General features: G+C 59.0%; 5 protein-coding genes across 5 annotated transcripts; all 5 read left to right on the top strand.

Moving 5' to 3' along the window:
- The first annotated feature begins 43,102 nt into the window (after positions 1-43,102).
- PVR (PVR cell adhesion molecule) lies at positions 43,103-50,171 on the top strand. The gene is made up of 6 exons (XM_040976513.1): positions 43,103-43,196; positions 44,721-45,086; positions 46,686-47,000; positions 47,419-47,536; positions 49,027-49,175; positions 49,741-50,171. The coding sequence occupies exons 1-6, from the start codon at positions 43,103-43,105 to the stop codon at positions 50,169-50,171; spliced, it is 1,473 nt and encodes a 490-aa protein (XP_040832447.1).
- Positions 50,172-64,345: 14,174 nt separating this feature from the next.
- On the top strand, positions 64,346-90,860 carry CEACAM16 (CEA cell adhesion molecule 16, tectorial membrane component). Its single transcript, XM_040976512.1, has 6 exons — positions 64,346-64,382; positions 65,450-65,794; positions 66,072-66,347; positions 67,043-67,321; positions 68,997-69,323; positions 90,643-90,860. Exons 1-6 carry the CDS (start codon positions 64,346-64,348, stop codon positions 90,858-90,860), a joined length of 1,482 nt encoding a protein of 493 aa, XP_040832446.1.
- A 476-nt stretch (positions 90,861-91,336) lies between these two features.
- On the top strand, positions 91,337-98,568 carry BCL3 (BCL3 transcription coactivator). The gene is made up of 9 exons (XM_040976201.1): positions 91,337-91,678; positions 92,754-92,907; positions 96,298-96,406; positions 96,532-96,736; positions 96,840-96,928; positions 97,032-97,109; positions 97,314-97,481; positions 97,690-97,807; positions 97,908-98,568. The coding sequence occupies exons 1-9, from the start codon at positions 91,411-91,413 to the stop codon at positions 98,093-98,095; spliced, it is 1,377 nt and encodes a 458-aa protein (XP_040832135.1). The 5' UTR covers positions 91,337-91,410; the 3' UTR covers positions 98,096-98,568.
- A 7,147-nt stretch (positions 98,569-105,715) lies between these two features.
- CBLC (Cbl proto-oncogene C) lies at positions 105,716-117,852 on the top strand. Its single transcript, XM_040976510.1, has 12 exons — positions 105,716-106,053; positions 109,872-110,018; positions 110,145-110,301; positions 110,537-110,658; positions 111,033-111,170; positions 113,984-114,071; positions 114,642-114,773; positions 115,087-115,287; positions 115,710-115,772; positions 117,436-117,489; positions 117,674-117,718; positions 117,844-117,852. The coding sequence occupies exons 1-12, from the start codon at positions 105,716-105,718 to the stop codon at positions 117,850-117,852; spliced, it is 1,494 nt and encodes a 497-aa protein (XP_040832444.1).
- Positions 117,853-127,573: 9,721 nt separating this feature from the next.
- On the top strand, positions 127,574-135,876 carry BCAM (basal cell adhesion molecule (Lutheran blood group)). The gene is made up of 15 exons (XM_040976188.1): positions 127,574-127,655; positions 129,055-129,176; positions 129,653-129,881; positions 129,975-130,045; positions 130,197-130,293; positions 130,717-130,899; positions 131,264-131,400; positions 131,586-131,742; positions 133,589-133,704; positions 133,791-133,932; positions 134,044-134,180; positions 134,348-134,492; positions 134,591-134,735; positions 135,187-135,295; positions 135,414-135,876. Exons 1-15 carry the CDS (start codon positions 127,574-127,576, stop codon positions 135,417-135,419), a joined length of 1,878 nt encoding a protein of 625 aa, XP_040832122.1. The 3' UTR covers positions 135,420-135,876.
- The last annotated feature ends 2,953 nt before the right edge of the window (positions 135,877-138,829 follow it).

The raw sequence follows: 138,829 nt of genomic DNA, 5'->3' as shown, positions 1-138,829 counted from the left end.
AATGAGTTTTGGAGCCTAACTCAGACTGACCAACCCATTATCCAGGCCACACTAGGGCTGGCCGGTGTCACTGCCCGTCTAACCAGGCCCACCTCCAGGCCTGGTTCTCATGCTCACCAGTGGGAGCTGCAGCCCATCAGAGACGTGCCCACAATTTCCCTACTAGACCCACTCCCAGCCCTGGATCTTGTACCTTCCAGGTGATTCTACAGTCTAGCCTGACAGGACTTGCCCCCAGATCCCAGCACCTGTTAGCCAATGCTGCTGCAAAGCCCAACCAGCCTGTACTTACTCTGGCTCATGCCTGCACCAGTGGGTAAAGTCAGTCCAGACTGGCTCTCCCCCTAACCCAGCTCACATGCAGACCAACAGGTGTTATAGCCCTGCCTGCCCTGGCCTGCTCCCAGTCCCAGCGCTCATGCTCATCAATGGGAGCAGCCCCCCTACTTGGCCTGCCACACTGCCCCACCCCAGGTCTTAGGTGTGCTGGTGGGTGCTGCAGTCCAGTCTGGCCTGGCCTGCCTCACCTTGGTATTAGCTGGTGTGTGCTTAACCTGGCTCAGCCCGGCCTTCCCCCAGTCCCAGTTCATGCTAATGGTTGCTACAGCCTAGCCCAGCCAGCCCCAATCCCAGCTCTCATGTGAACTGGCTGGTGTTGCTGCCCACCCCAGCCTGTCCTGCACCCCTTCCTGGTTCTCAAATCTGCCAGTGGGTGCTATGAACTACACCAGTCTGGCCCACCCCCAGACCTGAGCCACACATATGCCAGCAGGTACTGTAACCTGGCCTGGTCTGGACTGCTCCAAGCCTTGATTCTTGTGTTCACCTGCAGGACTGCATCCCAACAGAGGAGTTCCCCAAGCTCCTCTCTCAGGTCTCCTCCCAGTCACAGATCTCATGCACATTGATGAGTTCTTAGCCTAGCCTGACTTGGCCCACCTCCTGTCCTGGCAGGAACAGCGGCCTTGCCCAACTGGCCCACACCTATCCCCTCTCTTACTGTTGAGTGTCCTGCCTGGCCCACCCCAAGACTCAGCTCTTTGATGGTTCAGTGGGTGCAGAGACCTAGCCCAGCTTATCCTACACCCACCCTGGCCCTTGTGAGTTCCAGTAGGTGCTGGAGCCTAGCCCAGTCAGCACACCCCATACCCATGCTAAGGAATGCTGCAGCCACATCCGGCCCAGTTCACTGTCCCCATTCTGTCAGGAGCCGTGTACTATAGCCACACTGAAGCCATTTTGAATATAGAACTATGGGCCAGTGGAAAATCCCCGGCTGGCTAGATGCTTGGGAAAGAAGTTATGAAACTAATCACACGCTTAGCTTCAATTGTTTGTAGCAACTGTTTCAGAATGTGATTTATGCTGTACCTGCCGACATCTTGTTACTGATTACCTATGCTATTGTTGATATGTTGGTTACTATTGTGGATATGGTGACTGCTCAAGAACAATCGGTCTGGAGACCATGGCTTGCGTCCTAGTTTCTCCTTTCCTCCCTGAGCCTTAGTTACTGAAGAATATAAAAACCCTCAATTAAAATCAATAAACCGACAGCTTGATCAGACATCCTGTCTTGCTGTCCATTCTTCGTGTCTCTTGTCCCCCAATCTCTCCTAGGTGGTTGCGACCCCCGTTGACTGTCCTGCTGGACAGGACACCATTCCAGCTGTTGCAATCACTAGTGGGAACCACAGCCCAACTGGGGCATCCCCCTTGGCTCCCCAACTAGGTCTGCTTTCAGGCACATATCTTGTGCATACCAGCAGTGGCTCCATCCCAGTCTGGCATAACCCACTCCCCATCTTGACCTTTGCCATTGGTGCTGGAGCCTGACCTGGCCTGGCCCACCCCCAGCCTCAGCTCTCACTGGTGGTTGCTGCAGTCTAGCCCTGCCCAGCCTGCCCTCATCCCCGGCTTCTATACAAACCAGTGTGATAGTCTAGCCTAGCCTAGCCCAGCATAGCCTACACCCCATCATGGCTCCTTCACATGCCAGTTTGCTACGGTTTGGCCTAACCCTGCCCAGTCCACCTCCCCCCACCCCAAGCCAACCCACACACCTACCAAGAAGTGAAAACAGCCCTGCCCTACCTGACCAAACTCAACCAACTCGCATGCTCACCAGTGGGAGCTACCGCCCACCAGAGGAATTCCCCAGGTTCCTCCACCAGGTCCACTCCCAGACCCAGATCTCACATTTGCCAGTGGATGTTAGGCCTTTACCTGGCACAATATGTCGCCCAGTGTCTGCCTTTGTGTGAGTTATAAATGTTACAGATCAGCCCACCCCACACCCAGTTCTTGAGGTGCATCGGCGGGTGCTGCAGCCTAAACTTGCCCATCCGGTTCCCATGAGTGTCAGAGGGTTCCACCATCATGCCCAGCTCAGCCCATCGCTATTCCCAACCCTCGAGCAAACCAGCTGGTATAGCAGTCCACTGGGTGAGCCCATGATCCCACATGGAATCCCACATGGAATACCGGACCTGGCTCTCACACATGCTGGGAAGTGTCACAGCCCAGCCCGATACGGTCCACCCTCTCCCCTTACACTCACTGGCAGGTACTGTGCTCAAGCCCACCAAGCAAGTGCCCCAGCCCCAGCTTTTGTGTGCGCCAATAGATGATGGTTGATACCAACAAGCCCAACTCGGGTCTCCCACATGGGCAGGTGTATTGGTCTGGCAGTGAAAGGTCCTCTGGTTTCTTTCCTCTAAGCCACCTGCTCTTAACCCCCTTACCCGCTGGTGCAGCAGCCTGCGGTGCAAGTCCCCCAGAAATCATTCCTCACCTGTCAGGCTCTCCCTCAGCAGTCCTTCCCAGACCTCCTTCCCTGAGCAACTCACAGCCCCCGTGCCCATGAGCATGCAGGTCCCCAAGCCTAGTGGTGTGCCGCGCCACCCTAGGGCACTGCCAGGCTGCCAGGTCCCACACATGCTCAGGTGTGGGTCTCTTGGTCCCTTTTGCCAGAGTGCCAGCATCTGCCCTCCCCCCACACATACCTTAAAAAAAAAATAGGCAGCAATGCTGTCACACTGGTAACCTGGATAGTTAACACAAACCTGGCATTAACCAGGTCCAGAACGCCTGCCAACCATTCGCTGCTTTTCTCCCAGCAGTGTGACTAGGTACCAATGCAATCCAGGAAGTTGCCTCCAGCTGGGTCACACCGTTCATTTTTTAAGATTCATTTTTTTTTTTATTGGAAAGTCAGATATACAAAGAAGAGGAGAGACAGAGAGGAATATCTTCTATCCGATGGTTCACTCCCCAAGTGTTTGTAATAGCCAGAACTAAGCTGATCCAGAGCCAGGAGTTTCTTCCAGGTCTCCCACGTGGGTGCAGGGTCCCAAAGCTTTGGGCCATCCTTGACTGCCTTCCCAGACCATAAACTGGATGGAAAGTGGGGTCGCCGGGACACAAACCAGTGCCCATATGGGATCTTGGCACATGCAAGCCAAGGACTTTAGCCACTAAGCCTCTGCACCAGGCCCATACTGTTCATTTTTTAGAGAGAAACTTTACACTCCCATCCATCCTCTGGGCTGACTGACTACTCCCCAAACATCCTTAACTGCTGGGGTTGGAGCAGGCCCAACACTGCGATCCCAATCCATGTGTCGCCCCCATGGGTGACAGGAACTCGATGACCTGAGCCCCACCGCTGTCCCAGGGTGTGCTTAGCAGGAAGCTGGAGCCGGGAGCCAGAGCCGGGACTCAAACTCAGGACCTCGGATGTGCGATGCAGACGTCCAAACAACACCCCTTCCCTCCACAAGCAAGCACTAACCCTGACTCCATACCAACTCCCCCCGGAGACAGATAAGAGGACACTCCCCCCGATTTTCTGAAGCCAGCACAAGCCTGACATGGAAACCAGACAAAGCCACTGCAGGTCGCTGTCCCACATGCACCTTAGTGGTATAACCTGGCAACGTGTAAAAATCATGGATCATTCTAGCAAAGTCATTTTCCTCACGTAGGTGAGGCTGACCAGTATTTGCAAATCCCACAGACGTGCTGTTCACTGAGGGTACACCATGAGCCCCAACGCCAAGCCAGGGCCACTTCCTGCACTCCGGGCCCCCTCAGCCCCCAGGCCCTGCCTCCTTCGCTGGCAGCCACCCTGGAAGTTGCCACCCAGAGTGCAGGCTGCTTCCCTCCATGACCAGGCACTGAGCGGGGGGGTCCTGCAGCTGAGGAACCTGTGACAGAGGGACGTGCCAGCCGCCCGCTGCCTGCCGAGCTGGGCCATCCAAGTCCCCTGGGGTGGAGGGGACGGGGCAAGGCCAGCTGCTCGCCCCTATCCAAGGCAGAAAGGAGAACTGACCTTACTAGCCCAGCAGGCTCCATATCCAGGGAATGGCCCCCAGCCAGGGCAGCCGGCACCGAGTGTGTCTGCCACCTGCGAAGCCCACGCAGGCACATGGAGTAGGGCAGGAATTCTCCCACTTAGGATCTATGCTGCCTGCCTAACACCACCTTCGGTTTGTGTGCACAGCCCACAAAACCCAAGATGTTTGCTCTCTGTTCCTCTTCAAACACAGCGAAAAAACACAGGGTGACGGGCGACTCGGAGCAGCCGACCGGGTGATCGCAACGCCCAGACCCAGGGAAGGGACGTCCTCACGGGACTAGGATGCTCCTCCCAGTGGGTGGGGGAAGCGAGCAAGGGTCTGCTCCCACTGCCCAGAAGTCCCAGGGCTGCAAAGCCAGAAGAAGGCCCACAGATTGCAAAGGGAGACGGGATTCATCTAGAAAACTGTGAAGGATGAAAAAACACTTGGCGTTTCTAAGGAGTCTATCAGCACCACGTGATGCAAGATAAACACGCAAGCACCCATTAGGTCTGCATCCCGACCAGAGACAATGCTTCTACATCCTGGTCACGTATGTCTACGCCCTTAACATGTGCAGTAAGCAGCTGGTTAGGTTATCACTGCAAGGCCAACTGGAGCACTGGCTCAAGTTCCAGCTGCTCCACTTCTGGTCCAGCTACTGCTCATGCGCCTGGGAAAGCAGTGGGAGATGACCAGGTGTGCGGGAGACCCAGAGCGGGTTCCTGGCTCCTGGCTTCCGCCTGGCCCAGCCCCGGCCATTGCGGCCATCTGGGAAGTGACCAGCAGATGAAGATCTATTTTTCTCTATCTCCACCTTTCAAATACTTAAAAAAAAATTTTTTTAAATCCACTGATAATTTTTGCCAAAAAATAAAATACTTTAGGATACATTTAGCAGCTAGACAATCCTTATGCATAATAAAATGATGCTATGCTTACACAACATCTCATGGAGAACTAAAGAGGATGAATTTATTTTTTAAAGATTTATTTTCATTGGAAAGGCAGATCTGTAGAACAAAGCAGAGACAGAAAGATCTTGCATCTGCTGGCTCACTCCCCAAATGGCCACAATGAGCTGTGGTGATCTGAGACTAGGAGCCAGGAGCTTCTTCTGGGTCACTCATGCTGGTACAGGGTCCCAAGGACCCGTCCTCCACTGCCATCCTAGGCCACAAGCAGGGAGCTGGTTGGGAAGTGGGGCAGCTGAGACTCGAACTGGTGCCCATATCGGATCCACCTGCCGAGCCACCACACCAGCTCCAACAGGAGGGAATTCTTTCCTATTCCTTTTACAAAGCTAACATTTTTTTGATGCTCAACCAAGAAAAACTATAAATGACACCTCCTTAATGTACATAAAAGCCCAAATTGAAACCTTAGTAAGGCATACTAGCAGTGTTCACAACAGCAAATGTCATGACCAAGGAGGGACCCGGGCGATGTGAGGTCAAGCTGACAAGTGAAAACAGAGCAACTGACCACGAGGGCAGACGGGATGAGCACAGGGCCCTCTCCAAGCACGCACAAAGAGCGCTTGACAAGACGGAAAACCACTCAGGGTAAACCTGGAGTGCGATGGAACAACAGCCTAGCAAGAGCCCCCTGCCCCTGCCTGTGCACCGCCCCCCACCCCCCGTGCCCCCACCTGTCAGAGCCCTCCCCCTCCACCTGTCAGAGCCCTCCCCCTCCACCTGTCAGAGCCCTCCCCCTCCACCTGTCAGAGCCCTCCCCCTCCACCTGTCAGAGCCCTCCCCCTCCACCTGTCAGAGCCCTCCCCCTCCACCTGTCAGAACCCTTCCCCTCCTCCTGTCAGAGCCCTCCCCTCCTCCTGTCAGAACCCTCCCCCTCCACCTGTCAGAGCCCTCCCCCTCCACCTGTCAGAGCCCCACTCCACTGAAGCCCTTCCTGTGAGACGCCCCCTCCTCCTGTGAACCCCACAGCCACCTCTGCCAGATGCTTCCTGTCCAAGATCTGGGCCCAATCAAGAGCTTGTCACCTCTGCTCAGTAAGGACGTGACTGTCCACTATCCAGTGCTTCACAGACAGTAAATCCCGGTCCTGAGGGGCCAGCATTATCAGCTGTGCTCACCACTCAAAGGGCAGATCATCCCTCCAGCTCTCTCCCATCTACAGGACACAGCACACCCCAGGACGGGGGCACTCAGGAGGCCAAAGCAGAAGGGGACAGCAGCCCAATCCCTGGCCATGGTTTCCACGGGGAAAGAGGCAGGGGAGGCAGGGCCAGCGGGTGGAACACTGGTGCCCAACGCCTCGGGCAGTTAGGGCGGTGTTGTGGGTGCACGCTCTGGTTGGCTGGCTTGTGTCCGAGACACACACTCCCAGAACGCCCCCAGAGGCGAGGGCAGCGTGGCATGAGGAAGCAGGAGACCCGAGCAAAGTGGCTCCACACGTGACCTGCCTGGACTCTGGGGCGAGGCACGGCCATCTCAGCATGCGAGGCAGGTGTCAAAGCCCCGTCTCCCAGGAGCTGGGGACACGGCCAAGGAGATGAGCCCCGTGAGGCCATAACAGCCGCTCGGGGAACCACAAGGTGATGAGAGAATAGTGTCAACTTTTTATGAAAGAAAAGCAACACAGATACAAGGAATTCCTCTAGGTGGAGGTACCGCCAAGGACCCCGGTTATCTGACGACATCCGAGGAGACAGATCTGAGAGTCATCAAATCAAACAGCACCTCCATGGAGCGGGAAAATGGTGAGAACTCAGAGCCAGGGCAGAAGACCCACCAGAGCAGACCGACAATGTGGGGCGTGGGCGGGAGCGGGGCAGTGGCTGCACAAGCTAGTCCTCTGCCTGATGTGCCATACAGGCACAGGTGCATATCCCAGCTGCTCCACTTCCCACCCCGCTCCCTGCTTGTGGCCTGGGAAAGCAGTCGAGGACGGCCCAAAGCCTTGGGTCCCTGCACCTGTGTGGGAGACCTGGAAGACACTCCTGGTTCCTGGCTTTGGGCTGGCTCAGCTCTGGCCATGGTCATTTGGGAAGTGAATCCGTGGATGGAAGACCTTCCTCTCCCTCTCTTCCTCTCTTTCCCACTTCTCCTCTCACTGTAAACTCTGCCTTTTCAACAAAAATACATTAAAAATAAATAAGTAAAAATTTTTTTAAAAAGCCACATCCGTATCTTCATGTATTTCCTGGGTCAGTTGCATTGTGGAAGGACACCAGCTGATGGTGAAGTTAGGTGAAAGCGACAGGTGTTTACATGTGACCGAGGGGAGGACGTTGTGTTGCAGACACATGCCCATCACACCCTAGTCCGGGATACGCTAATGGGCGTCAGGCTGCAGGCCATGGAGACGTCCACGGCAGAGGCTGGGGCTTGGAAGGAACAGGGATGGGCCAGGGGCAGATCCTTGGCTTACAGGGTTTGTTTTTTCAAAGGTTTATTTATTTTTATTGGAAAGGCGGATTTACAGAAGGAGAGACAGAAACATCTTCCATCCACTGGTTCAATCCCCAAGTGGCCACAACAGCTGGAGCTGAGCTGATCCAAAGCCAAGAGCCAGGAGCTTCTTCCAGCTCTCCCACATGGGTGCAGTGGCCCAAGGTTTAAAAACCACCCTCTACTGCTTTCCTAGGCCACAAGCAGGGAGCTGGATGGGAAGCGGGGCAGCTGGAATATAAACCTGTGCCCATGTGGGATGCTGGCACTTGAAAGAAGAAGATAAGCCAGCTGAGCCATTGTACCAGCCCTGGCTTGCACACCTAGTGACTGGAGTTGAACTGACAACCGGAACACCTGAGCTTCCACATCACAAACCAAGGAGACGGACGAGGCTGATGGCACACGCAGCAGGATTGTGCCCGCCCCTCGCTACCTGGTTTGGGATCAACTCAGTGTGAACTGGCATTATGCCCAAGTAGGAGGGGCTGGCCACCTTCCTTGTGCTGGGCACTGGAGGGACGTCCTTGAGCCCAGCCTTCCTCGGTCACCTTCACCAGCTGCAGCCCCTGCCTGGCAGTCCCCACTCTGAGGTCATGACCCTGGACGACTCATGACCCGGGGCGACACTAGTTTCATTTCCCAGGGGTGAACCAAGATGGAAAGCCCAGACCAACACAAATGGGAAAAATCTGGAGGTGCTGCAGCATTAGGCCCAGGTGGGTCCCCAGGCTTTGTGGGAAGAGAGAAGCCTAGAAATGCAGGGGCCGGCACCGTAGCACAGCAAGCCTCCGTCTGCAAGCACTAACATCCCATAAGGGCATTGGTTCGTGTCCCAGCTGCTCCACTTCCCATCCAACTCCCTGCTTGTGACCTGGGAGAGCAGTGGAGAATGACCCAAAGCCTTGGGACCTTGTGCCCTCATGGCAGACCTGGAAGAAGCTCTGGTTCCTGGCTTTGGATCGGCTCAGGTCCAGCCATTTGGGAAGTGAACCAGCAAATGGAAGATCTTTGTATTTCTGTATAAATCTGATCTGCCTTTCCAATAAAAATTAAAATCGTAAAAAAGAAAACGTGGTGTGGGCCTGCTGCAGTAACACAGTGGGAAAAGCCCTCACCTTGCATGCACTGGGATCTTATATGTCCTGGCAGCCCCACTTCCCATCAGCTCCCTGCTTGTGGCCTGGGAAAGCAGTCGAGGACAGCCTAGAGCCTTGGGACCCTGCACCCACAGGCTGCACCCGAGGCTCTTGGCTCCTGGCTTTGGATCAGTGCAGCTCCAGCCATCGCAGCCACTTGGGGAGTGAATCAATGGACAGAAGATCTTCCTTTCTGTCTCTCCTTCACTCTATGTATCTGACTTTCCAGTAAAAATAAATCTTTTTAAAAATGTGGTGTGCCACACAACTGACTTATCTAGCCATAAAAAGGACAAAATCCTGTCATTTGCACAGCATAGATAGTTGAGGATCAAAGCTTTAAGTGAAATAAGCCAGTCACCGACCAACACGGCATGCGCTCATGGAGGAGCAAGTCCACGGGAAGTGAGAAGCGGCTGGTGGTCACTAGAGGCAGCGAGAGAGGAGAGGGATGGGTGAGGAGGGGTTTGCTCATGCGTGCAAAGCCACGGCCGCATGGACTCCGTTCTGGGGCTCCATCACCCAGAAGGGTGACTGCAGGAGGCACTGCCACAGCAGGAACTCAAGCTACGCAGAAGAGGAATTCTGATTGCTCTATTCCAAGACATATTAAAGGCTGGAGGTCATGGATAAGCTCAGTATCCCAAGTTGATCAACACCCAATGTATGACTGTCTCAGAACACACAGCAGCGTAGGATGATACACCGTTACCATCCATTAAAACAAGGAAACACAGTGGGGCCAACAGGGCAGGCGGCAATGGTGGTTGACCAGATGGTGTTTGACCACCCTAAGTGGAGGGGCCCACTGCAGCACAGGGCTGAGCCGGTTGCAGGATTCAGGGTTACACACCTGGTTGGGAGCCTGAGAAAGGGACAGTGTGACACATTTGCTGTGGTGTCTATGGGAAAGCAAGTATGAGGCGAGGAAGTATAGTATTGGACAGTTGGAATACTTCATGGGGCTCAGGCCATGAGAGCCATCCCTGACACCGTCCCTGGGTGACGGGGGGTATGTAGTAACCCCACATGTGACAACTCAATCCAGGAGGAGGTTGGATTAGATTCAAACAGCATCCCCTAAGAAGACAAAGCTTTCTCCTGAGGAAGAGGGAAGGCTGGAGCAGAAGGGGCCGGTCAGTCACCCCATCGAGTTGTCTGCACCAAAGCACCCATGGCCCCTGCACTCTGGGTAGATGTTAGAACTTCAGCAGGAACCAGACACACAGCGATTACATCTCTATGGCAAATACAACGTGAATCTCTAATAACTGTATCTCGAGCCAACAACTAAATGCACAGTCAAGTCACAGGATTTAAGGCCGACCGACAAAAGTCAACTGTATCTCCGTACAGCAACAAGTGACACACTGCTGACTGACATGACCGAGCGTGTATGCACTAACACTGCTTCCGACACGCGGGCGAGACCGCTGGGCCATAACCCAGAACACACCGCGAGGACTTCACCGAGACCAGGTGTTCACACACATTTCCTCACATCAGAAGACATCACGCAAACGTGCCACTTCTCTCCAAATTGATCTCCACTGGCACCCCCCATCCAAATCCCACCGAGCTGGGCTGCAGGTGCTGACGTGGTCTAAACACACGTGGCCGAGACCCAGGATGAGCACGGCCTGAACAACTCAGGAGAAAAGCCCCAAAGACGATGCACCTTACGCCCACGGCTTCCCCCCACCCAACAGTGATCAAGAGAGCTCAGGGTGGGCGTGAGTCCGCACAGCTCAGTGGGACCAGACAATGAATCCAGAACCAACATCACACCACTGTCGCGTATTGCCATAGCGACTATAGCACCCGACGGGAAAGGGCAGCCTTCTGACAAATGGTTCTAGAATAAATGGTTCTAGAACAACCAACTCCACCTTCAAAAGTAAACAAACTTTGGCCCTCTCTTTGCATGATACAATGAAGCTTCAAAAAGTTTGTGAAAAACTAAAATCTAAGTCTATGTTGGCCCACAATTTTTTGAGATCCACTTGTAGACTGTGTTTTGAAAGAAGAGTTTCTTTTTGTTATTTTTGGTCACTTTCATTTGTAGGTTGAACAGAGTCAATAAAGTTTCGAGATACAATCCTAAGAAGTTTTCAAAGATTGCATTGGCCAGGAAATTTCTGAACATTCTCCATATTTACATGTGTAGTCAAAACATTTCACAGACCTGAACGTGAAATGTGAACTACCAAAGTTGCATAGAAAAAAAACAATCTTTTTGAACATGTCAGAATCTTTATATGGGACACAGAAGAAGGAATCAGAAGTATGTGATAAATTCAGCTTTGCTCAAAATGCCTTCGAAAGACGCATTTTCAAACTACAAAATCTTGACGAAGCCAACTGGAAACAATCAAGACTCCACAGGTGACACGTCAGGCCAGGCCAGTCAAGGTCCCTGGGACACCAGGGGACCATCTCTGTCCACTGGCACTGATGTGGTCCAGCAGCAAGCAGGGACGCATCTCCCCGCTGTGGCCACAGGAGGGAGGTGGGGTGCCTTCCCTCACCCACCTTACCCCCAGCATCCCACCCAGAGACCTCTATGGGTCTGCAATCCCTTCACCAAGGTAACATTTTTTTAAGATTTATTTTTATTTTAAAGTCAGATATACAGAGAGGAGGAGACAGAGAGGAAGGTCTTCCGTCCGATGATTCACTCCCCAAGTGACCGCAACAGCCAGAGCTGAGCCAATCCAAAGCCAGGAGCCTCTTCTGGGTCTCCCACGCGGGTGCAGGGTCCCAAGGCTTTGGGTTGTCCTCGACTGCTTTCCCAGGCCACAGGCAGGGAGCTGGATGGGAAGGGGAGCCGCTGGGGTTAGAACCGTGGCCATATGAGAACCAGGCATGTGCAAAGCAAGGACTTTAGCCACTAGGCTACTGTGCCAGTCCCGGCAGACATTTAAAATGATTTTTTAAATACAAAAGTTAAGCCATAGTGAAGAAAAACATAAGGGTCTCGGACTCAGAACGCATGGGAAACACTTGTAACAACACGACCCACGGTCTGATGTTTACACCATTTCAAAATGAGACACGGGAGAGGAACAGCTCTCTTTCGTGAGGGGAGGGGCAAGCTGTGCAGACTGTTCACTTAAGGCTTGTTCGTTTCACTGCCCGTCAGCACACTGACCCCAAAAAAACAATAGTAGAAGCACCTCAGCACAGTAAGCTGGCGGCTAAAGTCCTCGCCTTGCACACGCTGGGATCCCATATGGACGCCAGTTCTAATCCCGGCGGCCTCGCTTCCCATCCAGCTCCCTGCTTGTGGCCGGGGAAAGCAGTCAAAGACAACCCAAGGCCTTGGGACCCGGCACCCATGTGGGAGACCTGGGGGAGTCTCCTGGCTCCCTGCTTCAGATTGGCTCAGCTGCAGCCGTTGCAGCCACTTGGGGAGTGAGCCATCAGATGGAAGTGCTTGCACTCTCTTTCCTCTTCTCTATCTCTGCCCTCCCAATAAAAAAATTAAATCTTTAAAATAAATTAATATGTTGGGCCTGGCATAGTAGCCTAGTGGCTAGAGTCTCACCTTGCATGCATCAGGATCCCATATGGGCACCGATTCTAGTCCCGGCAGCCCCGTTTCCCATCCAGTCCCATGCTTGTAGCCTGGGAAAGCAGCAGAGAATGGTCCAAACCTTGGGACCTGCACAGGCATGAAAAACCTGGAAGAAGCTCCAGGCTCCTGGTTTCAGATCAGCTCAGCTCCGGCCGTTGCGGCCATTTGGGGAGTGAACCAGCAGAAGGAAGAGCTCCTCCTCTCTGTATATCTGCCTTTTCAATAGAAATAAAGTCTTTCAAAATCCTCTCCATTCACAGGAAACAGCTGGGGTCACAGTCAGCCAAAACCCAAAGCCAATGAAGCTGAGAAACGCCCCCAGTTGGGTAACCTGTTACCCAACTGCACTCCTGGCAACAGGAAGTCATCGAGGCAGGAAGCAGGTTGTTCATGACCTGATCGGGCATCCCGTGAGGGCGGGGGCAGCGGGGCGGGCTGAGCCGGAGCACGGACCACTGCTTTCTCAGGCGTTGCAAACAGGCCCAGTTACCCGTGCTGGGTGAGTTGAAGCCAACGGGTCTGTCAGACTAAGAAAGTAGGATTCCAACGCAATTCTAGCATCGCAAATGAGAATTAGGCCTGGAAACAGCCGACGTACACGCAACATAGGCAGAAATCTAGATCCATGTGTATGCTCCTGTTTGAGCCACCAAGATGAGAATTTTAAAAAATATCACAAGAAAGCAGACCTCGGGCACGTAGCGAATACCAGCTCTGCCCCTGAAGTCTTCTCGCGAGCTAGAAAGCAGATATTTCTGCCTTCAACAAAATGAGCTGCAAAACCCCACTCACCTGGAGGGCAGCGGTCTGCTCCAGCTCTTCCAGGGGGAAGGGCAGATGCCGAGAAGGCCAGGCTGAAAGGAGAGAAAAAAAAAAGCCATGAGACAAATCCAGGGTGTGCCAGCCTCATTAGCAGCTACACAGGGTAGAGAGGCAGAGAGAAGGAGTCCGTGACCGGGGCTGGGCCGAAGCCAGGAACCCAAAGCTCCTTGCGGGTCTCCCACTTGCGAGGCAGGAACCCGAGGCCGTGGGCCGTCCCCCACCACCTCCCCCCACCTTCCCAGGTGCATCTGGGAACCTAGACTGGGAAGGCAGCGAAAGCTGGGGTTCAGCGACCCCCACCCCACCTACTCAGTCCACTTGCCCGGCCACGCGGGGCTGAGCTTGCCTGGAACAAAAAGCACCATGATGGTGGCACGGTGGGTGGAAGTGCTGGGGCCCTGGAACCTTCACTTCCCACCCAGCTCCCTGCCAACGCTACCCCAGAAGGCAGCCAAGGTTGGCCCAAGGGCTTGGACCCCTGCCCCACGTGGGAGACCAGGAGGGAGATCAGCTCCCAGCTGGCCGGGGGGAGGGGGAGGCTCAAGGAAATGGGCTTTCTAGGGCAACTACACTCATAGCCCACCTCCCCGGGCTAGCACCCCAAGGACAAGGTGGTTAGGGGAAGTGGGGGGCGGGGGATTGTCCGGGAACCCAGGGAGAGGTGAGTGGGTTAGCTTCCTAGGGCTGCTGTTTAAAAAATATTTAAAAAATTAAAAAAAAAAAAAGAACTTGCACACACCCAGTGGCCTCGGATCACACACCTGTTTTCCAGGTGGACCCTGGAGAACAGAGCACAGGCCACAGCTTAGAGGACGAAGTCAAGGCCCGTGGCAGGGCTGGTTCTTTCTGGAAGCTCCGCGGGGGACGTTCTGGCTGCTTCTGGCCTCTAGGCAGTGCTGTGGGCCCCCCTTGTCCACCTCCAAGGCACACAGTGATTCCTCTCCCCTCTCCCAGGCCTGCCTCCCCCACCGGGCCCTTGCGGCCACATGGGGCCACCTGGAGGATCTTGCAACCCTCCCCAGCAGGGTCCTCCTGGCCGCAGGAGGTGGAACCTTCACAGTTTGTGGATGTCTGTGGGTGCAGCGTTCAATTGGCACAGGACACAGAGGACGTGGGGCAGTACCGGGACTAGGCCGTGGCCCATGAGCCACCGCCAGCACCAGCACAGCTTGCCGCGAAGCTGAGCTGGATGAATCCGTTGCCAGGTCCCAAATCTGCCACTTGCTCCCAGACCTGTGCCCGCCCCACCACCTCCACCACCTCCACCACCTCCACCACAGCGAGCACTTGGGCCGGTGGGCCTGGGCATCCCGCGGGGCCCTCCCATCCCTCGGGGTCCTCCCCTCTGCTCACCTGCCCTGCTCGGCCCCGCGCGGGGTTGCTCCATCCTCTTGGCTTTGCTCAGGCCGCGTCCACCTGCAAAGGCAGTTCTCCGCCCTGAGTTCCACGAGGCTCCCACGGGCCCTCCGCCCCTTCCCGCAGCAGCAGGTGGGGCCTCCCCGTGGCCTCTGCGGATACCGCGTTATCAGCCCCACGTGGCCGCCTCGGCCAAATGCGAGCAGGTGGAACACATGGAGGCTGGGGGTGGGAAGGATGGAGAGCAGGTGTGTCGGGATTCAGGCACCTGCCGCTTTCTCAGAGAACTAAAGCTGCCCGGAGCCAAGCGGTGTTCTCTCCCTCCGCTTGCTGGGAGAGCTTCCTCTGGCCGCCCACTTTAATCCTAATCTCTTCTCTGAGTCTTTTTTTTTTTCTTCTTCTTTTGGCTTTCTCAATTGTTTGTTTTTTTGTTTTGTTTTGGTGGAAACACACCACGCCAGAGCGAGTAGAAAGAGATGGGCGGTGGATTGAAAGTGGAGCAGCCGGGACTCGAACCTGTGTTCCTATATGGGATGCTGGCACTGCAGGCGGAAGCATAGCGCATGGTGCCACGCTGTTCACAGGAGTCTCAGCACGTTCTGGGCAAATGTCCCTGGGGAGTGAAGCAGGGAATGGGAGATCTGTCTGAACTGCTGGGTGAGCGGGGACTGGGACTCTATGCATGTAACACTCCTAGTGGCCTGGGGTGCGCGGTCACTGCTGACCACGAAATGCACACACCGGCACAGCCCTCCGCGGCATGCACGCGGACCAGATGCCCACAGCGAGAGCCCTGTCCACCCGAGGAGGACTTTAGCAGCTAGGCTGCCGCACCAGGCCCACAGATGCACTTTGAAAAGCTTGTAAAAAATAGAATTCAAAGAGAGGTCAACTGTGGTGCAAAAAATAAATAAATAAATAAATAAATAAATAATAATAAGAAGAAAAAGAACAGGAAGAAATCCAAGCGTGAGTTTTTTATATTCACTTTCCACAAAGTTTTTTCTTTAAAGATGTATGGGTTTATATGAAAGAGACACACCTTCTGTTTGCTGGCTCACCACGCCACCCCGATATGGCCACATCTGCCCTAGCTGGATTAGACTGTAGCCAGGAGCCAGGAGGTTCTTCCAGGTCTCCCACATAGGTTAGGGGTCCAAGCACTTCAGTCGTCCTCTGCCGCTTTCCCAGGGGCATCAACAGAGAGTTGGGTGGTAAGTGGAGCAGCCAGGATACGAACCCGGTGCCCACGTGGAATGTTAGCACAGCAGGCAGCAGCCTGACCCTCTACGCCATAGCACCAGCCCTTTCCTCAAAAAAAAAAAAAGGAAACTTTTTCCATATATGGATTCCAAAACTTTCTGCCCTTTCCACAAATTTTTTGAAACTTTTCCCATGCACAGATCTCAAAACTTTCTGCCCTTAAGACAAATCCATCAGTCAGTTCCCCTTTCCAAGACCTTTCTGAGGCCTCCCGCAGGCAGGAAAATCCCACGTCACCCTCTTCTGCCCCGCTTACTCAGGAGGTCAGACTTCCTGGCCTCCCCCGGGGAGGGTGCTGAGCCTCTGGGGCACCTCGGGGTGCTGCAGCTCAGCCTGCACCGCGTGATGCGTGCGCACAGGGTACAAGAACACGGCATAGGCTTTCACCCGGAGACCTCGCGAGAACCCCCCACCCACCCACCGCACATCCTGCCTCCTGGGGCCCGGGTCCTCGCTGCTCCCCATCCCTTCCTGTGGCGAGGAGACGCGCCCAGAGATGCATTTGTCAGCAACTCTTCAGCAGAACCAGAAACACTGACACCTCTGTGGGTTGTGCTTCTCGCCATCGTGGTGGGGGATGTTGCCGGCAGCCCTGCTGAGTGGGCCAGCAGGAAGACCACCCACTGCGCTTGCCCCATGACGCCACAGTCCCTGCCAGAAATCGACCACGCCCAAGGGAGGGGCTGCAGCCCTGCAGGGTCCAGGTTCCCATTTCTTTGCAATGGGGAGAGCCCCCACCATCTGAGCTCTGGAAATGAAAGTGCATGATGCCTGGATTGGCTAGCCCTCACCTTGCTCACATCAGGATCCCATATGGCTGCCGACTTGTGTGCCAGCTGCTCCACTTCCCCTCCAGCTCCCTCCTTGTGGCCTGGAAAAGCAGTCGAGGACGGCCCAACGCCCAGGGACCCTGCACCTGCGTGAGACAAGGAAGAAGCTTCTCTGGCTCCTGGCTTCGGATTGGCTCAGCTCCAGCCACTGAGGACACTTGGAGAGTAAATCAACAGATGGAAGATCTTCCCCTCTGTCTTTTCTTCTCTCCATAAATCTGATTTGTCTTTCCAATAAAAATAAATACATCATTTTTTAAAAAAGGAAAGAAAGAAAGCAGGAAATCCCAGTGCCCGGGAGTAGCGGGGCAGGTCCGGTGCCAGGAGTGCACCTGCCGGACCACAGCCGGGCCTGGGCTTGGGGACCTGCCGGAAGACAGCACCTGGCTGTGGAACGGGGCACGAGGACTCAGGTTCAAGCCGACCTGACACATAGACACACATGTCACGGGTGTCAATCACATTGTCAAGTGGCTTCCATCCTCTGGCTTACCCCACAAATGCCCACAACAGCCAGGGCTGAGCCCGGCCAACACCGGAAGCCTGCAGTTCCACCCAGGTCTCCCCTGTGGAAACAGGAACCCACCAATTTTTTTTTCCATTATTTTTATTGGAAAGGCAGACTTACAGAGAGAGGAGAGACAGATCTTATGTCTACTGGTTCACTCCCCAAATGACCACAACGGCCAGAGCTGAGCCGATCTGAAGCCAGGAGCCAGGAGCTTCTTCTGGGTCTCCCACATGGATGCAGGGTCCCAAGGCTTTGGGCTGTCCTCTACTGCTTTCCCAGGCCACAAGCAGGGAGCTGGATGGGAAGTGGAGCTGCCAGGATTAGAACCAGTGCTTATATGGGATCCCGACAAGAGCAAGATGAGAATTCAGCCACTAGGCTACTGTGCTGGGCCCAATCCAGTCCTTTCTTTTTAAAAATTTATTTATTTATTATTTTATTTTTGAAAATTTCTACATATTTATTAGAGTGTGAAGGGTCAAGGGCTAGAGGAAAGAGGTGAGACCATTATTTTCACATTCTACACAAACTAAGGGGTGCTGCAGTTCAGCCCAACCCTGCCCATCGCACATTTGGCCTTCACACAAACCAGTGGGAGTTGTAGCCTAGCTGGAGCGCCCTGCAATCACCCCTACCAGGCCCGCCCCCTGCCCTGGCTTCCGTGTTTGCCAGCATGTACAGCAGACTGGTCCAGTCTGTCCCACGTCTCATTCTGTTCTCGTACATGTCAGTGGGCACTGACGCTTAGACCACCCCACCCAGCCTCACTTTCCTGTCCACACTGGTGCTGGCAGGTGCCACTCTCTGTCAAGCCATGCCTACACCTAGTTCTGGTTTCCATGCTCACCAGTGACAGTTGCAGCCCATCAGAGAGGTGCCCGCTACTTCCCTCATGGACTCACTCCCACTCATGGGCCTTGCACTCTCCAGGTGGTTCTGAAGTTTAGCTTGACAGAGTTTGTCCCCCAAGGCGCCATCTGCTAACTGATGCTGTGGCAAAGCCCAACCAACCCACACCCCCTCTGGCTTATGCATGTACCAGTAGGTACAGTGCACCCAGCCTGGCTTTCCCCAATCCAGCTCACACGCAGACCAACAGGTGTAGCCCTGCCTGGCCTGCTCTGCTCCCAATCCCAGCTCTCACACTCACCGGTGGGAAAAGTGTCCTAGCATTGGATCGCCCATAATTCCCCCACTGGGTTCGCCCACTCTCCCCCTGGGTCTCATGTGTGCTGGTTGGGTGCTGTGGCCCAGTCTGGCGTGGCCTGTCTCACCTCGGCATTTACCAGTGGATGCAGTAGACTGGCCCAGTCCATCCCACCCCCAATTCCAGCTCACACTGGGGGGACTACAGCTTAGCCCACCCAGTCAGCCCCCAGGCCCTGCCCTAATATGTACTGGCTGATATGACCCAAGCTGGCATGACTCATATACCATTCTGGCTCTCAGATTTGCCAGCAGGTGATATGAACTGGCCCAGCCTGGCTCGCCCCTGACCTGAGCCAAAGGTAAGTCCATGGGTGCCGTAACCTGGCCTGGTCTGGGCTGCTCCCTGTCTTGGTTCTTATGCTCACCTGCAGGGACTGTGTCCTGACAGAGGAGTTTCCCAGGCTCCGCCATCAGAACCTCTCCCAATGCCAGATGTCGCGCACACCGGTGGGTCCATGGGCCAGCCCTACTCAGTCCACCTCCTGTCCCACAGGAACAGTGGCCTTTCCTGACAGCCCTCACCCATTCCAGTTTTTACTGTCGGCTGTTACAGCCCAGCCAAGCCTGGTCCACAACCCAGACACAGCTGACGCATAGCTCCACGGGGCAGAGACCTGGTCCAGCCTGTCCTACGTCCATCCTGGTTCTCACGAGCACCACTGGGGGCTAGAGTCTAGCCCAGTCTGGCATATCCCAGACCCAGTCCACACCCACGCCAAGTGACACTGCAGCCCCCACACTCAATAGTGAGGCATCCCTTTAGCTCCCCAACCAGGCTTGCTCCCAGCCACACATCTCACACATGCCACTGGTTGCTCTGACCCAGCTTAGCATAGCCCCTCTCCCCTGTCATGGCCTTGGGATGCTACAGCCTGTCCTGGCCTGGCCGGCCCCTAGTCCCAACTATTGCTGGCAGGTGCTGTAACCTGGCCCTGCTCAGCCGGCTCTCATCCCTGCCTCATGCAAACCAGGAGGCGTGACAGCCCGGCATGACCTGCATTCCATCCTGGTTTCTGCACTTGCCAGGGGGGTATGGTTTGCTTGGCCCTGCCCAGTCCGCCCCCTTCGAAAACCAACTCACACACTTGCTGACAGATGGAGCTACCCTGCCCAGCTGGACCACAAGCTCACCAGCGGGAGCCATGACCCACCAGGGGAGTTTCCCAAGTTCCCCTGCTCAGGCCACTCCCAGGCCCAGATCCCATGCATGCCAGCAGGTGCCAGGTCCTTACACAGCACGGCCTGCCCCATCCACCCCGGCCTTTGTATGAGCTGATGGGTGTTGTGGCCCGCCCCAACCCACACCATTTTAGGGTGCTCATGAGGGTGCTGCAACCTGGACCTGCCCCATTTGTTCCCAGCCCCAGTACCGATAAGTGTCTGAGTTCCATGGTCACACCTAGCTCAGCCTGTCACTATCCCAACTCTATTTTTTTTTTTTAAGAATTTACGTATTTTCATTGCAAAATCAGATATACAAAGAGGAGAGACAGAGAGGAAGATCTTCTGTCTGATGATTCATTTCCCAAGTGGCTGCAACAGCCAGAACTGAGCCGACTAAAGCCAGGAGCCAGCAGCTCTTTTGGGTCTTTCTCACAGGTGCAGGGTCCCAAGATTTTGGGCTGTCCTCGACTGATTTCCCAGGCCACAGGCAGAGAGCTGGATGGGATTAGAACAGACACCCATACGGGATCCCAGCATGCTCAAGGTGACGACCTTAGCTGCTAGGCTATCGCACCAGGCCCACCATCCCAACTCTTAAGCTATCCAGTGGGACTTATAATTCCATAGGGTCAAACCCACTTATCCCCCACAGAACCTACCCCCAGACCCTGTTCTCTCACGTGCTGCTTGGTGTCTTGGCCCAGCCTAATGTGACCGGTCCACTGTTCCGACACTCACCGTCAGGTGCTGGGATCCAGCCCTGCCAGGCAGCCCCAGCTCTAGCTTTTGTGTGGGCTGGCGTGTGGTGAGCAATGCCCCATGCTAACAAGCCCAGCTCAGGACTCCCCTGGGGGCTGGTGCATCGGCCTGACCCATGAACGTCTCTGCCCTTCAACCAGCAGGTCTGGGTCCTCTCGCTCACCTCTGGGGCAGTGGACTTGCCCGTGGGAGTCCTTCCGACGTCCTTCCTCACCTACACGCCCGGTGGCCTTTTCCAAGGGAGTCCCTCGGCAGTAACTCCTCTCCTAGGCGTAAACCCACAGGTCATCGCTCACCCTCGCCTGTGCGATCCCCCGTCTCCCTGCAAACCCACAACCCCAATCCCCAGGGGGCACCCACGGGCGACCCAGTGCTGTTGGCACCCGGGCTGCCCGAGTGGCCTCCATACCCGGGTCGGGGAAGACGCCCCCTCCCCCTCTCCTTCCCTGCGGCCGGGGAAGACCAGTAGCTTTCTAAAAGAGAAGAGATGGTGGGCTGCTTGCAGAACTCGGGCTTCTCTCTCTGCATCAACTTTTTCCTTTAACGCAGCCGTTTCCTCCTCCTGGCACCCATGAAACACTGGGGGCCAGATCCTGACTCCACCGGGCTTCTAGCTCAGAACTTTGGTTCCCTTTAATCTAGAAATTGTTTAGGAAAAAAAAAAAAGTACTCAACTCCTCTTTAAAGAAAAAAGAAAGCAAAGAGTAAGACCTGTGAGGCTGGCACTGTGGCACTGTGAGCTAAGCCTCTGCCTGTGATGCCAGCATTCCAATCAGAGCATGTGTTCGAGTCCCGGCCGCTCCACTTCCTGTCAGCTCCCTGCCCATGCAGCTGGGAAGGCAGCAGAGCACGGTCCAAGCACTTGGAGTCCTGCCATCCACACAAGAGGCCAAGACGGAGCTCCTGGCTCCTGGCTTCATCCTGACCCAACCCTGGCCAAGGTGGCCAGCTGGGGAGTGACCCAACAGAGGGAAGATACCTCTACCCTGGAGAGGAGCACTACTTCTCTGAGTGTGGGAGGCCAGGAGGCCTGGGACTGCCTCCCACAGTGGGGTCCCGCAGTGGGGCCCGAGGGAACACCTGGGGGGCCCGAGCGCAAGGCAAGGCAATGCTCCCTGCTGCTCCTCCCTCCTCCTCTCCGCTTCCTGGGGAACCAGAGAGCTAGCTTGGGGCTGGGAGGAAGGGCTTGGTTGGCTGTGACCTGCAATGCCACCTAGAAGAGCTCTCACACAGGGGCCTCCCTTCTGCACCTGTCTCAACAACGAGGGGCAGAGTGCAGGGCACTCCCCTTCCTCTGCCGGCTGCCACCGCTGTGGCAGCCCCGCTTACCCCCGCTTGCCCCCGCTTGCCCCCGCTTGCCCCCGCTTGCCCCCACTTGCCCCCGCTTGACCCCGGGGGCTCCCTTGGCAAACATCTCAGGTCCCCGCATTTAGTGTGTACCCGTCAACACAAGCACAGCCACTCTACATGATCAGATCCAGAACCCAGTTCCTTGATTTTTTAAAACTATATTATTTATTCTTTTTAAATAAGATTTACTTACTTGTATTGGAAATTCAGGTTTACAGCGAGAAGGAGAAACAGAGTGAAAGATCCTCTGTCTGCTGGTTCACTCCCCAACTGGCTGCAACGGCCAACCTGAGCTAATCTGAAGCCAGGAGCCAGGAGCTTCTTCCAGCTCTCCCAGTTGGGTGCAGGGTCCCAAGGCTTTGGGCCGTCCTCGACTGCTTTCCCAGGCCACAGGCAGGGAACTAGATGGAAAGTGGAGCAGCCGGAACACAAACCAGCGCCCATATAGGATCCTGGCACATGAAAAGTGAGGACTTCAGCCTCTAGGCTACCGTGCCAAGCCCATTTATTCTGAAAGAGTCAGACACACAAAACGTCTTCTACCAGTTGGCTCACTCCCCAGATGGCTGCAACTGCCAGTGCTGGGCCACACCCGCAGCAGCAGCCAGGAGCTTGCTGCAGGTCCCCCCTGGGGTAGCAGGGGCCCGTGCACCGTCCTTTTTCTGAGCTCAATTACAGCGTGTGCTGGTGCCCCCGCCTCGGCCCCCAGGGTGTCTTCTGCACCCTCTGGGTCCTGTACAGATTATATCCGTTTGTTTCCGTTGTTGCAGAACCAGTTACCCCAAGTGACCTAAAACAATAAAACATTATTGTGTGTAGGGCGGACTGTTTCAGCCAGCACACCTTGGAAGGATTGCCTCAACCTTGGAGCAACAAAATCCACGTACAAGTGCCAGCCTCTCAGAACTATGGAGACCACCTAAGCAGTACCCTCAGAACACGCTCCAACAGGGACCCTGGGACGACCTCCAGTGGCGTCTCCCATTCCCCGGGCACTGACGCTGTTGGGTTGCTAGCAGCGGCCAATTTCCCCAAGCACAGGAAGCAAGAAGGGGATTGCAGGCAGTTGTCTCATCCACTTTCCCCGACCCCTCCACCCTCCCCGTCCTAACTGGTGGGCAGGCATCCCTCTCAACCATGTAAACATCATCAAAACGAAAATGAATTTATTATTTTTTAAAAAACTATTGTGCCATCATTTCACAGGTCAAAGTCTGGATCCAGGGGCTGGCATTGCAGTATAGTGCATTAGCCACCTGCTATGATGGGTGGCAAATCCCATGTGGGTACCCGTGCTTGTCCCAGCTGCTCCATTTCCAATCCAACTCCCTGCTGAAGAGGATGGGCCCAAGAGCTTGGAGTTCCTGGCTCCTGGCTTCAGGCTGGCCCAGCCCTGGCTGCTGTGGCCCTGTTGGGTGTGAACCAGCTAAGGCAGGCTCTCGCTCTCCCCTCCCCACCCCCTCTCTGTGTAACTTCGTCTTTCCGGTGAATAAATCTCCTTAAAAATAAACACAACATCCATCAGCTCATCAGCAGCACATTTGGTCTCTCCGCAGAGCTGCATGTTTTTCATGTTGGTGTCACCTCGTGGTTCTCGGGAAAGCAGAAGGAATGTTTCCTGTCACTTCAGGAAGTGCCCCTTTGTGGCCAAGGGCACAGGAGGAGAGGGCAGGAGCTGAACTGTTACATCATCCTCCCCCTGGGAGGGCACTGCTTCAGGTTGCTATGACAACCTAAGCACCTCCCCTCGCAGGAAGAAGGGCAGCTGGAGAGGTGGAGTCCAAGCTGAGTCCTTCCTGGGCACCGTCGCCCGGCCCCCCCGCCCCAAGCTCAAGCCTGTAAGATGTAGGTTCTTGAGGGACATGCCAACCAACATCCAAACCACATCTAGGGCTGGGGCAGTGAGGAAGGACAGGAAGCCACTGAGGGCAGTCCATGGGAGCCGGGCTGGGGGCAGGGCAGGGATGCCCAGCAGAGACGGGCCAAGACATGGAGGTCTGAGTGGGACAGCCAGCACAGGGACCCCCAGCAGGCCCATCCACCCATCCCAGAGTTGTGAATGGAGCACCCGCAGAGAGCATGGCTGTGGCCACAGCCAAGGGTCTCCCCCAGCCCCTCAGGACCTGCTGGGGAGCAGGGAGAGGCCCAGGCCTGGGGGTAAGACTAAACAAATAAACAATCAGGTGTAACTGCCCACGGTCAGTGCACAGACTGCTAGGAGACCGGGGAGGAAGAGCAGAGTTGTAACTGAGGCCTGAAAGAGACCAGAGCCTGCAGATCTGGGGGTGTGGGGACAGGAGGCAAGGCTGGCACTGGGCAGAGGTCACCCTGGGCTAGCAGGTGCCAGGAGGGGACGTGGCCTCGGGATGGGCGTGGCTTCAGCAGAGCATGACCTCTGGAGTGTGTGGGTTGGGTGTGTATGGTCTGGGGTGATGCAGCCTGTGTGGGAGTGGTCTCCAGAGAGTGTGGTCTGGGTGTGCAAGGCCTCGGGAGGGTGTGCTCTGGTTGTGCATGGCCTCCAGAGGGAGTGATCTGGGTGTGCAAGGCCTCGGGAGGCTGTGGACTGTGTGTGCATGGTCTCGGGAGGGTGTGGGTTGGGTGTGCAAGGCCTCAGGAGGATGTGGACTGCGTGTGCATGGTCTTGGGAGGGTGTGGGTTGGGTGTGCAAGGCCTCAGGAGGCTGTAGTCTTGTGGGGCGTGGCTTGGGTGGGCGTGTCCGAGAGCTAAGGGGCGGGGCCACGTGGGTCCTGCCTTGCCTCTGAAGCAGCAGCCCTGTTTTCAGGTTGTCCCGTCTGCTGTTTTTCCATTTTGGAAGTGAACCAGAGGATGGAAGAGCTCTGTCTCTGACTTTTAAATAATTTTGATTGTTCTCATTGTTTTTTTTTTAAAGATTTATTTTTAATTTTTATTGGGAAGTTAGATACACAGAGAGGAGGACAGAGGAAGATCCTCCATCCGCTGATTCGCTCCCTAAGCGGCCACAACATCCCAAGCTGCGCCAATCCGAAGCCAGGAGCCAGGGCTTTCCTCCAGGTCTCCCATGAGGGCAGGGTCTGAAGGCTTTGAGCTGTCCTTGACGTCTTTCCCAGGCTACAAGCAGGGAGCTAGAAGGGAAGTGGGGCAGCTGGGACACAAATCAGCGCCCATATGGGATTCCAGGACACGCAAGGCAAGGACTTCAGCCACTAGGCTACGGCACTGGGCTCTGTCATTGTTGTTTTAAAAATACATAATCTTAGGAACACAGTCTGTCTTTCCACAATGACTGTGTCAATCTCAGATATGACTGGTGCTCCAAAGTGGCTGCCAGTGCTCCATCCAACACATTCACATTCCATTCAGGGAAGAAGGGGCTAGTAAAATTCTTTTAAAAGCACATGTTAGGGCCCAATATGATGGTTCAGTCCACTAATATTCCACCTGCAGGTGCCAACATCCCATCTGGGCACCAGTCAAGGCCTGGTTGCTCCACATCCCCTCCAGCTCCCTGCTTGTGGCCTGGGAAAGCAGTGGAGGATGGCCCAAAGCCTTGGGATCCTGCACCTGCGTGGGAGACCGAGAGGAAACTCCTGGCTCCCAGTTCCAGATTGGCTCAGCTCTGGCCATGGCAGCCACTTGGGGAGTGAAGCAGCAGAGGGAAGGCCTTTGTGTCTCTCCTTATCTAAAGAAATTAGTTACTTATTTAAAAGGCCAGGCGATAAAAACAGAGAAGAGAGATCTTCTGTGCATTGGTTCTCTCCCCAGTTGGTTGCCATATTAGAAGCCAGGCGCTTCCTCCAGGTCTCCCGTGGAAGTGCAGGGCTCCAAGGCTTTGGGCCGTCCTGCACTGCTTCCCCAGGTCACAAGCAGGGAGCCGGATGGGAAGTGGAGCCGCTGGGACATGAACCGGCACTGCTGTGGGAAGCCAGAGCTTGGAGAGGGAAGATGAGCCTGTTGAGCACAGAACCAGACCCTCTGTTTTACTTTCAAGCTTCTTTTGACAAAACAGCGTCATCAGAAGCCATTCTGCCACGGTGGTTCGTCCTGTCACTAACAAAATGATGCTTTCCTGCCCGCCCCCCATGCTACATGCGGCGTACACACACATACACACAGCAGGTCCCCTGGTACCTGATACTACAAGGGCCCAAGGACCCAGGAGGACTAGATTTGATCTTGTCTGTCAGGAAGTTGTGTGAAGTTGAGAAGCAGGAAGTAAGCTTCGGCCGGAGCTATGTGTAGGGGAGGGACAGGAAATGGGGGGCACCAGTGAACTTGTACCAGATGACACCAGCCCAGCTCACACTCCCGGGCACTCCCCGGGAGGCAGCCAGGCACGGCTGCCACGCCACAGGTGGCAACGCGGACCGGCTGCTGGCAGCAATAGCACAGCAGGTTGACCCAGGGGAAAGAAACAGATTGCCACGAGCTGCGGGGGAGGGAGGGCCTTGACATTGAGGATGTGGGTTTCCGAGAGTGCCAAGAGGGGCACACAAGTTCAGCCCGTCTGTCTGGTAGTCTGGAATGTTCTTTCTGCATACTCTCAGCCACACCAGCCATCCAGGGCAGGACTCGGGAGCCAGACTCCATTAGCACAAATACCATCAAAAATAGCAACACTGCCAGCCAGGGACGGGGCGGGAGGGCCGCGTAACAGGAAAGGCTGGAACAGGTAAGGTGAAGCCACAGCCTGCAGCCCAGCCACTCAGCCACCTGTGTGGCCCTCAGGCCCCGTGCCTGTTCAGTTTCCATCTGTTCAGTGACAGAAGGGCAGCGGCCACCTTGCAGGGACAAACGAACTTATCACCATGAAGGTTCAGTGACATGAACAAACACAGAGGAAGTTCAACAAGGAGCAGGGCCAAATTCAGACTCAAGTCCTCCGTGCAGGTTAGCCACCACCAGGATAGCTGCCTCCTCGCGGAGCCCATGTTCTTCCGCTGACGAAAAAAATATTATGCTGGGATAGGTGACAGGGCATAGAGGCTAAGCTTTCACCTATAGCACCAAAATCCCAAATGGGCTCCAGTTTGAATCCTGGCCGCTCGACTTCCCATCCAGCTCCCTGCTTGTGGCCTAGGAAAACAGTTGCGGGTGGTCCAAGTCCTTGGGACCCTGCACCCCCATGGGGGACCCAAAAGAGGCTCCTGGCTCCTGGCTTCAGACCAGCCATTGTGGCCATTTGGGGAGTGAACCAATGGATGGAAGATCTCTCCTTCTGTTTGTAACTCCACTTTTCAAATACAAATCAAAAACCTTAAAAATAATTTGACATGGGCCCGGTGCGGTGGCGCAAGTGGTTAAAGGTCCTCGCCTTGCACGCCCGGGATCCCATATGGGCACCGGTTCTAACCCTGGCAGCCCCGCTTCCCTTCCAGCTCCCTGCCTGTGGCCTGGGAAAGCAGTCGAGGACGGCCCAAGGCTTTGGGAACCTGCACCCTCGTGGGAGACCCAGAAGAGGCTCCTGGCTTCAGATCGGCATAGTATCGGCCCGTTGCGCTCACTTGGGGAGTGAATCATCGGACGGAGGATCTTCCTCTCTGTCTCTCCTCTCTGTATATCCACCTTTCCAATGAAAAAATAATAAAAATAAATCTTTAAAAAATAATTTGACATGGCATGTGGTCAAATATGTTTAATTTTCACCCATTTCCTTTTTCTTTCCTCAGCATTTAAATCTAAATGAGCGCATCCACATAGGAGCACTGTTGAGTTGGAAACTGTAGGCAGTGCGTTCCTGCCCAGGGAGCAGAGAGGGTGGCGGGGAAGGCCCGGAGGTCGGGGAGCCAGGCCACACAGCCCCATGCTCACCGAACCATAACCTTTCACCATGCAGCCCCTGCCCCCCCACCTCCGGTGTCATCCTGATTTGCCCTGGGTGTGGGGGGCAGGAGACCTGACTGCCTGTGTGAGGGTGGGGAGTGGGATGTGGAGCAGGTCCTGGAGGGTGCACCTGCCGCATGCCAGGAATCCCTCTTCCCGCAGGGAGCGGAGGCCCAGTGCTTCTGGACGACGCCATGGCCAAGGACTGGCATCCCTGGCCTTGAGAAAAAATCCAGCTAAATGCTCAGGGGAAGGACGCCACTGATGGAGCCCCCCACAGCTCCTGTGCTAAGCCCGGGAGTGGGGAGGGCACGCTGGCAGCTGTGCCCTGGCAACGGGCAGCCCCGCAAGGGCACGCTGCCAGCTGTGCCCTGGCAACGGGCAGCCCTGCAACGGCACGCTGGCGGCTGTGCCCTGGCAACGGGCAGCTCCACACTGAGCTGTCAGGCAGGCATGTTGATGTGGGACTGGGGTCACACTCCTACAACGCCTGATGCACAGGTGGGGGTGGGGATCTGCCATTCCCAGAAACACGGACCTGCTGGGTGCCCCCATGTCACCCAGGGGTCACTTCACACTCAGCTTCCTGGGCCCCTCTCCAGCCTTGGTCCCTGCTCAGTCGGAAGCACATCCCCAAACTCCACTCTGTTCCTACTGCCACTGTTGTTATTTATTCATTTACATTAGAAAAGCAGATTTACAGAGAGAAGGAGAACCAGAAAGGAAGATCTTCCAACCACTGGTTCACTCCCCAAGTGGCCGCAATGGCTGGAGCTGATCCCATCTGAAGCCAGGAGCCAGGAGCCTCTTCCGGGTCTCCCACGTGGGTGCAGGGACTCAAGGACTTGGGCCATCCTCCACTGCTTTCCCAGGCCACAAGCAGTGAGCTGGATGGGAAGTGGAGCAGCCGGGACACGAACCAGCGCCCATACGAGACGTCGGTACTTGAAAATGGAGGATTAGCCTGCTGAGCCTCGGCACTGCCCCTCCCCACCACCAAGCTGGTGTTCTTTGAAAGTCTGGTACCTAAGTTCCCGTCACACAACACAAACCCTGCAGGATAAAGTCAGCCTCAGGCTTGCCTGAACCCAGCTCTTTCCATGTCCTCAACTGAAAGCGCTAGCCGCCTCCCCCAAGGCCGGCACCCTATGGGAGCGCTAGATGCAGGCCCAGCCCCCCTCCTTCCCATCCGGCTCCCTGCAAGGCCCTGGAAGACAGCTTCAATGCTGGGGTCCTTGCTGCCCCCAGGTCTCCCTGGGAGGAACCCCAGCCTCCTGGCTCCAGCCTGGCCCAGCCCCAGCCGCCACTGCAGCAGCCAGCTGGGGAGTGAACACCCTGCCATTCTTCGTGTGCACCTGGGCCGGATCCTGTCCCCTGCGCAGGAGTCACCACAGCTCCTCACCCCCTGCCACCAGGGCTCCCCGAGAGGAGATCCCCTCACATTTGAAACCAACTGGAAGGGAAAGCTCAGGTTCCTCGGGGATGCCATAGGCCACCAGTGGACACCCCACCACCACCAGGGTCCCCTGGCCTAGCAAGGTGGTGCACCATGCCTATGCTGTCACAGATCCTGTCAGGCCCCCTGGTCTGGCCCTCCCAGACCCATGCCGGCTTGCACCAGTACGCTTTGAAGAGCACCCAGCATTCACAGACCACCCACCAGGCACTTTCCCAGGCACCTCCCGCCCATGATCCTCCCTCTATTTCCTGGACTGTCATTAACATCCCACTTCACAGGGCAATCCCACTTTACTCTCAGGGCTGAATCCCAGAGCTTGGGATCAAAGCCAGATGGCAGCCTGCTCCAGGACCTCTGGCCACCCCAGCCCAGTGATGGTGGAGGCGGGGCTTGGCAGCGAGGGGCGGGACCTGGACGGTGAGGGCGGGGCCTGCTGGTGAGGGATGGAGCCACCGTAGCCAACAACCCCACCCATTTCCTTCAGACCCCAAAAACCATCACGAGGCCTCCCCAGCCCGGTTCCACACAGGAGGCGGTGCGGGGTTCTCATTGGCCTAGCCCTACCTGGACGCCCACCAAGGGAGGGTGTCCGCCCAAGTCCAGGTCATCCCTACTCAGAGCTCGGGCTCCGGTCAGTGTCCCGTCCGTGGGACGGGAGCTCTCGGACCACCTTCCTCCACCTTCTGCCCGGAGAGGCACCTGCACCTGGTTCACATTACCAAGCAGGAAAATGGGGTGTACAGACAGGAGATGAGGCCCCCTACCTCAGGCGGCAGGGCTGTCATGGGGCAAATTCCGAATTCAGGACCCCAGCCCTTGCCCACCCACTCCAATGTCATATTAAAATCCAGACTCCACCCATCTCATTCTGACTCCACGCCAAGCTCATTCTGTTAGAGTATTGGTATAATGTTACTATGTTAAAATGTTAAGAATATTAGTGTTAGGTGATATTAGGCCCTTTTGGGTGAGAAGCCACTACTTCGCTAGGTCAGAAGGCGCCTGCACTGTGGGAAAGCTCCACTTCAGTGATAAATCTGTATCCCTTGTTTCTTTGTGAACTTATCTACCATCTAACCTGGGTGCAGGAAGGCAGGGGCACAGTTCCCTGGTCCCAGGGACTGGAGGAACCATAAAAGACTGGAGGAGCCATACAGATAAGGGTGCCAGGATGGGATGAGCCATAAATAATAAGTGTGGGAGCATAAACACTAAGTGTGGGAACATAAATAATGAGTGTGAGAATGGAACAGACTGCTTGCACCTAAATTTGTTACTTTTGAGTTGACTTTGATATATGTTACAGCCAAGACGGGGTATATAATCTCCAGCCTTATGTTAAGTCGGGGTCCGATCCACTTGGCTGGCCTGTGTGCCCCAAGTACAATCTGACCCCAGCATGCTGGCACAATAAACTCTGTTTGCTTTTTGCATTACCAGCAAGACTCTTTGTCGTTTTCTGGGGGTTGACTAGCTCGCACCCTAATGTCCGGGCGGGGAGCTCTGGCCCGGAATCTAACAATTCTCTCCCCAGCTCCGACCCGTGTCAGCCTTGCGGCGGGGGCATGGTCTCTCCTGACTCGTCTTCCTCCCGGCTCAGCAGTGGTGCACCAAGGGAAGGCGGGCACAGAAGGCACGGGACAGTGTGACGTGGCTGCTGCAGCTGGCTAGCTCTTCCTGTGCAGCAAGGGGGCATCCCTACTCTCATTTCTGGAGGGCCTCCATGAAGTGGGGGCTGCTGGGGGCTCCAACCACTCCTCTTTCCAACAAGCCCCCCCTCCCCAGCAAGCCTTCTCAGCCACACAGGTGTCAGATGGCGGCTTTCCAGGGGCTCCGGCAGCTCCTCCCGGGAAACCCACGGACATCGTCATCCACCACAAACCCTGGGGCTTCTGACCATTTCTACTGAGCCACCACTTGGAACTTCTCCAGACAAAGTCCCCACGTCCCCCAGACTCCCGGCAACAAGTCTACAGGTGCTTGCCTGAGAGCAGCAGCTGATGCCCTGCCACCCAGGGAATCCAGACGGAACCAGGCCTGGACACTGCTGCCATGGGCAGTGGTGCCACCCAGGGAATCCAGACGGAACCAGGCCTGGACACTGCTGCCATGGGCAGTGGTGCCACCCAGGGAATCCAGACGGAACCAGGCCTGGCCACTGCTGCCATGGGCAGTGGACCAGTAGATGGAATCTCTAACTCTGCCTTTTCAATAAATGCCTCTTTTAAAAATGCTATGGAGAAAACAACATTATTCCCATTATATGAACAAGAAAACTGAGGCCCAAGGGGCTAAGCAAGTTCCCCTAAGTCCCTGCAAAAGCTTCGGGAGTCCCACCCTGCCAGTGTGATTCTGACGTGTGAAGATCCCCGTTTACTGCCTCGTTTCCTTTTCCTTTTTTTTTTAAACAATTATTTATTTTTATTGGAAAGGCGGATATACAGAGAGGAGAGACAGAGAGGAAGATCTTTACACTGATCCACTCCCCAAGTGACTGCAACAGCCGGAGCTGAGCTGATCTGAAGCCAGGAGCCAGGAGCTTCTTCTGGGTCTCCCACGTGGTGCAGGGTCCCAAGGCTTTGGGCCGTCCTCTGATGCTTTCCCAGGCCACAGGCGGGAAGCTGGATGGGAAGCGGGGCCTCCAGCTCACACACAGGTGCCCATATGAGATCCCGCTGCATGCAAGGTGAGGATTTTAGCCACTACGCTTCCGTGCCGGGACCTACTGCTTCATTTCTTTCACGGTTTTAGCTCCTGGTTGAATGAATCTTGAAGCTAATAAAAACACTGTGGTGTGGGCGCTGGCTCAGTGTGGAATACCCCACACTCTGTAATGGGAACATCCCGCTTCCAGCCACGCACCCCCAAGAGGCTACAAGGAGCCAGGTCCCTGGGGCGCCCACAGTGGCTCTGGCTTTGGCACAAGGCCTCTGCCAAGCATTGCAGCCACCTTGGAAGTGACATGGAATGGTTACCCGTGTGGCCTGGAACACCCCCACGGGGGACCGTTGATAGGCGTGTGCAAGCCAAAGAGAGACGCGGTACACAACAGTGTGCCGAGCTCTCGTCTCAGTGGAAAAATCACGGCCTCACGGGTTGTCGGACGGGAAATGAGACGGCCCGGCACGAACGGTTTTAGCTGGGTATTTATAGAACAAGATTGCAAAATGCCTTGTCCCCATCACATTGTTTAAGGCAGCCGGAAACACACCCAGGTGGGACCCATTGTCCTACCCCGGAAGTTGTCATCCACTGAGGCCGCTGTATGGATTGATCAACGCGTGTGGTGACTGATTCGCTGCAGTGCTTCTGTGCTCAAAGACCCCCGTCCTGGGACTAGGGGGCAAAGCCTGTTGAGCTAGACTGCAGAATCGCCTGGGGAATACAACATCCGGGACTGGAAGTGGACTTTTTTTTTTAATTGCAAAGTCAGATATATATAGAGAGAAGAGGAGAGACGGAGAGGAAGATCTTCCATCCAATGATTTAATCCCCAAGTGATCGCAACAACCAGAGCTGCGCCGACGGTAAGTGTGTGGTGGGCAGGGTTGGGCTGTACCGCAGCACCCATTGGTTGGCATGAGATGGGACTGAGGACAGAACTGACGCAGCAACTGCAGCTACCAGTGTGTGCATAGGCTGATGTGGGTGACAGACTGAGCCAGACCCTGTACTGGCAAGCACACACAAGGCTCATGTCTGGGACCACCTCAGACAAGGTCTCTCTGGGGATTCCCCCCCCCCAAATGAACCCCTGAATTCAGAACCCCGTGGGGAGAGTTGCAATATTGGTGGGCTGACTATAAAGTGCATGCGTCAGAGCTGGGCGTCCTCAGTTGCTGAAGACGGAGCAGTGGACGGCATTCCCAGATGCACATGGGGAGATGGCAGTCCACTGGGGCTTTCAGAAGACATCTAGTGCCATAGCAGAGGACGGAGGACAGAACCACCCCAACCAAACGATGACAGCAAATATCTGGGTGAATGGAGACTCTGAGATGGACTGTGTCAGCCAATGGACCTTGGGAGGGTTTCCTCATCCTTGGAGTGGCGAGATCAACAATACTTCAGAACTGTCAAAGCCACTGGAGAGGAACCCTCAGAACACGCTCCACGTTGGGGACCCCAGGATGGCATGGCCGTCGCCCATCCCTGGGCTCTAAGGTGGTTAGCAGGATTCAGTGTGGCTTCTCCCCTTATCTCCCCACTTCCCCCGAATACAGGAAGAAGAAAAAGAAAATTTTAAAACAATGCTCTCACGCACTTTCCCCTAACCCTCGATCCTTCCCAAGTTGAACAACTACGTAAACATCATCAAAAGTAATTTTAAAAAAAATAAAGAATGAGCTCTGGCATGCTGGCCTTTTTTCCCCCAGTATCCATCTCTCAGCCCTGTCACTGCTGTGCTGGGACATGGTACAGCATGGATTCCCGGCCAACCCCCACCCACCCTGCTTCAGCCTGGCCAACCCCCACTGGCCCAGGAGGAGTGAACCAGGAAATCTCATTCTATATAGCCCCTTCTCTCTCTCTCTCTCTCTCTCTCTCTCTGCTTTTCTTTTCTTTTCAAGATTTACTTATTTTTTTCTTGGAAAGGCAGAATTTACGGAGAGGAGAGACAAAGATCCTCCATATGCTGGTTCCCTCCCCAAGTGGCTTCAATGGCCAGAACTCAGCCAATCCCAAGCCAGGAGCCAGGAACTTCTCCAGGTCCCCCACGCGGGTGCAGGTTCCCAAGGCTTAGGGCCGTCTTCTGACTGCTTTCCCAGGCCACAAGCAGGGAACTGGATGGGAAGTGGACCAACCAGGCCTTGAACTGATGCCCATATGGGATCCCATTGCACGCAACTTATTTAAATGCATTTAGCCACTGACTCTTCGCACTGGGCCATCTCTCTGCTTTTCAAATCGGTAAAATGAACAAGTGAATTTTTCCTGTCGAGTTTGTTGTCAGGCACACTTCTGTCCCCCGACCCCGTCCCTGCGTCTGGCCGCCACTCCCACTGTGTCTTCCTGTGCACACATCACTCCCACCACTCTTTCGTCCAGCGGTAGTCACCCTGGGTGGGACTGAGCAGCAGGCAGCCACTTCTCTGTCAGTGGACCATTTGGGTATTTCCCACCTTCCACCATCGTCACTCAGAGGAGGCATGGATCAAACTGAATCATCCGCTTGACCACTGACTGCAGGACCAGAGGCGATGAGGAACTGTCCTTCAGAAAGATTCCACCGCACTGCCCGCTACAGAGGTGACAAGCCAAGCACAACATCTCCTGTTGCCCTCGGCATCACCCACACGAGGAGTCACCTTACTCAGGGATCTTTTGACTTCAGAAAAGTGTCACTCCCCCCCTCCCCACCTCCCCCGCCGCCGCCACGTGCTTTTATTTGCATTTCTCTTACTAGGAAAGGAAATATTCTACAAGAGATGCTTGCTGGCTCAACAGGTTAATATCTAACCTGTGGCGCCGGCATCCCACACGGCCCCGGTTCACATCCCGGATGCCTCACTTCTCATCCAGCTCCCTGCTTATGGCCTGGGAAAGCAGCCGCAAATGACCCAGAGTCCTTGGGCTCCTGTACCCATGTAGGAGACCAGGAAGTGTTGGCAAACAACACCCCAAACTGACTGGTCAGCTCTGGCCATGCTCTAGAGGGACTTGATGGTGGCCGGCTGGAATTACAGGAATGTGGCCGTTACCTGAAAGTCCCCCAAACAAATCACCCTGGCACAACCCTGGCCACTAATGTTTCTATCTATGGGGGAGCCAGGGACTGGCTGAATCGGTGATGGGAGCCTTGGGGGGGCCAGCTGTGCTACTCCCCAAGTCAGCTTTTCAGCAAGGGCAGGCGAGGACCCCTTGGGCTATGGGAGGCACAGGTTGAGTCCTGCTTTTACACTATGGGGGACTCAGTTCCACTGGCTCCAGCCCAGCTCTGATGGAGCAGCAGGTGGAAGATCTCTCTCTCTCCATAATTCTGACTTTCAAGTAAAATAATTTTTTAATGTATTTGACAGGCTGACCCCCTTTCACAAGTCCCCACTCCCACCCCAAATGATGGCAACAGCCCAGGCTGGGCCAGTCTGGTGTCAGGAGCCCAGAACACCATCGGGGGTCCACGTGTGCAGGGCAGAGACCAAGCACCGCCCAGGGTACAGGAAGCTGGAATTGGAGGTGAGGGGACAACTAGGCCCCCAAGTCCAGCAGCAGCCCAACCACGGATTCGTTTCAAAGCCACCAACCTGCTCTCCATGGTCGTCTCAGAGGCCCCAGCTCCAGGCCCAGGCCATTGTCAGTCCAGAATGGGGACAAAGCACTAGCAGATTCTGAAGGCAGAACTTCCTGGGTTTAACCCCTGCTCCCAAGCCCCTCCCCGCACGCAGGTGCCTGCTGCGTCTGCGTGTCAGCCCCAGGCCGCCTTGACGTCATCACCAACCTGCGCTTTCCCACCAGGAGTCCTGACAGTGTGGACCTCTGGGATCTTGTGAGGATTGAGAGAATCTAGAGGAACTTTCTTAGACTCTCCATGACCCGGCACAGCCCACGGCCTTGTCACAGACCACGTCCACCACCGCGAGTCCCGCACTCTGGTGCTGCTGCTCCATCCCGACCTGGAAACACCCACTGGGATGACTGCACAGTTTTGTCAGCCACGCGCAGGTCTCCCCTGCAGGGCGAGGAGCCACGCACACCAGGCACCATGGGAGCCGGACACGGCCCTAGCTCACTGCGGGCTCCCAGGCTGGCATGTATCACCTTAGTTTTGTCTCTGCACCTGGGGGCTTCTCACAAGCACTGCCTCCTCCAGGCAGCCGACCGTGAGCTCTGGGCTCAGACGTGGGCTCCCAGTGGAGGGTCCCGGCCCGAGCCACCACATCGGGTCACCTGAGCCTGCGGCCCAGACCTCGGCGTCTCTCGCGGGGAAATACAGGACATGAGCCAGAGGCCTCTTTGGCCACCTCCCATGGGGCTCTCCAACTCTTGTTCTTGCATCCTTAAGATCATTTTCTCACACGGTCCCCAGAGAGATCCTGCTGAAGCAACCGCGCCTCTCCTCGGCTCGGTGTCCTCCCCGTGTCCGTCTCACTCAGAGATCAGCACCAGCCGCTTTCCCCCTCATCATCTCTCTCCCACCCCCTTCACCCCACACCCACCCACCTCAAGCCCTTCATGCCCGCTCTTCCCTCAACTCCTTTAGGACTTTATGCAAATGTCACCTCCTCCCAGAAGCCCTCCTGCCTCCCCCTGACCTGAAAAGGACTTACCCTGCCTTGTGACTCCCCCTCCCACCCCAGGGCCCTGCATCCTGACTCCACACTGTGCCCCCCTACAATGCCCCATGTAGCCCAGGTCTTCATCCTCCCATGCCCCCAGGGGGCTGGAGGCTCATGGAGAGAGACATGGAAGCCCGGCCCAGGATCTGGACCCGGGTGCCTGCGTCCCAGCTGCAGCCTTGCACGGGCAGACGCATGCCCTTGGCCTCCGAAGCCACGCAGACCTTCCTGTCTGTGGGCTGTGGGAGGCTCAGGACACACACGCCCTCTGCCTCCCGCCCGGGCTTTACCAAAACCTTCGCTTCACTGATTTTTCTTTCTTCCTTTCGCTTCTCAAGATTTTTAAGAGCAAGAAAGTGAGAGCTGTGTTGTTTGCTGGTTTATTCCCCAGGTGGCTACGGTGGCCACAGCAGGCCTGGTCTGAAGCCAGAAGCCAGGAGCTTCTTCCCAGTCTCCCACGTGGGTACAGGAGCTGTCCTTGGCTGCTTTCCCAGGTATATAAGCAGGGAGCTGGATGGGAAGTGGAGCAGCCGGAACCCAAATCAGTGCTCTTATGGGGTGATGGCACTGCAGACAGTAGCCCATCCCACTGTGCCACAATGCCAGTCTCTGGGCCTTGGTTTCTCTGTATTTATTCCCCCCTCCATCAAACTGGGGAAAGAACAGCACCCACCCTAAACACAGCCAGGAGCATCCCATGAGATTTACAGGAGAGGAGTTTAAAATCAGAGCCTCCCCCCCCCCACACACACACACAGCTACCTGCAATACTGGATCCCATATTGAACCCCTGAATCCCTGTGGGTGACCTGGAGGAAGCTCCTGGCTGTCAGCTTCAGATCAGCCATTGTGGCCATTTAGGGAAAGGGACAGGTAGGTAAAGATCTCTCTCTGCAAAAACTCTAGCTTTCAAATGAAAATAAACAAATCAAGAAAAAAAAAGTGAGCGTGCAGAGAACTATATCATTCATTCTTTCATTCATTCATTCAGCACTAGTGCCTGTCAGCCACGGGCATTCCTGGGGACTGCGTGCTGACCGCTGACCACAGCAGCAGGGACTCAGGCCCCTGGTGCTCAGCCCCGTGCAGCGGGGAGCTGGGGACAGACCTGGAGTTGTCAGAACTGGGGTGCTGACCCCACCCAGAGGCCCAGGAGGGCTTCCTGGAGTAGGAGTCCACCCAATCCTCAGCATAGCTAGGTCTGCAGAGTGCAGAGTTCACTAAAACGACCCTTTGCCCAAAACCCTGAGAAGTGGTCGCTACTGCTGTGCCCACCCCACATAGGAGGTCACACAGCCCTGGGCTCGGCAAGCTGCAAGGCCACAGTGCCCACAGGGGGAACTTGACAGCCCGCTGCTGTGGCCAGGCCCGCACTGCCTCACCAGCACAGGACAGCGAGCCTCCACACCTGGCCCTGCCGCTCCAGGAGCACGCAGCCTTGACACGCAGACACGCACACGCAGACGCCACACGTGTGCCCCCGCCGTGTCCGGGTCCCAGCCCACCCTCCTGCCCTCTTCCATCTAAAGCAGGGCTGGGAAGATGCCGCCAGAGCCCAACCACCCCTGGGGACTCACAGCATGGACGTGGAACGATTCCAGTTCTTTGCGTTTTCTTTTTTAAATGATTTTTTTTAAAGGTAGGGCTATTTTTTAGAGTTGCAGGCAGAGAGGGCGATGGAGGGAGGATGTACCTGCTAGCTCACTCCACAGAGAGCAGCAGCAGCAGGAGCAGCAGGGAGGCCTCCTCCGGGGCTCCCAGGAAGGTGCAGGGGTTCTGGGCTCTTCTGTTGCTTCTGCAGGTGCGGTAGCTGGGAGCTGGATCGGAAGTGCAACTGCCAGGATTCAAATTAGTGGCCATATGAGGTGCCAGCACGGCAGGTGGTGGCTTACCCCCTTGTACTATGACACTGGACCTTGGGACCTTGGAAGTCTGTCTGATAAAACTGCTGTCACCTTGCCCTTTGGGGACCCAGACAAACTCCCCAAGCCTCATGAGATGAAACACAGTCATTAAGATGAGCTGGGGGGCAGCGGGGAAGGCGGCTGTGGGGGAGGGTCAGTGGGGGAGGAGGCAATGGGGGAGGGACAGTGGGGGAGGGCGTGGGGGAGGAGGCAGTGAGGGAGGCAGTGGGGAGGGCAGTGGGGGAGGATGTGGGGGAGGGGCAGTGGGGAGGGCAGTGGGGGGACTGGGGGGCAGCAGCGCTGGGCCAGCCCTGAAAGGTCCCTTAGCTCCTTCTTGGAGTGTCAGTGCTTCTTCGTTGTTGCTATGCTGTCACTTGGTGGCTATTTCAGCATGATAAACCAGACCCCGAGAGACCCAGCCGACTCAGAAGGGAAAAAGCAAAGTGTGGAATGCAAAGAGCCACGGTGAGGGCACGTGGGTCAGAGGAAGGGTGAAAGAGAAAGGATGTGAGTGGCGCCCTGAGAAGGTGGTTAAGACTCAACAAGCAGGGCCCGGTGTGGTAGACTAGTGGCTCAAGTCCTTGCCTTGCACGCACCGGGATCCCATATGGGCACCAGTTCTAATCTCAGCAGCCCCACTTCCCTTCCAGCTCCCTGCTTGTGGCCTGGGAAAACAGTCAAGGACGTTCCACAGCCGTGGGACCCTGTACCTGTGTGGGAGACCTGAAAGAGGCTCCAGGCTCCTGGCTTCAGATTAGCTCAGGTCCAGCTGTTGTGGCTGCTTGGGGAATGAATCAACAGATGGAAGATCTTCCTCTCTGTCTTTCTTCCTCTCTGTATAACTGACTTTCTAATTAAAATAAAATGAATCTTTAAAAAAAAAAGAAGCTCTCAGCTCCCTCTCAGTGAGGCCATTAGGGGAGTGAACTAGCAAAAGGGTTATAAATATATAATATATTATATATAATAGTATATTAATCTATTATATTGTAAACAATATACTTTTATATATAATAATGCAATATTACATGATTATGCATATTGCATTATATGTATGATAATATGATATGTCATATATCTAACTCTGCCTTTAAATTAAATCTAAAAATGCAATTAAAATTTACTTAGTTTTTTGAAAGCCAGAGTAACACATAGCTAGGTCTGGCCAGGCCAAGCCAGGAGCCAGGAGCCAAGAGCCTCCTCCAGGTCCCAGGCCATCCTCTGCTGCTTCTTCAGCCCATCAGCAGAGAGCTGGATGGGAAGTGGAGCAGCTGGGACTTGAACCAACACCCCAAGGGGATGTCGGGATGGCAGGCAGAGGCTTCACCTACAGTTCTAGTTGCAATACTGACTACCCAGCCTGGAGCAGACACAAAACTGGCTCCTTCTATGGTCAACGTGCCAGGGCCCGTGTGTCAGCAGGAAGTTTCATGAGCCAACTTCTCCCCTCGGTGGCCTGGCAGACCAAGCCACCACCCTGACACGTAAACCCAGAGCCAGTGGGTGAAGGGGAAACCCCTGAACCCGGTTCTTCTCCAGCGCTCACGGCTTCCCAGGTCTCAGTCACGTCCAGGAATCCAGCAGGGTCGGCCACGGTCGGCAGCAGGAAGCAGCGTCTCCAGCCATGGTCTTTCTCAAGAAAGTTCAAGTACACTTAGGCTAGCCACAGCCCACCTTCGTCTGCTAAACCTCTCCTCCGACCTCAAGGCACACGGACTCTTCCCACTCATGGAGGGGCGCCCCCACCCCCAGAACTGGCATAGCCACCTCAGCCCATCGTCCCCGAGGAAGTCACCCCTTGGCACGGAGGCTCTCAGACCTGTCACTGTCTCCTGACCTGAGGCGCAGTTCTGCGTCTAGTGGCTGAGTCTCCCATGCCGGGCTCTCTGAAAGAGGAGGGGTCCCACGAGGGACCATCCAGCTCCTAGACCTAACCCAACCATCCCTTCTCCCATCATCCGGGCACCTGGCAAGACGCTTCCTGCAGCCATTCAGCAGCAGGGACCCAGATCCTGCTGATTCTATGTTTTGGCCCAAGAATATTGGCCATCAGCGCTCCCCACACACCTGCTGAGCCTCACCTCCTTCTGGCCTCTTGACCCTTGACCCTGACTTGACCATCCCTGACCAACAGCCTGAGTGCTTGGCGCAGCATCGCCCAGCACCAGGGACTGAATGGCAATTTCAGGCTCACGCCATCTGCTTCTCACCAAGCAGTCAGGGACCAGCGGGTGAGGAGGGTGCCCAACTATGAAGCCCCAGGAAGGGCGGGGCAGCCCCCGGTCAGCCAGAAGGCAGAGGCAGGCCTGGGAAGTGGGGAAAGGCCCACGGTGACGTCATGGTCCCTGGAAGAGCATCAGTACAGGTTCCCAGTGCGGAAATCACTGGGCAGAATGGGGATGTGGGAAAACTCAGAGATTTCCAAGTGTGTGCCCCGCGATTCCATTCAGAAATCCCTGCTGCGCGCGCAGGGAGGCAGGCCGGCAGCCGAGCTGCTCCAGGGTACCCAACAGAGGCATGGGGGGCAGAGCACCCCACCAGGTGAAATACAAAGGGCCCCTACAAGCAGGGAAGGCGCAGAACCAGGGGCTCCCCGAGCAGGGGCGTGGCGGGAGACTCCGGGAGGCCCTGGCACGTGTGGCAACACGGGGAAGCTGGAAGCCAGCCGGCTCCTCAGAGGCACTTAGGCAATGGCTCTGGGTCTCTCTCTCTCTCTCCTGCCTCCCTCCTCCTCCTCTCTCCCCATGCCACCATACATAACCCCACCAGCCTGCAGCCCTACACACTCCTAATGTAACATCTATTTCTCTCCAGGAGAACCTGGCCTTCCCAAAGGCACTAATTTATTTATTTATTTATTTGTTTGTTTGTTTGTTTATATTTCCTTATTGGGCCGGTGCAGTAGCCTAGCAGCTAAAGTCTTCATATTGCATGCGCCGGTTCTAATCCCAGTGGCCCCACTTCCCATCCAGCTTCCTGCCTGGGAAGGCAGTAGGGGACAGACCAAAACATTGGGACCCTGCACCTGCCTAGAAGACCTAGAAGAAGCTCCTGGCTCCTGGCTTCAAATTGGCTCAGCTCCAGCCATTGCAGCCACTTGGCGAGTGAATCAGAGGATGGAAGATGATCTTCTCTGTCTCTGCTTCTCTCTGTATATCTGCCTTTCCAATAAAAATAAATAAATCTTTTCTTTAAAAAAAAACCGAAGATTTCCTTATTGAATCCCAAGGCAGAGTCACGCGGTCAGCGATGTGGCACAGTGTGTTTAGCTGCTGTCTATACTGCCAGCACCCAGTTCAAGTCCCAGCTGCTCCACTTCCCATCCAGCTCCCTGCTGTGGCCTGGGAAGGCAGCAGAGGATGGCCCAAAGCTTTGGGACCCGCACCCACGTGGGAGACCTGGAAGAGGCTCCTGTCTTCAGCCTAATCCACTGCTGGCCACGTGGCTCTCTAGGGAGTGAAGCCACCTTTTCTCTCTCTCTGTTACTGTGCCTTTCTCATAAATCTGTTTAACAAATTTTTAAGATTTATTTTATTTTTATTGCAAAGTCAGACACAGAGAGGAGAGACAGAGAGGAAGATCCCAAGGCTTTGGGCCGTCCTCGACTCCTTTCCCAGGCCACAAGCAGGAGCCAAATGGGAAGCAGGGGTGCCTGGATTAAAACTAGCACCCATATGGGATCCTAGTGCGTTCAAGGGGAGGACTTTAGCCACTATGCCATCTTGCCAGGCTCAAAATAATCAATTTAAAAAGAAGCTGACAGTTCTTCCGTCTATTGGTTTACTGCCCAAACGGCCCTAACACAGCCAGCAGCTCCACTCGGGTCTCCCACGTGGGTGCAGGTTTCCCAAGCACTTGGGCCGCCCTCTGCTGCTTTCCCAGGCGTGTTAGCAGGGAGCTACTTGGGAAGTGGAGCAGCCGGGACTTGAACTGGACTCCATATGGGATGCTGGCTCCCCCACACTGCAGTTTCACGCACAGCGCCAGCGCACACAGGGAGAGCTGCTTCGCGTCCGTCATTTGCTGCTGTCTGTCCCAGCCTACCCAGAATGCCACTGGTTCCCGGCGGTATGTGTTGTCTGATGAACACGATGACCAGGGCAAAGCTAGACTAATGGCCATTGTCACGGCAGGGGCTGCCCACTGACGTGCAAACCTTCTTCTGGGAACTGCAGTAAAGCATTTTCGTCTGGGGTCCTGCATGATGGCTCAACAGCTAAATCCACACCTTGCAAGAGCAGGCATCCCCTCTGCGTGCCAGTTCGTGTCCTGGCTGCTCCACTTCCCATCCAGCTCCCTGCTTGTGGCCTGGGAAAGCAGTGGAGAACGGCCCAAAGCCTTGGGACCCTGCACCTGTGTGAGACCTGGAAGAAGCTCCTGGCTTTGGATCAGCTCAGCTCCAGCTGTTATGGCCATTTGGCAGGTGAACCAGCAGAGGTCTAAGAGGCTTTCTGTCTCTCCTCCTCTCCACAAATACAATCTGCCTTTCCAATAAAAATAATCAAAGAAAACCTTTTTTTAAAAAAGCACTTTCCTGTTTGAACCTCCCAAACCGCCCTGGGAAGTTATTGCTATCCACACACCCGTTTCTCAGTTGAGAAAGCAAATCTCCCAGGAGGGGGGGAAATAAATTCGCGCATTCTGGAAGCCCGGGATTCCCCGGACTGCAAGGCCGGAGGGCGGCAGGAGCGCTGGGCGAAGGGGTGTGCCTGCAAAGCACCGCCCCAGGAGCCCACAGCCGGGCTCGCGGAAGTGAGGGCGGGGCGCTTATCGGTGCGCAAGCAATATTCCGCGCCCAGCAAGGCGGGGCTTAATCTGGACGGTTTCTCTCGAGCCGAAGGAGCAGAAGCCCTCCAGGGAACCGGAGCAAGAGGAGCAGAAACCACCGGCGCGTAAGAGGAGCAGAAACCTCCCCGGGGACGGCGGCATGGCGCGAGCCGTGGCCTCCAGGCCGCAGTGGCCGCGATGGGCGCGGTGGGCGTGGTGGCTGCTGGCGCTGTCCTGCTGCACGCTGAGCACCGGTGAGTGACCCCAAGGTCCCCGAGGGCTGCTGAGGCCACTGCGCTGCAGCCCACCTGCTCCCTCGGGCCCGGGTGGGGTGGCCGGGATCGAGGTGGGGGTGCGCCGCGGGACTAAAGGGGGACGGGACGGCGTTGGGGTGTTCGGAGCGCCGCGGAACCCGCGCGCTCAGCGGCCGCCTCAGATACTTGGTGAAGTTTAGGAAAGCCCTTTAGGGGCCCTTTCCGAACGGGGATAAAAAAAAGTCAGGCTGGGATAGTCTCACTTCTCACCCGCCGGGAAGACGGAGATGGCAAAGCGAAAAGAGTTGGCTGCGAGCCCGAAAGTCTGATCACTTGGCCATCTAGCCATCCCATTTATACATTCATTCATAGACAGTCTCCGCGCTCCACCACACGGGTTTTACTGCCCGACGGAGGGGGTGGGAAGAATTGCAAATCCAAACTGCACATCCTTGGAGAAGCTAAGTGAGTGTCTGTTTGGGGCGAGAATGGAGTCAAGTCTGGGGAAGCCGCCGGAGAGCGGGAGAGGTGACTCACGGAACGCTCAGGGCCTCTCCAAGAGGAAGTGAACTGGGCTTGGAGCTGGGGAATGAACCCCCGACCCAGAACCCCTCCCTGGATGATACAGTTCTTGGCTGTGGGACAGCCGGCAGAGTCGCTGACTGAAGTCACCAGTGCCAGTGCTTGGGGCTAGAGCTGGTGCGGGAAGCTGGCCCTCCGCCCAGGAAACTGGGGAGACCCTCCCTGGGAAGGGGGAAAGAGGGAGCAGGGTCCTCAGGTCTGAGCCCCGCCGCCCCGGTAGGCAGCCTATCCTAGGACGGAGCTGAGGAAGCACCTGTCAGATAGGGAGGGGCGGACTGGGCACCCAGCCTGCACTCAGACCCGACCTGAGCCAAGTATGCATGGGGTATGAGTCCCCCATGTCGCCATCACACCCTCCCCACCCCCGGGTCCCCCGTCTCCTAGCTGAAGGGCTTCCTGGGTGTGGAACTGCATCCACAGCCGCCCCTGAGGTCCTGAGGAGGTGCACAGGATGGACTCACTGGCCCACAAGCTCGCGCGGGGCAGGGAGTGGTTAGGGCTGGAGTTCAGAGAGCTTAACCCTTTCCACACCTGCTCCAGGACCTTAATTAAGAAGGTGCCACCTGAGGCGTTTGAATGTTCCCGAGGGCTGACACGTGTCCCTGGCCGGGGTCTCACATTCGATGCCGTTGCAGGAGCGGGCTCGCGTACTTAGCTACCACTGAAATCTCACAGGAGCTTAAAAAAATCAGTGGCTGTGAGATCCAGAAAGAACAGCAATAGCAGGAAATACAGTCATCAGAGCTACCCTGCAGCACATGACGGCTTACACCTCCCACTCACATACCGCAATTCCACCTGGTTCCCCATTCCCTGGGGGCCCCAGGCCCCACGCGTGCAGGTACAAGCCTCGGGCGCCCTTGCTTCTGGATGCGTTCTGGGGGTGCGCGTCTCACTGGCACTCCCCTTTTCCCCCTCACCCCTGCTCTGCTTCTTCCCCAGCCTCCACAGGGATCAAGACCAGCGCCGTGCAGGCGTCCGAGCTGGTGCAGGGCTTCCTGGGTGACACCGTGGTGCTGCCTTGTTCCCAGCCTCTGGAGGCGGACACGCATCTCACCCAGGTGACCTGGATGCGACATGAGCCGGACGGGGATGTCCTCAACATTGCCGTATGGCACTCTTCCCGGGGCGCCAGCGTGTCAGACTCTGAACGGGTGAAGTTCGTGGCCTCCAAGCCCGGTGTGGAAGTGTGGAACGCGTCACTGCTGCTGTCTGAGCTGCGCGCTGTGGACGAAGCTAATTACACCTGCCAATTTGCCAGGTTCCCTCAGGGCAGCAAAAGCGAGCGCATCGGGCTTCGGGTGCTGGGTGAGCAGCAGGGAGCTGGGGCGGATAGGGGCATCCTGCGGGAGGCAGCCCTGCTCCCAGGCCAGTGGTGGGTCCTGTTTGTTTCGGGGGGGCCTCCTCTGAACTGCGTATGGGGACCATGGTCCCATCCCAAGCCTTCAGCATGAAGTGCGTGCACGCAGGGACCCGGCAGAGATGGAGAGCGCAGAAACAGAACCAACTGGAAAGCCAGGGATCCTGGATCCCCCAGGCCGGCTCAGGGGTTCATTCTCCCCCCACGCAGAGTGTGGCCGGCCCCTCCTCGCCTCCTGCAGGACTTGGGGCTGTGGGGACCCTCACTCTCTGAGCATCCAGGAGACTTGTCACTATGAAATGTCAGGACTGGAGGTCTTCTCTCTTTTATTCTGGATGGCTGCCAGTGCAGCTCTGGGGCTGAGCTGGTGGCACTGCGGGACCCTGTGTAAGGGGCAGAGGCCCTGTTCCCGGAGCCCTCCTGTGGCTGGCCTGGTGATTCCTTCCAAGGCAGGAAGTCCACACCCACCCAGGTCCTCAGGAAGGATTCTTTTTTTTTTTTTTTTTCCATTGGGTCAGATCTTGGCATCCTTGCTGTGCATCCCCACCCCACCCCAGACCTACCCAGCCTCCCACCCCTCACATTCCTGTTTGGTGCCCAGTAACTGCTGAGTTACCACTTCATCCAAGGCCAGGCCAGGGCTGTGAGAGCCATAAGTCTCTCCAAGCCTGCAGGAAAGGAGCTTGGCAGGCTCCGAGTGCTAGCAGGTGTGCACGGGGCCCCGGAGTAGGGCTCCCCCGGCTGTCCCAGGGAAGCTAGAGTTTTATGGATTGGGGGTGACCAGGAGACCGTGACAGTGAGACAAAGGAAGGAGAAGTGGGCGGTGGGCCGTGGTGACAAGGGGGGAAGGAAGTGAGGGATGCAGGACCCAGAAAACAGCCCAGGCTGCTGCTGCTGGAGAGTCCAGCTCTGCAGTGGGGTTTGGGGTTCGAGTCCCGGCTACTCTGCCTCCCATCCAGCTCCCTGCTAATGCCCTTGAGAAAGCAGCAGAGGATGACCCAAGGCCATGGGCCCCCGTACCCACATGGCTTTGACCTGGTCCAACTCCAGCCATCGTGGTTATTTGGGGAGTGAACCAGCATGTGGAAGATTCTTTAACTCCACCTTCCAAATGCATAAACTAAATCTTAAACATCGAGAGAACAAGATGAAACTCCAGCTCTTCCCTTTGCTGGTTCACTCCCTAAATGGCCCCAACAGCCAGGGGTGGGACAGGTGCCTGGAATTCCATCCGGGTCTCCCACGTGGGTGCTGGAACCCAAGCCCTTGAGCCATCTTCCCAGGCCTTCATCAGAGAGCTGGATTGGAAGCAGAGCAGCTGGGGCTCAAACCACGGAGACTCTGCAGGATGCCAGCACTGCAGGCGTGGGCTTAACATGCTGCACCGCGAGGCTAGTCCACCTGCATCCCGCACTGCCCGTGACCCCATCATCGGAGTGGCTCGAGGCTGGGATGTGAACCCTTCCTGATCCCTTCCCTGCCGCCGGGGGCCTGGGGGCCTGACCTCATGGCAGATGGGAGCCGTAACTGTCTCTGTGTCTCCACAGCCACGCCCCAGAACAAAATTGAGGCCCTGGAAACGCCGCCCAGCCTGCCCCCAGGAAAACGTGTGGCTGTGGCTCGCTGCATGTCCCACGGGGGCCGCCCGCCCAGCCGGATCAACTGGACCTTCCCCGCCGCCCTGAATGCCACCACAGACAACAGGATCCCGACATCAGGACTAGAGCTGGGCACGACCAATGTCACCAGCTACCTCGTGCTGGTGCCCTCCAGCCAGGCGGACGGTCAGAACGTCACCTGCGTCGTGCAGCATGACAGCTTCAGGGAGCCTGTCCTGCTGACCAAGACCCTGACCGTGCACTGTGAGTGGAACCCCGGCCAGGCCGCCTGCCGCCCACCCTGTGCTCTATGCTGGCTCTCCTGGCTAGGACGCCTACACACCTCCAGCCCCGTGGTCTACACCGGCTCCCTGGCTCACAAACAGCACTGAGCGGCCGCATAGGCCACGGCCAACAGCGCTGCTCCCCGGCTCCCCGAGAACCGTGCACACAGTTCCCCCCAACACACACACACTCTGACGCTGCCCGCTCCCCTGCACAGGCCAGGTCAGCTGTCTACACGCGTCCCTCAGTCGTCCCTGCCCGGCGCAGCGTCCCAGGCCCCCCTCCCCACACCGAACCTCCGGTCGCAGTCTACACTGGCCACCCCGCCCCGCAGGCCTCTCCCTCTCCTGCACCCCAAGCACCTCTGAGACTCTGAGTCCATCTCCTGTACCCCCAGACCCCCCGGAGGTCTCCATCTCTGGCTATGATGACAACTGGTACTTGGGCAGACGTAATGTCACCCTCCGCTGTGAGGTCCGCAGCAACCCTGCGCCCACGGGCTATAACTGGAGCACGTGAGTCCTGTCAGAGGGCGGGGCTGGGCGGAGCTGGGTGTGAGGGAGGAGGGGCTTGCTGGACCCCTGGGTGTGAGGGAGGAGGGGCTGGACCCCTGGGTGTGAGGGAGGAGGGGCTGCACCCCTGGGTGTGAGGGAGGAGGGGCTGCACCCCTGGGTGTGAGGGAGGAGGCAGATGTGGGCTGGGACTGCAGGCTGTGCAGCAGTGGAGTGGTTAGTCCCGGCACTGCCCTGGGCCCCTGCGTCAGCTCCTCCCTGCACACGGTCGGTTGCCCTGGTCGCCCTGCCCCGAGTAAAGTCCAGCCCCACCCCAGCCCGTCTCCGCTGTTGCTGCAGTCTTACATTCCAGACCTCCGGCCTCTGAGCTCTCAGGTGCAGCCTGCTCAGTCACCTCACACAGGGTGGCTACTGTCCCCTCCGCTCAGTGCTCCCCCCATGACCCCCCCACACACACACACTGCCAAGTCCTACTGAGGCTGGAGCTCAAAGAGCCTGGCCTAGGGATCCACGCATTTCCATCACTCATCCGGGCCTTTCCCCTTGCACACAGGTGTCAATGTGCTGGGTCACTGCTCAGACGGCGGCAACAGCCAGGGCTGGGCCAGGCTGTGGGAGCAACAGCGATGGATGGGTGGGGGGCAGTGAAGGAGGGTGGTCAGGGCTACTTGGATGGGTGGGTGGGCGGGCGCAGTGAAGGAGGGTGGTCAGGGATGCTTGGGTGGGTGGGTGAGTGGGCGCAGTGAAGGAGGGTGGTCAGGGCTGCTTGGGTGGGTGGGTGAGTGGGCGCAGTGAAGGAGGGTGGTCGGGGCTGCTTGGGTGGGTGGGCACAGTGAAGGAGGGTGGTCGGGGCTGCTTGGGTGGGCGGGCGCAGTGAAGGAGGGTGGTCAGGGCTGCTTGGGTGGGTGGGTGGGCGCAGTGAAGGACGGTGGTCGGGGTAATGGGAGTCTGAGCAGAGAGGAGGGGCATGAGCTGACTTCAGGTTCTCGCGCGCCCTCTTGTGGCCATGGCGAGATCAGACAAGGAGGCGCTCAGGAAGGTGGGGAGCCGGCTTGGTCCAGGTCAGGGTTGGGGCGCTGCAGAGGCTGGGGGCTCCCATGTGGCTGTGAGAGGTGGTGGGTGCTGGGCTGGCTTGTGAGTCTTAGGCCGCTAGTGGCTGTCAGGGCGGCACTGACTGCACTAACAGCTTTCTTCTAGACTTGAAAGGCATGTCTTCCATCCACTGGTTCACGCCCCAGGTCCTCGGGCATCTGCTCTCCCTGCCTTTCCATGTGTTGCCCTAGCTTAGTTCCTTTTGCTTTTGTGCACCTTACAAGAAACGGAGTAATGTGGGACGTGGCTTTCAGTGGAAAGTGGCAGCACCTCGTGGGCCTGCAGGCTGGCACTGCCCACGGGTGCTGAGGCAAGCCCCTTAGGACTCTGACCTCATGAGCCTCCGGGGAAGACCACTCCTCATGCCAACCCTAACCCCCTCTCTCTCTGGCTCCCTCCAGGACCACGGGGCCCCTGCCACCCTCCGCTGTGGCCCAGGGCCCCTTGCTTATGATCTTGGAAGTGAATGAGACCGCTAACCAGACGTTTGTCTGCCAAGCCACTAATTCCCAAGGAACTGGCAGCGGAGAGCTGACCCCGCAGCTCAGAGGTGAGTGGCTCCCCAAGCGGCCAGAGGCAGAGGAGGAGGCCATGGGCTCCCCTGCCGGCGGGGGGGGGTCTGTGTGTGGAGCCACCAGATGCCATGTGCCCCCATCCTGTCCCCAGGGCCTCTCAGTAGAAGGGTCAGCTCCAACCCCCCATCCACCGTCTGGACACACCCCCCTCTGAGTCCCTTCCAAGGGTCTTGGGCAGAACTCATTCACCTGCAGCTGACAGAAGCACAGCTCAAGGTGTCCAAGCAAGGTCAAGATAAAGTAAAATAGAAGCGCCTTGAGGTACCGGCAGATCCAGCTGCCACAGCCACCACGGGCTCACAGCTCACTGGCCCAACGTGGGCCAGAGCCCGGCTCCAGGAACCAATCACAGCAGCCAGGAGGTTGGGACGTTCTGTTTAGCCAGGGCTGAGTCGGAAACTCATCCCAGAACCCGAGAGCCCAGGGAGGTCCACCCCAACCATCGAGACCGCTGCGGGGAGGCAGCTTCCTAGAGAAAACGCGGGTGCCCGTCCCCAGAGGCCTCCTCACCCCGACACACGTGCCCTCTTTGCCGTCCAGCAACCCCATCTAAGGACCAGTCCGGTGGCATCGGCACCATCATCGGCGGCAGCATCGGCGGCATCGGCGGCATCATCTTGATCCTGGCCTTCATCGTGTACTGGAAATGCAGATCTTCCCGTGAGTCCCTCCTTTCCCGTGCACCCCCATCCTGTGCAGCCTCAGCGTACCATGGGGTTCCACCATTTCCCAGGAAACCACGCAAAACCCACTGTTGCACTGATTCATTTTCCACAGAGCCGGGGTGTGGGGTGGAAGGGAGACCACGCGGGGTCAAGAACTCGGGCTTGTTACTCGGGGTTGGTGAGCAGGTGCACACCCAGCGCCAGCCTCTTGCAGTTCACCCGGAGAGGGAGCCCCGCAAAGAAGTGGCGCGAGCTGGCGGCCCAAGCCCCGCATCGGGCCAGGGCGGGGTCTGCTGCATCGGGTGAGGGTACCACATCCTGCCTCAGAATGCCCGGGTGCGAAGCCCGGCTCTGCTCTCAACGGAGCTTCCTGCGAATGGGCTGCCCTGGGAGGCAGCACGTGACCACAGTTCAAGTCCTCGGGCCCTGCCGGCTGTTCTCCTGGGGGACGCTGACGAGCTCCTGGTTCCCCACTCTGACCTTGGGGAGTGAGCAAGTAGCCGTGCGTGTGTGTGTGTGTGTGTGTGTGTGTGTGTGTGTGTGTGTGTGTGTGCGTGTTTCACTCCCCAGATGCCTGTAGCTGCCACAACAGGGCCAGGCTAAAGGCAGGAGCTGGGGGGCTCCGTCTGGGATGGCCCCGTGGATGGCAGAAACCCAAGGACTCGAGCCTCCGCTGCGGCTGTCACCAAGGCTTTCACACCCGTGGGAGAGCTGAGGAGGCCGAGACAGCGAGGTGACGTCCCAGGGCTGAGGTCAACGGCTCCCAAAGCACAGACACGGCATCTGAAGTGCATCGCGAGGCGTCGGCCCAACCCCTGCTTATAGATATGAGGGTGCCGACACCTTCATCGGAGCCCCACCTCTCTGACGCGTGTGACGGGGAGTGGTACCCATATGAGAGTCCCTGCCTCTCAGTCACTTAGGGGCCCTGGCCCCACACTGGCAGGGATGGGGGGCAGGCTTCCTGGTGCAGCCTCTCCCACCTGACCAAGTCTCTTTCTGTGCCCGCAGGTGGCACCCAGTCTTCCGCCAATGGGGTGAGTGCCCAGGAGAAGTGGGGGTGGATCAGTCCAAAGCCCGGGCCCCCCGGGTTGAGGCGGGGTCCCTATAACCCCATCTCCCTCCAGGGCCTCGAGCCCCAGTTAGGAATCAGCATTTTAAGTAAACACCCTCTCCTGACCCCACCCACCTATGTGACCCCAACCCTGGCTGTGGGACAGCAGGATAGACAAAGCTGGGCCTCTGCTGGACCCCGGGGGGGGGGGGATCTCATCTGGTTTCCTTTGCCAGGGCCCACCCCCACCCCCCCCCACCCCTCGCCGGTTAACACAGTGTCCCCTTTCTAGGATGTCCGTTACAGCCCCGCGGAGACGACCGAAATCAGCCTACAGAGCCTGAGCCCGGGGGCGTCCCCGCCTGCACCGCAGCAGTGATGAGGACAGAGCCCCCTCCCCTCGGGACACACCCCATCCCCCATGGGATCTCAGGGATTTGCATAGTGCAACACCATGGCATTATGATGTGAAAATGCAGCTCTCTGAGGCCGCAGGTGGGCTGCTACCAGCTCCGCCCACAGCCTGCAAGCTCCGCCCACGGTCCCAGGCTCCGCCCACAGCCTCCAGCAGCCCATCAAGGTCATGGTCCAGGACAGCTCCGGACGGCCACTGCTGCAACTGGGATCCACCAGAGCCCCAGCTCACCCCGCTGGGGCCAGCTGCTACCTGCGCCCCCTCCCAGGGCAGTGGTGCAGACCACCGTGACTGTGAGCGCCCCACCACTGGGCCATCCCCTGACTCGCACGTGCTCCGTGTTTCCTGGGAGTCTCCAGGGTAACAGATCCTGAGTCAATCCCAAGCCCAGACCCCCCTCCCGCTGCAGCCCGATTCCCCTGCGATCCCCCCACTGCCCGCCTCCTCCCGCCCCAAGCTGCTGCCCAGGGGGCCGGTGTGTGCCCTGGGGGACAGGGAAGGTGCCAACCCGGGGGGGGGGGGTGCCAGCTCCCAGCTACTTTCCATTTATTTATTTTTCTATTCTTTAATTGAAACAATTTTTCCATGAGCTGCTTCACTCCTCAAATGGCTGCAACAGCCACTGGGGGGTGTGCCAAGTGGACACTAGGAGTGAGAAGGCTCCAGACGGGTCGCCCACAAGGGTCGCCCAAGCACTCAGCTGCTCTCCCAGGTGTGTCAGCAGGAATCCGGATATAGGGCACACCGGCACCACCAGCAGTATTTCACCCGCTGCCCCACAGTGGGCAGGACACCGTCCCCCAGGCCCCTCTGGGCGGCACCTGGCCCCTGAATGCTGCCATGCTGGGGGAGGGGCGGTCTGTGCTGTAATTTAGCCCTCTCAATGTAGTTACCACAGCACGGTCCATCCACGGTCACCCTGCACACAGCCAGGCATAGACTGTGGCCCCCTGGACCTTGGGAGGGGTCGTTTCTTCTTAGAGATTTATTTATGTTACTGGAGAATCGGTTACGGAGAAACAGCAGATGGGGGGTCTTCCATCTGCTGCTTCATTCCCCAAATGGCCACAACAGCTAGAGTTTGTTGTTGTCTGAAGCCAGGTCTCCCACGTGGGTGCAGGAGCCCAAGGCCCTAGGCCAACCTCCTCTACTTTCCCAGGTCACAAGCAGGGAGCTGGATAGAAAGTGGAGCAGCCAGGACTCGAACTGGTGCCCTTATGGGATGCTGACCCTGCAAGCAGAGGATTAGCCGGCTAAGCCACCATGTCGGCGCCCAGGGATGGGTCTTGTACATACCCCACGCAGTAGCTGGGGTTGAAATGCCTGTCCTGGGGAAGGGGTGAGGAGTTTCCTGTGAGGCACGGCGGCTCCTACTGCATGGGAGAGGCTGGGATCTCAACCATTGGCTATGCCTGTGCAGCTGCAGGCTAACTTGGGCTAACAGAAGGAGGCACTGACCCAGGAATCCCACCCCGACGGACACCTTGGGGGGAGGGAGGGCAGGGTCTGAATGCCCAGGGCAGCAGCCCGTGGGTGGGAGGCACAGCGTGTCCATCTGCAGCTGCCGGTCCCACGGCAAAGAATAATGCAACCATCACCTGGGGGAGGAGAATGGAACAGGCAAATCCATGGAGGCAGTGAACACGGCCTGGCGGAAGCAGCAGCCAATCAATGGGTGGTAGGCAAATGTTCTAGAATGTTCCAGAACCTGGAATGTTCTCGAATCAGATGACAGTGCTTGTCACTCAACACTACAAAATGGCCACTGGAATTATGCACTTGAAAATGAAGGAGCAGGGGCCCGGCAGCGTGGCCTAGCAGCTAAAGTCCTCGCCTTGAACACGCTGGGATCCCATATGGGCACTGGTTCTAATCCCAATAGCTCCACTTCCCATCCAGCTCCCTGCTTGTGGCCTGGGAAAGCAGCAGAGGACGGACCAAAGCCTTGGGACCCTGCACCAGTGTGGGAGACCTGGAGGAAGTTCCTGGCTCCTGGCTCCGGATCAGCTCAGCACCGGCCATTGCGCACACTTGGGGAGTGAATCAGCGGACGGAAGATCTTGGACAGAGTTTTGGGCTGCCCAGGCAGGAAAGCCCAGGACGCGGCTCCTCTGCACTCCCACCCGGGCTCATGTGTATGTGTGTACATGCATGGGCCTCTTGAACAAATCTACAAAAATATAGAGAAATGTAAATTATAGGTATGTTTTGAAAATATACTAAAATGTTTTCAAGGAAAAAAGAAACGATGTGGTTCCTGGTTTGCTGAGAGAATTTTCAAGAATGAGCTGCAATCACAAAGCGAGGGGCTGGGTACATAGAAACATGCCAGGCGGGCATGAGTGCTGAGGCCTGGGCACAGGCGCCACCGGACACCACCACCACCTGCCTGGGCACAGGCACCACCGGACACCACCACCACCTGCCTGGGCACAGGCACCACCGGACACCACCACCACCTGCCTGGGCACAGGCACCACCGGACACCACCACCTGCCTGGAACGGAACACAGGACCTGGCCTGCCGTCCTCCTGGTCCAGCTCTGCTCTGTCCTGCAGCATGCCACGGGGACACCCAGCAGTGGCCCCATACCCGCCATCACATCCAGGCTCTGACCTGGAGGCCACTGCGGCCTGCTCGGCCTGCCCCTTGCCCCTGCCAGGAGGAACCTCCAAGGAAGCCAGCTTCCCCAAAACATCCCCTCGGCTCTCACTGGCCAGCACCCCTCGCCACTCAGCCAATCCCTGCCCAGGAGGATGGGTGGTGTGGGCGGGTCAGAATGAAGACAGACCGACCTTATTCCCAGAGACTGCTTCCAGACAAGTGTCTCAAAGCCAACATTGCCACGTCACCACCTGCAGGCTGGCTCCCCCATGGACACCAGTTCACGTCCCGGATGCTCCACTTCCCATCCAGCTGCCTGCTAATGACTCTGAAAAGGCAGAGGAGGATGGCCCAAGTGCTTGGGCCCCTGCACCCATGTGGGAGACCTGGAACGGGCTCCTGGCTGGCCCAGGCCGCTGAGGCCACTTGGGAGGACCTCACCTCCTATGCAAGAGAGACTCAGCGGATATGGTTGAGTCAGGGGCCCAAGGTGGAAGATGACCCTGGGGGGCCCCTAACCATGACCAGGGTCCTTGAGAGGGACACAGGATGAGTGGTATATAGACAAAGGAAGTGGCTGGCAGGGATGTGTCCTCCGGGCAGCGTCTTGGGGCAGAGCGGCTGGAGGCCCCAGTGGCCACCAAAAGCTTTACTGGAGAAGCAGCGGGGATGCAGCTGCTCCCCACCCCGGCACCGGCACACCATGGCCCCTCACTCCTGCTCCCGATCTCCCGAGACCACGCGAGGGGAACCGTCCTGGCACAGGCTTCCCGCCCAGAACACTCAGCACACGCACACCTTGGCCATCGGGGTCCTCCCAGGTCGCCCGTGGGACTCAGCAGCTGCTCCTAAGCCCCCCAACTTCCATTTGTCCCAGCTAGAGAACCACCGAGCATTAAAAAAAAAAAAAAATCCCAAACGCCCTTGTGGCGAGCTGGGTCCATGTGACAGCCATCACTCACAGGTTATCCCTAGAGGGAGGAGGATCCAGCCTCCTCGTCCTCACCCAGACGGGCAGTGCTGGGTCATGAGGTGCGGGCACAGTCAGGCTGGCGAGAGGAAACAGTCGGCAGGTGCCGCGGCCAGGGTGGATGGCCCTGCTTAAGCTACTGTTATTTGTAGTCTCATTGCATCCAGGACCTTCTAAATCATTGGGAACAAGAATCACCAGGGCAATTTTCTCGGGAGTTCTCTGGGCCTGGCTGTACTCCCCTCCTGTCGGCAGGTGTGACAGGGGCCGGGAGGGTTTGGCCTCACGTGCCACCATCCGGAAACCAGGCAGGGAAACAGAAGAAGCACATGGGCACTTGATTTTCCGTGACTGGTCACTCTACCCAGCTCAGGGCTGGGCGCCTGCCATGCCGGCAGATGGCCAGAAGAGGGAGCCCCTGGGGCACCGTGGACAGTCCATCAGGCGCCTGAGCAGGAATCGAACCAGAGCCCTCAGTCTCCAGCGGCCGAGGCAGGCCTGCCCCACGCCATCTGGTCATTCGCGGTTCCTTCATTCATTCAGCAGGGGCGGGCCCAGGGCGATGGGGGAAGCTGCTGGAAGATAACGTAACAATCCCAGATAATTAGCAGAAACAGCCACAGGATTTGGTCCTGCTTTGCAATAGAGAGGTGTGTCAGTAATTCACCAAGCCAGCGAGCATGTATATATATATTTTTTTTACCTAAAGCTTCACTTATGTGGAAGACAGGACCACTGGTTCACTCCGGGGCTAGAACAAGCTGAGACCAAAAGCCAGGAGCTTCTCCCAGGTCTCCCCCGTGGGCGCAGGGGCCCAAGGACTTGAGCCATTCTCGGCTGCTTTCCCACGTACATGGATCGAAGTGGAGCAGCCAGGATGTGAACTGGCAGCTTAGCCCTAGCTACAAAGCATGTATTGAGCACCTGCTGCGTGCAGCACTGCTCCAGACTCAGGAAGTCAGCGTGGATAAGACAGAGCTGTGTGCCCCCTGGGGAGCTGAGTGCCCAGCGGGACAGAACGTGGCATGCCATGTCCGAGGGGCAGTGATGAGGACGCTGACCTGGCAGAGGTGGACAGATGCCCAGGGGATGCCCCTCGGGAGGGCGGGCCTGACACTCACGGCACCTGAGGACCAGCAACACAAGCGAAAGGGAAAAGGCGGCCACAGAAGAGTTTTATAATTTGCTTATTTTTGTTAGAAAGGCAGAGGCATGCAAAGGAGAGACAGAGAAAGATCCTCCATCTGCTGGTTCACTCCCCAAGTGGCTGCAATGGCCAGAGCTGAGTCAATCTGAAGCCAGGAGCCAGGAACCTCCTCCAGGTCTCCCACACGGGTGCAGGGGGCGTTCCCAAGGCTTTGGGCTGTCCTCAACTGCTTTCCCAGGCCACAAGCAGGAACCTGGAAGGAAGTGGAGCAGCCGGGATACGAACCAGCACCCAAATGGGATTCCAGCGGATGCAAGGTGAGGATTTAACCACTAGGCTACCGTGCTAGGCCCCACAGAAATCTTCAGGTAAGGGACAGGCTCTGGGCAGAAGGGCAGGGTGCTACTGGGACTCCCTTGCCACATATCAGATAGCTCCATGCCCGACTCCGAGTGACGCACACCCGGGGAAGCGGCAGGTAAGGCCATGCCCGACTCCGAGTGACGCACACCCGGGGGAGCGGCAGGTAAGGGAACAGGTACCTGCCATCCACAGGGGCAGGGGAGGACCCAGCCGGAGAGCCACGTCCCTGACTTGGACTTGGCCCAGTGCTGGCTGATGCTGGCACCTGGGGAGTGAACAAACAGCAGAAATCTCTCTCTGTCTTTCAAATGGGTGAAAATAAATACTTCTTTTTTTTTAAAGATTTATTTTTATTATTTTTTTATTGGAAAGGCAGATGTACAGAGAGGAGAGACAGAGAGGAAGATCTTCCATCCGATGATTCACCCCCCAAGTGAGCACAACGGCCGATGCTATGCCGATCCGAAGCCAGGAGCCTCTTCCGGGTCTCCCACGCGGGTGCAGGTTCCCAAAGCTTTGGGCCGTCCTCGACTGCTTTCCCAGGCCACAGGCAGGGAGCTGGAAGGGAAGCGGGGCTGCCGGAATTAGAACCGGCGCCCATATGGGATCCCGGGCGTGCAAGGCGAGGACCTTAACCACTGCGCCACCGTGCCGGGCCCAATAAATACTTCTTTAAGTAGAAACAAGCCCCATGCCCCGCCTGCAGATGAATGCATAAAATGATGTACAATATTGTCCTCCCCAGCTCAGAGAAGCCTCTGCCATGTACGCAGGCCCGCGTGGTGTGCAGGGCCAGGTAAACCAGCGAAGGAAACCAAAGCCTGTGCCAGGGGGTCACAGGATCCGACAGGAGCAAAGCTTGGATGCGAGCCTTCAAGAGGGCATTGCAGCTCATGGGCATCAATGAAGCAGAGTTGAACTCCCGTTGGCCTTGCCGGAGATGGGGAGCGGTGGGGGGAGTCGGGGAGACCATGCACCTGCCACCCCCTGCCAGGGAAATAAGGGAAACGGGGCTGGTGCCCGCAGGACACACACAGAGCTAGGTCAGCAGGGGGCAGCAGAGGACCGCACTGACTCGCCAGTGTCCTTGTCCCGCCGGCTACCCCAGGGCCTCCTCCACCCCGCCCGAGGCCACCACTGCCCAGCGTCCAGAGCCCCCATGCAGCCGCACAAACCTCAAGCACACAAAAGTGCTGTGTGCCTACCCCGCAGCACAGCCCTGGGCAAAGCCCTACCCCGCAGCACAGCCCTGGGCAAAGCCCTACCCCGCAGGCCTAGGACCTTTCCTGAACCCATCCAGGACCCCCCAGATGCCCGTAGTGTTCAGGTTCCCCACCACAGCAGTGGACCCTTGCAAGGGCTGGCTCCCTTGGGACCCGAGCCCACACTCCGAGTCCTATACCTGGTGATCTGTCCAGGCCCCCTCTCGTTCCCCCAGCCTGTGCCACGGGTCCCAAACACACAAGTCCACTCTTCCCACCTCACCCATGGTCAGCTTCCAGCTCTCAGCTCCTGCACGGCACTCGCAGCCCTGCCCACTTCGGTCTCACTGACCAGGGGCCAGCGTGTCTCCCCCACTTGCACTGGGGGCACAGGACCACCCAGGAGGTCCCGGCACTGTCTTGCTCAGGGCAGGGGCCCGGGGCCTGCGTACAAGTGGACGTTCATTCTCAGTGTCCTTCCCTGAGCCCTGCATTCATTTACAGGCCAGTGTTTCCTGAGCAACTCCTGTGCGCCAAGCCCGTGAACTTGGCGCCAGACACAAGCCTCTCCTATTCTTGGTCCTGCCGCCTAACGGGGGAGCCGGCGCGGGCCTCCATCCAGGTGAACAATGGCACCTGCAGCGGGATGCACGCCTGCACAGTCTAGGCGCTGTGCACCTGCTCCCTGTCCACAACCCTCACAGCCTCAGGGGGCCGAGGCATCCACTGCCGCCACAGGGGACCAAGGCCCAGCAAGCGCATGACCATGTCCTGGGTTGGAAGAGCCCCCCCACAGGCACCCAGACTCTCCCCCACAAGTTCCGCCCACTTGGGGGTCACTGTCCCCCCACCCCCAGCCATTGCTCCTTCCTGCACGTCCTGGTGTACCCCTTGGGGTCTCAGGCTCTCAGCTCCCCATTTGACAAAAGAGGAAGTGGCGGTGGCCCGGGGAAGGAAGTGGGCTGGGCTGTGACCAAGACTCAGGATGACTCACGGGGAAAACCCTTGCCTGCCCACTTCAAGCCCTGTGTGTGCCAAAGCTGTGCGGCTCCCGCGGGGTCACAGGGGCAGGGGGCGGGCCTGCCGGGCAGCCGTGTGGACAGGTGCCCCGGCCACCACCCCCCCCAGCCGACACACACACACACACCAGTCTCTTCCCTGAAGGAGACGAGAAGGGAGGTGGGCCTGCGGGCAGCCGTGTGGACAGGTGCCCTGACCATCCCAGCCCCCCAGACACACACACACCAGTCTCTTCCCTTTCCTTAGAGAGAACAAGAAGGGGGCGGGCTGAGGGGGCTGCACTTGAACCTGTGCTGCCTGAGGTCAGGTTCAGGTTCATACTGTGATGAGATGGCATCTGAGGAAAGGGAGAGAAATTGGACACTTTCGGGCCACACCCAAATCCAGAGGACAGGGTGACGAGAACTTGCTAGAACCAGCGGGAGAGCATTGGAACCCAGCGGCCATGGCGGCTCCAGGGCCTCCGGGGGGTCCCCACTGCTTCATCAGAGCTGGCCAACGCACACGATGGGAGGCAGCAGGGGACAGCCCCATCCTAGGACACCTGCTGCCCACCTGGGAGACCTGGCTGGAGCTCCTGGCCTCAGCATAGCGCCGTGGCTGCTGTGGCCAGCATTGAACGAAATCTCTCTCTCTCTCTCTCTCTCTCTCTCTCTCTCTCTCTCTCTCTCTCTCTCTCGGCCTTGTGAATAACCTAAAACACATAATCACCGTGACACTTGTGAGACGGAAATTCAAACCCACAGTCTCGGGGCACGCAAAGAAACTATCGTTTTCTCTGCATGCCACCGATGAGTGTACAAGACGCTGAGGGAGGCCACGCCCGGAGACTCGGGCGCTCCGCTGCAAGGACGCTGGGATCCCAGGATTTGAGGCAAACACAAGCAGCCTTCTGCACAGGCAGCAACCAGCCGGCCGTGACGGGACGCTGTGTGCACTGAACCAGCACGGACGCACACATACACACTCGGGTTATCTGGCATTGTGCATTTCTGCCCATTTTCCAGATGGGATAAGTGAGATCCTGAGACAAGAGAGACTCCCCTGGCCAGGATCCATGCCAAGCACTGCTGGCCTCTTTAGGGCAAGTGGGAGGCTGGAGAGTCCTGGCTCTCTGCTGCTCCCGTCTCCCTCACTCTGTCCCTCTGGTCCGGTGCAGCCCAGCCGCTGAGGCTGATCAACCCAGCTGCCCGCACCCTTCCCAGAGCCGTCCGTCCCCACCCTCCAGCTGACTCGGGGGTTTTTGCACTTCCTAGACCGTATACCAACACCTCCTCCCTATCGCATTGTTTACAACACCCACTCATCTACTTTATAACTACCCCGCCAGAGGAAGGCTGCCCGAGGCCCCATCTCCCCGCACCCCCCAGCTCTGCTCCTGACCCGCCAGTCAGCGCTCAGTCAATATTTGTGCAGGGATCCGATGACTTGGAAAACCCCAGGTGAAAGGGGCCACAGGATGGGGCGGGACGGGGCGGGCTCAGGGATCGGGGCCAAGGGAGTGGCCTGGGGCTGGGTGGGGGAAAGAGGGACCTTACATTGGCTTCTCCGGCTCACCTGCCCGCTCTGGCACGGGAGCCTGAATGTGGGGCGAAGGGCACATGGTAAACCCCAGGCCTCGCCAGGCCAGCCCAGGCAGTGGCACATACGCCCACTGGGGTCCCTGACCACACACCCAGCCCTGCACTGTGGCAAGGAAAGAGCTTCCAACTAGTGGCGGTGCAGAATGAAGGTATTCTTGCATGCCACGCCCCTGCTCTCCCTCCCCCATAGCCATCCCCCAAGACAAGGGTCCGTGCCATGTGGACACAGGCCACGCAGCTGTGGGCCTGGGAGAGACACTGCAGGGAGGGCGGTCAGCACCGTGCCCCAGGGAGGACACAGGCCACCTGCCTCATGCCATGCCTGCTCTGCTTGCCATCCCAGCTGCCTGCCAGGCCCACCCTGGGAGGCACCTGCCTTCCCCATGGGGCACCAGCTTTGGCCAAGCCCTGGCTGTTGTAACCATCTGGGGAGTCACATCAGCTTCGGGGGCTAAATGGTCATTTCGCCTGCTCTGTCAATTCTCAAATACTTCACCAAAAGAGAAAAAGAAATGTAATGTTCTCATCTCCCACGAGGTACCACGGAGCAGGGAAAAGGACCACTTAGCCCCCGAGCTGGTGCAGGAGAGGTGGCATCCTGCATTTCACCCTCCCCCGGGCTCATCGGTACCCTCAGCTCTTCCCGGCTCCGCCACCATGTGGGACAGCGGCCAAGGGGCCCAGGCGGCGGCCTCCCCCGCCACATGCAGCTGGAAGCTCATACCATAACCAGAGGCGACTCCCGTCCCTTCCCATCCAGGCAGCCTACCCAGGCTGCCTACGGGCCTGAAGGGCACCCCCCTCCCCACTGTCCCTTCTCCTCAGCCCATCATGTCTCCAGCATAGCACACCCCTACTCCAAGGCCATGGCACTGCCTGCCTGGACCACCCCCCTCCCCATCACTGTCCCTCATTCAGTCCCAACTCCGGCATCCCCTCCCACCGCGTCTTCCTGCTGCGATCCCTCTATTTGATCCTCCTCAGAGCACTGTCTCCTGCATTTTCCCGAGGTCCCCCGTGTCCTGGAGGCCAGCTCCACGTCTACCCTACTGCTGATGATAACCTCAGCACCATGCCCCATTTTCAGCATGTGACAGGTGCTCAGTCAGCAAGTATCAAACCGTGACTGGACAACAGCTTCCCGCCCTGCCTCATCCATGCCCCATCCGTGCGTGCACCTGCTGTCACCCTCAGAGGGGTCTCCAGGAGGTCGAGACCATGGCCGCCCACCATATACTTCACAGAGGACGCGAGCTCCCTCCACAGCCACTTACTTTCCTTCCCATGCGGCCCAGCAAGCCCCAGCTGGACCAAGGACCCAGGCTCAGGTCCAGGAGCAGGGGCTGGGCAGATGGAAGGTGGGGGCGACCTGGATAGGGTAGCAAGCAGCAAGGTTGGGAGGTCCCACGTGGATGCTAGGGAACCATGACATAGCCACGCACACCAAAAAAAAAAAAAAAAAAAAAAACCTGGTTCTACCCGGGGCCTCTGTCCATCGCCAGGAACCTGGGTCTCAGGGGAGCTCCAGGTGTTTTGTGTCACCCACACCCGGTGTCTGATTCCACAAACATCCTTTGTGCTGGACGCTGTGCCAGGCAGGGCTGGGGACACAGTGGGGACAGCCCAGCCCATCCTCCTGGGGCTCCTGGGACAGCGGCGGAGACAGCCACATCCCTAGACAATGAGAACCCAGGGTGATCGGAGATGGGCCAGAGGGTCCAGAGGGGGCTGGCACCTGGCGATCCAGGAGGGCCTTCTGCACAAGGAATTGGGTCTGCACTAAAACAGAGCCAACAGGGGTGCCAGGTGGAGAGCGAGAGGAGACAGAACAGACAGGAACCCAGGAGGAAGGGGTGCTGCACAAGGCACCTTCAGCTGGGCAGGGTGTTCCTGAGCCACAGCACTGGGGACACTGGGTCCCTGGGGAGCCAGACAGGGGGCAGGAAGAAAGACCCCTGATCTTCCATGTGGAGGTCCAGAGACCAGGGAGGAGTTGAGGGGAAGAGAGGTCTCCTGCAGCAGGTGGGCCTTGGAGAGGTGGTTAAGAGGGAGCCCAGCGCAGAGACCAGGTCCTGGCCAGTCATCCCAGGGATAGCCAGTGGGAGGCGCTCTCCTCTGGGAGAGCTGAGGTCAGCTGAGGACAAGGAGAGTGAGAAGTGCCCAGGGACACGGGGGCGCCTTCCTGAATGTCATCACTGGGACCTGGTCCCAGGACTGGGGGGGGAGCAGGGGGTCAGGGGAGGACAGAGCACGGTGAGTTCAGGTCACAGGTGGCAGGCAAGGGCAGTGGAGTGCGCACACAGCAGTGGGGAGCTGCGGGAGCCAGAACATCCTCCCCTCCCCACCCCTCGCCACCCTGGGGCAGCTGAGGACACGATGCTAGCAGCAGACCAAAGCAGGGCAGGTATGGCCCCCTGCCTGGAAGCAGGCTGCCCTGACCTCAAGGCCCCAGGAGCCAGGGGACATCAAAGCGCAGTCACGGTCATGGGTGGTCACGGTCATGGACGCTCCTTCCTTGCCTGAGAGACGCCTTCCATGCACCCTCACTCCCGTTCACCCTCACTCCCCTCCAAAGTGCCCAGCGTCCTCTCTTGGCTTTGTGCAGCCATCTGGGACGGAAGAGAATCTGCATTTTTTTTTTCTTGTTGACCCCATGAATGCCAGCCCTGCCCGCTGGTGCACCGAGTCCGTCACCTGCTTCCCCAGGTGCCGGCAGGGCTGTACACATCGTATCTGTCCAGCGGGCGTGTGGCTGACTGGGCACCGACCCTGTGCTAAGCATTTCCCTAAGCACCTCCCAAGAGCACTCACTGACCCACAGTGGCGCCCACCGGGTCACTGTGGGGCATTCCTCTCGGGACGCCCTGGGGCGGCAAAAATCGGAGACCATTCCTGTCCCTTCTATTGGGAGGGGAACGATGGAGCCAAGTGCAGGGAGGGCCTGGGCATCGAACACAGGAATGTCCCCCTCCCCAGCCTGCATGCCAGGGACCCCAACTCCAGCAGCCCCGGGCCAGCTGCCTCCTGGGGCGCCTGCGGCAGGAAGCACGCCATCTGCATGTTCCAGGGTCATACACTGGCGATGCCGGCAGGGAGCTGTCCCCAGCCCCGTTTTAGCCAAATGCACGGTCAAGGTCAGACTCGGTCCTGGAGGTTGGGATGACTCGGGAGACACCTGCAGCCCAGATCAGGGTTCGAATCATGCTCCCAGCTCGAGCTTCCTGTTGATGCGGCACCCAGGGAGGTAGCAAGTGGCGGCTTCAAGAGGTGGCTCCCTGCCACCCACCCACTGGGAGACCCCAGTGGAGCTCGCAGCCCATGGCTCCCACCTGGCCCAGCCCTGGCTGCTTCAAGCATTTGAAAGGAATGAATCGCAGGATGGGAGATCTCTCTCATTTGTTGTCTCTTAAAATGAAGGAAAACAAACCTCAGTTTTCTCCAGCCCCCCAGCTCCACTGCCCAGATGAGGAAGAGGCAGGAAGGAACACAGGGTTTTCTCAGGACCCCCCTCCTCTGCAGGGGGCTGGCAGGCAGCAGCACCCCAGAGACAGCCTTGCCTCCCCCTTTTGACAACACACAGAGCAGCCTCCAAACGCCCTGAGGTCCCAGCCAGGGACTCAGTTTCCCCATCTGCAAATGGGGGTGCTAAAGGTGCCTACCCAGCAGGACCATGTACCCTCCGCGGAGGTGCCATCTGTAGGTCACTGTGTACCAGCCTAGACCTCACGCAGGCCCATGTCTCACCCAGGGAGCCACGGCAAGCCAAGAACAGGCTAAGGAATCTTCCGCTGCCCCCTCCCGCCCTCCTCTCTGGCGACCTGGTTCTTGCTTTGGTACCAAATCCAGGCCTTGGGCACAAAGAGGGTTAGGCAGCTGCCCCAGGAGGCCTGACCGGGTCGTGGCCCTTGGCTGGTGTTCGCCACACCCACCCTGGTACCCAAAACAGGGCCCCAGGTCCTTGGTGACTCAATCCCTCCACGTCCAGGTGACCTCCCAGGCTCCAAATTGCTGAACCCTCTCCGGCCCGGTGGCAGACACAGCCAAACCCCAACCAAGACGGGCTCCCACCCCAGCACCAGGACGCCAGCACCAGCATCTCCGAGACCCACCCGGAGTGAAAGATGGCGCTGACCGGATGCGGCTGGCTCCTCCTCAGCGGTGAGCAACAAGGGTGCCTCCACCCACCCACCCACACTCAGCAGCCCAGCACCTGGAACACCCTACCCAGGGCCTGGGGCGGGGGGTGGGATACGGAGAGGGAAGGTGTGAGCCAGGAGCCCAGGGGGCAAAGGAGCCCAGGGGGCACTGACACCAAGACATCAACGTGGGGCAGCCCCACACGACAGGGACAGGGTGAGCTGGGAAAGGCAGAAGGCCAACACCTCACCTGGGGTGAGGCCTCGCTGGCCACCCCTCGCCCTGAAGATAGAAGACTAGCCTGCCACCTTCCCTCCCACAGCTTTAGTTAACTGTGAAATGGTCCTCAGTGCGTTCCTAACCCCAGGAGTTAGGGGGTCTAATCATGGCCTCCCGGCACAGATGAGCAAATAGGTTGGTAGGGATGGAGCTGCTGGCGAGGGGCTCTCACGTTGAGGGTCACAGCCATGGCCACCCTCTCCCACCCCCACTGGCCACCATAACCGGGCTTGAGGGAGCAAGGCAAGCACTGAACTGGGAGTTGGAACCCCCGGGCCGGCCCTGATGTCTCCCGTGGGACCCCAACGTGAGTGTGTGAGGCTCTCTGAACCCTCAGTTTTCCACTTCTTAACAAGAGAAACCCCTCTGGATCCAGTCCATCAACCAGAGGCCTCATACTAGCCGTTATATACACCTGGTGTACACACCTGCCATGTGCACCTGCCATATACACCTGCCATATAACTTGCCATATACACCTGCTATGTGCACCTGCCATATACACCTGCCATATAACCTGCCATATACACCTGCTAGGTACTCCTGCCTTATAAGTCCCTGGGCTGGATCCTTGGCATAGTCAATCCTGCACCACACTGAGGATCAGATTCAGGTGACATTTATTAAGCCCTTACTGCATACAAGACCTGGTTCTAAGTTCGTGAGACGCACGTAACCCTCTCAGACACCCAGGGAGACAGGAAACAGACTTGAGGGGAGTCTGAGAGAGCCCGGATCTTTCTCTCTAGGGGTAACAGGGGAGTGGGCCATGCCTGCCTCCCATGACCCTGTGGACTCCCCTCCCTCAGCCGTGTTCCTGAATGTGGGTGCCGAGATCACCATCACCCCCGAGCCCGCCCAGCCGGCCCAGGGCGACAACGTCACGCTGGCCGTCCGGGGGCTGTCAGGGGAGGAGCTGGCCTACAGCTGGTACGCGGGGCCCACGCTCAGCCTGTCCTACCTGGTGGCCAGCTATATCGTGAGCACAGGCGATGAGACGCCAGGCCCTGCCCACACGGGCCGGGAGGCCGTGCGTCCCGACGGCGGCCTGGACATCCAGGGCGTGCTGCCCAGGCACACAGGCACCTACATCCTGCAGACCCTCAACCGACAGCTGCAGACAGAGGTGGGCTACGGACACATGCGGGTCTATGGTGAGACACCCCCTGCACCCCCACCCCAGCCAAGTCTCCCCACCTTCCTCCCTCCTCATCCGCCCCTTTCCCCCCTCTCAAACAAAATCCTAAAAACAGACCTGAGATGCCCTTGTGAGGCCCGCCTCCACCAGGATGGACCCGGGGATTAACACTACCTCTTAACCTCACTCCTCATTCCTCCGGCTACTGCCTTGGCCTGGGGGCGGGCGGGTCAGAGGAGCCCAGAGCAGGCCCAGTGCCTGGCCCCCTCCCCCTCTGCCTCTCGCCCCCACAGAGATCCTGGCCCAGCCCACCGTGGTGGCCAACAGCACGGAGCTGGTGGAACGACGGGACACCCTCCGCCTCGTGTGCAGCAGCCCTAGCCCGGCCGAAGTCCGCTGGTTCTTCAATGGCGAAGCCCTGCCCATAGCCCTGCGCCTCAGCCTGTCGCCCGACGGCAGGGTGCTGAGCCGGCACGGTGTCCGCCGGGAGGAGGCGGGAGCCTACCAGTGTGAGGTGTGGAATCCAGTCAGTGTGAGCCGCAGTGAGCCCATCAACCTGACCGTGTACTGTGAGTGCCCCAGCAACGTCTCCCCTCCAACACACACACACACACACGGGGCGTGGCTGAGTCAAGGAATGAGGGGTCTGGGATCAGGGGTCCCTCTTCTAAGATGTGACGCTAACATGGCAGTTAGGAGAAAAGACCTGGAGTTGGCACGTGCCGCAAGGGATGCTGGGAAACCAAACACCTGGCCCGAGCAAGCATGCAGTGGTTCCCGTGGGCAGCAGGTGCATCTGAGTGGGGTGTCCCTGAAGCTCAGGTTGGGGCCAGAGATGTAAGAACAGCAGAGAGACAGAGGGGAAAGGGGGACCCAGAACCCGACAAGCAAGGGATTCTGGCATCTAGACAGGGAGAGACTTAGGACCTTCCTTAGCCTCTGGTCCTAAAGGTTCAAAGCCTGAGCTCTCAGAAGCCTGTACACCCAGAAGCTAAGGGCTCCAGCAAGCAGGACTCCAGGAGGCATCTTTCAGGGTCCACTGTACCCCTTCCACGGAGGGGCAACCTGAGACGCCCCTGGCCACCCGCTCCCACCTGCTTTCAAAGCCTATCACAGTCACAGGAGTCAGGCCTCTTCCTCTCCCATTCCTGAGACACCCCCATTCCCATCGATCTCCCCAGAGACCCTCCCTACCTCCCCACCCCAGCCAGGGAGGGTCCCCTCCCCCCACCGCCCCGTGTCTCTCGCCCTGCCGCCCCCACAGTTGGCCCGGAGCGCGTGGCCATCCTGCAGGACTCCACCGCCCGCACAGGCTGCACCATCAAAGTGGACTTCAACACATCGCTCACGCTGTGGTGCGTGGCCCGCTCCTGCCCCGAGCCCGAGTACATGTGGGCCCTCAACGGGCGGGCACTCAACGACGGCCGGGACCACCTCAACATCAGCGCCATGACAGCCGCCCACGAGGGTACCTACACCTGCATCGCCAAGAACCCCAAGACCCTGCTGTCCGGCTCGGCCTCCGTAGTGGTCAGGCTCTCCGGTGAGTCGGCACAGCCCTGGGGAGGCCACCACCCGCCCATGCCCCCTGCACCCCGGTGCAAGAGGTGCCCTAGCCCCGGGTAAACGCACATCCTAGAAGGGTGACAGAGGGGCCCCCTGGTGTGGGGTGGCACTGCTGCCTCAGCTTCCGCCGCCAACCACAAGGGGAGCCTGAGCCACAGGGCCCCCCCATTGCCACAGGGCTGGCTACACAGCTCTGCTGCCGGCTGGAAGGCCTGTCTGTCGGGGGCACACACGCCGGCAATGCCATCACTACCCCTCTTTGGGAAATGGAAAAACACAGCCAGCAGCACCGCCTCCTGGCCCCAGCCACAGCCGCTAGTGGCATCCCTGGAGAGGACACAGGCCGGGCCCCTGGGGATGCGGCTCATTCTGCCTGGGTTCCCTTCCACTCAGGTGGCCTCGGCCCTTGCGGAAGGACCACCTCCCCCTCCCCCGGCCCCTCCCTCCTTCGCTCCCCCACACAGGCTGGTTCCCACGCAAAGGGGACCCACAAGCAGAAATGGCATCCCCAGAGGTAAGTGCACTTGCTGCTCAGGGTGGCGGGCCTTGGCAGGAGGCAGGGGGTGGACCAGATGACCTCAGGTGCCCCTGAGTCCCACCTGTGCAGGCTGACACGGGTGGCATCTCCCAGGCACACAGGTACGTGCCTCCTGAACTATTGGGGGCCCCGCGGCAGGCATAGGAGAGAGACAGAGGAAGGGGAGACTGCCCCGTCCCCCAGGGAGGCCCACCCCTTCTTCAAGGAGCAGCCAATCAAAGAGATGAGGCTAAGGAGCGGTGGGGGAGGCTTGACAGCGACGCTCAACCTGCTTCCGGTCAGACAGAGGAGGCACAGCCTGTGTGATGCCGGGGAGCGGGTGGGGGTGGGGATTTTCATTCTTGGAGGAGACACAATCCTAATTTCTGAGAGGTCCCAGTCTGATGGAGGAGACACCGTTCCCACCTCTGGGACACTCCCAATCTGCTGGGGGAGCGAGAGTACAAGGCCACCACTGTCTAGTTTCGATGTTGAGCTATGTGTGCCAGGCATGTTCCCTGGACTTCCGGGAGAAGCAAAAACTGCCACGCCCACATGTGAGATGTCCTAATCTGATGGAGGAGACATCTCTGTCTCTCACACACACACACACACACACCTTACAGGAATTCCTACTCTGATGGAGGAGACCTAGCTTCCCCCACTTTCTAGAGGGGGAGCTCCAGCCCCCACTTCCTGAGGGCTCTGGCTCTGACATACCCCGGGAGGCACAACTCCCCTCTATCTGATGGGGTGGACATGACCCCCGCTCCATTCTGGAATTTCCAACCTAACAGCGGGGAGACATGGTCCCTTTCTTTTGGAAACTTCTAATCTGATGGAGGAGACATGGCCCGGCCCTCTGGGGCCTTTCATAGGAGAAACACTTTCTGGAAGGTTGGAAATGACTAGTGTGAGCGGGGAGCCCAGAGTCCACGGGGACAAGCAAGCACCCCTATACTACGACACAAGTCACTTCCTTCCTCTGTCTCCTTCCCAGCGCCCCCTCCCCCCGACGGGGAGCGCCTGCCAGCTGGGGGAGGCATAGGTGATCCAGCCGGAGGGGTGGGAGGGGATGCCACCCCCAGGGCGGCCCTGCTAACCGCTCCCCCTCTCCCCTGCCCACTCCCCACAGCGGCAGTCGTGGCCATGATGATCGTGCCAGTACCCAGCAAACCAGCCGAGGGCCAGGATGTGACACTCACGGTGCAGGGCTACCCCAAGGACCTGCTGGTCTATGCCTGGTACCGTGGGGCCGCCTCGGAGCCCAACCGGCTGCTCAGCCAGCTGCCCTCGGGGAACTGGATCTCCGGCCCTGCGCACACGGGCCGCGAGGTGGGCTTCGCCAACTGCTCGCTGCTGGTGCAGAAGCTGAACCTCACGGACGCCGGCCGCTACACGCTCAAGACCGTGACGCTGCAGGGCAAGACGGATACCCTGGAGGTGGAGCTGCAGGTGGCCCGTGAGTGTGTGGGAGGGAGGGGATGGGCCGTGCAACCCGAGGTGTGCCTCCCCCATCAGACTTGAAAGAGGGTCCTTCATGACCTCGGCCCCACGTAAGGGTCCTTGAGCAGGACCCTCCTCTGTCAGGCTGCTGACCTAGGCCAGGGGGAGCAGGCCTCCTCCATCAGACGGAGGGCTACTACAGAGGACATCCGCAAACACAATGGGGACATCAGAGTTCCAGAAGAGGCACCTGGTCCAGTGGGGGGGGGGGGCCCTTTTTCCAATAGACAGGCAAACCCCAGAACCCAGGCAGTATTGCCTCTCTCCCCTCTCGCTGGGGACATGGGCTAATGAAGGGTGTGTGGCTCCCCTGTTAGACTCAGGGATCCTGGGCACGGGGGCCGGGGCTCCACCTTGCTGTCACAGGGAATAGACAGATGTCTCCCACACATGCTGAGTCTATTCTAACTGAACGAAAAATGATTTCCATCAGCCTGATACTTTAAAATGAGGGAACTGTGTCTGTTCCATCAGAGTGGGAGCTCCCAGAGTCAGGGACCGTGTCTCCTCCATCAGACTGGGAGCTCCCACAGTCAGGGACCGCGTCTCCTCCATCAGACTGGGAGCTCCCACAGTCAAGGGGGCCAGGTCTCCTCCATCAGACTGGGAGCTCCCAGAGTCAGGGACCGCGTCTCCTCCATCAGACTGGGAGCTCCCAGAGTCAGGGACCGTGTCTCCTCCATCAGACTGGGAGCTCCCACAGTCAGGGACCGCGTCTCCTCCATCAGACTGGGAGCTCCCACAGTCAAGGGGGCCAGGTCTCCTCCATCAGACTGGGAGCTCCCAGAGTCAGGGACCGCGTCTCCTCCATCAGACTGGGAGCTCCCAGAGTCAGGGACCGTGTCTCCTCCATCAGACTGGGAGCTCCCACAGTCAGGGACCGTGTCTCCTCCATCAGACTGGGAGCTCCCAGAATCAGGGACTGTGTCTCCTCCATCAGACTGGGAGCTCCCACAGTCAGGGACCGTGTCTCCTCCATCAGACTGGGAGCTCCCACAGTCAGGGACCATGCCTCCTCCATCAGACTGGGAGCTCCCAATGGGCTGAGAGTCCATGTTTTTGAGGCAAGGCCAGGGCTCTTTGGACAAGGAGCCCCTAGACATGGGGAGTTAGAGTCTTCTTCGCCCCTCTGACTAGGTACTCTCCAAAGCCATATCTCCAAGTCAATGACAGTGATTCCCCCCTCAGATTGGCAGTCTCCAGGCGTAGGGACTCAGCCTATGTCTGACAGCCGTAACGCCCCACCCCCTAACCAGCCCTGTCCACCGGGGCCTGCGGCCTGCGGGGGGGGGGCCCTGGGCCTTGGATGGCCGGGACTGGTTCTTCACCCTATGTCTCTCCTCGCAGTCACCTTCCCTCCCTCGCCGGAGGACCAACGTCACCTTCCTGAACCTGAACCCAGCACAGGCTGAGCGTGGGGTTGGGAGGGTGGGGCTGGGCCATGGGCTCGGGGATACCCCCCTCTGCCCTGCTCACTGTTCCCCCAACCCTAATGACCTTCTTCATCTCCTTGCCCCATGTCCTCCAGCAGCTCTGGAGTAGCCACAAGGCCCTGGAGCACCTCGCCCAGTGAGAAGAGCCCACAGCATCCTCGCCGGGGAGCCAGAGTCACTGACCACCAGCCAGGTCCAGCCAGCCAGGACGCAGCCTGCTGTACATGCACGCCCACCCTAGAGTTAGCGCATGCGGGCCTTTCTCCTCCATGGAGCTGTGAGACAACCGTGCTGGCCATAAAGGTCTGGATTAATGCACGTGTTGGTGTGTGTGTGACCTCTCCTCCCCCAACCAACCCCACCAGATCATGAGACCCCAGCCCCCGTGCCCCTCACAGACACCCCACAACTACAACATCCCCCCCTCCTCCAGTGACACAAAGAGCGAGACCCAAGAATACAGGAGTGTACAGGGATAGAAGACAGGCGTGACAAGGGCTAGAAGGGTGGGTCCCCAAGAAGGGGTGACAAGGGCTAGAGGGGTGGGCCCCTAGGAGCATCCTGCCTTCTCCCCAGCAGAGTCTGAACCAAGCAGGGAGAGATGCTCGGTGCTGGCAAGGTCCATCCTTGGGATAAGCAAGGACAGTCGTGGGCAGGATGGAAGGACATGTCAGGCCTGACGACTTGGGTGGTGACACACCTCCGGGATGGTTGTAAAGCCTGGCTTGTCATGACACACTGGCTTAGGAGCGCACCAACATGTTAGCTAGTCCACCAGCAAAATGGTATACTCTTGGGGTACCCAGGTTCTTCCAAACCATTCCACAAAAGGCTAGGAGCCCCAGCTTCAAATCCAAGTTCACACGCAGACTAACAGGACAGCATTGAAAGCAATGACCCCACAGTCAAAGACATCAATCCAAGTGGTATGAATCCGCTTCCCACTCCCACCCCCAAAATTCCGTTTACTGGATCAGAATTCCTGAAAGAGGGAATCACAATGCAAGATATTAACCAGAATCAAACGAGAGGGGAAAAAATGGTATATTCCAAACCCAGGGGATGTGGCCAAAGCTACGCTGGGAAGAAAAATGATAGCTTAAAACACTTATGAGGAGTGCAAGAGCAAGAAAAGAAGCAAAGCAAGCTTTCCACTACTAAAAAAAAAAAAAACAAACAAAAACCCACAGCTCAGAACCATCAACAGTACAACTGCTTCTGTCTGTGCCGTCAGCAGTAACGTGGCCTTGCCTTCTCTCACTCCAACATGCAATGTGGCTGCTGACGCTGCAGCTACCTCATCTACATCCCAGCAAGAAGTAGAAAAAGGACAAAAAAGAAAAAAAAACATAGATTCCTCCCAAAAAAAGCCTCAAGCCAGGGCCACATTTACAGCCACTTTCACCAGATCCCATCCAACAATCCCCACTCCCAACTAGCCATCTCTCTCATCCCCCCGCAAAATATTTATTTATTTATATTAGAAGGGCAGATTTACAGAGAGGAGAAACAAATAGCTCCTCCATTGGCTGGTTCACTCCCCAGCTGGCCAGAGCTGAGCTGAGCAGACCCAAAGTCAGGAGCTTCTTCCAGGTCTCCCACACAGGTGCAGGGTCCCAAGGCTTTGGACCGTCCTTGACTGCTTTCCCAGGCCACAAGCAGGGAGCTGGATGGAAAGTGGAGCAGGTGGGATTAGAACTGGTGCCCTTATGGAATCCTGGCACTTGAAGATGGAAGGTCAGCCTGTTGAGCCATGGCACAGACCCCCACACTGGCTCCCTCTTACACTCCCCACCACCCAGGACAAGGGAGGTTGTGATTGCTCCCCAGATCACCTCAGAGTTCAGGCACTGAGAAAGGTGGAGGGAAGAGATCTGGGAGGGGGCCTTGGAAGGAAGGCCTGCAGCCCCAGATGGACAAAATGAAATCCTCATGGACTCCCAAGCTGGGAGAAGCAGGGTGCCAGGGTCCCCACTGCCCAGCTACACAGCCTGCACAGAAAGAGGCCAGCGGGAGGAGGCGAGGAGGAGGAGGAGGCGGCTCAGGTTTCTAGGTCGGGCAGATGCCCTGTCCCAGGACGGACCGGCTCAGGTGGCCTCTGGACCGGCCCCAGAAAGAACCGCCACCGTGCCTACGCAAATGGGCTCTGAGAACTCCACTGCCCGCGTGAGGAAGAGGAGGCTCGGAAAGCTGCAGACCTCGCCCCACCCCCACCGAGCCGCTGGCAGTGCGGGAGGGGCTGGTCCGCGACCTGCGGGGCTGGTTCTTCTGCTGGGCAGGGTCCCCGGGCACAGGCTCCCAGTTAAGCCGGCCATTTCCCTGCGAGACACTTGGAGGAAGCACATGACACCTGCGACACATGGGCACCCATCAAGGGTTCAAGTCTCTGCAGCTCTGTTTCTTTTTTCTCTTTAAAATGTACTTTATCTATTTGAAAGGCAGTTATATATGTATACAGGGAGGGGTCTTCCACTCACTGGTCACCCCCTAGGTAGCCCCCAGGGCCAGGACTGGACCAGGTAGAAGCTTCCTCTCCTATGTGGGTGCAGGAGCCCAAGCACCTGGGCCATCCTCTTGCTTTCCCAGGAATAACGGTAGGGAGCGGCATTGGAAGTGGAACAGCCGGGACTTGAACCGGCACCTGTATGGGATGCCGGTGCTTCAGAAGGCAGCTTTACGAGCTTTGCCACCACGCTGACCCTCATACATATTATTTGTAATTGTGCGGCCTGAGCCACCTGTCTGGACCCCAGGAATCTGCATCTCCAGGGAAGAGTCCGGGAGCTGAATTTGTAACTGTGTGGGTGACTTTGTCAGCTGGGAAGCTGTGGGGGACTTGAAACAAGGGAAATAGGTCACAAAGAGAGGGGGAGGCGGGGAGGGGAGGGGAGGGTCAGCCAGCCAGGGGGCGCAGGGCCAGGATCTGGTCCGGAGAAGGGCAGGGCACTGTGCTCACTGCTCCCCCCACAGAGCTCCCCCAGGTGGGGGTGCAGACACGGCTCCGTCAGGGGTGCCTCTGCCTCTTGTAGCCCCTTGCCCCCAACCGCCGGCGCAGGTAACAGGGAGGGCCAGGAGGAGGCTGGGAGTGACCTTGAGGCGGCAACACGCAATGGTCCAGGCCGTGGCTGGAGCCCCGCCAAGCCAAGCAGAGGAAGGAAGGCTGCCCTGTTTTGCCGGGTGGACGGGAATGGATGGACCGGAGCCAGTGGGGAGGAGGGAGAGGAGGAGGGGATGGGACGAGGAAAGAGGAGGGGGGTCCGGAGAAGGAAAAGAAAGAGTAAATGAGAGGAAGGGTGCCTGGCTACCAAGGCCGGCCCCTGCAGGGGTGGCAGGAGGAGGGGACAGCTGCCCAGCTTGAGGTCACACAGGTGCCCCCAGCCACGGGTCCCCCCAGCAGCCCTGGCTGCAGACGCCACCCCCTGGGGTCTGCAGCCCTGAGCTCGGCTGAAGGCCCGCCCAGCCCCCAGCCTCTTTCTTCTCACAGACTCCACTGCAGCCACCCCGGCTGGAACCAACCAGAACCAACCAGCCAAGCGTCTGCTCCTTCCTCAGAGTTCCCCAAGATCTGCCTCACTTCAGCCAGGGCTCTGCTAAAATGCTGCCACCCTGGGAGCCCTCCGGGTGGTCTCTGTTGTCACTGCACATCTCTCTACACACACACACACACACACCTGCTTCCATTTTGTAGTTCTTCGCTTGCACTCCCCCACCACACCACGGGGCTGCACTTCCCCTCTTGGGTTCACCTGCTCACTACACAGCAGGTGCTGGGCACACCGTGGGTGTCCGTGATCCGCAACAGCCGTGACGCTCCACAGGTCTGCAGGTACCAAAACACAGCCCCTGTCACAGGGAACTGCACAAAGCTTGTGGAAAAATGCAAAAAAGTGTGTGTGAAGCCATGCACGGGTTCTCTTCTGGTAATACTTCTTGGTTACTTTCACTTCCTTGGAAACCAGAGCGACAGAGAAAAAGAGATGGTTCACTCCCTGAATGTCCCCGGGGCAGCCAGGGCTCACCCACCCATGCATTCATTCAGGTGCCAGGTGGCTACTGAGCACGAGGTGTCAGACATCGTGTCTTCCAAGTTTCACAGGACCGCTAGGGTCAGAGGCCCCAGCCCAGCCACGGGAGACCCCCACCCCACGTCCCCAGAGTGCACTGTGACACGGCAGCCCCTCCAGGCCCGCGAGTGAAGCCTCGGATCCTCCCTTCCCAGCCCCTCTACAACTCCTACAGGCTTTCTTCCCCCCCACCGCCCTGCGGGGTTGCGTAACTTGACCTTGGCCTTAGAGACAGGACTCGAGAGGTCCTGAGGGTTAACTCTGCTCTCCCTGCAACCAGCATCCCAGTTTCTGAGCTGTAAGAAGAGAATTTATTGGTGCAGCAGGTTGGAACCCAGCTTGAGTCCTGGCTGCTCCACTTCCCCTCCAGCTCCCTGCTTGTGGCCTGGGAAAGCAGTGGAGGATGACCTTGGGACCCTGCACCCATGTGGGAGAACCAGAAGAAGTTCCTGGCTCCTGGCTCTGACCTGGCTCAGTCCTGGCTACTCTGGGCATTTGGGGAGTGACCCAGTGGACAGATCATTCTCTTTCTCTATCCCCCATCACTATGCCTTAAAAAAAAAAAAAAAAGAAAGTTGGACTACTTTCCACAATTGCATGTCACTTCTGCACAGGAGCCATGCTAAGCACCTCGGGCTTGTCCCACCTCAGGGCCTGCATGCCAGCAAGCCAGGCCCCCGTGGCCACCAGGTCTCCCCCCCAGTTAGGCCCCTTGTGACTACACACAGGGCCTGCCCAGGCCTGGCAAGCTCATGCCCTGTCCCTCTGCCCAGGGTCTCCCTCCACCAACCCAGCTGCTGCCCATGGGCACCAAGGTTCTGACTCAGCAACAGAGGTGGTCAGGCCGAGCTCCCCACCAAGGGAAGGCATGGCGTGTGTGAAGGCAGGAGGCCATTTCAAGCCCACGCGTGCTGGGATCCTGAGGGGCTCCCTCCCACCCAAGACAGGCGGGTGCACAGGGCACTCTGTGCAGAGGCTGGGTAGGGGCACTGGGCCTGGCAGGACAGCTGGGGCTGGGGCAGGCACAGGGGTTGGACGCTGGATGGGAGGCGACCTCGCTTACCAGGGCCCGAGCAGCAGCAGCCTGGCCCAGAGCCCGAGGGAAGCGGCAGCCAGCGGGCTGTGGTTTGGCACCCACTTTGTGGGGCTTCATCCTAGCCCCAACTTCCTCCTGGGGGCGCAGGAGCCGCCCAGCCTGTGTCCTCCCACCCCCCACTCACCCCACCCCAGCCACCACCACCATCCACTTCACAATGGGCATGGAAGGCTGGTTTTCCCCTAACCCGACAGACACCTCTTCCCCAGACCCTCCCAGCCTGGGAAGCCCCGGGCAAGGGGCCTCCTCAAGGTCCCGGCAGCATGGGGCCTTGGGCCTGCTCTGTTGGGTCACCTCCGGTCACCCAGCAGGCGGTCAGCTCAGGCCATGGGGGTCTGGCTCCCCGCGTCTCCCCGTCTCCACCCCCGGCCACTGCACACCACCATAGCCCTACCGGCTTCCCACTTGTTTCCCGAGAACATGGGAACTCCACGGGAAAGTCACGTCCCCCGTTCCCCAGCGGGGAGGGAATTTCAGCCCAGGCCCTGGAGCAGGGTGGCCGGCCCTGGGGCCAGCAGCTGAGACACCTGCAGTTCTTAGCATAGCGTCAGGTTTCTAGTCCCAGCTCCACTCCCAACTCCAGCTTCCTGCTCGTGAACACAGCCCGCTGGCGGGGGCGCGTAGAGCCTGCGTGAGCTCTGGATGGAGGGCCCAGCTCCCGGCTTCCACCTGGCCCAGCCCTGGAGGTTGCAAGCACTTGGGGAATGAATCAGCAGAAGGCATGCCTCTCTCAAGGCCTCTGAAATTAAGCAAATTTAACAGACAAAGCTCAGAGGAGAAGGCAAAACAAAACAAAACTGACCCTGTCCTTTTGGGTCCAACTGGCAGGCTGAGCAGTGCCCATAGAGACACAGCTAGCACTGGTCAGGGCCGAGATGGGTGAGGGCGCCTGCTGTGGAGTGCTGACGGACAACTGACCGCGTTGGTGTGATCTCGGAGGGCTTCCTGAAGGCACAGCTCCTCCGACACAGAGAACAAATATTCATCTCTAACCAGCCAACCATACACAACGGAACAAAAAGACAAACTCGGTGAGAGAGAGAAAAAAAAAAGTAAAGCCATTCATCTCAAAATATGCATTTTTCACAAATGGTTTGATGATGGTCCTGGGGTGAGCAGGGAGCCTGAGGGTTTGGGGACACGCTGTCCCCAGGCCTCCTTGAGTGACTATAACCTGGCAGGCAGGCATGCATGCATTAAACGCCACGAACATTCCCTGGAGCACACAACGACTGTTGGGAATCTGCTTACGGTCCAGCAAACGCGAGGGCAGCTAGGGAGAGGCCAGCTTGGACCTCGCTGCCCCTGGAGGACTCTGGGAGGCTGCAGAAGGATCCAGAAGCGGGGAGAGAGAGGCTGGGGAAGGCTTGGACCTCGGCTTCCCCACCCTGGCTACCGCTAGGTGGCGCCGGTGCCCCACCGGCCAGGGCGTCCCTCAGCGGCAGGGGTCTGGCCAGTGGGGTGCTTGCTGGCTTCCCCAGAGCCAAGTGTGCACCCTAACACTGGAGCACCCCATCTCCCCTGACCCCAAACAGGGGAAACACAACCTCCCTCGTCAGCCTAGCAGGTTCTCTGCCCAGCCCCCTCCGTTTGAGGGGCTCCCCTCATCCATGATACGTTCACCCCTCAGAGACTTGTCTCCTGTCTCTGAACAGAAACCCTCCCACAACTCCAAACCCTCACCACCACCCCAACAGACTGGATGCTACGTTCCCCTGTTGGACTTGCTGGCCCGTCTCTCCCACGGAGCTGGGGTACCTCATATCCTCCGTCAGATTGGGAGTGCTTCCCCCATCCACACACACACACACACACACAGGGTCCTTCCAACAACATCTCCAGGAAGAACCACACCCCTTGTACCGGGGGAGAAACTGAGGCAGCAAGCAGCCCGCCCCACCACAGAGGCCTCCCCTCCCTCGTCCCCTCCCCCTCAGCCTCTTCCTCTGCACCTGCCCCCAGCCCTGCCCTGGTAACTCCCCTGGCACGCAGAGCAGGGGAATTCTGCCCGTCGCCCTCTGTACAGGCCTCCTGCCCTTCCCGGCGCCACCAGGGGTCAGGGGTTAAAGTCTGGGGCACGCAGGGGGCCTGGGTGGGGAGAGAGGAAAGCAGACCCGACTGGGGACGCCTTAGAGGTGGGAAGAGGGAGATGGGGGTGGGGGTTCTGGAACTGGCACTTCACTGCCTCTTCCGACCTCAACTTCCCTGGCTGGGAGACCTCCGTGGCGGGCAGTGGCGGGGTGCCCTGGAATGGGGCTCCTGTCCCCTGCTGTGCTGGGCACCCTCTCCACCTGGGAACTGGAAACACCTGTGGCCACTGTCACCCGCACCCAGGACCACCGCATGGCCTCCTCTGCAGGTTCCAAGCCTTGCCCACCCCACCCTCCCCCCACACAGAGCCAGAAGCCACAAGCCCCAAGTCAGGTCCTGTCCCCACCCTGCCCACAGCCCTCCCTGGCTCCCGTCTGCCCCACAGGCCGCCAGCCTCCTCCAGCCCCAGGTTCTGCATCCAACCACGGATCCACACCACGGACACGTAGCTCAGAACCGTCCCCAACCTAGGAGGCCTTAGCCTTGTCCGTGTCTCCCTGGCCTTGACCTAGGGGTCAGGCCTCAAAGGAAGCAGGGGCTCACTGTCCCTGGGGGTCCTAGATCCATCCCCCAGGACACCAAGGGCCACCTGCAGGGAGGGGCTGGCATTCCCACAGTGGCCCCCAAGACACCACTTGCCACCTGTCCCCCTAGGGCCTTTGCACTTCAGGCCAAGAACACTCCTTCCTTCCCCAGGAGCGCAAACAGACCATGCCCTTACTCCCTCAAAGCCTCACTCCCACACATCACCATTTAGCCAAACTTCTTTGGCCACTGGGTCAGCCACAACAGCCTCCACTCTCCGCCCTGGCCCCCACTTTCTTTTGCACTTACCTGACAGCAGCCCGGCTCTCTGTGCCTGCAGGCCCCTCTTTCACCCCAAACAGGACTGTGTCTCGGTCAACCTCCCGCGCCTTGTCCGAGCTGCTGGAGGGGACAAGGGCTGGAACACCTGTTGGCACAAGGAGCACACCGCAGCTGTTTGTCCCAAAGTGGGGGCAAGCATCTGGCTTGGTGTTCAGGCCGCCTGCACCCCTGACCCAGGTGCCAACTCTACTCCCACCAACCGTCCCCTGCCCGGCTTCCTGCACCCTGAGGCAGAAGGAGACGGCTCAAGGACCTGGGTCCCCGTTAGTGTCCCGGGAGACCAGGACTGAGTTTCCGGCTTTGGCCTGGCCACTGTGGGCAGCTGGGAAATGCTAGGCTTTCTCCACCCCATTCACTCTGCCTTATAACTAGGTACATAATAAGTTTAGAAGTACAAAGTAGCGGTGAAAAAATTGCCTATCCAGGGGTTGGCACCGTGGCACATCAGGCTAAGGCATTACCTGCCACACCAGCAACCCACAGGGACACCGGTTGCAGTCCCGGGTGCTCCGCTTCCCATCCAGTTCCCAGCTAACGTGCCTCGGAAAGCAGCGGCGGATGGCTCAAGTCCTTGGGACCTACAGGGGAGACCCAGAAAAAACTCGTGGCTTTGACCTGGTCCTGGTCCATCCCTGGCTATTGTGGCCATCTGGGATGTGAACCAGCAGATGGGAGAGAGAGAGAGAGAGAGAGAGAGAGAGAGAGAGAGAGAGAGAGAGAGAGAGAGTGAGTGTGTGTGTGTGTATTGCTGCTCTGCCTTTCATATAAACAATCTTTTTTTAAAAAAAATAGTGTTCCCCCCTAAAAAAAAAACAGTGCCCAGCCCCTACTCTGTGCTCCATCCCCAGCTACCCCTTGGGTCTAATGCCAGTTATGCTCTGCACTTGTAAGATGACAAGGCGGGTGGCCACTGCACAGCCCGGGCCCCAAGGGGTTAAAGCCCCATCCTCTCCCCTTTCCTGGGCTGGACACCAGGCACAGCAGCAGGTCCATGTCCCGGTTCTCTTTCTTGTTTAAACAGCAGGCTGCAGGCCAATGGGCTCTTGGAGCACTGTGGCCTTCCCCAAGGTGAAGTCCTTGACTTCCCTTCATCGCTGGGCCACTCCAGCTGCGCCAGGCTCTGCTGCCAGCCACGCGAGCTGGAGCAGTGCCCAACTGCCTGCAGGACCCCACGGCTCCGATCCTAAACAAGAAATGAAATCCAATCTGAAGAACTGTGTGTGTCCAGGAGCACAGCAGTGCGGAACCTAATAGCCGGCAGCTGGAGGGACACTGCACCGCTGGGGGCTGTCGCCGGGGGACCCTCCAGGCAGGATGAGTAGGGTCTATCCTGCGGCCCGGCACAGGCTCCGGGACTGTCGGGGTCTATACTCCACCCCGGCCTGTCACACACGGGGTGCCCCAGCCAGCATCTGCCGCTACCCAGGGTGCAAGTTAGCAAGGAGCGGAAGCAGAAGCAGAGGCAGGACCAAGCTATGGGAATGGAGGACACATCAGTGGGTGTGGGCAATGGGCCGGAGGGGGGAGGGGGACCCACGAGGGCACAGCTCACAGAACCTCGCACAGAAACGCATGACTTTCACTGCTGTACAACCCCCCGAATCACTCAGCCAAAGTCAAAATCCAGAAGCAGAAGACAGACCCGGGGCAGGCGACTTGGCACAGCGTGAAAGCCGCCACCACTTGGGATGTCACAGGAGCCTGGGTTCGAGTACCACCTTAGCTCCTGAGTCCAGCTTCCTGCTAATGGGCACCCTGGGCGGCAGCAGGTGGGAGACCTGGGGAAGGGGCTCCTGGCCCGGCCGTCGTGGCCACTTGGGGAGTGAACCACACACATATGTATATTCCAAGATATACATATATATCTTTAGGAATAAGGACAGCAGGGTCTCAGGGGTCCACTGTTGGGGGCAAGAGTGGACCCCTGAGACCATGGGGACACCATCCTGTTGTCGGATACTACCACCCAAAATGGTGACAGCTGGCATCCAGGAATGGGGCAGGGCGGGGGGCGGGGGGAGGTGATCTCCTGACCCAGCCTGGGAGGAGAAATCAGGAAGGGCTTTCGGGGGAGGAGGTCTTCGGCGCCAAGGCCTGGGGTGTCTATCACACAGTTTCGGGTTCCCTGCATGTCCAAGGAAAGGAAGCGCTTTCTGAGGTTGAGGAAATGGGTGTGTGTGAAAGCAAAGAGGAGGGCCTGGCTGGGAGGCTGGGGAGGGCGCCGGGAGATAAGGCCGGAGGGAGGTGGTGCCTGGTGCCGCAGCGTGGACTTTCTCCTGCACACATTGCCAGTCCCATCCACGTGGGCAGGGAGGGCGGAGGCTGGGAAGCTGGGAGGCCAAGGAGGGAGGAGGCCAAGGAAGGGGGAGGTTGGGGAGTGGGGAGGCCAGGGCCACATGGAGACTTGGAATGCAGGGCGGCAGAGGGGAGGAGATGCAGGTTGAGGCGTGGGGATGCAGGCTGGGCTGCGAGGCCCCTGGCCAGCAGAGCCCGCTTGCTCCTCTAAGCGGGCAGGGGGAGTCTGTGGGGCTGGCCTGCATCTCTGCCCTTCTCTCCTCTCCAGGGCCCTGAGCTCATGGTTCTCAGCTCCTCAGATCCCATTCAGAAGGGCAGGTGTCTTTAGGGAATCCCTTCATTCATTAAACTCCCGCTGTGCCTCCACTCCCTTCACAGAGGGAACAGATCCCAGTGCACTCCTGGCGGCAGGAGACCCACACCCACTGAGAACACCCCACCCTGGCCTGTGTTCTGGGCACCCAGTCATCACACGGACTCCCGGCAGGCGGTGGGCACTGTGCTTAAGGCCCCAAACCAAAACCTGCATCCCATCTCGGTCTTGGGGTTCAAGCCCAGCTACGGCTCCCCAAGAGTGCACAGTTCAAGTGGCCAGGTCCTTACCACCCTCCAGGGAGACCGGAAGCAGATGGAGTAGCGATGGGGTGGTGTCTCTCCTCTCTGCTTCACAAGTAAACATAAATAATTAAAAGCACCATCAGCCACCTTATGAGTTTCCTGACCCTCACTGCATGCTTTAGGACATGTAAGTACACTGACTCCAGAACGCTTACATGCTTTGCCCCTAAGAATCTGGGGTTCCAGGGTGCCAGCACTGTGGCATAGTAGGTTAAGCATCCCCCTGCTATTGCTGACATCCAATAAGTAAGCTGTTTTAGGCCTCAGGTGTTCTACTTCCCATCCAGCTTCCTCCTTGTGGCCTGGAAAAGCAGAAAATGGTCCAAGCCCTTAGACCCCCTATACCCACGTGGGAGACCCAGAGGAGGCTCTTGGCTCCTGGCTTTGGATCAGTTCAGCTCTGGCCATTGCAGCCATTTGGGAAGTGAACCAGCACATGCAAGATCTTTCTCGGTAGTTCTGATTTCCAAGTTAAATAAATAAATTTTAAAAATAATAATAATAATATCTTGGGGTTCTAGATTGCTTGGAAATGCCCATGAGCTACCACGGGCCACACACTCAGACTCTCACACACTCACACAGAGGCAAAAGCCTACTGGGCCCAGATCCAGCAAGGACATGGGGGACATGGGGGCAAGCCAACCTCAGTAGACACTGGAGTTTGGCAACAAAAATTGGCCCCCATGCCGTGGGGCATGGTCAGGCCTTATCTCCCATGGCCAGATACCCAGAGACCCCAACATTCATGGAGAATGTAGAAAAAATTAAAAAAAAAAAAAAACTGCACATCCCACCCCGGGATCGTGCAACCCAGTTCACCAGTCCCGGGCATCACCCAGCCACGGGCCCCGGGCATCCGGGCATCACCCAGCCACGGGCCCCAGGCCAAGGGCTGGCTCACGGGAGGCTAGCTTCTTCCTCTCTTACTGTGTTTCTGTGTTTTAACGGTTTTGTTATATTTTCTCTCTCTCTCTGACTGTTGTGGCCATTTGGGGAGTGAACCAGCAGGTGGAAGATCTTGCTGTCTCTCCTGCTGTCTGTGGATCTGCCTTTCCAGTGAAAATGAATAAAGTGGCTGGAAGGACTTTGAAGAGGTGGCGAGAGATTGTGAAGCTAAGTTCTCTTTGCAACTGGCAAAATCGGACACACTACCATCCCGGTCTGCACATCTCCACATCACACTTCCTAATTTGCAAAGCATCTTTATATCATTTATTTCCAAGGCAGAAAGACAGAGAATCTTTCATGTCCTGGTTTGCTCCCCCAGATGGCCACCACAGCCAGCGAGCACTACATCAAGGTCCGAGTCAGGAACCGAGAGCTCCATCTGGGTCTCCCATGTGGGCAGCAGGGTCCGGGGTTCTTGGTCCATCGTCTGCTGCACCAGGCACAGAGGCAGGAGGCTGGGTCAGAGTGCCAAGCCACAGGTACTCCCATCCGGGACACAGGGATGCCCAGGGACGGTGGAACCCACCATGCCCCCCCCCCCGCCCCAATCCCAGGACCAGGAGATGTTCTGTTCCTCGGAGGATCTGGCAGCACCAGGGAGGGGGAGGGGAGGGTGGGGGTGACACGGGGCTGCGGGCACAGCGGGAACCCACAAAAAGAGAATTTGGGATCTGAAACACCCAATACGATCTGACTTTCCCAGAAGCGAGCAAGCGTGCTAAGTGAGTCTGCATGGCTACAACAGTGCTGGCTGAAGTGACAAACGCAGAGCCAGGGGTGATGTGCCTGCGTGGAGGAGGCCACGACCCAGCAAGGCCAGCCCCTCCGGCTCTGTGGCCCAGGGGCCGCTCCTCTGCTCTGGGCCAGGAGGCTCCCGGACACCCCCACCCCTGCACCGTGGGAATGCATCACCAGACCAGTGCGGGTTGGGTGGGGGAGGTGGCCCCAACTGGGGACAGAGACTGAGCTGGTGGTGGCCTCAGTGTGAATGAGGAAGGGCCTGGGGTGACTTCAGCTTTCCCAAGAGCCTGAGGGGCTTTTGTGTCTGTATTTTTAGGGCCTAGTGGCTGAGCAGGAGGTTGTGGCCTCAGCCAGCGGAGGCTGTGACCTATGGGGACGCGCTGGCCGTTTCAGGAAAGGTACTGTCCCTTCCTTTGGGATGTGCTCCGAGCTTCAGCCCTGCAGGAGGGAAGCTCCAGGCTGTTAAGGACGGCTGCCCCCACTCGGGCAGCGGGGTGTGTATCTGGCCCAAACAGTAAGCTCCCGGGCCCAATAGAGCACCTAGTGGCTAAAATCCTCACCTTGCCCATGCCAGGATCCCATATGGGCATCAGTGTGTGTCCTGGCAGCCCTGCTTCCCATCTAGCTCCCCGCTTGTGTCCTGGGAAAGTGGTCGAGGATGGCCCAAAGCCTTGGGACCCTGCGCCCACGTGGGAGACCCAGAAGAAGCTCCTGGCTTCAGATCAGCTCAGCTCTGGCCGTCGCCACTTGGGGAGTGAATCAGCGGATGGAAGATCTTTCTCTCTGTGTCTTCTCTCTGTATATATGACTTCCCAACAAAAATAAATAAATCTAAAAAAAAAAAATAAGCTCCAATCTGATGGAGGAGGCCGATGCCAGTTCCTCCTGGGGCATCCGTGGGTCCCCAAACTTGGCAGCGCTCCCAATCTGACAGAGCAGTCAAACTCCATGACTCAGTTGGCCTCTAGCCTGATGGTGGAGGTGGGGCTTGCAACCACTCTCCAGCGAGGCATGGTAGGATGGTGGAGCCATGCCCACTGCCGTCAGGAAGCTCTCCTCTCGGCCAAGAGTCACCCAAATGTCCCCGCCAACCAGGAAGTGTGCTAGACAGATGAGGGAAGCAGGCTGTCTCTAGAGAATGCCGAGTCCCACGGGAGGCAAGGTACTGCCCCTTGCCCGGAGGGAGTTCCTAGCTTAATAGGAGAAGCATCCCCACTTTCAAAAAAGAAATGTATGGAGCCCGGTACTGTGGCCTAGCAGCTAAAAGTCCTCGCCTTGAACACGCTAGGATCCCATATGGGCACCAGTTCTAGTCCCGGCAGCTCCACTTCCCATCCGGCTCCCTGCTTGTGGCCTGGGAAAGCAGTCAAGGATGGCCCAGGGCCTTGGGACCCTGCACCTGCATGGGAGTCCCAGAAGAGGATCTGGGCTCCTGGCTTCGGGTCGGTGCAGCACCGGCTGTTGTGGTAGCTTGGGGAGTGGGTAAATCATCGGACAGAGGATATTTCTCTCTGTCTCTCCTCCTCTCTGTATGTATCTGACTTTGCAATAAAAATAAATAAGTCTTTTTAAAAAAATACATGTATGTATTCGAAAGGCAGAGCTACAGAAAGAGATCTTCCATCCACTGGTTCACGCCCCAAATGACCCCAACGGCCAAGGCCGGGCCAAGGCCAGAGCCAGGAACTTCACTTAGGTCTCATGTGAGCGCAGGGGCCCAAGCACTTAGACCATTTCCTGGTGCTTTCCCAGATGCGACAACAGGAAGCCGGATTGGAAGTGGAGCAGCCAGGACTCCAGCCCACGGGGGGGGGGAGGGGGGGGGCCACCCCAAGCCCTTACTGCATTTTCATTCCCAGGAATTTTGGGGCCTCATAGAGGAATACAAAGAACAAAAAGAACTGATACCCCATGGGGGACTCCAAGTCTGAAGGCAGAGGCCTTCCCCAGCCTTGGGGGAGCCTTGAGAGCGCCTGCCTGAGAACTCCTGCAGGAGAGCCCTCCACCCCCCCCCCCGTGACTTCAACCTATGGGTCAGCCCGGGACCAGAACCTCTCCGTGCCCAGCTGGGCCGGCCCTGCGGCTCCCTGCTCACCTCTCACCTGGGCACGGGCTGGCCCAAGCGTGCCAGGCTCGCAGGGGCTTTCCGCACCTGGCCTTGGCCGTGCCCTGCCCTGCCCTGGGGAACAGGAGTCCATCCCCACATTCCAGATGAGGCTCAGAGGCCACACTGCTGCCCGCTGCCCACCCTCCCCCCCAACCGCCCCAGGGGCCCCTGTCCTCGCCAGAGGATAAGCTGGTGCCCAGCGTCTGCTCACTCAGCATCCCGGCTGCCTCTCTCTTTGTCATTCTGCTGACTCATGGGGGAAACTGAGGCCGGGGAGAGCCAGCTCACCCATGCATACACTGCAGCAGGGGACTCACACTCAGCCTGTCCCCATGCTGGTCCCCTCTGCAGCTCAGACGCCTTCCAGCACGGGCCAATCCCCCAGGCAGGGTGATGCCAACCCAGCCCCCCTTCTGTTTCATAGTGGACAGAAATGCCCCCAGCTGGCCCGCTGAGGTGGATGGCAATGGAGCTACTAGGAGGCTATCGGGGCCCCCACATCCTCACTTTCTAATAGAAATGTTCATTTCATTCCAAAGACAGGGTTCCCACCTGCTAGTTCGTTCTAGTGTCTACAAGAGCCAGTGCTGGGCCAGGCTGCAGCTCCATCCGGGTCTCCCCCACGGGGGGGGCAGGGCCCCAAGCACTTGAGCCATCGCCTGCTGCCTCCTGGCGCGTGCATGCGCAGGCATCCCAAGGGGCGACCTAACCCCTGGTCAACCCTGCTCTTACATCCCTTCTGGGAGCCAGGTCTGAGTTGTCATCACAGGGTCCCTGTTCCTATAGTCCCTGTTAACAACAGCAACCGTGCCGGTGCCAGGCCGGGTCGATACTTGCTAACCCGTCTGACTCAGAGTAGCCCTGTGCAGCTGCTCGGGCCTCCTGTTTTATAGTTAGGAAATCTAGGAGCCAGACAAGGATCAATCCAACCAGCGCCGGGTCCACAGGTGCAAAGCCACTGAGCTGAAGTACAAGCCAGGGGTCCCAGGAACGGCTGGGGCCACCGAGGATGGGCCTGCCCAGCCGTCCACCTGCACCCAGGACAGAGGCTGCTGCTGCTCTGATCAAGGCAGTGGTGGGCTGGCTGGGGGTGGGGGTAGGAGGGAAGGGGAGTGTTGGTCTCCCAGGCCTGAGCGCTAGAGGATGTCCATGTCGCAACCTCTGAGTCAGCAGGGACACAGGGAAAAAGCAGAAGGGTATGTCTTGGCACGGGCCCATGTGGGCCCAGCCTGCTCGGTGCCCGGGGCTCCAGCCCCTGCCAAGGCCCCAGGGTGGGGAGGGACCCAGAGGCCAGGCCCAGGCCCTGCTCCAGGAAGCTGGCCCGTGTTCACCCCACTGGGATGGCAGGAGGGGGGAGGAGGGAAGGAGCAAAGAGGGGACACAGGTGGTGGCCACGTGGACTTCCAGCCCGGAGCCAGACAGCCCTCCCTGCCAAGCTCAGTACGTCTGCAGGGCGGAGCTCACCTGATCTTCTCGACTTCTCCTGGCACCCCATGAGTCACAACTCCATCTGCAGCACCCATGGGACTCCCGCAGACGCCCCTCTGACGGCTCTCTCCCCAGATGCCTGCAGCTGCCCCAGCTGCTGACCAGCTGAAGGCAAGAGCCTGGAACACACTCTGGATTCCCCGTCATCGCACCCCGCAGGAGTCCTCCCCTGCCTCCTCCAGGGTGCACATTTAGCAGGATGCTGGAACTGGAATCCCAAGCTCCGAGACCCAGGGCATCTCAAGTGGTTTCAGAGAGCAATCGCTCCACTGGCTCATCCTCCCCTTTGGAGTGCCAGAATCTCATCATGGGTGCTGGTTTCAGTCCCGGCTGCTCCACTTCTGCTCCAGCCCTCGGCTAATGCACTCCCCTGCCTTGCCCTGGGAGAGCAGGGGAGCTTAGCCCAAGAACGTGGAGCCCTGATGAGGCTCCTTGGCCACTTGAGAAGTGGGCACTGTGGCATAGTGGGCTAAGCTGGCACTCCTAAGATGCTCTCATCCCATTTCGGAGCACCAGTTTGAATCCTGGCTTCCCCACTTCCGGTCTACCTTCCAGCTAAGACATTTGGGGAGGAAGTGGATGGTGGCTCAAGTGTTGGGGGCTCCTGGTGCAGCCGAGCCTGGCATTTAGGGATGAAGAACTCGGACACCCGGCCTTTGAAACTTTTTTTTTTTCCTTAAGATTAATTTATTTTCCATGAGAAGGCAGATCCACAGAAAGGAAGATCTTGCATCCACTGGTTTACTCCCCAGATGGCTGTGATGGCCAGAGCTGAGCCGATCTGAAGCCAGGAGCCAGGAGCTTCTTTGGGGTCTCCCACGGGGGTGTAAGGTCCCAGGGCAGCACCAGACCTCAAGCGGCTGTTTAACCTCTCACACCAAGTACCTGCCCCTCAGCTGTGGGTTTAATGAGGAAGCCCTGGCCCAGTGCATAGGCTAAGGAAGTGTGGAGATAAGGAGACCTCACTGGCTCACTCGGTCACTCTGATCAGCAATCCGACAGAGCCAAACAACCAGCACGCAGCAGAGCCCAAACCCCAAAGCCCGAGGTGTCCCATCCTATTTTCCCTCCTTGCTGTTGAAACACATGTTGACTGCGATCATCATGGTAGCATCATTAATACTAAGTAGGACTATTAACCATCCAGGCTCATTGCACGGGGCACTTTCTGCAGCTCAGACCACTGCTTGGGCCCATTCTACAGATGAGCAAACTGAGTCTCCAGGTCAAGAGACTCCCGCTCCACCAGGATGGCATTCAAAGAGGAGGTCGGGGCCTGACCAGCCCTGACCGCTTCTCTCAGAACGGGGAATGAAGGCCCACAGCTCCCCAGCCGCGACTCCACCCCCTCTTCAGGGCCTCGGACAGGTACAGTGTGGGGTCCTTCCTCCTGGAGCCCCAGCAGCTTTGGGCAGGGAGGCCTGTGTGAGGAGCATGGTTAGACACCAAGCAGGACTTCCGGGCCTTCTCTGGGAAGTTTCTGGGACTCATCCAGGGGCTGCCCCTGCCTCTGGGGGGCCCCCAGAGCTCCAGACCCAGAGAGGGGAGACCCTAGTCCTCCCCGCCTGGGGCGCCAGGAGCAAGGGGGAGGAGGGGGGCATCCTGGTTCCACATCCTCCGTTCCCGACACGGGCGGGAGTCTGCTGCGGGAGCCGGGACTTTCCTGAAAGGCACAAGATTCTGGGAAATTGGAGACAGCTGCAGGGCGGGGCTGTGCCAGCGCCCTGCCCTCCCCTCCCCTGCCCCGGTCCCCATAGCTTCCCCAGGAGGCCTCACTCCGCTCCCCTCAGGGCAGCCTTCCTCATACTCCCTCTTCCCCGGCGTGGCCAACCACCACCCTCAGACCTCTCTCTTCCCTGCCCCCCAACTCACTCCTCCCCCCCGCAGAGCTGCTTCTCCTCACTCAGCTCTTCCGACTTCCTCAGATGGTGCCCCACAGGCCCCTCCCCTCCCCCAGACCCTCCCCCACTCAGCCCTCCCCCCACTCAGACCCTCCCCCACTCAGCCCTCCCCCAGACCCTCCCCCACTCAGCCCTCCCCCCACTCAACCCTCCCCCTAACTCACACTCTCCCCCCAACTCATACCCTCCCTCAACTCATACCCTCCCCCACTCACACCCTCCCCTCTCCCTCACACCCTCACCTCCTCCCTCACACCCTCTTCCCACCCCTTGAACTACCTGCTTTCTCACACCTGTCTTCTTGCAGGTCCTCCACTCTCAGACCCTTCGATCTCTTATGCATCCTAAAGACTTGGGGTCCTGCCCCCAGCTCATCAAACATCCCTCACCCCACGGGCACCAAGCATGGACACCCCCGTCCTCCAGTCCGATCCCCACACCTGCTGCCCAGGGGGAAGGCTACATGGGGAGGGAAACCAGCACCCAGCCTCCAGCCCCCTTCTTCACCTCTCCCCCTGAGGCAACCCCACAGTGCTGGCAGGCAGGGGTTGGCACTGCCCCCATTCTGTAGAATGACATATTAGGTCTTGACACGGAATGGCAGCCAGCAGCCAGTGCAGTGGCCTTAGCTGCCTGGGACTCCGGCACCACAGAACAGAGTGCCTAGTTGCAGCTGCTCCAGCTCCCCAGCTTCCTGCTAATGTGCACCCCCAGGAGGCAGCATGTGACAGCTTAGGCAGTTGGGTCCCAGCCACCCGGACAGGAGACCCAGACGGAGACCCAGCTCCTGGCTTTGACCCTGCCCTAACTGTTAGGGGCATCTGGGGAGTGACCCAGCTGATCAAAGATACCAGTTTGCCTGCCTTTCAAATAGAGAGACTGACTTATCTGAGTGTGTCCCTCCCCGCACCCCAGCCTCAAGGAAGTGAGGGGCAGAAGTGCCATTGGGGCCCAGTCTGCTAATGGGCCCTCTTGCAGGCTTTGCCAGAACAGAGGCCCCAGGGAGATCCGAGGACAGGAGGGCAGGGAGAGGTGGGGAGGGAGGCCCCCGCCCCCGGGTTAACCATCCACCCGGGTGCGGCCGGCCAAAGTCCCTGCCCTTGTTCTAGGGCCCACACCCACCGCCAGGGTCCCAGAGGGCTGCTGTCCAGGGCACAGACAGACACGAGTGAGAAGCAATAACCCCAAACCCGAAACTGCACAAGAGTCTGGAGGCACAGTCGATCAGAGACAGAGAGAAGGGGGCCCAGGAGACCCTCCGCGTGCCCCTGGGCAGGTCTGGGTGCAGCCTCCCCAGGATCGCCAAGATCTCCCCCTCCCCGTCCTGTGACTCAATGACCCGGACTCAACCCCGGCGGCGGCCCCGCCTCCCCTCCCCAGGGAGATCCGGGAAAGCCCCGCGCGGCCGGCGCCCCGCCTCGGGGCGGAGACCGCGACGACGCCCGCCCCTGCCTTCCTCCCTCCCCGCAGCAGCTCCAGCCCATCTGAGTCACGTCCCCAGCCCGCCAGGCCTGTTCCCCACGTCCCAGCAGGGGAGTCACACTGCTCGCCCCCTCCCCGAGGCCCGGGCCGTGGTGGTTCGACCCTGGCCGGCTGGCACGTCTGTGCCTCTTGCACTTACAGACGCGCGCGCGCGCACGCCATCTAGGGCACTTAGGTTCTCCAAGTCTCTGGCCAGCTGGGATTCCCCGGGCACCCAGTCCGTGCACGCCCCGCTCCCACCGCCCCCAGACCCCAAGCTGCCCAGGTACACGGAAGAGGCAGAGGGAGAGTCCCCTCCCCCGCTGCGCGCCCCGCACCTGCCCGGGGCCAGGCCCTACCTCAGGTCCTGCATCCACTAAGGAGGAAGCAGCCCGGGGAGGGGAAGTGCCAGGTCCAGGTCATCCAGCGAGGAAGTGGGAGTTAGGACCTGGCGACCTCAGGGTCTCCAAGGAATCACCTCGCGGAGGCGGAGAGCGTCGCAGGGGTACAGAGCTGGCGAGGCCAGGAGAACTCAGGGATGGGGGTGTGTTTGGTGGTTGGGGGACGGCGGGGTTGGGGAGGGGGCAGTTGCTCCGAGAGGCACAGACACGGCCAGAGACCCAAACTTGGAATCAGACATCGGCCTGCAGCGACCCAAACTGATCCCGACCCCGAGGTCCGGGCACCGCGGGGCGGGCCGAGGAACGGGGCGGGCGGGGCGGCGGCTCCAGGAAACCCCTGGGGCGGTCGGGTGGCCCCGGAGGGGGGGGCCGGGGGCGGGGAGGTGGCCGGCACCGCCCCGGCCGACAAAAGTCCCTTCAGTTCAGCCGGCGGCAGGGGAAGTCCCGGCGCTCGGCGAAACCACCCTCCCGTGCCGCCGAGCCCAGCCGCGCTCCGGCCGCCCGCTCGGCCGCCGTCCCCGGCGGCCCCATGCCCCGATGCCCCGCGGGGGCCATGGACGAGGGGCCGGTGGACCTGCGCACTCGGCCCAAGGCCACCGCGCACCCCGGCGCCGTGCTGCCTCTGCGTAAGCGCCCGCTGCGCGCGCCCTCCCCGGAGCCCGCCGCGCCCCGCGGCACCACCGGCCCCGCAGTGCCCTCGGACCCCCTGCGCGGCAGCGGCGGTGTCTGCTGCGACGCGGCCATCGCTCCGGGTCCCTCTCACGGCCTGGCGCGGCCGGAGGCGCTGTACTACCCCGGTGAGTGTCCCCGCGGGGTCAGGGCCGGACCAAGTAGATGACAGGGGTGCCCGCAGGCCGGGGCACAGCAGGATGGGATATGCAGTCCAGGGGTGTGGACAGATCACCAAGGGGCGTCCGTAGGGGCGGAGGGTCAAGGCTGCCTCGCAGGGGGTTGGGAGGTGCAGAGCCCCTGGCACAGATCTGGGGGTGTCCGTCAGGGGATGCAGCTTCTGCAGTGCAGAAGGCAGAGGTAGGAGGCTAAGGGCAAGCTGGCTGCTGGGACGAAACATCGGGTCCTGGCGGCTTGACTTGGGGGGTCAAAGGCAGTCAAGCCAGTAGGGCCTGGGTCCCCAGGTGATGGACCTCAGCAGTTCCCGGATGCCAGAAATCTGGGGAGGCCAGGCTGTGGGGAAGTACAGGCCGCAGGAGAACAGAGTCGAGGTTCCCAGCACCCCAGGATCTAGGATTGCAGAGGTCCGGACAGGGGGGACCCCAGGATTCAGGGCTGAAGTGCTGCATTCAGGGGTCTCCAGATGGAAGGCCTGACCCCAAGGAATAGGCATGCCCAGACCCCCCACCTCCTCAGTGCAAAGATGCCAAATGTATGCTTTCCACCCCATCTGAGCAGCCAGAGTGCCTCAAGCTGTGCACCAGGGTCTTCTCTGCTTCTCAGCTCCTCCAATATCCTGGGAGGGACCCCTGGCCTCAGTCTTCCCCATCTGTGTGCTGGGCAGATGCAGAGGCATTGTTGCAAGGATCTCTTCCAGCAGTCTGGTCCCAGCAGGCCTCCTCCAGCATCCCCCCTCACTCATCTCCCCCCCCCCCACTATGCCCCACAGCAGGCATTCCTCCCTCACCCCTGCTAGTGAGCTGGGCTCCCCCTGCCCTTACAGGGTCCGGTTAGGAGCTGGGAGTCAGACGAAAGAGACAGGTGGCAGTGAAGGTGTACTGGCTGAGGGAGAGAACAAAGCGGGATGTGAGCGAGGGGGGTCATCCCAGGCTGGAGGACGCAGGATGACGGACAAATGGAATCGGCAGTGGAGGGCAAGTGGGCTCGGCCTCACCCAGCCCTTCTCTGCACCCCTCGGTGCAGCACCTCTATTGCCCTTATACTCCACGGCGTCCATGGGCCCCCCGTTCCCGCTGCTGAACCTGCAGACGCACCTGTACCCCGTGATGTGCTCCATGGAACACCCCCTGTCAGCCGACATCGCTGTGGCCACCCGTGCGGATGAGGATGGAGACACGTAAGTGACATTGCCTTGTGAACCTAGGGTGGGGTGTCAGAAGGACCGGCTGTGCAGGACACAGGGGAGGTGAGCTCTCCCCAGGAGCTGTGGGACCTCTGAGGCCCTTCCAACTCGGGGCCTCAGTTTTCCTCTCTGAAAAATGGGCACCCAGACAGCCTCCTGGGACTGTTTTTAGGACAGTGGCTCTTCCAGTTTTGCTTTCTTTTAAAAACTCACCTGCAAAAGTGGGAATGTCTTTTCTCTGATTGGTTTTCCTGTGTACATTAGACACAGGCGTGGAGCGCCTGGCCCGGGGCCCTGGTGTCTTAGAGATGGGGCCGGTGTCCATTGCACTGTAGTTGCTTTGTCCCAATGTTGCACACTGTACAACCTAGACACAAAGTTGCAATACAGACTGCATAATTTGCAACACTTTCAGCCCCCAGGAGCTGGGGCGTGGGGGAGGGTGTTTTGTCTTTCAGTCTAGTTCATTGTTTCAGAGCCACTAAATAGAGAATCCCTCATGGGGGATGAAGCCCCCAAGGTGTGAGGACCCTGCATCCCCCGGGGCAGGTGGATGGGGGGGGACTCAGCCCTGTGCCTGGCGCAGAGGATTCAGCTCAGACACTCCAGGACCGAGCTGATTCTAGCGCCCTCTTCCGTGCCTCAGTTTCCCACCTATTTTTTAAAAAAATACAAAACAGGAACCTTGCGTGAGGAAGAGCTGGTTTTGTACACGTCGCCTATGTAGACACTGGTTTGGGGACTGCAAACCACAGGTGGGGACCTGTAGCTGCACAGACCGAGGCCTCAGCGCGGGGGAGGGCCCCCCTCCAGCCCCACACCCCCGGCTGGGCTGGGCTGGGCGGACCCCTATCCTGCTTAGGTGCAAGGATGCGCATGCGTATAATGCAAAGCATAGGGGCGCTCCATACAGCGGAGTGGGTGGAGGCCGGCTGCGGCGGCCTGCAGCGTGGGAAGGCGGCTCCCCGCCCCCCCAGGGGCTGTGGGCCACCTGGGTGAACCCAGGCAGGAGAAAGTGCCCTGAGACTGAGAACTGCCTGTGTAAAAAACCAGCTCCCAGCCACCGCAGGGGACGGGGTACCCTGCGTCACGAAGGAAGCAGGTTGCATTGCTGTGCACCAACCTGCCCCCCACCAACACACACACACCCCTACAACCAGCTGTCGGTGCTCTGGGAAAGCAGGGTACAGGCTTGAGGCCCCCGGGGGCTCAGCGGGCTCCCAGCTCCTGCCCTTCCCCCCCAACCCTCGTCATCCGCCCCCCTCTCTCCTCCCCAAACGCAAACACTTCTGCCTCAGCTGCCTGCTCGGGGAAATCCCTTCCCGCAGCGCGCGACCGCAGCCCAGCTGCTCCGGCCTCCCACGTCAGCGCGCTGTCAGTCACTCGCAGCCAGCCACCCCTTCTCCACCGCCGGCACTCCCTCCGGCCTTAACCCCTTCCGCTGGAGCCGCGCTTTACCGGAACGGCCCCCCACTTCACACCGCGGGGAAGGGGGTGGCGGGGACGCACCCCAGAGAAGCCAGGTGGACCGGCTAATGGGGCGGCGTGAGGGAGGATGACCTGCAGGAGGAGCTGCAACTCGGAGCTTTGCAAGTGAGGCTCCCACGGCTTATGGTGCGTGCGCCTTGACACCCCTTCCGTCTCCCACACCCCCGCTGGGGGATGAGGACAGCACTGGAGGCAGGGCCTCTCTCCAAAGCCCCAAATTCCCAGACGCCCGCATTGCAACGCTGAACCGAGCCCCCAGCCCCTGTAAGCGCCAGGTCCCGAACAACCAACCTCTAGAGACGCCCGGGGTGTGAGGGGTGATGCTGATGTCCCCGCCCCCTCGCAACCTGCAAATCAGCAAAATGATAAGACGTATTCCTGGCGTCCCCAAGCCGGTGAAGAAAGGGGGGGGGACAGTTGGAGAGCTAAGGAACGTCCTTGTATCTCAGTAAGAGTTAGGGGGATGCCCGGGTATGGGAAGGGGCCCGCTGCACAGTGTGAGCCCTGTGTGTGTGGGGTCGGAGTTCCAGAGGGGGACCCCCTCAGGCTGCAGCCTCCCCGGAGGAGGGGGAACCTCTGTGTGGCCCCATCCCCCGCCCCGTGCAGGGCTGGAAGTGGAGGCGGCGCGCGGGGACGGCCGGGGTAGATCCCCGGCGGGACCGGCTTCCCTCCCCCGGGAGCAGGAAGCCGAGCTCCGCCCCACAGACCTGTTACTGGAAGTCCGAGGGCTGGGCCGCCCCTCCCGTCCCCACTTCCTCCGGCCCCGCCCCACCCCCTGCGGCCCGCGCCTTTATGGGAACTCGGGCCTGGACGGTTTCTCTGAAATCGCGTTCGCTCCAGCTGCCCTCGCTTAACCCCGCCGCGTCCCCGCCCCCCCACCCCAAGCAGGGCGGCCCCTCCCGGAGACCCCGGCCCAGGGGCGCCCCCCTAGCCTTGGTTTTATTTTTAATTTTATTTGACTTTGCCCGGATTTGTTCCAGACCTCCTCCCCCTACACACCGCCCCCGCACAGCTCGGCAGGATAATCTCGCCCTGGCAGGTGTCAGCTGCCAAGCGCGCGCGCGCGCGCGCGCGCGGACGGGAGGGTGCCCCCAAAAAAGGCCATGTGACCTTGCCCCAGCGGCTGCTAGGAGGGGCTGCAGCCCAGGGCCCTGCTGCGCCCCTGGCCCCCTTTAGCCCGTGCTTCGCTCAGAATCCAGCACCCCTAAAGGAAGGAAATCTTGCTGGAGTCTGGGTGCACATTCCATAGTTTGGGAGAGACCCTGGCATCTAAGGTGATACCAGGCTGAGAAAGTGACTGTCCTAACGGAGTTGAAATACAGGTCAAGCTCCCACCGGTGTCCCCGCAGCCAGCAAGGCCCACCCCCATGCACTCCGCGAAGCATCTTCATCATCTTCATCCTCGCTCCCTGGTTCACTGGCCAAAGCCATGGGCCCAGGATTCCACCCGAGTCTCCCACGTGGGTGGCAGGGACCTCAGTACCTGAGTCCTCACGTGCCTATTGTGCCATGCACACGGGCAGGAAGCTAGAACTGGGACTTGAAGCCAGACCCTGCAATACGGGATGCCTCCACCCCGAAAGAGTCTTGACGGGGGTTCAGAGTGGGGCCAGGACGCCAGGTCTTCTGTATCAGTACTGAGCAGTTACCAGGTATCATCAGAAGGCTGTGCCCACCCCACACACACACACACCCAGGGACATGACCTTGGCCAGCTGAAGTTAACTCCAGACTGTGAAAGCTGACAACCACCCCGGGGAGCCGGATGAGATATGGGGCAGAGTGAGACCAAAGGGGGCTGAAGGGGGTAGGCTGAGAGTCCAGCGGGCAGAGCTGCACAGGGGTGACAGGTGGCCAGCCCTGGTGTCTGACAACCCCCTCCTGCTCCGACCGCAGGCCTCTCCACATCGCTGTGGTGCAGGGCAACCTGCCCGCAGTGCAACGGCTCATCAAACTCTTCCTGCACGGGGGCCGGGAGTTGGATATTTACAACAACATGCGCCAGGTGAGGCAGCAGCCCTGGGGGCCACTGCGGGGGGGAGGGGGGCGGCTGGAAGGAGAGAGGAACGAGAGAGAGCATGGGGCCACAGGGCAGCACAGGGGTCACTCACAGCCTGTGTCCACCACCAGACCCCGCTCCACCTAGCAGTGATCACGACGCTGCCCGCTGTGGTTCAGCTCCTGGTACTGGCCGGTGCCAGTCCCATGGCGCTGGACCGCAACGGCCAGACGGCGGCTCACCTGGCGTGCGAGCACCAGAGCCCGGCCTGCCTGCGGGCCCTCATGGACAACGCGGCGCCCGGCACGGTGGACCTGGAGGCCCGCAATTACGACGGTGAGTACCTGCCTACCTACCTAGTGCGCTGTCCGGCGGGTGGCCTACCCGAGTCACTCCCCCGGCGGCCAGGGGTCTGAGTGCGCCTCCTCGCCTTCCCCAGGGCTCACTGCCCTGCACGTGGCCGTCAACGCCGAGTGCCACGAAGCCGTGCTGTTCCTGCTGGAGCGAGGCGCGGACGTCGACGCGGTGGTGAGCCTGCGCGGTTGTGGGGCAGGGCCAGCGGTGCGCGTGCCCGGGCGGGGCGGGGCTGGCGCGTGGAGACCCTCAACGTCCACCCCCCTCCTCGCCGCAGGACATTAAGAGTGGCCGCTCCCCGCTCATCCACGCCGTGGAAAACAACAGCCTAAACATGGTGCAGCTGCTGCTGCAGGTGCGTACGACCACTTGCCCTTTGCATCTCCCCGCCAGGCCATCGCCCCTGCTCCCTCGTGCCCCACGTCCTGGCCTCTCCGACCCCACCTCGGGTCAGTCCAGCGTTGCTTGCTGTGTTTGCACCGGCCCCCAGCCTCCCCGACCCTGCACAGGTGCGGCCCATGGGCGCCGCTCCTGACCGCACGTTCTCCTCGCCCTGCAGCACGGCGCCAACGTGAACGCCCAGATGTACTCGGGCAGCTCGGCCCTGCACTCGGCGTCGGGCCGCGGGCTGCTCCCACTCGTGCGCACGCTGGTCCGCAGCGGCGCTGACAGCGGCCTCAAGAACTGCCACAACGACACGCCGCTCATGGTGGCTCGCAGCCGCCGGGTGAGTGCGCGCGCCGGGCGTGCGTCCCAGGGAAGCGCTGGGCAGGTGCACGTGCGGGCCGCCGCGAGTGTGTACCGGCCCATCCATCTCCGGGTGGGTGACCTCACCTGAAGGCTTGTTAGGGTCACTGCGGACAGGACCCCTGAGCCAGGAGGGGCTCTGAAACCACGGCTGTCCCCGGTGACCTCCCTTCCCCATGGGTCCCCAGGTCATCGACATCCTGAGGGGGAAGGCCACCCGGGCTGCGTCCTCGTCCCAGCGCGACCCCTCCCCGGACCGCAGTGCCACCACCTCCCCTGAGGGCAGCAGCCGTCTCAGCTCCAATGGTGAGGAGCTCCGGGGGTCTCCTGCCGGCCTGGGCCCACAACCCCGCCCCCTCTTTCCTCCGGATCCGGCTGACTCTGGCTTTTTCCATCACCCCCGCAGGTCTCCTCTCCACCTCCCCGTCCTCCTCGCCCTCCCAGTCTCCCTCCAAGGACCTCCCTGGATTTCCCATGGCTCCCCAGAACTTCTTCCTGCCCTCACCGTCCCCCAATGCCTTCCTACCCTTCCCAGGGGTTCTCCGAGGCCCTGTCCTGCCAGTGCCCCCCGCCCCAGCTCCAGGAGGCAGCTGAAAGGGGAGGGGGGCTGATCTCTGACTCATGAGGACTCGGGACCCCACACCCCACCCCGTGTGTGGCTCGGTCGGTGGGGTGACCCTTCTGGAAACTGTGAAGATCTTGGAGCCCAGCTCCCACCAGGGAGGTCTCCTGGACCAGAACTGGCACCCAGGCACAGGCCACAATGCAAGGGCCCCTTGTAGGCACTGGGTCTCTGGCTCACCTCTGTCGGCCAGTCCAGGGCTCTGCCTGGCTGCCCTCAGGCCACACCCTGGAAGACCTCCACCCGGATTCGGGTCTCCTTGGACTCCTGCAGAGGTAGGAGAGTCCCCCCAGGGAGGGCGGGGGGACAGGAGCTCCCTGCCACCCTCAGCTGAGGTGGAGGGCGAGCGGAGGGGAGCAGAGAGAGGAGGCAGGCACTGATGACTATGTAAATTATTAGGCATTTGGGTTGGATTTCTTTTGTAATAAACTATTTTTGTACCATACCCTGTGCTTGACTGGGCCTTTAAGACAAGAGGGCCTGCGCGAGGCGCGCGCGCACGGGCGCGCGCGCGCGTGTGTGTGTGTGTGTGTGTGTGTGCGCGCGCGCGTGCGTGCACCTGTTGACCGACCACGGGGGTGGTGGCTGATTCGGGGAGGTTTGTGACATCACTGTGCCAGTTGGCCTGGGTATGATTCGGGGTGTGTGCGTGTAACATCTTTCCCGTGCCCCTGGGGGCACACATCCTGGGGTAACCCTCAGCGTGGGCAGCTGTGGTGGCAGTGCCTGTGACCAGCTCTGACGTGACACCCAGCGTTGTGGGAGGGCAATTCCTCTGCCACTGCATCATGTGCTGCAATGCACCCCAGATGTCCCTCACGGCTCCGGAGGGGCCGTGAGGGGCAGCAAAGCCAGGTGTTTCTCATGGACGGCAGGAAACAACTTCAGCTGCCAGCACCCTGCCTCCTCGGCCCCGGTCAGCAGGAAGCGGGGGTACCGAGCCACACCCCGGGTCTGGGGGTCTGGGTAGCCTGCCTTCAGGGATTGTGCCTCCTGCCGGCCTGCAGCAAACCATGGCAAACCCAGTGTTTCAACCCGGGTTCAAGGTGTTGGGGGGATGCAGGCTCCCCGGGAGGTGACAGGACAGCCATTCCTTCCCAGAGTCCCTCCTTCCGCTTCTCAGCTTCTGGCGGGTTAGGGTCCACCCAGGGGACCCCCAACTGGCTCCTCCCTCCCAAGGCCTCCATTGCACCTGCCCAGTCCCTCCGTGCACCGGTGCCACTGCCTCTCAGACTCCTGCAGGGAGGGGGGGGGGAACCAGATGCAGATCTGGGGTGCAGGGTCCTCAACAGTCCAAGAAACAATGGGACAGGGAGGTCCCCAGATCTGGGCTGACCTAGTGCGACCCAAGGCAAAGGGGCGTGTGGGGGACACAGGGGACCCGGGTCCCACTCCACTGGTCTGGCTGAGTGGCCATGTGCATGGTTCTGCAGGCCTCAGGGACAGTGGGGTGACCATTTTCACACCAAGATACCACAGTGTGTGTGTGGTGTGGCTGTGGGCTCAGCTGCCTTCCTAACCTGCTGGGTGACCCTAAGGGGACCAGGGATGGACTGTGTATGTGTGTAGTTCCAGGGAAGCCCTGGCCAGGTGATGGGCCTGCCTCCTGACCAGGGTGGCCGCAGGGCCCTGTATGTGTATGCCACCAAGTGTCAACGTCCCTGACCTGCCTCTGGGGATTGGGGTTTCTGAGAGCACCCTAACTCAGAGGTGCCTACTTCCTGTGACAGTTTAGAAAACTCGCCACACACCAGGGTGGCTTCAGACCAGAGGCGTCCATCACCTCACAGCGCTGGGGGTTGACGGCGGAGATACAGATGTCCCCAGGCCCATGTTTCTGCAGACGGCCATCTTCCAAGGCTTCTAGAAGTTTCCATTGGCTGCAGGTCATCCCTGCCAGCTGCTGGCCTTCCCCTCCGGCCTCCACCCGCAGCTTCATTGGCCTCCTTCTCCAGGACAACCTCCTGAACTTTCTGATACCTGGGAATTTACCTCCAAGTGCAGCCACACACTTAGGTCCCAGGGGTTAGAATTTTCATTGCCAGGCCCAGCATAACAACTCAACAGCTAAATCCTCTTGCAAATGCCAGGACCTCATGTGGGCACTGGTTCATGTCCCAACTGTTCCACTTCCCATCCAGCTCCCTGCTTGTGGCCTAAGAAAGCAGTGAAGGACGGCCCAAAGCCTTGGGACCCTGCACCTGTGTGGGAGACCTGGAAGAAACTCCTGGCTTCAGATTGGCTCTGCTCTAGCCGTTGTGGCCACTTGGAGAATGAACCAGTGGATATAAGATCTTTCTCTCCTTCTCTCCATAAATCTGATGTGCCTTTCCAATAAAATAAGCAAATCCTTATATATATATTTTTTTTCTTTTTTTTCTGTGTATGTGAGTGGGTACACTCCTTACATATTTGCCATCCAGTTCTCCCACTTGACTGGCAGGGACCCCAGTCCTCACGCCACTGCTGCAGCCCACCGGGGTGCACCACCAGCAGGCAGCCGGAGGCAGGAGCCAGAGCTGGGACTTGAACCAAATGCTCTGATAAGGGACGGTGGGGGGGGCGGAGGGCTGTATAGCTAGGCTCAGCGCCCACCCCCCACCAAGGGAGCCACCACTAAGCCCACTCCTAAGGGTGACACTGGGTATGTGTGACCCTCACGTGATCATCCTAGCACGCACATGTGTGCGGCAGACATGCCAGCCTCGACCGCACCCTGGCCGCAGGGCAGAGCCCACAGCCCAGGCCCCAGCCCAGCCCCTTGCACTATGGTAGCTGCAGCTCATTCTTTGTGGCCGAGTCTAGGCTCGTGTCCCCGTGTGACCAATCTGGGGACATGAACAAGAAACACGTACATGTCTTAGGCAACACTGGGCACGAGAACTGTTCGCTGCAGACAAGGAAGTTGGGGTTCAGACAGAGCAGAGGGCCTGTCCAAACCCAGGGCAGTGACCTCCAGACACTCACAAATATCTACCATTCTTTTTTTTTTTCTTTTAAAGATTTATTTTTATTGGGAATGCAGAGTACAGAGAGGAGAAACAGAAAGATCTTCTATCCGCTGGTTCACTCACCAAGTAGACATAACAGCTGGAGCTGAGCTGATCCAAAGCCAGGAGCCAGGAGCTCCCTCTGGGTCTCCCACACGGATGCAGGGTCCCAAGGCTTTGGGCCGTCCTTGACTGCTTTTCCAGGCCACAGGCAGGGAGCTAGATGGGAAATGGAGCAGCTGGGACATGAACCGGCACCCATACAGGCTCCCGAAGCTTGAAAAAGAAGGATTAGCCAATTGAGCCACCACACCAGGCCCAGAATTCTAAGAGTACAAGCAGAAGTGTGTGCCTGGGAAGCTGGGGTTCAGCTGCTGCTTGCAAGACTGACAGCCACCGTTGGAGCATCAGTTCCAGTCCCACGTGGACACAGGGGCCCACACCTTCAGGCCACCTTCAGCTGCACTTCCCAGACCATCAGCAGGGAGCCAGGTGAGAAGTGGGGCAGCAGGGACTCAAACCCATGCCAATGGGATGCCAGTGTGACCTGCTCAGCCACCATGCCAACCCCGAGAGAATGACTATTGCGGGTCACCATACTGTGCCATTAAACGACCCCGACCCTCCACTTCGTCCTCTGCATACTGGGAAGGACACCCACCCGGGGGCCTGGCCCACAGCGCACCCTGATGCCCCGTGCCTGCAGGGGCCGAGTTCCCACACGTGTGAGAGACCGGGCCTGGGTCTGGGAGCCAAGTGAGTGCGGCACCAGCCGTGGTGAGCTACTTCTCTAAAACCCCACGACCCGGCTTCTCCACACACGGAAATCCCCTCTCGGCCTCCCAGGCCTCGGGACCCAACGTGTGGCCCCCTGCCCCACCCCTGCACAGAGGTGGATGCCAGTGAGGGGACAGGAGCCGCTGCCCACAGCCCTCCACCTGCACGGACACAGAGGGGGCCTGAGGCCCAGACAGGCAGCAGGCCTCACCCTGGGATTTCGTGAAGTACCATAAACCCACGGGAGGAGGAGGAGAAGACCCCCAGGGCGTGCCTCCTGCTGCACAGGACTGAGAGGCTCCCAGCGTGGGCATGGCCTGTCACAGAGCCGGCCTGCGGGCTCCATCCCCAGGCCAGGCCAGGCGGTGGCCCACAGGGACCAGCTGAGATGCCACGGCTCTGGACCGGATGCCCAGCTCTGGCTTCCTGGAGCCAGTGTCCTGCCCCTGCAGACCGCAAATGCAGGTACAGCCATCCCTGCCTCCCGGCGACAGGCTGTTCTGCTCCCCTCCCTGCCTCGTGGGCATCTGTGCTGTACGTCTCCACACAGGAACTCTCTCTGGCATGCACGCCCTCTGTCTCTCAAATTTCAGGGGGAAAAAGGTTAATATCATGAAAAGCAAAGACCAGATGGAGAGAGTGGGCCTGGCTGGAGGAAACGAAGAGCAGTGAGCATCCAGCGCCATCTGCAATGTCGGTTCAGCTCTGGACTGCACAGCCTGGGCCTCCCAGCCGGTGCACGCGGGCTGCCCCTGCAGACCCCGGCCTTGCCTGGCCGCTAAGCGTCCCCCAGTCACAGGGCACAGTGGCCGAGAGCAGGGAGGGAGGCCCAGCCGGAGGACTTCCAGGCCCAGTGGCAGAATGTCTGCACGTCACTCGGCAATGGTTCCAAGGGTGCGATTTGGCATGCTGCCCACGAAGCCTGACCCTGGGGGACGGATGGGTCCACAACACATGTAACACTTCTCACAAATCGAAAAGCATTCAAAAAGTGATCCCCCCCCCCCAAAAAAAAAAATTCAAATTAGACGTGCACAATCCTAAAGGGTCTCCATCCGCATCTGGGAGTTTGCAATTTTGGGAGCTGGACTCACAGCCTCGGGGGTGTGGCCAGGGCTGGGGGTGTGGCCAACGTCTAAGGGGCGGGGCCAGCGCCCCGGAGGCGTGGCCATGTGCTGGGGGTGTGGTCAGAGAAAACAGCCAAGGGACAAGCCTGTGTTCAGCGCGCCCTCTTGTGGCCGCATCAGGTCTCGCCACCACTTTTTCTTGGACGACTTGAAGGGAGGCGTACAGCCCTTTTGACAACTTTTAAACCTTTCCAGTAAACAAGAGCAGAAACAGAATTATGACGTCAGCGCAAGACTCCACCTTAGCACGTGACTGGTTTCCTGCATCCAGCACAGCGTTTGGCAGGGACAGCCAGTGTGTAGGATGCCCTGTGTCAGTCCACACTTCTTTATCCTGGCCCCAAGTGTGAGACATGGAGGCTATTTCCAGGAGCCTTTGGGCGGCTAAGTTTTCAATTTTCTGGAAGATACATGCTCTCAAGTGTACCTTTTCACAAAAGTTTGCTATTAATATTGAAAGGCAAAAAGAGATGGGCCTGGCGCGATACCGTGGTGCTTAAAGTCCTCGCCTTGCACGCGCTCGGATCCCATGTGGTCGCCGGTTCCAATCCTGGCAGCCCCGCTTCCCATCCAGCTCCCTGCTTGTGGCCTGGGAAAGCAGTGGAGGACAGCCCAAAGCCTTGGGACCCTGCATCCGCGTGGGAGACCCAGAAGAGCTCCTGGCTCCTGGATCAGATTGGCTCAGCTGCAGCCGTTGCGGCCGCTTGGAGAGTGAACCATCAGATGGAAGATCTTCCTATCTTTCCTTCTTTCTGTCTATCTGACTTTCCAATAAAAATAAATAAATCTTAAAAAAACACACAGGTGGATGCCGCAGAAAGTCAGTGAGCATTGCAGTGCGTTAGGGCAGCGAGAACTGGCAGCTCAGAAACGCTGTGGAGGAGGGCTGCTGGGAAGACAGACGGCGACAGGTGTTGGCAGGCCCAGAGCACTCAGAACCCCGGTGCCCGGCTGGCACGACATACGCTGGCACAGCTGGTCTGCAGAACCATTCGGCAGCTCCTCGGAGTGCTCTGCTTTCCGCCTCCTGGCTAACGGGCACCCGGGAGGCAGCAGGTGCTCGCTCGAGCACGTGGGTCCCTGCCACCTGCTTGAGTGCACCGCATCCCGTTCCTGCTTCCTGGCTTTGGCCCAGCCCACAATGTGGCTGTTGAGGGCACTGCTTTCCCAGGCCAGAGGCAGGGAGCTGGATGGGAAGAGGAGCAGCCAGCACATGAACAGGTGCCCACATGCAATCCTGGCGCTTGAAGCGGAGTATAACCTGTTGAGCTACAGTGCCAGCCCCTAGATCATTCTTTTTGGATTTATCTACTTACTTATTTGCTCCCCGGGCTCCCTGCCCCTCCTCCCGTCCCACAGCTTGCTTGCCTGGCCCCACGGGGGGCAGGTGCAGTGGCCCAGGTAGCACCCCACTTCACCCATCTCCCACAGCACTCACTACCCCCAGCGCCCCCGACCCCGGAACCCCTCAGCATCCTGCACACACTAACCTTCCCTGTAGCGAAATCGGATGAGCTAGGTGCCATCCATGGGTGCACGCGGGGCCACACAGCTCAGGTGCTTCCCAGGCCGGGCCGCCGCAGGCACCGAGTGTGCTGCTCCTCCGCACCCCTGTACCCCTGTGCACCTGCCCACCCACACCCGGAGGAGGCCACCCCTTCCTCCGCACCCCTGTACCCCTGTGCACCTGCCCACCCACACCCGGAGGAGGCCACCCCTTCCTCCGCACCCCTGTACCCCTGTGCACCTGCCCACCCCACACCCGGAGGCTGCAGAGGAAGCCCTGCTGGGCGGGTTGGCTCCCTGCTTCCCAGCGAGGCGCAGACCCCGCAGACCCCAGCAGGCTCCCAGTACGGTCCCCACGCGCGAAGCTGCCACGGGCCCAGGAGCGGGGAGTTAGAGGGGCGGAGCAAATGTGCGTCATGTCGGACCCACGGGGACTGGCACGGAACCAAGGTTCCCTAAGGACGGCTACCTGTTCCTGCGAATTCGCCGGCGCCTGCGCACAAGCGCCTGACGGGCCTCCCGGGGGCGGGGCCAGCAGCCTGGGGCGGGGCCTGAGGGCCGGAGGCGGGGCCTGAGCTGGAGGAGGTGGTGCCTGATCACTGGAGGCGGGGCCAGCAGCCTGGGGCGGAGCCTGGAAGCCAGGGGCGGGGCCTGGGCTGGAGGGGGTGGTGCCTGACCACTGGAGGCGGGGCCAGCAGCCTGGGGCGGAGCCTGAGGGCCAGAGGCGGGGCCTGGGGGGCCTGGGTGTCTAGCGGCCCTGGAAGTGCATTCCCACAGCGCCCCCGCGTGGCCGCCCCGCGCACAGCCCCGACGGCGCCGGAGCCGCAGGTCCTGCAGGTGCCAGGGATCCAGCAGGGCTGCCCGCGGTGCGCTGAGCGGCCGTGCCCGGCCTCGCCAGCCTCTAGAGACCCTTCATGCCAGGCCGCGACCGCATGCAAGCAGCGCGGGCCGGACCCCATGCAAGCAGCGCGGGCCGCAGTCCCAGTGTTGCACCTGCCCGTCCCACCCCATCTCGAGCCCACAGCCGCACACACACGAGCCGCTGGGCACCAGACTTCCGTACCTGTCCGGGTAGGAGCCCCGGGCCGCAGGTGCCCCGGCCCCGCCCCTGCCGGGACTCAGGTGCCCGCCCCGGCCCGCCTCCCGCCTGCGCCCGGCCGCACCCAGCCGTCCCTGCGCTCCCGGGGGACCCATGGCTGCGGCGGCGGCCCCGCGCCGGTGGCAGTGGGCAGAGCCCCGCGCGCTCGGCCGCGCCGTCAGGCTGCTGCAGCGCCTGCAAGAGCAGTGCGAAGACCCCCGGCTGTCCCTCAGTCCCCCCTCGCTGCGGGACCTGCTGCCCCGCACGGCGCAGTTACTCGGAGAAGTGGCCAAAGCCCGACGGGCGGCCGGCGGGGACGGCCCCGCGGGAGACTTCCTCGTCGTCTACCTGGACAACCTGGAGGCCAAGGTCAAGCAGGTGGCGGCGCTGCTGCCGCCCCCAGGACGGAGGGATGCCAACGACGAGCTCTTCCGGGAGGGTTCTAGACTCAGGTGAGCAGCTGCACTGCCGACGGGGCGGGGTCCCCCCCACCAGAAGTCCTACCTCCGACCAGGGACCCCGATTTCTGGCTCTCCAACCGAGGTCCCCCCGCAGCCCTCCTCCCTCCCACCGGGAGTCCTCCCACAGCCCTCTGACCACAGGTCCAAGTCCCCAGCCCCTCCTCCCTCGGACCCAGGGATCCAAGTCCCCAGCACCGCCTCCCTTGGACACAGAGATCCAAGTCCCCAGCACCGTTCCCTCACACCCAGGGGTCCAGACCCTCCTCCCTCACACCAGGGGTCCAGACCCTCCTCCCGCACACCCAGGGGTCCAGCCCCTCCTCCCTCACACCCAGGGGTCCAGACCCTCCTCCCGCACACCCAGGGGTCCAGACCCTCCTCCCGCACACCCAGGGGGCCAGCCCCTCCTCCCTCACACCAGGGGTCCAGCCCAGGCTCTCCTCCCTCACACCCAGGGCTCCAGCCCCTCCTCCCTCACACCAGGGTTCCAGACCCTCCTCCCTCACACCAGGGGTCCAGACCCTCCTCCCTCACACCCAGGGGTCCAGCCCCTCCTCCCTCACACCAGGGGTCCAGACCCTCCTCCCGCACACCCAGGGGTCCAGCCCCTCCTCCCTCACACCAGGGGTCCAGACCCTCCTCCCTCACACCAGGGGTCCAGACCCTCCTCCCTCACACCAGGGGTCCAGCCCCTCCTCCCTCACATCCAGGGCTCCAGCCCAGGCTCTCCTCCCTCACACCCAGGGCTCCAGCCCCAGCCTCTGTTCCCTGAGGACTGGACCGCAGTGTTTTGCTGCCTTGGACCACCCCTGCTCTCCACCCACTTTGCCCCTCTGCTGGTTCCCCCAGCAGCCAGCTCCCCACACCACAGTCTCTCGGGCACCCTGAGCTTCCAACCTGAAGGGGTGGTGAGCTCCAGGGCTGATCCGGCCCTGGCTCTTTAGCGAGTGTGCTGTGGGGTCCCCCAGGTCCCCCAGACATGAAGCGTGTAGGCTTCACAGCCTGCCCACCGGGACTGTGTCATCATGAGGCTCACATTGCAATGAGGCTAGGCCAACCGGGAACTGAAGGGGAAGCTTATTTTAGTGTCAATAATAATAATAACTGAAAGCCAGAGGGTACAACTGGGCTCAGTACCAAATGACTCTAGACAGACTCTGCCCACACAAACGCCCGATGGCTGAATATTGTGCAGTGAGCTGACTGTCTTCCCGTGACAGACCCACGCCACTGCACCAGTGGTAGGGGCCAAGCACGTTTCCAGAGACATCACTGCATAGATACGCTGTGCCCGCTTCACGAGCACGGGGCTTCTGTGTGTCCTGCCAGTCCTGGCGCTGCACCTGCCGTGCCAGCCCCTCCCACTGTCGCACACTCCCAGAGGCTTCTAGAAACTACTTGGAGGTTCCAGACATTCCAACTCCCCAAAAGTTTCATGCAGGCTACTGGTCAGTTTTTAATTCTCTGGCTAAACTATAAAAACAAATAGCAATGGAATTTCAATAACTTTTTATTTGTTTTTGTTGGACAGTTCTATTTACAGAGAGAAGGAGAGATAGAGATCAAAATCTTCCACCCGCTGATTCCCTCCCCAAGTGGCCACAATGGCCAGAGCTGAGCCTATTCGAAGCCAGGAGCCAGAAGCTTCCTCTGGGTCTCCCACGTGGGTGCAGGGTCCCAAGGCTTTGGGCCGTCCTACACTGCTTTCCCAGGTCACAAGCAGGGAGCTGGATGGGAAGTGGGGCCTCCAGGATTAGAACCGGTGCCCATGTGGGATCCCAGCAGATCAGCCAGCCAAGCCAGCCGAGCCACTGCACCAGGCCGAGCTCTGACATCCTCAGATTCTCATCTCCAACACACTGATTTGCTTTGTGATCAGTATAAAGCCATTATAGCTCACTTAAAAAAATAAAAAAGTCTTTCTACCAAGTTTGGAAATCTATATACTTCTCAAAGTGTTTCTGCCTTGGCCCCGCCAGCTAGGGAGAGCAAGCACAGTTCTGTCACACAGCTGGGGCTCCTGGGACGTGAGGCTGCTTAGCAACTTCCAGGAACCCTGCATCGCTGGCCCCAGGAGCTATTAATAGCAAATAAGAACACAGCCATGAGATTAGCTCCCCCAGGTGCCAACTCCACGCCCGAGGCTCACACTTGGCCTGTGAGGCACACGTACCTTTAAAAGTCTCAGGAGAGAGCCCACCGCAGTAGCCTAGTGGCTAAATCCTAGCCTTACATCTACCAGGAGCCCATAGTGGTGCCAATTCGTATCCCAGCTGCTCCATTTCCCATCCAGCTCCCTGCTTGTGGTCTGGGAAAGCAATGGAGGACGGCCCAAAGCCTTGGGACCCTGCACCCATGTGGGAGACCCAGAAAAAGCTCCTGGCTCCTGGCTTCAAATCGGCTCAGCTCCAGCCATTGTGGCCACTTGGGGAGTGAACTAGTGGGTAGACAATCTTTTCTCTCTGTCTCTCCTTCTCTCTGTAACTCTAACTTTCCAATACAAAATTAAAACTAAATCTTTTAAAAATTTTAAAGATACAACATAAATATGAGTCCCAGGAAACATGGAATGAAGACATTAGTTCATTTTGTAAAGAGAAAAAAAAAATCCCAAATCTTGAACCCCGTAGTGATTTTGCAAAACCCATTTTCCAGGAACTTTTTGAAGAACCATCATATTTATCCATAGATTTCAAAATTTTTTTGTCACCAAAATAAAATGACTTTTTGAAAAACAAAATGCTTGCTTATGTATCTGAAAGGCAGCGTGAGGTCTCCCATCCACTGGTTCGTTCTCCCAGTACATGCAACAGCCAGGAGCCAGGAGCCCCATCTGGGTCTCCCATGTGGCTGCTGGTGACCCACATACCTGAGCCCTCACCGACCACCTCCCAGGTGTGTAAGGCAGAAGCTTCGTCAGAAGGGGAGCAGCCAGGACCGAACCAGGCACTCCAGCGTGGGACACAGTCATCCTACACAGCGGCCTAACCCCTGCCCCACAGTACCCACCCCAAGCTTACCTTTTTGCCAAAAAAAAAAAAAATTTTTTTTCACGCATTTGAGTCAGAATTCACTCCCCTAAAAACACCCACAGCGGCTGCAGCTGAGTCACAGCCAAAGACAAAAGCGAGGGAGCCGCCCAGGTCTCCCCCACAAACGTGCACCTGAGCCATCAACACCGCCTCGTGGGGTCAGCCACGGCGGGGACCTGGGAGCAGAGCAAGGGCTGCCCACCACCTGGCCACGCCCCTCCCGACCACCCGGCCACGCCCCCTCCCGGGGTCTCCGTCCTCAGCTGCCTCATGTGCAGGGAGATGCAAAAGGCGCCTGGCCAAGGGGCCAGCGTGGGGGCAGAGTGAGCTAATCCTCCACCTTGGGGTGCCAGCATCGCATATGGGCGCCAGTTCCAGTCCCAGCTGCTCCCCTTCCCATGCAGCTCCCTGCTAATGGTCTGGGAAAGCAGTAGAGGACACCCCAAAGCCTTGAAACCCTGCATCCACATGGGAGACCCAGAAAAAGCTCCTGGCTCCCGGCTTTGGATCAGCTCAGCTGTGGTTGTTGTGGCTACATAAGGAATGAACCAGCGGATGGAAGATCTTTCTGTCTCTCTTTCTCTCTGTAAATCTGCCTTTCTAATACAAATAAAGAAATCTTTAAAAATTAAAAACGCTTGGGGAAAACTGCTCTTTTGTCTCCATCACTAACTCAGGAGAGTTCGAGAAATTGGCCCTGGAATCTCCTCCAGGGGGAGGGAGGTAGGGGCACCTATGGGAGCCACGCCGTCCAGCCCTGGTCTTCCTCACCCGCAGGCGACAGCTGGCCAAACTGGCCCTCATCTTCAGTCACATGCACGCCGAGCTGGGTGCACTCTTCCCCAGGGGCAAGTACTGTGGACACGAGTACCAGCTGGCCAAGGCCCCGGCCCAGGCCTTGTGGCGGGAGCACTGTGGAGCCCGGTGAGTGAGCCCCTGCCCCGGTCGGGCTGCAGCCCCCAGCCGAGCCACCTCCCCCCGGTCGCCCCACCATCTGCGCCAACAGAGGCCTCAGCTGTGCCCCCCCACTCCCACCCTGGACCCCAACAGGTGCGTGCTGCCCTGGGCTGAGTTCGAGATGATGCTGGGGAAATGCCACCCGGTGGAGGCCGGCCCCATGGCCCTGGCCCTGCGCTCCACTGTGGACCTCACTTGCAGCGGCCACGTGTCCATCTTTGAGTTTGACATCTTTACGAGGCTGTTCCAGGTCAGGAAGGATGCCAGGATGGAGACAGTATCTCCAAGTGTGAGGGAGGAGGGGCTGGGGTTGGACCCCTGGGTGTGAGGGAGGAGGGGCTGGGGACTGAGTCCTGGGGCAGGAAGGGCTGGACTCTTCCTGGTCAGATGTGTGCGGCTGTGCCTGAAGAGGCTCTCGGGATGCCAGCTGCCCCCCCCCAGGACCCTGCCTGACCCCTGCCCTGCCCCACTCCTCCCTTCCCCAGCCATGGCCGACTTTGCTCAAAAACTGGCAGCTGCTGGCAGTCAACCATCCGGGCTACATGGCCTTCCTCACGTATGACGAGGTGCAAGCCCGCCTGCAGGCCTGCAGAGACAAGCCGGGCAGGTAACCCCCAGCTCTAGGGGGCGTGGGGCAGGCCAGGGGGAGCTGGCATCTCCCACGGGCCCCAGGACCCCACCCCCAGTTGGAGTTCTCCAAACCAGGGGCTTGGAACCAGAGCCGCCCCTCCTACCACAGACCGTCCGCAAGGGTTAATAATTGAGGAGCTAAGCTACTTGGCCCTGGGACTAAGAACAGTCCTGTGTGTGCAAACCCCGGCGGTGGGGAGCAAGCGGTGCTGGTGTCAATGAGCGGCATAGGTGGACATGGCAGGCAGGGACCCAGCACCTGCACCTCACTTCCAGCTCCGTGGCGGCAGGCAGGGTGGACATCAGTGGGTGGCCATGTCCTCACCACGTCCCTCCTGCCGCCCCTTCCAGCTACATCTTCCGGCCAAGCTGCACGCGCTTGGGACAATGGGCCGTCGGCTACGTGAGCTCCGACGGCAGCATCGTGCAGACCATCGCTTCCAACAAGCCCCTATTCCAGGTGCTCCTGAAAGGCCAGAAGGACGGCATGTGAGTCCCCATGCGGCTGGGGGAGGGTCCGCGGGGGCGGCTGCTGTGTGCAAGACCTTGGGAACCTGCCATGCTGCGGCCTTCCAGCAGGGGGCAGGCAAAGGTCTGAGAGAGTGTGTCCCTGCAGATCCCATGCCGATTCTCCCAAATAGAGGGGTCTAGGGGTTCCACCGCCCCCTCCGACCCCCTTCTACATGTCACCTGCCATTCTAGATTCTGGGAGCCCAAAAGAGAAGAGGGGGACCAGCCAGATAGGTGGTGTTCGGTCTGGATCCTGGCCACCCCAGGGCACTCTTCCACAAGCTGCCTTGGAAGGTGGGGGCAGCGGCAGGTCAGGTTTGAGGTTCTCACCTTTTAGGGAAAAAAAAAAAACTATTTATTTGAAAATCAAAGTTACAGGGGCTGATGTGGCATGTCAGGTAAAGCCACTGGCTTCAGTGCCCGCATTCCATACCGGGTGCAAGTTCCAGTCTCGGTTGTTCCACTTCTAGTCCAGCTCTCTGCTGACGCCCCTGGGACAACAGCAGAAAATGGGCCACGCGCTGGGGCTCCTGCAGCCACATGGGAGACCGGCATGAAGCTCCTGCATCCTGGCTGTGGCCTGGGCCAGGGGAGTGAACCCGAGGACAGATCTCTCTCTCTCTTTTCTCTCTGTATAATTCTGACTTTCAAATAAATAAATCTTTAAAATAAAGACAGAGAAAATCCACCGATTCACTCCCCGATTTGCCGCACTGGCAAAGCCACAAGGCAGGAGCTTCTGCTGGGTCTCCCACGTGCGTGCGGGGACTCGGGCACCTGGGCCGCTCTCTGCTGCTTTCCCAGGCGCGTTAGCAGGGAGCAGGATTGAAAGTGGCACAGCCAGGACTTGAACCTGTGCCCATGTGGGATGCCGGCCTCACAAGGGAGAGAGCTTAACTCCCAATGCCACAACGCCAGCCCTGTGTATTCCTTATTTTAATTTCTTAGTCACGACACTTTAGCCAGCCTGTCACTGTTGGTGCCTGTTTTCATTTCAAAACACATGAACACGTGCTGTTGGTTCTTTCCCACGGGACTCGTGGCCAGCAGCGCGCTATCACTCTGGCCCGTAGGAAGCTGGCACGGCTGGTCCCACCCTGAGCCATCACACCGCGGTCTTCCCTGAGCCTGCCCTTCAGTGCCATGTTCCAGGGCTTATCTCCCACCCACCCACCTCCCCCACACACATGCACTGTTTTGAGACGCAGAGAAAGATACAAAGAAAGATCCAGCATCAACTGATCTGTTCCCAAAATGCCCGTGACTGTTGGGGTTGATCTAGGACCAAAGCCAGGATGCAGCACCTCCATCAGGGCCTCTCACAGGGGTGCCAGGGACCCAAGCCCTCGGGCTATCCCTCTGCTGCTTTCCCAGGCACATTAGCAGGGGGCTGCATTGGAAGTGGAGCAGCTGAGGCTTGAACTGGTGCCCTCCTGGGATGCTGGGTTTGTAGGTGGTAGCTTACAGCACAACACTGGCCCAGTGGTGCCCTCCCTGGGTCCCATCTTTGTGGTGTTCACCACCACTCCCTCTGTGGGCATGATTAAATCTATCCTACAGGAGGGAAGCATGCCAAAGAGGTGGTATGGTGGAGGGTCGGGGCAGGTCAGGGACTGTGCTTCTCTGGGTGGCTTGCCAGGCGGGGCCACTACCCCCAGGGGGCCTGTGAGACTGTAGTAAAGGGCGGAAGGAAGACACCCCCGACCCCCAAGCTGTTGCCCTGGCTGCCCTGGGGTCCTAGGCAGAGACCTTGCTCCAGCCTGCGCCTTCCCCGTAACTGTGACCTTGGACACTGGACTCCTGTTCCCTGAGCCTTGGGTCACTGTAACGGAGCTGGACATTCGGAACCATAGCTAAGTGGCCATCCAAGAGACCTGCATCCTGTCTGTGAGGGCTGGCGTTGGAGTGGGGCCTCCACCTCCGGTCCCACTGCCTACTAGTGCACACACTGGGAGGAGCAGCTGGTGGTTCCAGGACTTGACTCCCCGCTTCTGGCTGCAGCTCAGAGCTTCCCACTGTACTCGGTCCAGCCCCAGCTGCTGCAGGCACTGGGAGAGTGGACCAGCAGGTGCAGCTACCTCACCTGTCCTCTCTCTCCACTTCTCTATACCTTTCCAACAGCAGTAACAACAACAATTATATATAATAAAATTAAATCCGCTATGCTCAGGTCTGACTGAAAAGTGAGACTCTAAGGCCAGTGCAGTGGCACAGCTGGTTAAGCCACGCCTTGCACACCCACATCCCCCACTGCAAAGCCCGGGATCAAATCCTGTCCCTGCTTCCCAGCCTGCTTCCTCCTAAGGTGCCTGTGGGGGAAGGAGGGGATGTAACAGCTGTTGACTGGAGCATTTGGGTCCCTGCCTCCCATGTGAGAGATCTGGGCAGAGCTCCAGGGCCCCAGCTGTGGCCTGGGCCCAGTCCTGGCTGTTGCAGACCAGTGGGGGGGAGTGACTTAGTGGATGGAAGCTCTTGCTCTTTCCTTTAAAGAAATAAAATAACTAATTTTGCAAGGCCAGAAAGAAGGGCACAGCAGGAGACTGGAGTTCCCTAGTTCTCCTTCCAGCTGACCCCCCTCCCGGTGCGGTGCCTGAGTCATATAGATTCAGTGTCACCAGCTTGGGAGGCATCTGGGGTGGAGGTGGGGGACACAGCCTGCCCTGAACAGTCCCAATGTGAGAAGGAAAGGAAGAAAAAATCTGCCCCCAGCCCAGCCATGGGCACCAGGGGGTCCTAGGACAGGAAGGGATGACCCCCCCATCACTCTCCACCCTGCCCCCTCAAACCTCCAGGTACCTGTACCCTGACGGGAGGAACCACAACCCTGACCTGAGTGAGCTCTGCCAGACAGAGCCCCACCAGCGCATCCACGTGTCCCAGGTGAGGCCCTGCCCATTGCCCACCCATCCTGCCACACACACCCGGCCGCCCCACCAACTTGGCCTTGGCTCACAGCACTGGCTGGGCAGCTGGGCCACCGAGTATACTCCTTGGCCTCTCTGAGCCTACATCACCTTCGGACTCCTGCCTCCCCCGCAGGGGCCACCGTGGGGATCAAACCAGGAAATGCTGCTGAGTGAGGTCATGGAGCAGCTAATGCACTTGGGCGTGGTCAAGGACAGCTCTGTCCCGTGCCAGCTCTCAGTCTCCATGGCCACTCCAGGGACGGGGTGGGGAGGGGGAGAGAAAAACAACAGAAGTCCGTCCCAGGTGCTGGTGGGGCTACACCTAAACTCTAATGGCTAATGCAGACCTCAGTGGACAGCTGGTATTCCTATCTCCGATAGCCGGCCACCCTGAGCGCAGACAAGCCCAGCCAGAGATGGTCGGACACCCCGGCTTTGAACCTGGGTGAGGGCTCAGAGCTGGCAACGGACTCACTTCCTGGGTGCTGCTGAGCACTGCTCCCCACTCCACCCTCCTGGCTGTACCCCACCCACTTCTCCTCAGGAGCAGCTGCAGCTGTACTGGGCCATGGACTCCACCTTTGAGCTCTGCAAGATCTGCACCGAGAGAGACAAGGATGTGAGGATTGAGCCATGCGGCCACCTGCTCTGCAGCCACTGCCTAGCTGCCTGGCAGGTGCGCCTGGCGCCCGCCCCGCCCTCCCACCAAGCTCCCTTTAAGGGTCTCCCGCTGGTCAGATCCAGCATTTCACTGGGAGACAGGCACCTGCTCGGGATGGAGCAGCAATGGGGCTGGTGCCCGTAACCGCCCAGGGGCGGCAGCGGGTTGGGGGGACAGCAAGATTTCTTGCCACTTCCATCCCCCCTTGCTTCTTCCCCTCCCTGAGTCATATCCCTTCACACCCGTGTCACTGTGGGGCTGGCAGGGGCGGGGGGGCGCTTTCAGGCCCCAAGGAGGCAAGGAATCTGGACCCCCTATTCTTCCCCAGCACACAGACAGTCACACCTGCCCCTTCTGCCGCTGCGAGATCAAGGGCCGGGAGCCCATCAGTATCCACCAAGACCAGGGGAAGCCAGCTGCAGAGGGAGAGCTGGGGGGTCACAGCGACCTAAACGAGAGGGAGCCAGAGAGGGAGCCAGAGCCGGAGCAGGTGAACAGGGCCAGCCGGAACTGGGGCTGGACCCCTGGGGTGAGGGAGGAGGGGCTGGGCTCGACCCCTGGGTGTAAGGAGGAGGGGCTGGGTGGGGCTGGACCCCTGGAAGTGAGGGAGGAGGGGCTGTGCTGGACCCCTGGGTGTGAGGGAGGAGGGACTGGGGCTGGACCCCTGGGTGTAAGGAGGAGGGGCTGGGTTGGACCCCTGGGTGTGAGGGAGGAGGGGCTGGGTTGGACCCCTGGGTGTGAGGGAGGAGGGGCTGGGTGGGGCTGGACCCCTGGGTGTAAGGAGGAGGGGCTGGGCTGGACCCCTGGGTGTAAGGAGGAGGGGCTGAGCAGGATCCAAGAATCCTGGGAGCCTTGATCTTTCCTCCCCTCTTCCTTCTCTTCTCCTGTAGGGCTGGGGACAGCCACATCTTCCTGGTGACCCCAGCTTGTCTCATCCTCTGTCTGCCCCAGGTGGTCCGTTCTGCTCCCCCGCTGCCCCCCAGGAGGCCCATGAATGAAGGCGGGCTGACCGTGGTGAGTCACACATCCGTGTCCTTCAAGGGCGCAGTGAGCTCCCGGTGTGGCGGGAACGCCAAGGGCAGCACGCACGCGGCCACACACCTGCCCCCTGTCCTCTTCCCTCACCCCCTCCCCACCTGCTTCCCTTTCCTGCCCGCCTCCAGGCACACCCCGGCCCCAGGGCCTTTGTCTGGCTTTTCCCTGGACTGGGCACACTGGGCGGTCTCTCGCCTTGCCCACTGCCCGCATCCATTCTTCGCAGCAGTCATTTTTTCCTGTCCACAAAGTGCCAGCCCTGGCCCTGGCTTCCATGCAGAGTCATAACAGAAACCAGGTATCACATGAACGCGCAGACCACGTCTCCCCGCCCCAACCCTGTCCCAGAGAGGTGGCCACACCTGCCTGAAGCCCTGGGGTCTGGGAGAGGAGCCAGCGCGGAGGGAAGTTTGTCTTGGAGGTCCCCCAACCATCGGCACCCAGACCTGGCTTTGTCCTCACCCTCCACTCCACACGGCCACACCCCAGGGCTCCCCACCCCGCAGGCCCTCCGGGGAGGGGCCGGTGGCTGCATGCCTCTCCAGCTGAGTGCGCACGAGGCTTCAATCAATACCGGGGCCTCTTCAAACAAACAGCTCAGGAAGTCCCGGAACATGATTCGACCGCAGCTAGCGAGGGGCCAGCAGGAAGGGGGGGACCAGCGAGGGAAGCTAAAAACAGATCCGGTCTGGGAGCCAAAAGCAAATGGAAACATTAGAGGCACTCAGAGGGCTCCCTGGGGACGGCCAGGGCCACAGTGCAGGGCAGGCGGGCAGGCGGGCAAGCAGGCGGGCAGGCGGCCCCATACCTGGCCTGGGCTGCTGTACTCTGCGGACCACGCCTGCTCGCTGTCTACCCCACCCCCACCTCGAAACTTGGCCTCATTCCAATTCCCTTCAACTCCCTCCGCGCTCTTGCATTCTTCAAAACACATTAGGGCCGTAACAGCCGCGGCGGGCATGCCTCTTGCTTGGGGGGTCTGTCTCTGTTGTGTGCACCTGTTAGAATCCCATTATGCAGAGGGGATCCGTGAGGAAGAGTACAAGTTCTCCGGGGTCCTGGGGGCGGGGGAGTCGGGGTGGAAGCCCTGCCCCTGCCACGCCCAGGGTGGAGGGGGGCGTTGATCTTAGGCAGGATGCTGGGGGAGAGGCGAAGGCTCCACCTCTCTGTGGTGATCCAAGCATGGGCTCCTCCCCCTGGCCGCTGCTGTCCCTTCTCTGAGACACTGTCCCTCCGGGGCGACACTGTCCCATCGTGGGACCCTGCCCACTGAGGCCTTCTCTGATCCCCCCCTCCACCCCTCGTGTCTCCATGGCTGGGGGTGGGGAAGGATGCAGAACACTCTGGAACATTCTGGAATATTCCTCGCTCAGTAGACTCTCAGCTCCACAGACTCTTATGCACGGCATCTTCTCGGAGCCCAGAACAGTGCCTGACACCCAGATGCTCAGAAAATGTCAGGATGGACAGATGGATGGATGGACAGATAGCTGAATGGATAGATAACACACTTTCCTCCTCAAAGCAGAGAGGCCGGGGAGGAAAATACAGGGTGACTGGGGGATATGGGCGACAGGTTGCATCTGCTGAGTGCCACTGTTGCCCAGCTCCCTGAGACACTTCCAATGCCCTCTTCCCTCAGGCACCCCTGGCCCTGCCCAGACTCCAGCCCCAGCTTCCACTTCCCTTGCCCAGAGTCACGACTTTGGCCTCAGCCCCCTGGCAAGTCCCCGCCTGCCCCCAGGCCAGGGAAGGGGCTGGAGGGTAAGTGGGGTCTCCATACCCATGGGGAAAAGTGGATAATGAGGGGTGAAGATGGGGCCAGGGGAAACCTTAGGTCCTTGGAAATCAATCCTGACGCCACCCTGTGTCCACTGCAGAAACTGCTGAATTCAGCGGAGCTGAGCCAGCAGCTGCCCCGCCAGGTGAGACCCCTGGCTCTTACCCCAACTCCCCATCCTCCCAGGGCAGCCTGACCTGGCTGTCCTGCTTAGCTCGACCCAGCCCCGAGATGGCAGCCCCTAACCCCAACTCTCTTTCCGCTTCACAGGGCACCTGACCTACTCAACAGGCAGGCAAAGGCCTGGAAGGGGCTCTGCAAAGAGGAAATAAACTGCCAAGCCTGGCCTGGCCTCCCTGGGTGCAGCTAGAGGGCAGAGGCCACCAGAGGGCAAGCTAGAAAAGGGCAGGCTGAGAGGGCCCAAACTCTATCTGATGACCACATCAGTGACCCTGAGTCGCTCCTCCCTCAGACCTGCACATGGGGACTGGTGCGCCCCCAGCCTCCTCCCTCAGACCTGCACATGGGGACTGGTGTATCCCCAGCCTCCTCCCTCAGACCTGCACATGGGGACTGGTGCACCCCCAGCTGCCTCCCTCAGACCTGCACATGGGGACTGGTGCCCCCCCAGCCTCCTCCCTCAGACCTGCACTTGGGGACTGGTGCCCCCCCAGCCTCCTCCCTCAGACCTGCACTTGGACCCCCCACCAGCTGCCTCCTTCAGTCTCAATAGTCCTTCTGTCAGAATTTCAGTGTCCAGAGTCCCAAGTTCTCAAACGATCAGGCAGGCATCCTCCTCCCCCTTCATGGTGAAAAAGATCCCAGACCCAGGTACCCCTGGATCAGAAAGACAGCCCCCCCACCCCTTCCCTTGCCAGGGACCCAGGACCTGTGCTTCTCCCGCCTCTCCCCTCTGCCCCGTCTCTGTGGTCCTCTCACAGCAACGGTCATCTCCAGTCTCAGTCCAGCTAAGGCCACCCCCCGCCCACCATCAACCATCTTGAGGGGGCCCCAAGTCTCCAGCCCTTTCTGTACCAGGCCCTGAAGCTTCCTGCCACCTGACCTTTCTGAGAAGTCAGGGAGGACTTCCAGGAGGAGGGGGTGGCTGAGCTGAGAGGTGAAAGCTGCAGAATAAAGTACAGAGTGGGCAGAGCCTGAAAGCTTGGGGCAAAAAGGGCATTTCTTGAGAGGCTTCTGGGTCAGGCCAGCAATCCCAGGAGTGGTTGGGAGAACAAGGACTGGAGGGGGAGCGAGGACACGGGCAGCCAGCCAGTCGCCGTCACCCAGCCCCGGCCAGGCCACAAAACCGGTCTGATGAGGACACACGCACCCCGTGACCAGTGGACACTGCAGTCATCCCGCTGCCCCAGAAGCAACCTGGAGTCGCCCCGCATCTGAGCAGCTGCTCCTGGCACCATTCCGCACATCTGTGCAAACAGTACAGTCGCTCCAGCACGGTGGAGGCGGGGGTGGGGAGAGGCTTGGCTAGGAGCAGGGGGCGTCTAGGGACGCCACCACGGGGCACCTGAAGTAAGGCAGCTGGGGTCCGACCAGCCTCCCTGCAGTGTGGCCTCCACGCCGCCCACCAGCTTGGCCCGAAGGTGGTCTGAGGGAAGGCATGTAGGGGTGGCTGACGGCTTTGTGGTGAGAGCAGCAGCCCCTCCCATTAGCAGGCTCCCAGCCCGCAGCCAGGTGCAGCTGACCTCAAACTTACTAAGTCTTTTCCAGGGGCTGGTGCTGTGACACAACAACGTAACCCCACCCGCAAGCGTCAGCGTCCCATATGTGCACCGGTTCATGTCCCAGCTACTCCACTTAGTGGTGCTCCCTGCTTGTGACCTAGAAAAGCAGCAGAGGATGGCCCAAAGCCTTGGGCCCATGCAGCCACATGGGAGACCCAGAGGAGACTTCTGGCTCCCAGCTTAGGGCCATCCTAGCTTTGCCTAGTGCATCCACTGGGAGAGTTAACTAGCAAATGGAAGACCCTCTTTCTCCATCTCGTTCTGTGTCTGTAAAAATCTACCTTTCTAATAAAAAAAATAAATAAATATTTTTTAAAAATTACATCTGGGGCCTGGTGCTTTGGCCTAGCGTCTAAAGTCCTCACCTTGAGCATGCCGGGATCCTATGTGGGAGCCAGTTCTAATCCCGGCTGCTCCACTTCGCATCCAGCTCCCTGCTTGTGGCCTGGGAAAGCAGTCAAGGACGGCCCAAAGCCTTGGGACCCTGCGCCCATGTGGGAGACCTGGGAAAAGCTCCTGGCTCCTGGCTTTGGATTGGTGCAGCATCGGCCGTTGCAGTCACTTGGGCAGTGAATCATCGGACAGAAGATTTTTTTTTTTCTTTTTCTCCTCCTCTATGTATATATCTGACTTTGCAATAAAAATAAATATAAAAAAATAATAATTACATCTGAACATGTACTACTCTTTTTTGGGGGGGTCATTATTCAGTAAACAATCTGTCATTTACTTTAGCACTGACATTGTGCTGCTGTTGTAATCTAATCTAGAGGTGATTTACGCAGCTGGGAGTACGCCAGCGCCGTGGCCCGCCCTGCACGCTGAAGGCTGCTCCACTTCTGGCCGGCTCCCTGCTACCGTGCGCCCTCGGCTGTCCGGCCGGACGGAGTGCCTGGCTCCTGACCTCAGCTTGGCCCAGCCCCAACCAGTGCAGGCATTTGGGGCTTGAATCAGTGGATGAAAGGTCTCTCTCTCTCCCTCTCTGCAACTCTGCCTTTCAAACGAATAAATGAATCTTTCACAATAAATAAGTTAAAATTTTCACATAAATAATATTCAGGAGATGAGGCAGCTGTTGAGCGCTTGGGAGACCTACCCATCCTGCATCACAGTGTCTGAGTTCAATGGCTTCACTTTTTTTCCCCCTTAAAGGTTTATTTATTCAGTTGAAAAACAGTTATGAGGAAAGAGAGAGAAAGGGATCTTCTATCCATCTGGTCATCTGTTGCTTTGCCCCACCAGGTGATCACAAAGGCCTGACCTCAGCTACAAACCAGACGCTTCTTCCAGCTCTCCCATGCAGGTGCGGGGAGTGAAGCGGGGAGCTGGATGGGACGTGAACCCGTTCCCGTGTGGAATGGCAGCTTTGCTTTCTCTGCTCCGCCACCACGTCGGCTCTGCCTTTGCTTCTGATTGCAGCTTCCTGTTGATACACACGCTGAGAGGCTGCACGCGACGGCTTAAGCACCTGCATCCCTGACGCCCAGAAGGAGCCACAGATTTTTTTTTTTTTTGACGATGTTTCATAGTTGGTTAGGGTGGGAGGGTTAAGGTTTCTTTTTCTTCTTCCTTTATTTGGGGGAAGGGGAGAAGCCGCACCCAGCCTCCCAATCACCTCAGGGCTCGAGCATGGGGAACAGCCACCCGATGTCATTTCAGCGTCCCCAGTGGGGAGTATGGTTTGAGTGTTCTGTTCAAGTGGTTTCAGTAGTTCTGAAGTGCTGTCAATCTCGCCACTCCAAGGATGAGGAAACCCTCCCAAGGTCCATTGGCTGACACAGTCCACCTTAGAGTCTTCATTCACCCAGATATTTGCTATCAACACTTGGCTGGGGTAGTTGGTCAATCCATTCTGCCCTCCTTTCTCTGCTGTGGTACCAGATGTGCTCTGCAGGCTCCAGTGGACTGCCATATCCTCCGTGTGCATCTGGGCATGCTGTTCACTGCTTTGTCTAAGCCACTGTAGAGACCCAGTTCTGACACCTGCACTCCACAGTCAGACCTCAGATCCTGTGATTCTCCCCATGGTTGGAGCTCTGAGTCCAGCGGTTCAATTGGGGGAATCCCTGAAGAAACTTCATCTGCGGTGACCCCAGACCTGGCTCTTGTGTGTGCTTGCTAATACAGGGTCCAGCTCTGTCTGTCACCCACATCAGCCTATACACACATTGATAGTTGCAACTGCTGGATCAAGTCTGTCTCCAGCCCCATCTCTTGCGCAAACCAATGGGTATTACAGCCCAGCCCAACCCTGCCCACCACACACTCAGCTCTAATGCATACCAGTGGGAACTGCAACCTAGTTAGGGTAACACCCAATAACCTCCACCAGGCCTTCCCCTACCCGGCCCTAGTTCCTATGCTTGCCAGTATGTGCAGGAGACAGCTCCCATCTGGCCCACATCCCATTCAGCTCTCACACATGTCAATGGGTTTTGAAGCTTAGCTCAACTCAACCATTCCCACTCTCCAGCCCACACTCATGCCAGTGGGTACCACTGCCTGTCCACCTAGGCCTGCCCCAAGCCCTGGTTCTCATGCTCACCAGTGGGAGTTGCAACCCATGAGAGACGCTCACAATTTCCCTACTGGGCCCACTCCCAATCCCAGATCTTGCATTCTCCAGGTGGTTCTGCAGTCTAGCTTGACAGGATCTGCCCCTAGTCCCAGAACTTGCCAGCTGAAGCTGCAGCAAAGCCCAACCAGACAACTCCTACTGTTGCATGCAATAGTAGGTACAGTCGATCAGCACAGCCTGGTTCTCCCCATAACATGCAAGCCAACAAGTATTGTAGCCCAGCCCAGCCTGCTCTGCCCTGATCCCTGTTCTTACACTTGCCAGTGGGAGCAGTGGCTCAGCAAGGGAAACCCTTGTGGTCCCCCTAACCAGGCTCCCACCACCACTACCACCTCCTTGGAGATGCAGATTTTAAGTTGGGAAGATCTCTCTGCTTCTCAGAAAGTCCATAAAGTGTACAAAAGAAAGTTTAAACATATGGAAGGATTGCCTAAGTTATATCCAAGTACCATGTGTTTTATAGAAAAGCCCCGAGCACCCAAGGACTTGGGTATCCATGGGGCTCTGCATGTCCTTCCAGAGTCAGTGTGACCCAGGCAGAAACCATGGGACCTGCTCTGTATCTGGCAGGGCCACACGGCATCACTTCACTGCCTAACTTCACTACATCTTTCTACATTCTATGAGAAAATCACAAAAAAGACTTCACCTTGTGATGGAAACTGAGCAGTGTCGTATGCTGCTCACAGACGAGCATGTCGGATAAAAGCTTGCTGGCCCTGTGGTTTGTTTTTTCTTTCTTTTTAAGATTTATTTGTTTTTATTGGGAAGACTGATTTACAGAGAGAAGGAGAGACAGGAGAAAGATCTTCTGTCCACTCATTCCCTCTTCGAGCTGGAGCTGAGCCAATCTGAAGCCGGGAGCCAAGAGCTTCTTCTAGGTCTCCCACACGGATGCAGGGTCCCCAGGCTTTGGGCTGTCCTCGACTGCTTTCCCAGGCCACAGGCAGGGAGCTGGATGCGAAGTGGAGCAGCTGGGATTAGAACTGGTGCCCATATGGGGGATGCTGATGCTTGAAGTTAGAGAGGTAGCCTGTTGAGCCGCAGCACCGACCCTGGTCCTGTTTTTGAAAAACAGACGCTGGCCTGGCTGCCCTGGCTGCCCTGGCTGCCCTGGCTGGGAGAAACGAGCCAACTCCTGCTGCTTTTGCAATAGTAGCTCCAGCCTTGCAGCTCCAAGAGAGCAGGAAGGTAAACACTGATCCCTGTTGACTCCCACAGGGAGCACGAGGCTCTCAGATCTTAAGGTTTTCTCTCAACGTGTGTGGCAGGTGCAGACGCTGTGTCCTGTCCTAGCCAAGCATCATTGCTGTCCACCCCTTTACAGTGTTCGTGTGTCCTCGGTTCCCCCCAGATGCTGCCCTAGGCACCGCTCCTGATTAAGTTTCCTGGTACAGCAGCTAAGGTGCAGCCGGGGATATGCACATCCCATATCAGAGCTCCTGGTTCAAGGCCCAGCTCTGCCTCCCATCGCAGCTGCCTGTGTGCACCCTGGGAGGCAGCGCGTGATGCACCAAGTACTCCGGTCCCTGCTGCCCGGGGTGGGACTGTCAGCAGCAAGCGGAGGAGCTAAGAGCTGGCAGTCCTCTGCCATGCTGTGTGACAGCTGGAGACTGCGCCAGGCTATCGGCGATTTCACGACCACAGCTGACCTGCCACAGAACAGCTGTGGCTGGCCAGAGAACAGCGCGACCCAGCTGGCATGACAAGTCCCCTTCTGTGCATCACTCACACTCCCTTCCCTTTCTGTGCACAACCCAGGCCCACCCCCTGCACCTGCCAGCCGCATCCCTTTCCCAGGAACGAAAACTCTGTCTTGCTATGTTGTAAACTTGGCACCAATGGATCTGGAAACACCCAGCATGGCAGCAGGGTGTGTCTCCCCAGTGGCCCTTCTGTTCGTTATATTGTCACCTTGGGGGGATGTGGGTGGGAGGCACACCCACTCCCGTCACACTCCCATGTGGTGGCTCAACAGGTTAAACTGCTGCCTGCATCCCATATGTGCATCACTTTGAGTCTCAGCTGCTCCACTTCCCATCCAGCTCCCTATTTGTGGCCTGGGAAAGCAGCAGAGGACGGCCCAAAGCCTTGGAACCCTGCACTCTGAAGGGAGACCCAGAAGAATCTCCTAGCTCCTGACCTTAGATCAGTTCAGCTCCAGCTGTTGCAGCCCTCCTGTTCCACCCTGCGATCCCCTCCTGCTCTGTACACACAGCCTCCTTTAAGAGGGTGTCAGGGTTGTTCTTGGATCCCACCACACATTTCCATGGCTTTTCTAATGACTGAGGCCGTTACGAATTTGTTATTTATAAATAATAAGTTACACTTAAAGTCTTCCTCAAACATTCTAAGAAGGTGGAGAATTTCTCTGCACTCCTGACCTGTAGTAAAACAACAGGAATATTAAACAAATTTAGTTTTCCAGTTCTTAGAGGCAGTTCCACTGGGGTTCCATCCTCTCCAGGGTAGCGTTGTATTCAAGTTGCTGCACTTCCAAGGTCAGATGAGCCATAGGGAAACCCACAGTTTTGAGGATCCATCAGGAAATTCTAGGGGCAAGAGCATAACCTTCCCATGGATTATTTAGTGTTCCAGAATATCAATCATTCAGTTGTTTTATCAAATACATAAAAGTCTCTTGGGAGAAGTGATGACCTCACGGAGGTGGCTTTTTCTTGGCTGGGGGCTTTCTCTTTGCTGAGGGTTTTTCTTCTGGCCTTTATGCGTTTCTGGCTCTTTCTCCGTGCGACCCTGGGTTTCTGAGATTGCCCTTTCATTCCATCGTGAGGACACCTGTCTGTGTCTGCGTCTCTACGCCTCCAGCTCTGACTTGTTTCACACGTAGAAGAAAGAACCTGTAACAAGGCTAACCAGGAGACCTGGCTAGAGTTCCTGGCTCCTGACGTCAGCATGGCCTAGCCCTGGTTGTCGCAAGAATTTTGGGAGTGAATCACTGGATATCTGATGTCTCTGTGACATTCTTTTCTTCGCCTCTGTTTTTTAAATAAATGGAAAGTCTTGAGAGACAAAGAGAGCAAGAAAGGGGCCGGCTTTATGGCATGTGGCCTTGTACATTAAACCTCTGCCCGTGGTGCTAGCATCTCATATAGGCACCAGTTCGAAACCTAATTGCTGCACTTCAGATTCCCTGGCAATGGCCTGGGAAAGCAGCAAAGGATGACTCAAGTGTTGGGGTCCCTGCACTTACATGGAGACCTGTAAAGAAGCAACTGGCCCCTGGCCTCAGCCTGGCTCAGCCCTGACCACTGTGACCAGCTGGGGACTAAACCAGCAGGTAGAGGATCCATGTTTGTCTCTTGCCTCATGTCACTTTGACTTTCAAGTAAACCAACCTTTAAAAAGATCTACATATTTATTTGAAAGGCAAAGTAACAGAGGGACAAAAAGAGAAAGAGAGAGAGAGAGATCTTCCATCTGCCATGGCTGTATCTGCCAGGACTAGGCCAAGTGGAGATCAGGATCCAGGAACTCCATTCCTGGCTTTCCACACACAAGCGGCAGGGGCTCGGGGTCGTCCACCGCCTTCCCAGGTGAGCAGGGAGCTGGAGGAGAAATGGAGCAGCCGGGACTTGAAGGCGCACGCCAATGCAGGATGCCAGCATCATTACACCGTGGCTTAATTCACTGCATCCCACTGCTGTCCTCTGGAACAGAACTTCATGTTCATGGTCCGAAATGCAGAGAGGTGTGCACCACACACACACACACACACACGCGCGCCCGCACACACCTTCAAATGCCCGACCCCTGACTCACATTTTAACAGGATTCCTCTGGCTGTTTTGTTGAACTCAATTGCAGGGGACAGAGGCAGGTGACGTGAGGATTCCTGTCGGTGCAGGTCTGCAGGAAGCCAGACTGACATGACATGCCTGACCGTCCTCCCTTGCACAAGTTCCTCATGTCCCCTGCCCCCCAGGGACAGAAGACAGCAAGCGGGAAAGAGGAGTGGCCTGCCAAACAGAGAACCACGCAGGTCCAGCTCACTGAGCAGGTGCACATGCCTCACAAGGAAAGGATTGGGGGTCACAGGGCTGGCTTGTCCTGGGGGCTCCCAGGGCTGGCTTGTCCCAGGGGGCTCCCAGGGCTGCCCTGCAGGGAGATTGAACCTGTCTACAGGTATATGAGCATTGTGGGGCCAGCCTACAAACCTGCTCTGTGTATGCTCTTGTGCAGGTAGGGCAAGAGGGGTCAGCAGTGACTATGGCAACCCTGACCCAGCCCCCAAGGACTCCAGTGGTGGGGGCCACCCAGAGTGAGCAGGGCTGAGGTAGGGAAGTGGCAGGGGGAATCCTGACCCAGCCCACGGAGGCAGAGGGGGTTTTCTTGAGACAGGGGTGGTGTGGCAAGCACTGCAGAGCACCTTTCCCAGAGGGATGGCTGCCCTCCTGCGCGACCTAGTGGACAATGTGGCTTTGATTCATCGAGTAAAGCCCAGAGTACGGGGACCCCCACCCCACCCACGCTAGAGCCCAGGCTGCAGGGGGGAAGCCCACCCATCCACGCTACAGCCCAGGGTGCAGGGGGACATGCCTGCTCACCCACGCTACAGCCCAGGCTGTAGGGAGGGTACATCCACCCACCAACTCTAGGCCCATGAGAGGCCTGAGGAACTTCTCCCAACAGGACCAGCCCTCCCTACCCCCATGCTGACCAAGGCCCCAGGGCAGCTAACTTGTCCCAAGTGATGGATACCTCAACTTCCCTCCTTGACCTCCCCCACCTCCAGCCCCCTCTGGGCCAGTTGTCCCAAATGGACCTGGCCTGTGAGAAGCCTTGAGCATTCTCACCTATGACCGCCTCACCCTCCCTACACACTTCCTCGGTGTGACCTGTGACCTTCCCTGACAGGACTGGCCAGTGCCCTGGCTTGCTCCCCTCCCCCACCCACCTGCTCCTGCCAGCCGCTCTCTTCCCCTCCCCACTAAGGATGGGAGGGAAAGAAGGGGAGAGCTGGAGGAAGGAGGGTGGCATTCCTGGGATTCCCCGGATGGAGGGGGGTGTGTGTGCGCGCGGGCTGGCCGGAGCACCCCCTCCAACCCTGAGGTGATGAAGGAGGCCGAGGCGGAAATGGGAATGAAGACTTGAAAGATTAGCGGCGGAACAGTGGTTCCTTGCCACTGATCTCAGGAGAAGGGCAGCGCCCAGCGTCCTGGCCGCGGGGGAGGGCAGCACAGGGCAAGAGCCGGAGGCGCGGCGGCTTCTAGCCCTTGGTGCCGCAGCCGATCCCCGCCTGGGGAGCAGCCAGCGCAGGCCGCGGGAGAGGCTGGGGTCTCCCAGTTACCCGGGCAGAGGCTGGGTGCCGGCCACAACTGGTGGCACCTGGGCCAAGCATGGTGGGGACGAGGCCTCAGGCTCCCCAGGCCGGAATGAGGGGCACTGGTGGGATTGAGCGCTAGCTCAGGGTCTCCACCGCCGCGGGCGCTGGTCAGCCCAGGCCGGGACAGCCCCGGGAGCCTGGGGGCGGCGGGAGCAGCGCGCCGGGCGCGGCGCGGGCAGGTTCGCTCTGGGCAGTGGGAGGTCCTGGCCCGGCGCCCGGGCCTGGGTCCGGAGGGCGGGCCGAGGCGGGGCCTCCGGAGGCGGGGCCTTGTGCTCCCGGCCCCGCCGCGGCCGAGCTGCAGCCCCGGGCTCAGTCGTCGCCGCCGCCGCCGTGGACATGGAGCCCCCGGACTCCCGGACCCGGGCGCGCAGGGCCCCGCGGCTGCTGTTGCTCGCACTGCTGTTGGCGGCGCCCCCAGGTAGGGCTCGGGCTGAGAGCAAGGCGAGCAGGGAGGGGTGCGGGCCCCTGAGGTCTCCGGGAAACCAAACGCAAGGTGGCTTTCATGCGTGCGTCCCAAGAAGCAAAAGGTGTGGCCCCAGGCAAGAGGTGTATGGGAGGCGTGGGGAGCTGCTCCTCCTTAGGAGAGGCGTGTGCATAACCAGGCAGGAGAGCTGGGGACATCACAGCATCGATCGGAGGCAGCCTGTGGAGTCACCCCAAGTCAGAGCCCCAGTCTGGAGACCCCTCAGACCAGGGCTTCAGGCCCCCCAGTGGCTAGAACTCCTTCCTCCAAGACACACTGAACTAAAGCCCCAGGCCTGTCCCCCAATAGTCTTATTTCGAGGAGAGCAGGAACATTCTCCCCCCCAAACCTCCCTCCCCAGAGAAGCCAGGCACCCTGCAGCAGGATTAGGAACAATTTAGTTTTCCCAAACTGGAAAGAATCCACCTGACCCAGGGGGAGGGCAACGCCAGTGGGACTAAGTGTTTCCGAGTGCTGTGCCTTCTTGGGGCCCCACACCAGGCCATACACCTGTGCGTGCTGCGGGGCTGGGGGTCCTGGGGGCAGGCCTGAGAGATGAGGGAAGAGAAGAAGCGATCTCATTGCCCGCCCTGGTCGTCAGCAGCTTGGATCCAGCCCAGGGCACCCACCAGCATGGCCCCATGTCTCCTTCCCAGGCGCAGGCTGGGGCCAGAAGTAGGCTCCTGGGAGTCGGGGCCCCTGGCATAAGGCTGGCAAATAGTGGGTCCCCAGGGGCAGGGCTGGGCCCGGCCCGGCTGGGCGGGGAAGGGAAGCAAGGTTCTAAGAGCTGAGAGCCTGTGCCAAGTTGCCAGCCCAGAGGGTGAGAGGGTAGGGTGGCTTCGTAAGAACGGCTCTTTTTCTCCTGCCAGAGGCCCCTCCTCCCCCAGGACCCTGTACCCACAGCCTCAGCCCTGTCCTGTCCTGCAGTGATTCCCCTACCCACTTCTCTATCCAGGAGAGAAAGGAGGCTGAGGGGCGGCTCTAGGGGGGCTCTGGCGCCAAGCCGGGCAGGTCTCAGCCAGTCTGTCCCTCCCACATTCCTGAAACCTGCCCAGCCCTGTCCCCCCTCGCCGCCCCCACACACCCATCCCGCCTCAGCTCTCAGTGTGCTTGCCAGGCCCACACCCCAGCCCCCCACGCAGGAGGGAGTAGAGGGAAGCCCCAGGGGCTGGGCAGAGGCAGGGAGCCCCAGGCTGTGACAGCCGCACCTGCAAAGGCTCACTGGAGGCCAGGGGCTGGGCGCTGCCATCAAAGGGTGGAGGAGGAGTCTATAGCTCAAGAAGAGATGGAAGATGGAGAGAAAGAGAGAGGCCGCGTCAGTGGCCTGGGAGAGAGTTCACTGGCTGTCCCGCAGGTGCACAGGCCAAGATGCAAGTGTCGGTGCCTCCCCTGGTGGAGGTGATGCGTGGGGACCTGGTCACCCTGGACTGCAAGCCCCATGTGTCCCAGAACCGCTATGTCCTGGAGTGGTTCTTGGTGAGTGCTCTGGGCTGGGCTGGAGGGCGTGAAGGGGGTAGGGTGTCAGGGTGCACCTGCCAGAGCAGGCCTCTCCTCCTCCAAGCCAAGAGGACCCTGGGAGACCTGCCAGACTGCATTTCTGTTTAACAGACAGGGAGATGGACGGCCAGAGTGAGGAAGGGGTTTCCCCAGGGTGGCTGGCTGAGACTCCAGAAGCAAGCAGGCAGAGGGGGAGGTGGGGTACAGGGGACAGGCAGGGGCAAGGTGGGGTGCAGGGAGCAGGCAGAGGGGGAGGTGGGGTACAGGGGGCAGGCAGGGGGAAGGTGGGGCGCAGGGGGCAGCTAGGCAGGAGAGATGGGAACTGCATGAGTTGGAGTGGGGGAGAATACACAGGGAACAGGCCACTGGGCAGGGCAGGGGGCACAGGAAGACGGGGGACACAGAGGGAGGGTGTGCAGCTCCTGCAGCTGAGACCCCACCCTGTACCCACACAGACAGACCGCTCTGGAGACCGGCACCTAGTGGCCTCAGCTGAGCCCCAGGGCTCGGAGTTAAGGGGCACTGTGCATAACTCCTGGGGCCGCAGCCCCCCGTACCAGCTGGACTCCCAGGGGCGCCTGATAATGCCCACGGCCCAGGTGAGCGACGAACGGGACTATGTGTGTGTGGTGAAGGCAGGGGCAGCGGGCACTGCTGAGGCCACCGCCCGGCTCCGCGTGTTCGGTGAGTGGCGCTGGAGGACTCCCCGAGAGAGCAGAGGGGAGGAGGGGGTGCAGGGGAGGAGCTCCTGACCCGCTGGCCTGACTTTCTCCATAGCCAAGCCAGAGACCACCGAGGTTTCCCCCAACAAAGGGACCCTGTCTGTGATGGAGGAGACGGCTCAGGAGGTACCTTGGGGACAGACTGAGGGCTGCTAGGGGCAGGGGGCTGGACTCCTGTGTCCTGGACAGAGGGACTGTGAGCTGGAACTTGTGGGTTGGGAGCTGACCCCTCCCCCTACTGGACTCAAGGCCAGGCCGTTGCCCCGCCCCCTCTCAGATTGCCACCTGCAACAGCCTGAATGGCAACCCGGTCCCTAAGATCACCTGGTACCGGGACGGGCAGCGCCTGGAGGTGCCCACAGAGGTGAACTCAGGTGAGTAGTGCAGGGCGCTGGCAAAGCCGTGGGTGGGAAGGGCTTCCTGTCCCACTCTGGTCAGGGTATAGAAGAGTAGGACAAAGAAGAGATGGAAAACCACAGAGCCAGAGCAGATGTGTTCAGGAACAACCTGAGGGGGCTCTCCGCGGCCCACCGTGGCAGAGCCAGCTCTCTCACAGGCTGCGGTCTTTGAGCAGGAGGCCGCTGCAGGGGTGGGGCTGAGGTGGGCTCTGGAAGGTCTAGTCTAAGGCTGGGCTCTGGGGAAGGTTGGGGGGTTTGGGAAGGTTTGGGCCAGTCAGGGCAGAGCTGAGCCGGTCCAGGAGCAAAGTAGGGCGCCTAGAAGGGACTGGAAGGATCTAGGAGGATCTAGGAGGGTCTAGAAGGCTCGCCCGCTTGTTCCATCACCCTCCTGTCTCGCAGAGGGCTACATGACCACCCGCAGGGTGCGGGAGGCCTCGGGCCTCTTTTCCCTGAGCAGCACGCTCTACCTGCGGCTCTACAAGGCCGACCGAGACGCCCGCTTCCACTGTGCGGCCCACTACAGCCTGCCCGACGGCCTCCACGGCCGCCTGGACAGCCCCGAGTTCCGCCTCATTCTGCACTGTGAGTCTACACTTCTCAGTCTCCTCCGCTCCAGCCCACCCTGACCTCCACCCCAGGATGGTCTGCTGCCCGGCCCCTGACCCCTAACCTCTGATAAGACCCCACCCCAACTTCTGGTCTCACTCGGCACCCTGAGCCCCATGGGGTTTGTGTCTCACCCTCTCTCTCTCCCACCACATTGGGGTCCTCCTAAGGCATCTGGCCCCTGAATCTCACTTTGACCTGTCATCCAAACTGACCTCTGACCTATGCAAGCTCTGAGTCTCATGCCTGGTTTCAGGATGAGTGTGAACCTGACCCTCTAACCTTTGACCTGTGGTAGCCCTCCCTTTGACCCCTCTCATTCCCCTTGCTCTTGTCTCAGATCCCACGGAGAAGGTGAAGTTCGGGGTGGGCAGCCCGGCTGCCGCGGAGGGCTGGGTGCTCGAGGGTGACTCCATTCAGTTGCTCTGCCAGGGGGACGGCAGCCCCAGCCCGGAGTACACATTCTTCCACCTTCAGGTGACACCCCGCTTCCCACATGTGGTCCTCAGCCCCGTGACCCCTGTAACTTTACTAATCTGCCCCAACTTCTGGGCTGACCCCTGGCCCTTATTTGGAAAAGGCCTTGCTCTGGTGTGACACTGGTCTGGTAACTCCGGGCCAGGGTGGGCCCTAAGCCTGCTTCCTTCTTCCGGGCCGCCCAGGGGGAGCACGAGAAACTGCTGAACATGAATCTCGAGGGGAACCTCACCCTGACGGGGGTGCACCGGAACCAAAGCGGGAGCTACGGCTGCAGAGTAGAAGATTACGACGCCCCTGAGGACGCCCAGCTCTCCCAGACTGGGAAGCTGCACGTGGCCTGTGAGAGCCTGGACCCCGCCCTCCGACCCCTCCCTTGCCCAGTCTTCTTTGCATCCCCAGAGTTTGCCCTGGTTCTCTGCCCCTGCCCCCTCCAACTACCCCACCCAAGGCACATACCAGATCTTCTGCCTAGAACCCGCCGTGGCTCCCTAGTACTCCCAGGAGAAAGGCAGGCCCTGATCACAACGCACCAAAGTGGTTTCAAGGCCTCCCTGGACAATTTTATCTTCCACTCACCCTCCTCCCTCCCCTCCAGTCCGCCTCCTGCTCCTGCCGCCCCAGGTTCCCCTCCCTCTCTGCTTCTTTTTTCTTTTAAGAAGTATTATTTGAAAGGCAGAGTTACAGACAAGCCAGAGCGAGAGCTTTTCCATCCTCTGGTTCACTCCCCAATGGTTGCAAAAGCTAGGGTTGGGCCAGCCAGGAGTTTGTAACAGCGTCTGGGTCTCCCACGAGGGTGGCAGAAGCCTAAGCATTGTGGCCATCAAAAGCTGCTTTCCCAGGTGCATATTAGCAGGGGAGCTGGATGGGAAGTGGAGCAGCTGGGATTCAGGTTGGCGTTCCCATGGGATGCGGGCAGCACAGGTAGTGGCGTTATCCCATGCACCACCATGCCGGCCCTTCTCTGCCCAGTGATGACCAATCCCCGGGGCCCAGGCTTCCAAAGCCCTGGTCAGCCACGTTTCCATTTGTTCGCACCCAAAGCCGTGGACAAAGGCTCTATGCTGGGGCCTGGTGACCCCTGCATGAATGGGCCAGTCCCCTCCCTCCGGAGCAGGGGTCTGGGTGAAGTGCCCAGGCAAACGCTGCCATGTAGCTGAGGAATTGCCGGCTGATAAGCCAGGGAAACAGGCCTGGAGGAATGGAGGTGATTGAGATAGGGACTGCAGTCCACATCCCTGTGGGAGGCCCCCCGGGAGTGGGACAGTGGAGGAGGGAAGCTGTTAGAGGGAGATACCAGGCTACCCCACAGGCTACCCCACAGGCACGTGGGCGCAGGGAAGTCCCTTCGCAGCTGTGCCCGGTCTGGCCAGTACGCTGTGCTTTTATACCCTCATGCAAGTCAGTCACGGGGATGTGGGCTGCCCAGGGCAGGAGCCATGACCTTGGGCAAAGGCTGCCCTGTTGATGAGGCAGCTCCCAGAGCAGCCAACAGCTGAGGGCTGACAGCTGCTGTCCTCAGCAGCTGGGGACACAAACCCTACAGGGCTGCGGTGGGGATTCAGGAGGTCCCTGGTGAGAAGGGGTCATTTGAGGAAGAAGCCAAAAGAATGGAATCAGAAAAGGGGAGTAACATTTCCAAGCTGAACTTGACCAAATCAAGGGCCCCCGGGGGCCAGACCTGACTTAGTCCAACGTCTCAGTGTGGACTGGAGTCCCAGACGCACCCTTTTTGATCCTGTTTTCTGCATCCTGAGAGGCAACAAGTGCGTGGGTCCCTCCTACATGGCAGACCGGGATGGAGCTCCGGGCTCCCAGCCCAGCCATGGCTGTCGGGAACGTCTAGGAGTCAACCATGAGATGGAAGATCTTCTGTGTGTGTCATCTCACTCTGCCTTTCAGAGAGATTAAAAAAAGAGAGAGAGAAAGAACAGGGTAACTGGGGCGCAGTGGGCAGGAGAGGCGGGTGTGAAATGGTACCAAGGTGAGCCAGGGCCACACTGGTCCTGACCTGATGTGGTGCATGAGGGCCTGGGGAGCCTCTGCAGGGTTTTGAGGCATGGGGGGACGCTGTTGTGTGTGTGTGTGTGTGCTTTGAAAAGCTGCTTCTGGCTGCCTTAAAGAACCCCTACCCAGAAGGGCGAGGTGAAATGAGAGGTGACAGACTGCACCCCCCAAACCCCTACAGACCTGGACCCCCTGCAGCTGAGTGCGGCTGAGGAGCTATCCCTGTTACAGGGCAGCAACACCACCGTGAACTGCTCTGCCCACGGCCTGCCCACCCCTGCCCTGCGCTGGATCAAGGTGGGAGCCGGGGGGCACTCACACCTACCCATCCTGTGCCCACCCCCTCACCTGGCCCTGACTGGCCTCTTCTCTCTCCTCTCCAGGACTCAACACCGCTGGAGGACGGCCCCATGCTTCCGCTCAACTCCGTCACCTTCGACTCCATGGGCACCTATGTGTGTGAGGCCTCCGTGCCCACCATGCCCCTGCTCACCCGCACTCGAACCTTCCATCTGCTGGTCCAAGGTTCAGTTTGGATGGGGGCAAGGCTGGGATAGGAAACCCATGATGGTTCTGTACTGGGATCTTTGCCTCCTTTCCTCTGACCTTACTGTACTGCGGTCCCCTCACCCACAGGGACCCCAGAGTTAAGGGCAGAAGAGATTGAGCCCAAGGCAGAAAGTGGCTGGAGAGAAGGGGACGAAGTCACGCTGGTCTGCTCTGCCCGCGGCCACCCGGTGCCCAAGCTGACCTGGAGCCAGCTGGGAGGCAGCGTAAGGCACTTTCCCCTGCCCCACCCCAACCCCAACCCCGTGCCCACCCAGCTTCCTGCTCCTCCCCCTCCCTCCCACTTCCAGGGGACTGGACTTCCTTCACCTCTGCCCTTGCCCCCAGCCCCTGTGACCCCTTGGGGCCCCGGGCCTGACCCGAGCCTCCACAGTCAGCAGAGCCAGCCCTCAGCGGGCAGGGCTGGGTGAGCAGCTCCCTGACCCTGAAGGTGACCAGCACCCTGAGCCGTGAGGGCGTCTTCTGTGAGGCTGCCAACCCCCTCGGGCATGCCCGGCATGTCTTCCACTTCGGCAACGGTGAGTGGGGCCCCTCTCGAGGGAAGGAGAGGCGTGAGGAGGGTGGCTGCGGGATTGACCCTGCCCACTGACCCCTCCTCTCCCTCCCGTTCCCGCAGTGGCCCCCCAGACCGCTCAGGCCGGAGTGGCCGTCATGGCCGTGGCCGTCAGTGTGGGCCTCCTCCTGCTCGTCGTGGCAGCCTTCTACTGCATGAGACGCAAGGGGCGCCCCGGCTGCTGTCGGCGTGGGGAGAAGGGGGCTCCGTAAGTGACCTCTGCCACCCAGCCCCTCCCTGGCCTGGCCCTCAGCCCCAATCATCCCACGGCTCGCTGAATCCCGCTTCAATCCAGTGACCACTTCCAAGCCCATCCTCAGCCCCACACTGCCACCCCAGCCCTCATTGTTCCCCACACCAGCCCTGTCACCCTCTCCCCAACCCCAGCACACAACCACTCCCAGTGCTAACCGCGTCCCCAGGGTCACACCTAACTTCCCCACTTCCGGCCTTGCCACGCCAATTGCTAACTGCAAAGCGACCTCGATCAGACCCATGCCCCAAGTCACTCCAACCCCAACGCCATGGCCGTGCTGACGCTTCCCAGCTCACTCACACCTGTCCCCCAGTCTTTTCCCCACGAAGCTCAGCCCGCCCTCACACTCCCTGTCCACCCCACGGCCACCACCGCCTTGTCATTGTGGCGCCTCCTCCCGCAGGCCACCTGGGGAGCCGGAGCTGAGCCGCTCAGGGCCCGAGCAGACCGGCCTTCTCATGGGAGGCGGCTCTGCAGGAGCTAGGGGTGGCAGCGGGGGCTTCGGAGATGAGGTGAGGGAGGCCTTGGCTGACTCTAGGACGGGGCAGCCTGCTGGGCATGGGGGTCACAGCCTGGGTGGGCAGGGAGGTGAGTGGGGCGGCGGCAGTCTGATCTTCTGTCTTTCCCCAGTGCTGAGCTCAAGGAACTGAGAAGCAGTCCCAGGCCCAGAATAGGGGCCTTGGAGAAGCAGCGCCCGCCCGCCTGCCTCGCCTGCCCCTTCCTTCTGCCTGCTGGGCCCTCCCTTCCTTCCTCTGCCTGCCGGGCAGGGACCCGCAGCCATGGGCCTCCCGGAGGTGGGGGCGGTGGGGAGGGGGAGGCGCCAGAGGCCGGGTGGCTGGGAGGGAGCCTTCCTGCAGCCACTGTGACTCTCCCAGGCCCCAGAATAGCTCCTGGAGGCCAGCCCAGGGCCCGGCCTGGGAGCAGGCACCGAGGGTCGACTGGCCGCCACTATTTTTACCTCCTGCCTCTCTTGCTGGCCGCCCCCCCACACCCACCTGCTGCATAGTCGGACACTGGATCCCCGCTCCCACCCTCGCCCCTACCCCATCATCCATGGACACTGGAGTCTGGAATAAATGCTGTTTCACATCGACACGGTAACATGGTCCAGTGGGCAGGGAGGGGAAGGGGCACGGGGGTCCCACCCCCATGCGGCGCTTTCCTGTCTGCCCCCTCACGAGACCTTGGGAGAAGCTGATGTTATGGGGGAGAGAGCGGACAGGCAGTGCCCACAAGTGACTCAGCGTGCTGAGGGTGGGGGAGTGAGGCAGGAGGAGGCAAGATGCCATCCATCGCTGAGGCCCCAGGGCCTGCTCCGAAGTGGTATGCTGTCCCCTTAAGGAAAAAGTCCCAGCGCCCCCAAGGGAATGGAGGCTGGGAGCCCATGGGGTCAGGGAGGAGGATGGGTTCCTGCAATGGAGTGGGGGCCCTGGGGACCGAGATGGGAGCATAGCCTGAGCCTGCCTGGCGCTCACATCTGATAGAGACAGGGTTCGCAGGGGCCCCTAGGGGGCTGCTGTGAGAGCCGCCGCGAGAATCCTGGCGCCCACATTGCTGAGGAGGGTTGCTGGCAGCCAGGGCTAGGGCGGGGTGGGGGCTCTCCCCTCAGTTGCCCCCTACACCAGGGCCTCTCAGTGTTGCTGCTATGTCTAATCTTGGGCCCAGGACCACCACCACCCCAGTCCCCTGGGCCAGCTCACCCACAAAGTGGGATGCGGTGCTGGGGCTGCTGGGAGAGGGGCACTCACGGGACAGTAGAATCTGATTGGAAGCAACGGGGGTAGGTTCATACGCTTAGCTTCCGTGCAGGGGTCCCCAGGTCCACGTGTCTCGCTTCCCTTGCCATGGTGTGGTGTGCACAGCCAACGTGGACAGGGAGCACTGGGTTGAGGGTAGTGCCAGGGGCACCTGCGCTCCCGCCTAGCCAAGCACCTGTGTGGCAGCCTGTTAACCTGCAGAGCCCGGGATTCAGCAGCGCAGAGGGCCTGGCCAGCAGGGCCGTGGGCAGGACATGGGGATGCCCGATCCTGCCTCAGTACAGTCCCCCTCATTCGTGGTGTCAAAGCTGCAGAAGGTCCTGGAACACCGCCCGCCCCCCACCCCACGCACACACATACACACACAGGATGCCTCTTGCTGTACACGATGCAGCTACATTCCTAAGTCAGCAAGAGACTCGTAGAACGGACAAAATAGGACAGTTGTAACAACAGAATACAATAAATGTCATTTCGAGCTCTGCTTTCTTTCTGGACTTGATCATTTGGTCTTCTCTGACCACGGGTGACCACAGGTGATTAAAGCCATGGCTCGTGGGGGCCTCTTGCTCTCATTGTAGTAGAGCGTATTAGCTCCCATATCCATGCTTGGAAGGGTGTGGGAACTCTGAATCCATGGGCCATGGCGAGGGGCTTCGCACAATGCTGGCGTCTGCCAATTGTTTCCCATTGGGAAAGTGGAGGGAGAGACCCCGCTAAGGGGGGCAGGCGGTCAGGGGGGTGAACAGATGGCTGAGGGAAAGGGGAGATGGGGCTCCTGGGAGGAAGGGGTTTCCGCCCAGCACCTGGTCCCCAATTCAAGGGCAGAATCCCAGCCCCGCCTCCATGCACATTTGCATAAGGTCCTTCATCTGCCTGGCACCTAAGCATCTCGGGACATTTGCATACAGATGGAAGCCTGGGTCCACCTTAGTATGACCTTGACCGAGGGCCCGGGAGAAGAGGTAACAGAGAAGAGGAAAGGGAATGTTGTCGCCTAGAGGGTCAAGCTGTTGTCCGAGAGGGTGACAGCCCGTGTGGTAGCGGTTCCTGTCAGCTGCTCCAGCTGAGACCCAGCTCCCGGTTAGCCCGCCTGGGAAAGCAGCAGACGTTAGCCAAATGTGTGGATCCCTGCCACCTCACGGAGACCCAGATGAAGCTTCCAGCTCCTGGCTTTGGCATGGCTCAGCTCTGCCCATTGTGGCTCTCTGGGGCATGAACCAGAGGAAGTTTTCTGTAGTTCTGTCTTTTCACTAAAAAATCTCTATTTATATGTATATTATATATACATTATAAATAAAAGGGCAGGGCAGATGAAGGGCCTGGCGGACACCCCCTCGGGTTCCATCAGGCCAGGTGGCCTGTGGGTCAGGTGTCCTCTGGGGGTGAAGTGCCATCCTGGCACTCCTTGGCACTGTCAGTAAACTCCTCAGGGGCCCTGTCAACTGTCCACGTGTGGGGCAGTGCGCAGCCCCATGTGTGTCCCCATATGCACCTGCCCTGGGCTGTGAAACTCCGGCCTATACTTCCAGGCCTTCCTTCCTGGGATCAATAACTGAGTGTACTCACTGGCAAGCCTGGAAGGCTTCCTGGAAGAAGACTACTCCCTGGGGATTATTTGGCTGAGAGAAAGGAGCTCAGGATTTTGCAGGCTAGCACTGAAGCCTGGAGGGGCCGCCTGTCCCCTGCCTGCAGAGAGCAGGTCAGGGCACCAGTATCTTGTGTTTAGTGTCCCTTGCACCAGCACTGACCCTCCGTTAAGTGGTGGCCATGACAGTGTTTTCTTCATGGGGTTCTTGTGAAGAATTAAGCAAGGCATCTCAAGGAGGGTCAGTTCTCGGGCGGCCAGTGTTGGGGTGTAGTGGGTTAAGCCACAGGAGTGCTGATTCCAGTACTGGCTGCTCCACCTGCGTGCACCTGGGGAAGCAGCAGAGGACGGCCGGCCTGAGGACTTGGTCACTCCTGCACCCATGTGGGAGACAGATAAAGCTGCTGGCTTCCTGTTGCCCGGCCCAGCCACAGCCCATGTGGACAGTGAACCAGCAGATGAAAACCTCTTGTCTCTTTGCCTTCCAAATACACAAATCTTAAAAAACAAAACAAAAAAGTTACTTCTGCACCTGTTTGTTTTTTAACTGTGACTTTGGGCCAAGCGGTGGGTTATTTGAGATATTGTTTGTAACGCTCAGCTCAGCACCTGGCACACACTTCAGCGTCAAACACACTTACTACTAACTCCGGAACCTCCTACCAAGAGACCTCACCGTTCGGCGGAGGAAGAGTCAAGGT

The sequence above is a fragment of the Ochotona curzoniae genome, unplaced genomic scaffold, assembly GCF_017591425.1.
Source record: "Ochotona curzoniae isolate NIBS_2020 unplaced genomic scaffold, NIBS_Ocur_1.0 contig_2699, whole genome shotgun sequence".
Lineage (NCBI taxonomy): Eukaryota > Metazoa > Chordata > Mammalia > Lagomorpha > Ochotonidae > Ochotona > Ochotona curzoniae.
The sequence above is the reverse complement of the archived record's forward strand: the minus strand, read 5'-3'. Positions and strand labels throughout refer to the sequence as shown.

Coding starts and splice junctions, on each gene's coding strand:
- PVR (XM_040976513.1), top strand. CDS start 43,103: ATGGCGCGAGCCGTGGCCTCCAGGCCGCAGTGGCCGCGATGGGCGCGG. Junction 47,001..47,418: donor CAAGACCCTGACCGTGCACT/GTGAGTGGAACC, acceptor CTGTACCCCCAG/ACCCCCCGGAGGTCTCCATC. Junction 47,537..49,026: donor ACGGGCTATAACTGGAGCAC/GTGAGTCCTGTC, acceptor GGCTCCCTCCAG/GACCACGGGGCCCCTGCCAC.
- CEACAM16 (XM_040976512.1), top strand. CDS start 64,346: ATGGCGCTGACCGGATGCGGCTGGCTCCTCCTCAGCG. Junction 67,322..68,996: donor CGTAGTGGTCAGGCTCTCCG/GTGAGTCGGCAC, acceptor CACTCCCCACAG/CGGCAGTCGTGGCCATGATG. Junction 69,324..90,642: donor GGTGGAGCTGCAGGTGGCCC/GTGAGTGTGTGG, acceptor TTGCACTTACAG/ACGCGCGCGCGCGCACGCCA.
- BCL3 (XM_040976201.1), top strand. CDS start 91,411: ATGCCCCGATGCCCCGCGGGGGCCATGGACGAGGGGCCGGTGGACCTG. Junction 91,679..92,753: donor GGAGGCGCTGTACTACCCCG/GTGAGTGTCCCC, acceptor CCCTCGGTGCAG/CACCTCTATTGCCCTTATAC. Junction 96,407..96,531: donor TTTACAACAACATGCGCCAG/GTGAGGCAGCAG, acceptor GTCCACCACCAG/ACCCCGCTCCACCTAGCAGT.
- CBLC (XM_040976510.1), top strand. CDS start 105,716: ATGGCTGCGGCGGCGGCCCCGCGCCGGTGGCAGTGGGCAGAGCCCCGC. Junction 111,171..113,983: donor AAAGGCCAGAAGGACGGCAT/GTGAGTCCCCAT, acceptor TCAAACCTCCAG/GTACCTGTACCCTGACGGGA. Junction 115,288..115,709: donor ACTGGGGCTGGACCCCTGGG/GTGAGGGAGGAG, acceptor TGTCTGCCCCAG/GTGGTCCGTTCTGCTCCCCC.
- BCAM (XM_040976188.1), top strand. CDS start 127,574: ATGGAGCCCCCGGACTCCCGGACCCGGGCGCGCAGGGCCCCGCGGCTG. Junction 130,294..130,716: donor GCCCACAGAGGTGAACTCAG/GTGAGTAGTGCA, acceptor CCTGTCTCGCAG/AGGGCTACATGACCACCCGC. Junction 133,933..134,043: donor CTTCCATCTGCTGGTCCAAG/GTTCAGTTTGGA, acceptor CCTCACCCACAG/GGACCCCAGAGTTAAGGGCA.